At 45.8% G+C, this 131288-nt stretch overlaps 35 non-coding genes across 35 annotated transcripts; all 35 read left to right on the plus strand.

Annotated features, from left to right (window-relative positions):
• Nucleotides 1–1119: 1119 nt before the first annotated feature.
• On the plus strand, nt 1120–1192 carry trnaa-agc (transfer RNA alanine (anticodon AGC)). The gene has a single exon. It is a non-coding gene; the product is annotated as a tRNA-Ala (tRNA).
• A 2686-nt stretch (nt 1193–3878) lies between these two features.
• trnaa-agc (transfer RNA alanine (anticodon AGC)) lies at nt 3879–3951 on the plus strand. Its single transcript has one exon. It is a non-coding gene; the product is annotated as a tRNA-Ala (tRNA).
• A 2686-nt stretch (nt 3952–6637) lies between these two features.
• Nucleotides 6638–6710, plus strand: trnaa-agc (transfer RNA alanine (anticodon AGC)). Its single transcript has one exon. It is a non-coding gene; the product is annotated as a tRNA-Ala (tRNA).
• Nucleotides 6711–9396: 2686 nt separating this feature from the next.
• trnaa-agc (transfer RNA alanine (anticodon AGC)) lies at nt 9397–9469 on the plus strand. Its single transcript has one exon. It is a non-coding gene; the product is annotated as a tRNA-Ala (tRNA).
• Nucleotides 9470–12155: 2686 nt separating this feature from the next.
• On the plus strand, nt 12156–12228 carry trnaa-agc (transfer RNA alanine (anticodon AGC)). The gene has a single exon. It is a non-coding gene; the product is annotated as a tRNA-Ala (tRNA).
• Nucleotides 12229–14914: 2686 nt separating this feature from the next.
• Nucleotides 14915–14987, plus strand: trnaa-agc (transfer RNA alanine (anticodon AGC)). Its single transcript has one exon. It is a non-coding gene; the product is annotated as a tRNA-Ala (tRNA).
• A 2686-nt stretch (nt 14988–17673) lies between these two features.
• On the plus strand, nt 17674–17746 carry trnaa-agc (transfer RNA alanine (anticodon AGC)). Its single transcript has one exon. It is a non-coding gene; the product is annotated as a tRNA-Ala (tRNA).
• A 2686-nt stretch (nt 17747–20432) lies between these two features.
• On the plus strand, nt 20433–20505 carry trnaa-agc (transfer RNA alanine (anticodon AGC)). Its single transcript has one exon. It is a non-coding gene; the product is annotated as a tRNA-Ala (tRNA).
• Nucleotides 20506–23191: 2686 nt separating this feature from the next.
• trnaa-agc (transfer RNA alanine (anticodon AGC)) lies at nt 23192–23264 on the plus strand. The gene has a single exon. It is a non-coding gene; the product is annotated as a tRNA-Ala (tRNA).
• A 2686-nt stretch (nt 23265–25950) lies between these two features.
• Nucleotides 25951–26023, plus strand: trnaa-agc (transfer RNA alanine (anticodon AGC)). Its single transcript has one exon. It is a non-coding gene; the product is annotated as a tRNA-Ala (tRNA).
• A 2686-nt stretch (nt 26024–28709) lies between these two features.
• On the plus strand, nt 28710–28782 carry trnaa-agc (transfer RNA alanine (anticodon AGC)). The gene has a single exon. It is a non-coding gene; the product is annotated as a tRNA-Ala (tRNA).
• Nucleotides 28783–31468: 2686 nt separating this feature from the next.
• trnaa-agc (transfer RNA alanine (anticodon AGC)) lies at nt 31469–31541 on the plus strand. The gene has a single exon. It is a non-coding gene; the product is annotated as a tRNA-Ala (tRNA).
• Nucleotides 31542–34227: 2686 nt separating this feature from the next.
• Nucleotides 34228–34300, plus strand: trnaa-agc (transfer RNA alanine (anticodon AGC)). Its single transcript has one exon. It is a non-coding gene; the product is annotated as a tRNA-Ala (tRNA).
• Nucleotides 34301–36976: 2676 nt separating this feature from the next.
• On the plus strand, nt 36977–37049 carry trnaa-agc (transfer RNA alanine (anticodon AGC)). Its single transcript has one exon. It is a non-coding gene; the product is annotated as a tRNA-Ala (tRNA).
• A 2676-nt stretch (nt 37050–39725) lies between these two features.
• trnaa-agc (transfer RNA alanine (anticodon AGC)) lies at nt 39726–39798 on the plus strand. The gene has a single exon. It is a non-coding gene; the product is annotated as a tRNA-Ala (tRNA).
• A 2685-nt stretch (nt 39799–42483) lies between these two features.
• Nucleotides 42484–42556, plus strand: trnaa-agc (transfer RNA alanine (anticodon AGC)). The gene has a single exon. It is a non-coding gene; the product is annotated as a tRNA-Ala (tRNA).
• A 5445-nt stretch (nt 42557–48001) lies between these two features.
• Nucleotides 48002–48074, plus strand: trnav-aac (transfer RNA valine (anticodon AAC)). Its single transcript has one exon. It is a non-coding gene; the product is annotated as a tRNA-Val (tRNA).
• Nucleotides 48075–50760: 2686 nt separating this feature from the next.
• trnav-aac (transfer RNA valine (anticodon AAC)) lies at nt 50761–50833 on the plus strand. The gene has a single exon. It is a non-coding gene; the product is annotated as a tRNA-Val (tRNA).
• Nucleotides 50834–56278: 5445 nt separating this feature from the next.
• On the plus strand, nt 56279–56351 carry trnav-aac (transfer RNA valine (anticodon AAC)). Its single transcript has one exon. It is a non-coding gene; the product is annotated as a tRNA-Val (tRNA).
• Nucleotides 56352–59037: 2686 nt separating this feature from the next.
• trnav-aac (transfer RNA valine (anticodon AAC)) lies at nt 59038–59110 on the plus strand. Its single transcript has one exon. It is a non-coding gene; the product is annotated as a tRNA-Val (tRNA).
• Nucleotides 59111–61796: 2686 nt separating this feature from the next.
• Nucleotides 61797–61869, plus strand: trnav-aac (transfer RNA valine (anticodon AAC)). Its single transcript has one exon. It is a non-coding gene; the product is annotated as a tRNA-Val (tRNA).
• A 2686-nt stretch (nt 61870–64555) lies between these two features.
• On the plus strand, nt 64556–64628 carry trnav-aac (transfer RNA valine (anticodon AAC)). Its single transcript has one exon. It is a non-coding gene; the product is annotated as a tRNA-Val (tRNA).
• Nucleotides 64629–67314: 2686 nt separating this feature from the next.
• trnav-aac (transfer RNA valine (anticodon AAC)) lies at nt 67315–67387 on the plus strand. Its single transcript has one exon. It is a non-coding gene; the product is annotated as a tRNA-Val (tRNA).
• Nucleotides 67388–72832: 5445 nt separating this feature from the next.
• trnav-aac (transfer RNA valine (anticodon AAC)) lies at nt 72833–72905 on the plus strand. Its single transcript has one exon. It is a non-coding gene; the product is annotated as a tRNA-Val (tRNA).
• Nucleotides 72906–78350: 5445 nt separating this feature from the next.
• trnav-aac (transfer RNA valine (anticodon AAC)) lies at nt 78351–78423 on the plus strand. Its single transcript has one exon. It is a non-coding gene; the product is annotated as a tRNA-Val (tRNA).
• A 2686-nt stretch (nt 78424–81109) lies between these two features.
• On the plus strand, nt 81110–81182 carry trnav-aac (transfer RNA valine (anticodon AAC)). The gene has a single exon. It is a non-coding gene; the product is annotated as a tRNA-Val (tRNA).
• Nucleotides 81183–86627: 5445 nt separating this feature from the next.
• trnav-aac (transfer RNA valine (anticodon AAC)) lies at nt 86628–86700 on the plus strand. The gene has a single exon. It is a non-coding gene; the product is annotated as a tRNA-Val (tRNA).
• A 5445-nt stretch (nt 86701–92145) lies between these two features.
• trnav-aac (transfer RNA valine (anticodon AAC)) lies at nt 92146–92218 on the plus strand. The gene has a single exon. It is a non-coding gene; the product is annotated as a tRNA-Val (tRNA).
• Nucleotides 92219–100421: 8203 nt separating this feature from the next.
• Nucleotides 100422–100494, plus strand: trnav-aac (transfer RNA valine (anticodon AAC)). Its single transcript has one exon. It is a non-coding gene; the product is annotated as a tRNA-Val (tRNA).
• An 8202-nt stretch (nt 100495–108696) lies between these two features.
• trnav-aac (transfer RNA valine (anticodon AAC)) lies at nt 108697–108769 on the plus strand. Its single transcript has one exon. It is a non-coding gene; the product is annotated as a tRNA-Val (tRNA).
• A 2686-nt stretch (nt 108770–111455) lies between these two features.
• On the plus strand, nt 111456–111528 carry trnav-aac (transfer RNA valine (anticodon AAC)). The gene has a single exon. It is a non-coding gene; the product is annotated as a tRNA-Val (tRNA).
• Nucleotides 111529–114215: 2687 nt separating this feature from the next.
• trnav-aac (transfer RNA valine (anticodon AAC)) lies at nt 114216–114288 on the plus strand. Its single transcript has one exon. It is a non-coding gene; the product is annotated as a tRNA-Val (tRNA).
• Nucleotides 114289–122479: 8191 nt separating this feature from the next.
• On the plus strand, nt 122480–122552 carry trnav-aac (transfer RNA valine (anticodon AAC)). The gene has a single exon. It is a non-coding gene; the product is annotated as a tRNA-Val (tRNA).
• Nucleotides 122553–127997: 5445 nt separating this feature from the next.
• trnav-aac (transfer RNA valine (anticodon AAC)) lies at nt 127998–128070 on the plus strand. The gene has a single exon. It is a non-coding gene; the product is annotated as a tRNA-Val (tRNA).
• Nucleotides 128071–130756: 2686 nt separating this feature from the next.
• On the plus strand, nt 130757–130829 carry trnav-aac (transfer RNA valine (anticodon AAC)). Its single transcript has one exon. It is a non-coding gene; the product is annotated as a tRNA-Val (tRNA).
• Nucleotides 130830–131288: the final 459 nt, after the last annotated feature.

Raw genomic sequence — 131288 nt, forward strand, 5'->3', positions numbered from 1 at the left:
TTGGTTTTCTGTCCAATGGGAAAATCGTTCCAATGAATTTCGGTGTCATATGTTATTGAATTTCTCCCATTTCCTTCATTTCCGTCCTGGAGTCATCAGAAGGAAAAGGTAATCTAATCGAGACTGTGAATGGTGAAATTCACTTTTTATGGCCCGTTCTTATGATGTTCTTTCTATCTCTCTTTTCAGCATTGTCTGGAAAGTGGTGGTGCACTAACGCTGCAGTATGTTTGAAAGAGTAGTTTGGAATTGCCCTGTTTTTAGTTGTGAGATTACTTTATGACTCATGCCCTCGGACTGTGACACATTTACCATTCATGCGTCTCTCTGTCTGAAAATGCATTCGGCATGCCAGTTTTGTTTGTGTTCCGTGAAAAATGCTTTCTGTTTTGCGATTCGCTCAGCACATTACGAGTTAACAGGGTTTCTGAGGTAACTTCGAGCAGCAAAACTCCTCAATTGAGGTCTGGGAAAATTTCACGGAGTATGGTCAGTCGGGGCAAAATTAAGGAAGTTGTTCGTATCTGCAGTGTTTCACAATACTACCTTTCCCGTGAGCAGTCGAACAGACTAAACGATTGTGCCACAGACTGCGATGGAAAACTCAGCTAAAAAGTAATCCTTTACAGCCAGTGTTAGCAACAAGACGTTATGGGGGTACACGGCGTGGAAACAGATATTTAGGTGTATCTCATCCATGCTCACCACATAACCAAAATTAAACAAGTCCCGTTCCCCAGCATTTGGCCCCAATCCCTCTAAACCCATCCTGTCCAGAAACTCATCCGATTACCTTTGCAATTTTCTGAGTGTAATAGCCTTCTCCACTTCCTCTGGGAGCTCATTCCATACACGCACAACCTTCTGTGTGGGAAATGTGCCTCAGGTCGTTTGTCAATTTCAGCCCACTCACCTTAAACCTATGCTCTCGAGTTTTCAACTCACCCCAATTTGGGTAAAACACAGAAATACTCAGTTTACAACCCTTCCATAAGATCGTATCGCAGCCGTTCCGCTGCAGGGAAAGTCGTCCCAGCTTATTCCACCTCGCCCTACGGTCCAAACATTGACGAAATCATTGTCTATATATTGTCATCAATCTCACGGCGGCCGCGGCTGGTTTCTGTAGTGTAGTGGTCATCACGTTCGCCTAGCACGCGAAAGGTCCCTAGTTCGAAACTGGGCAGAAACTGCTTTGTTCGTCAACTGCAGCCTTTTACATGGACAAGAACGGAGCTTTCTTGCTTGCTTTCCCATCTGCAAACCTGCCTTCGAATTTGCTTGAAAGAATCTGCTCTCGTAGTGAAATGTTAGGCAACTCCATTTAATTACTGTGTAAAGCATTATAAAGTTTTTCTCCAACCTGGTTCTGATGCATATGCCATTCTGTTTGAGAGTGTCCTTGCCGCGTTCTGATCCTTCCACGAAAAGCAGTACCGCATTTGCATTCCTTGCGCAGGCGGCCCGGTTCAAAGGCAGGGAAGAAGCTGCTGCGCTGGTGTCACAGCGCACCACGGATTCCTGAACTTGTCTGTCTGTCAAATGTACCCCAAAGTCGTCTCTGAAAGGCCTCATTTGGAAGCTGTCTGTCGTTATTCAACGCGCGAGAGTTGGTACCAGATTCCTGAATCATATTTTGGGGCAGTTCGCACGTTAGTGGCTCATTCAATCAGCAACAGCAATGAAATAATTTACACTCTCAGAGGAACCTTTGAACTTGTGCTTTCATAGCGCCGCTAATATTAAGGTGCGCCCCGAGATCTAAGCCATGTTGGAACTGAAACGGAGGAATCGACAGAGAGGCTACAGAATGACATCGCATCCATTTGGTTTTCTTTAAATCACTGACGAGCAGGAAAATGTAAAAGGGGAGAGCGAGTGGGGAAGTGAGGCGGTTGCAGCTCTGGTAAAAGTCCTTCTTTGTGATTCACTCCGCAAACAGAGACTTGAAGGTGACTCAGAGGCGTGTGAGCTCTTCACATCGAGATCAAAAAGCACTCAAGGGCAGTTAGCACCTCTTCCGGAGTGGGGGTGGGGTGAGGTAATTACCTTTTGACTTCTGTTACTATGTTAAGAAACTGCCTTTTCGATTGACTTGAACAGAAACTGCATTTCCAATAAGCACCATGGAAGTTAGCAAAATTTATTGAATCGCTTCTCGTCGATTCCCGCACAGGTTTCCGACTCAGTTGGTATCCACGTGGCTCATGTCCAGGAGTGAACATCTCTGCAGCAAATTACACGGTTAAAGTAAAAGGCACGGAAAGTGGCATCTCGAACCGGCCCCGAGGTCAGAGCATGCTCACAATGTGATCTGTCGTTCTCGGATTGTAATGCGACCTCCGGTTTTAGGGTGGAGAACATTCTTTGGGACCCTTCTTCTGCAAAACAGACACAGTGACTGAATAAATGATGCACGGTTTGATGTGGAACACGGCCTGCTCAGCTTTGTGCATTTTCCCTGTAGTCAGGTGTGTTTCGTGTTCCGTGTAAACGTGAAAGTCGTCCTGTTTCGAGCAATGTGTGAAATCATTTAGCAAAGCAAGAATCGAAATTGTAGTAACGTCTAGCAGCTCATGGTTATTTGACCGAAGTGTCCAAGTGTCTCTGCTGTCATGATCGCGTTCGCCTCCCGCGCGGAAAATCGCAAACAGCTCTGCTGTTCCAAAGCGATTTGTGCTTTTACTGGAACCGAATGGAGACTATTATTTCATCGCTGTTGTGAAACAAAGTCCTGCGGTGACTCGACTCGTCGTTATTTGGTTTTCTGTCCAATGGGAAAATCGTTCCAATGAATTTCGGTGTCATATGTTATTGAATTTCTCCCATTTCCTTCATTTCCGTCCTGGAGTCATCAGAAGGAAAAGGTAATCTAATCGAGACTGTGAATGGTGAAATTCACTTTTTATGGCCCGTTCTTATGATGTTCTTTCTATCTCTCTTTTCAGCATTGTCTGGAAAGTGGTGGTGCACTAACGCTGCAGTATGTTTGAAAGAGTAGTTTGGAATTGCCCTGTTTTTAGTTGTGAGATTACTTTATGACTCATGCCCTCGGACTGTGACACATTTACCATTCATGCATCTCTCTGTCTGAAAATGCATTCGGCATGCCAGTTTTGTTTGTGTTCCGTGAAAAATGCTTTCTGTTTTGCGATTCGCTCAGCACATTACGAGTTAACAGGGTTTCTGAGGTAACTTCGAGCAGCAAAACTCCTCAATTGAGGTCTTGGAAAATTTCACGGAGTATGGTCAGTCGGGGCAAAATTAAGGAAGTTGTTCGTATCTGCAGTGTTTCACAATACTACCTTTCCCGTGAGCAGTCGAACAGACTAAACGATTGTGCCACAGACTGCGATGGAAAACTCCGCTAAAAAGTAATCCTTTAAAGCCAGTGTTAGCAACAAGACGTTATGGGGGTACACGGCGTGGAAACAGATATTTAGGTGTATCTCATCCATGCTCACCACATAACCAAAATTAAACAAGTCCCGTTCCCCAGCATTTGGCCCCAATCCCTCTAAACCCATCCTGTCCAGAAACTCATCCGATTACCTTTGCAATTTTCTGAGTGTAATAGCCTTCTCCACTTCCTCTGGGAGCTCATTCCATACACGCACAACCTTCTGTGTGGGAAATGTGCCTCAGGTCGTTTGTCAATTTCAGCCCACTCACCTTAAACCTATGCTCTCGAGTTTTCAACTCACCCCAATTTGGGTAAAACACAGAAATACTCAGTTTACAACCCTTCCATAAGATCATATCGCAGCCGTTTCGCTGCAGGGAAAGTCGTCCCAGCTTATTCCACCTCGCCCTTCGGTCCAAACATTGACGAAATCATTGTCTATATATTGTCATCAATCTCACGGCGGCCGCGGCTGGTTTCTGTAGTGTAGTGGTCATCACGTTCACCTAGCACGCGAAAGGTCCCTAGTTCGAAACTGGGCAGAAACTGCTTTGTTCGTCAACTGCAGCCTTTTACATGGACAAGAACGGAGCTTTCTTGCTTGCTTTCCCATCTGCAAACCTGCCTTCGAATTTGCTTGAAAGAATCTGCTCTCGTAGTGAAATGTTAGGCAACTCCATTTAATTACTGTGTAAAGCATTATAAAGTTTTTCTCCAACCTGGTTCTGATGCATATGCCATTCTGTTTGAGAGTGTCCTTGCCGCGTTCTGATCCTTACACGAAAAGCAGTACCGCATTTGCATTCCTTGCGCAGGCGGCCCGGTTCAAAGGCAGGGAAGAAGCTGCTGCGCTGGTGTCACAGCGCACCACGGATTCCTGAACTTGTCTGTCTGTCAAATGTACCCCAAAGTCGTCTCTGAAAGGCCTCATTTGGAAGCTGTCTGTCGTTATTCAACGCGCGAGAGTTGGTACCAGATTCCTGAATCATATTTTGGGGCAGTTCGCACGTTAGTGGCTCATTCAATCAGCAACAGCAATGAAATAATTTACACTCTCAGAGGAACCTTTGAACTTGTGCTTTCATAGCGCCGCTAATATTAAGGTGCGCCCCGAGATCTAAGCCATGTTGGAACTGAAACGGAGGAATCGACAGAGAGGCTACAGAATGACATCGCATCCATTTGGTTTTCTTTAAATCACTGACGAGCAGGAAAATGTAAAAGGGGAGAGCGAGTGGGGAAGTGAGGCGGTTGCAGCTCTGGTAAAAGTCCTTCTTTGTGATTCACTCCGCAAACAGAGACTTGAAGGTGACTCAGAGGCGTGTGAGCTCTTCACATCGAGATCAAAAAGCACTCAAGGGCAGTTAGCACCTCTTCCGGAGTGGGGGTGGGGTGAGGTAATTACCTTTTGACTTCTGTTACTATGTTCAGAAACTGCCTTTTCGATTGACTTGAACAGAAACTGCATTTCCAATAAGCACCATGGAAGTTAGCAAAATTTATTGAATCGCTTCTCGTCGATTCCCGCACAGGTTTCCGACTCAGTTGGTATCCACGTGGCTCATGTCCAGGAGTGAACATCTCTGCAGCAAATTACACGGTTAAAGTAAAAGGCACGGAAAGTGGCATCAGGAACCGGCCCCGAGGTCAGAGCATGCTCACAATGTGATCTGTCGTTCTCGGATTGTAATGCGACCTCCGGTTTTAGGGTGGAGAACATTCTTTGGGACCCTTCTTCTGCAAAACAGACACAGTGACTGAATAAATGATGCACGGTTTGATGTGGAACACGGCCTGCTCAGCTTTGTGCATTTTCCCTGTAGTCAGGTGTGTTTCGTGTTCCGTGTAAACGTGAAAGTCGTCCTGTTTCGAGCAATGTGTGAAATCATTTAGCAAAGCAAGAATCGAAATTGTAGTAATGTCTAGCAGCTCATGGTTATTTGACCGAAGTGTCCAAGTGTCTCTGCTGTCATGATCGCGTTCGCCTCCCGCGCGGAAAATCGCAAACAGCTCTGCTGTTCCAAAGCGATTTGTGCTTTTACTGGAACCGAATGGAGACTATTATTTCATCGCTGTTGTGAAACAAAGTCCTGCGGTGACTCGACTCGTCGTTATTTGGTTTTCTGTCCAATGGGAAAATCGTTCCAATGAATTTCGGTGTCATATGTTATTGAATTTCTCCCATTTCCTTCATTTCCGTCCTGGAGTCATCAGAAGGAAAAGGTAATCTAATCGAGACTGTGAATGGTGAAATTCACTTTTTATGGCCCGTTCTTATGATGTTCTTTCTATCTCTCTTTTCAGCATTGTCTGGAAAGTGGTGGTGCACTAACGCTGCAGTATGTTTGAAAGAGTAGTTTGGAATTGCCCTGTTTTTAGTTGTGAGATTACTTTATGACTCATGCCCTCGGACTGTGACACATTTACCATTCATGCGTCTCTCTGTCTGAAAATGCATTCGGCATGCCAGTTTTGTTTGTGTTCCGTGAAAAATGCTTTCTGTTTTGCGATTCGCTCAGCACATTACGAGTTAACAGGGTTTCTGAGGTAACTTCGAGCAGCAAAACTCCTCAATTGAGGTCTGGGAAAATTTCACGGAGTATGGTCAGTCGGGGCAAAATTAAGGAAGTTGTTCGTATCTGCAGTGTTTCACAATACTACCTTTCCCGTGAGCAGTCGAACAGACTAAACGATTGTGCCACAGACTGCGATGGAAAACTCAGCTAAAAAGTAATCCTTTACAGCCAGTGTTAGCAACAAGACGTTATGGGGGTACACGGCGTGGAAACAGATATTTAGGTGTATCTCATCCATGCTCACCACATAACCAAAATTAAACAAGTCCCGTTCCCCAGCATTTGGCCCCAATCCCTCTAAACCCATCCTGTCCAGAAACTCATCCGATTACCTTTGCAATTTTCTGAGTGTAATAGCCTTCTCCACTTCCTCTGGGAGCTCATTCCATACACGCACAACCTTCTGTGTGGGAAATGTGCCTCAGGTCGTTTGTCAATTTCAGCCCACTCACCTTAAACCTATGCTCTCGAGTTTTCAACTCACCCCAATTTGGGTAAAACACAGAAATACTCAGTTTACAACCCTTCCATAAGATCGTATCGCAGCCGTTCCGCTGCAGGGAAAGTCGTCCCAGCTTATTCCACCTCGCCCTACGGTCCAAACATTGACGAAATCATTGTCTATATATTGTCATCAATCTCACGGCGGCCGCGGCTGGTTTCTGTAGTGTAGTGGTCATCACGTTCGCCTAGCACGCGAAAGGTCCCTAGTTCGAAACTGGGCAGAAACTGCTTTGTTCGTCAACTGCAGCCTTTTACATGGACAAGAACGGAGCTTTCTTGCTTGCTTTCCCATCTGCAAACCTGCCTTCGAATTTGCTTGAAAGAATCTGCTCTCGTAGTGAAATGTTAGGCAACTCCATTTAATTACTGTGTAAAGCATTATAAAGTTTTTCTCCAACCTGGTTCTGATGCATATGCCATTCTGTTTGAGAGTGTCCTTGCCGCGTTCTGATCCTTCCACGAAAAGCAGTACCGCATTTGCATTCCTTGCGCAGGCGGCCCGGTTCAAAGGCAGGGAAGAAGCTGCTGCGCTGGTGTCACAGCGCACCACGGATTCCTGAACTTGTCTGTCTGTCAAATGTACCCCAAAGTCGTCTCTGAAAGGCCTCATTTGGAAGCTGTCTGTCGTTATTCAACGCGCGAGAGTTGGTACCAGATTCCTGAATCATATTTTGGGGCAGTTCGCACGTTAGTGGCTCATTCAATCAGCAACAGCAATGAAATAATTTACACTCTCAGAGGAACCTTTGAACTTGTGCTTTCATAGCGCCGCTAATATTAAGGTGCGCCCCGAGATCTAAGCCATGTTGGAACTGAAACGGAGGAATCGACAGAGAGGCTACAGAATGACATCGCATCCATTTGGTTTTCTTTAAATCACTGACGAGCAGGAAAATGTAAAAGGGGAGAGCGAGTGGGGAAGTGAGGCGGTTGCAGCTCTGGTAAAAGTCCTTCTTTGTGATTCACTCCGCAAACAGAGACTTGAAGGTGACTCAGAGGCGTGTGAGCTCTTCACATCGAGATCAAAAAGCACTCAAGGGCAGTTAGCACCTCTTCCGGAGTGGGGGTGGGGTGAGGTAATTACCTTTTGACTTCTGTTACTATGTTAAGAAACTGCCTTTTCGATTGACTTGAACAGAAACTGCATTTCCAATAAGCACCATGGAAGTTAGCAAAATTTATTGAATCGCTTCTCGTCGATTCCCGCACAGGTTTCCGACTCAGTTGGTATCCACGTGGCTCATGTCCAGGAGTGAACATCTCTGCAGCAAATTACACGGTTAAAGTAAAAGGCACGGAAAGTGGCATCTCGAACCGGCCCCGAGGTCAGAGCATGCTCACAATGTGATCTGTCGTTCTCGGATTGTAATGCGACCTCCGGTTTTAGGGTGGAGAACATTCTTTGGGACCCTTCTTCTGCAAAACAGACACAGTGACTGAATAAATGATGCACGGTTTGATGTGGAACACGGCCTGCTCAGCTTTGTGCATTTTCCCTGTAGTCAGGTGTGTTTCGTGTTCCGTGTAAACGTGAAAGTCGTCCTGTTTCGAGCAATGTGTGAAATCATTTAGCAAAGCAAGAATCGAAATTGTAGTAACGTCTAGCAGCTCATGGTTATTTGACCGAAGTGTCCAAGTGTCTCTGCTGTCATGATCGCGTTCGCCTCCCGCGCGGAAAATCGCAAACAGCTCTGCTGTTCCAAAGCGATTTGTGCTTTTACTGGAACCGAATGGAGACTATTATTTCATCGCTGTTGTGAAACAAAGTCCTGCGGTGACTCGACTCGTCGTTATTTGGTTTTCTGTCCAATGGGAAAATCGTTCCAATGAATTTCGGTGTCATATGTTATTGAATTTCTCCCATTTCCTTCATTTCCGTCCTGGAGTCATCAGAAGGAAAAGGTAATCTAATCGAGACTGTGAATGGTGAAATTCACTTTTTATGGCCCGTTCTTATGATGTTCTTTCTATCTCTCTTTTCAGCATTGTCTGGAAAGTGGTGGTGCACTAACGCTGCAGTATGTTTGAAAGAGTAGTTTGGAATTGCCCTGTTTTTAGTTGTGAGATTACTTTATGACTCATGCCCTCGGACTGTGACACATTTACCATTCATGCATCTCTCTGTCTGAAAATGCATTCGGCATGCCAGTTTTGTTTGTGTTCCGTGAAAAATGCTTTCTGTTTTGCGATTCGCTCAGCACATTACGAGTTAACAGGGTTTCTGAGGTAACTTCGAGCAGCAAAACTCCTCAATTGAGGTCTTGGAAAATTTCACGGAGTATGGTCAGTCGGGGCAAAATTAAGGAAGTTGTTCGTATCTGCAGTGTTTCACAATACTACCTTTCCCGTGAGCAGTCGAACAGACTAAACGATTGTGCCACAGACTGCGATGGAAAACTCCGCTAAAAAGTAATCCTTTAAAGCCAGTGTTAGCAACAAGACGTTATGGGGGTACACGGCGTGGAAACAGATATTTAGGTGTATCTCATCCATGCTCACCACATAACCAAAATTAAACAAGTCCCGTTCCCCAGCATTTGGCCCCAATCCCTCTAAACCCATCCTGTCCAGAAACTCATCCGATTACCTTTGCAATTTTCTGAGTGTAATAGCCTTCTCCACTTCCTCTGGGAGCTCATTCCATACACGCACAACCTTCTGTGTGGGAAATGTGCCTCAGGTCGTTTGTCAATTTCAGCCCACTCACCTTAAACCTATGCTCTCGAGTTTTCAACTCACCCCAATTTGGGTAAAACACAGAAATACTCAGTTTACAACCCTTCCATAAGATCATATCGCAGCCGTTTCGCTGCAGGGAAAGTCGTCCCAGCTTATTCCACCTCGCCCTTCGGTCCAAACATTGACGAAATCATTGTCTATATATTGTCATCAATCTCACGGCGGCCGCGGCTGGTTTCTGTAGTGTAGTGGTCATCACGTTCACCTAGCACGCGAAAGGTCCCTAGTTCGAAACTGGGCAGAAACTGCTTTGTTCGTCAACTGCAGCCTTTTACATGGACAAGAACGGAGCTTTCTTGCTTGCTTTCCCATCTGCAAACCTGCCTTCGAATTTGCTTGAAAGAATCTGCTCTCGTAGTGAAATGTTAGGCAACTCCATTTAATTACTGTGTTAAGCATTATAAAGTTTTTCTCCAACCTGGTTCTGATGCATATGCCATTCTGTTTGAGAGTGTCCTTGCCGCGTTCTGATCCTTCCACGAAAAGCAGTACCGCATTTGCATTCCTTGCGCAGGCGGCCCGGTTCAAAGGCAGGGAAGAAGCTGCTGCGCTGGTGTCACAGCGCACCACGGATTCCTGAACTTGTCTGTCTGTCAAATGTACCCCAAAGTCGTCTCTGAAAGGCCTCATTTGGAAGCTGTCTGTCGTTATTCAACGCGCGAGAGTTGGTACCAGATTCCTGAATCATATTTTGGGGCAGTTCGCACGTTAGTGGCTCATTCAATCAGCAACAGCAATGAAATAATTTACACTCTCAGAGGAACCTTTGAACTTGTGCTTTCATAGCGCCGCTAATATTAAGGTGCGCCCCGAGATCTAAGCCATGTTGGAACTGAAACGGAGGAATCGACAGAGAGGCTACAGAATGACATCGCATCCATTTGGTTTTCTTTAAATCACTGACGAGCAGGAAAATGTAAAAGGGGAGAGCGAGTGGGGAAGTGAGGCGGTTGCAGCTCTGGTAAAAGTCCTTCTTTGTGATTCACTCCGCAAACAGAGACTTGAAGGTGACTCAGAGGCGTGTGAGCTCTTCACATCGAGATCAAAAAGCACTCAAGGGCAGTTAGCACCTCTTCCGGAGTGGGGGTGGGGTGAGGTAATTACCTTTTGACTTCTGTTACTATGTTCAGAAACTGCCTTTTCGATTGACTGGAACAGAAACTGCATTTCCAATAAGCACCATGGAAGTTAGCAAAATTTATTGAATCGCTTCTCGTCGATTCCCGCACAGGTTTCCGACTCAGTTGGTATCCACGTGGCTCATGTCCAGGAGTGAACATCTCTGCAGCAAATTACACGGTTAAAGTAAAAGGCACGGAAAGTGGCATCAGGAACCGGCCCCGAGGTCAGAGCATGCTCACAATGTGATCTGTCGTTCTCGGATTGTAATGCGACCTCCGGTTTTAGGGTGGAGAACATTCTTTGGGACCCTTCTTCTGCAAAACAGACACAGTGACTGAATAAATGATGCACGGTTTGATGTGGAACACGGCCTGCTCAGCTTTGTGCATTTTCCCTGTAGTCAGGTGTGTTTCGTGTTCCGTGTAAACGTGAAAGTCGTCCTGTTTCGAGCAATGTGTGAAATCATTTAGCAAAGCAAGAATCGAAATTGTAGTAATGTCTAGCAGCTCATGGTTATTTGACCGAAGTGTCCAAGTGTCTCTGCTGTCATGATCGCGTTCGCCTCCCGCGCGGAAAATCGCAAACAGCTCTGCTGTTCCAAAGCGATTTGTGCTTTTACTGGAACCGAATGGAGACTATTATTTCATCGCTGTTGTGAAACAAAGTCCTGCGGTGACTCGACTCGTCGTTATTTGGTTTTCTGTCCAATGGGAAAATCGTTCCAATGAATTTCGGTGTCATATGTTATTGAATTTCTCCCATTTCCTTCATTTCCGTCCTGGAGTCATCAGAAGGAAAAGGTAATCTAATCGAGACTGTGAATGGTGAAATTCACTTTTTATGGCCCGTTCTTATGATGTTCTTTCTATCTCTCTTTTCAGCATTGTCTGGAAAGTGGTGGTGCACTAACGCTGCAGTATGTTTGAAAGAGTAGTTTGGAATTGCCCTGTTTTTAGTTGTGAGATTACTTTATGACTCATGCCCTCGGACTGTGACACATTTACCATTCATGCGTCTCTCTGTCTGAAAATGCATTCGGCATGCCAGTTTTGTTTGTGTTCCGTGAAAAATGCTTTCTGTTTTGCGATTCGCTCAGCACATTACGAGTTAACAGGGTTTCTGAGGTAACTTCGAGCAGCAAAACTCCTCAATTGAGGTCTGGGAAAATTTCACGGAGTATGGTCAGTCGGGGCAAAATTAAGGAAGTTGTTCGTATCTGCAGTGTTTCACAATACTACCTTTCCCGTGAGCAGTCGAACAGACTAAACGATTGTGCCACAGACTGCGATGGAAAACTCAGCTAAAAAGTAATCCTTTACAGCCAGTGTTAGCAACAAGACGTTATGGGGGTACACGGCGTGGAAACAGATATTTAGGTGTATCTCATCCATGCTCACCACATAACCAAAATTAAACAAGTCCCGTTCCCCAGCATTTGGCCCCAATCCCTCTAAACCCATCCTGTCCAGAAACTCATCCGATTACCTTTGCAATTTTCTGAGTGTAATAGCCTTCTCCACTTCCTCTGGGAGCTCATTCCATACACGCACAACCTTCTGTGTGGGAAATGTGCCTCAGGTCGTTTGTCAATTTCAGCCCACTCACCTTAAACCTATGCTCTCGAGTTTTCAACTCACCCCAATTTGGGTAAAACACAGAAATACTCAGTTTACAACCCTTCCATAAGATCGTATCGCAGCCGTTCCGCTGCAGGGAAAGTCGTCCCAGCTTATTCCACCTCGCCCTACGGTCCAAACATTGACGAAATCATTGTCTATATATTGTCATCAATCTCACGGCGGCCGCGGCTGGTTTCTGTAGTGTAGTGGTCATCACGTTCGCCTAGCACGCGAAAGGTCCCTAGTTCGAAACTGGGCAGAAACTGCTTTGTTCGTCAACTGCAGCCTTTTACATGGACAAGAACGGAGCTTTCTTGCTTGCTTTCCCATCTGCAAACCTGCCTTCGAATTTGCTTGAAAGAATCTGCTCTCGTAGTGAAATGTAAGGCAACTCCATTTAATTACTGTGTAAAGCATTATAAAGTTTTTCTCCAACCTGGTTCTGATGCATATGCCATTCTGTTTGAGAGTGTCCTTGCCGCGTTCTGATCCTTCCACGAAAAGCAGTACCGCATTTGCATTCCTTGCGCAGGCGGCCCGGTTCAAAGGCAGGGAAGAAGCTGCTGCGCTGGTGTCACAGCGCACCACGGATTCCTGAACTTGTCTGTCTGTCAAATGTACCCCAAAGTCGTCTCTGAAAGGCCTCATTTGGAAGCTGTCTGTCGTTATTCAACGCGCGAGAGTTGGTACCAGATTCCTGAATCATATTTTGGGGCAGTTCGCACGTTAGTGGCTCATTCAATCAGCAACAGCAATGAAATAATTTACACTCTCAGAGGAACCTTTGAACTTGTGCTTTCATAGCGCCGCTAATATTAAGGTGCGCCCCGAGATCTAAGCCATGTTGGAACTGAAACGGAGGAATCGACAGAGAGGCTACAGAATGACATCGCATCCATTTGGTTTTCTTTAAATCACTGACGAGCAGGAAAATGTAAAAGGGGAGAGCGAGTGGGGAAGTGAGGCGGTTGCAGCTCTGGTAAAAGTCCTTCTTTGTGATTCACTCCGCAAACAGAGACTTGAAGGTGACTCAGAGGCGTGTGAGCTCTTCACATCGAGATCAAAAAGCACTCAAGGGCAGTAAGCACCTCTTCCGGAGTGGGGGTGGGGTGAGGTAATTACCTTTTGACTTCTGTTACCATGTTAAGAAACTGCCTTTTCGATTGACTTGAACAGAAACTGCATTTCCAATAAGCACCATGGAAGTTAGCAAAATTTATTGAATCGCTTCTCGTCGATTCCCGCACAGGTTTCCGACTCAGTTGGTATCCACGTGGCTCATGTCCAGGAGTGAACATCTCTGCAGCAAATTGCACGGTTAAAGTAAAAGGCACGGAAAGTGGCATCTCGAACCGGCCCCGAGGTCAGAGCATGCTCACAATGTGATCTGTCGTTCTCGGATTGTAATGCGACCTCCGGTTTTAGGGTGGAGAACATTCTTTGGGACCCTTCTTCTGCAAAACAGACACAGTGACTGAATAAATGCTGCACGGTTTGATGTGGAACACGGCCTGCTCAGCTTTGTGCATTTTCCCTGTAGTCAGGTGTGTTTCGTGTTCCGTGTAAACGTGAAAGTCGTCCTGTTTCGAGCAATGTGTGAAATCATTTAGCAAAGCAAGAATCGAAATTGTAGTAACGTCTAGCAGCTCATGGTTATTTGACCGAAGTGTCCAAGTGTCTCTGCTGTCATGATCGCGTTCGCCTCCCGCGCGGAAAATCGCAAACAGCTCTGCTGTTCCAAAGCGATTTGTGCTTTTACTGGAACCGAATGGAGACTATTATTTCATCGCCGTTGTGAAACAAAGTCCTGCGGTGACTCGACTCGTCGTTATTTGGTTTTCTGTCCAATGGGAAAATCGTTCCAATGAATTTCGGTGTCATATGTTATTGAATTTCTCCCATTTCCTTCATTTCCGTCCTGGAGACATCAGAAGGAAAAGGTAATCTAATCGAGACTGTGAATGGTGAAATTCACTTTTTATGGCCCGTTCTTATGATGTTCTTTCTATCTCTCTTTTCAGCATTGTCTGGAAAGTGGTGGTGCACTAACGCTGCAGTATGTTTGAAAGAGCAGTTTGGAATTGCCCTGTTGTTAGTTGTGAGATTACTTTATGACTCATGCCCTCGGACTGTGACACATTTAGCATTCATGCATCTCTCTGTCTGAAAATGCATTCGGCATGCCAGTTTTGTTTGTGTTCCGTGAAAAATGCTTTCTGTTTTGCGATTCGCTCAGCACATTACGAGTTAACAGGGTTTCTGAGGTAACTTCGAGCAGCAAAACTCCTCAATTGAGGTCTGGGAAAATTTCACGGAGTATGGTCAGTCGGGGCAAAATTAAGGAAGTTGTTCGTATCTGCAGTGTTTCACAATACTACCTTTCCCGTGAGCAGTCGAACAGACTAAACGATTGTGCCACAGACTGCGATGGAAAACTCCGCTAAAAAGTAATCCTTTAAAACCAGTGTTAGCAACAAGACGTTATGGGGGTACACGGCGTGGAAACAGATATTTAGGTGTATCTCATCCATGCTCACCACATAACCAAAATTAAACAAGTCCCGTTCCCCAGCATTTGGCCCCAATCCCTCTAAACCCATCCTGTCCAGAAACTCATCCGATTACCTTTGCAATTTTCTGAGTGTAATAGCCTTCTCCACTTCCTCTGGGAGCTCATTCCATACACGCACAACCTTCTGTGTGGGAAATGTGCCTCAGGTCGTTTGTCAATTTCAGCCCACTCACCTTAAACCTATGCTCTCGAGTTTTCAACTCACCCCAATTTGGGTAAAACACAGAAATACTCAGTTTACAACCCTTCCATAAGATCATATCGCAGCCGTTTCGCTGCAGGGAAAGTCGTCCCAGCTTATTCCACCTCGCCCTTCGGTCCAAACATTGACGAAATCATTGTCTATATATTGTCATCAATCTCACGGCGGCCGCGGCTGGTTTCTGTAGTGTAGTGGTCATCACGTTCACCTAGCACGCGAAAGGTCCCTAGTTCGAAACTGGGCAGAAACTGCTTTGTTCGTCAACTGCAGCCTTTTACATGGACAAGAACGGAGCTTTCTTGCTTGCTTTCCCATCTGCAAACCTGCCTTCGAATTTGCTTGAAAGAATCTGCTCTCGTAGTGAAATGTTAGGCAACTCCATTTAATTACTGTGTAAAGCATTATAAAGTTTTTCTCCAACCTGGTTCTGATGCATATGCCATTCTGTTTGAGAGTGTCCTTGCCGCGTTCTGATCCTTCCACGAAAAGCAGTACCGCATTTGCATTCCTTGCGCAGGCGGCCCGGTTCAAAGGCAGGGAAGAAGCTGCTGCGCTGGTGTCACAGCGCACCACGGATTCCTGAACTTGTCTGTCTGTCAAATGTACCCCAAAGTCGTCTCTGAAAGGCCTCATTTGGAAGCTGTCTGTCGTTATTCAACGCGCGAGAGTTGGTACCAGATTCCTGAATCATATTTTGGGGCAGTTCGCACGTTAGTGGCTCATTCAATCAGCAACAGCAATGAAATAATTTACACTCTCAGAGGAACCTTTGAACTTGTGCTTTCATAGCGCCGCTAATATTAAGGTGCGCCCCGAGATCTAAGCCATGTTGGAACTGAAACGGAGGAATCGACAGAGAGGCTACAGAATGACATCGCATCCATTTGGTTTTCTTTAAATCACTGACGAGCAGGAAAATGTAAAAGGGGAGAGCGAGTGGGGAAGTGAGGCGGTTGCAGCTCTGGTAAAAGTCCTTCTTTGTGATTCACTCCGCAAACAGAGACTTGAAGGTGACTCAGAGGCGTGTGAGCTCTTCACATCGAGATCAAAAAGCACTCAAGGGCAGTTAGCACCTCTTCCGGAGTGGGGGTGGGGTGAGGTAATTACCTTTTGACTTCTGTTACTATGTTAAGAAACTGCCTTTTCGATTGACTTGAACAGAAACTGCATTTCCAATAAGCACCATGGAAGTTAGCAAAATTTATTGAATCGCTTCTCGTCGATTCCCGCACAGGTTTCCGACTCAGTTGGTATCCACGTGGCTCATGTCCAGGAGTGAACATCTCTGCAGCAAATTACACGGTTAAAGTAAAAGGCACGGAAAGTGGCATCTCGAACCGGCCCCGAGGTCAGAGCATGCTCACAATGTGATCTGTCGTTCTCGGATTGTAATGCGACCTCCGGTTTTAGGGTGGAGAACATTCTTTGGGACCCTTCTTCTGCAAAACAGACACAGTGACTGAATAAATGATGCACGGTTTGATGTGGAACACGGCCTGCTCAGCTTTGTGCATTTTCCCTGTAGTCAGGTGTGTTTCGTGTTCCGTGTAAACGTGAAAGTCGTCCTGTTTCGAGCAATGTGTGAAATCATTTAGCAAAGCAAGAATCGAAATTGTAGTAATGTCTAGCAGCTCATGGTTATTTGACCGAAGTGTCCAAGTGTCTCTGCTGTCATGATCGCGTTCGCCTCCCGCGCGGAAAATCGCAAACAGCTCTGCTGTTCCAAAGCGATTTGTGCTTTTACTGGAACCGAATGGAGACTATTATTTCATCGCTGTTGTGAAACAAAGTCCTGCGGTGACTCGACTCGTCGTTATTTGGTTTTCTGTCCAATGGGAAAATCGTTCCAATGAATTTCGGTGTCATATGTTATTGAATTTCTCCCATTTCCTTCATTTCCGTCCTGGAGTCATCAGAAGGAAAAGGTAATCTAATCGAGACTGTGAATGGTGAAATTCACTTTTTATGGCCCGTTCTTATGATGTTCTTTCTATCTCTCTTTTCAGCATTGTCTGGAAAGTGGTGGTGCACTAACGCTGCAGTATGTTTGAAAGAGTAGTTTGGAATTGCCCTGTTTTTAGTTGTGAGATTACTTTATGACTCATGCCCTCGGACTGTGACACATTTACCATTCATGCGTCTCTCTGTCTGAAAATGCATTCGGCATGCCAGTTTTGTTTGTGTTCCGTGAAAAATGCTTTCTGTTTTGCGATTCGCTCAGCACATTACGAGTTAACAGGGTTTCTGAGGTAACTTCGAGCAGCAAAACTCCTCAATTGAGGTCTGGGAAAATTTCACGGAGTATGGTCAGTCGGGGCAAAATTAAGGAAGTTGTTCGTATCTGCAGTGTTTCACAATACTACCTTTCCCGTGAGCAGTCGAACAGACTAAACGATTGTGCCACAGACTGCGATGGAAAACTCAGCTAAAAAGTAATCCTTTACAGCCAGTGTTAGCAACAAGACGTTATGGGGGTACACGGCGTGGAAACAGATATTTAGGTGTATCTCATCCATGCTCACCACATAACCAAAATTAAACAAGTCCCGTTCCCCAGCATTTGGCCCCAATCCCTCTAAACCCATCCTGTCCAGAAACTCATCCGATTACCTTTGCAATTTTCTGAGTGTAATAGCCTTCTCCACTTCCTCTGGGAGCTCATTCCATACACGCACAACCTTCTGTGTGGGAAATGTGCCTCAGGTCGTTTGTCAATTTCAGCCCACTCACCTTAAACCTATGCTCTCGAGTTTTCAACTCACCCCAATTTGGGTAAAACACAGAAATACTCAGTTTACAACCCTTCCATAAGATCGTATCGCAGCCGTTCCGCTGCAGGGAAAGTCGTCCCAGCTTATTCCACCTCGCCCTACGGTCCAAACATTGACGAAATCATTGTCTATATATTGTCATCAATCTCACGGCGGCCGCGGCTGGTTTCTGTAGTGTAGTGGTCATCACGTTCGCCTAGCACGCGAAAGGTCCCTAGTTCGAAACTGGGCAGAAACTGCTTTGTTCGTCAACTGCAGCCTTTTACATGGACAAGAACGGAGCTTTCTTGCTTGCTTTCCCATCTGCAAACCTGCCTTCGAATTTGCTTGAAAGAATCTGCTCTCGTCGTGAAATGTAAGGCAACTCCATTTAATTACTGTGTAAAGCATTATAAAGTTTTTCTCCAACCTGGTTCTGATGCATATGCCATTCTGTTTGAGAGTGTCCTTGCCGCGTTCTGATCCTTCCACGAAAAGCAGTACCGCATTTGCATTCCTTGCGCAGGCGGCCCGGTTCAAAGGCAGGGAAGAAGCTGCTGCGCTGGTGTCACAGCGCACCACGGATTCCTGAACTTGTCTGTCTGTCAAATGTACCCCAAAGTCGTCTCTGAAAGGCCTCATTTGGAAGCTGTCTGTCGTTATTCAACGCGCGAGAGTTGGTACCAGATTCCTGAATCATATTTTGGGGCAGTTCGCACGTTAGTGGCTCATTCAATCAGCAACAGCAATGAAATAATTTACACTCTCAGAGGAACCTTTGAACTTGTGCTTTCATAGCGCCGCTAATATTAAGGTGCGCCCCGAGATCTAAGCCATGTTGGAACTGAAACGGAGGAATCGACAGAGAGGCTACAGAATGACATCGCATCCATTTGGTTTTCTTTAAATCACTGACGAGCAGGAAAATGTAAAAGGGGAGAGCGAGTGGGGAAGTGAGGCGGTTGCAGCTCTGGTAAAAGTCCTTCTTTGTGATTCACTCCGCAAACAGAGACTTGAAGGTGACTCAGAGGCGTGTGAGCTCTTCACATCGAGATCAAAAAGCACTCAAGGGCAGTTAGCACCTCTTCCGGAGTGGGGGTGGGGTGAGGTAATTACCTTTTGACTTCTGTTACTATGTTCAGAAACTGCCTTTTCGATTGACTTGAACAGAAACTGCATTTCCAATAAGCACCATGGAAGTTAGCAAAATTTATTGAATCGCTTCTCGTCGATTCCCGCACAGGTTTCCGACTCAGTTGGTATCCACGTGGCTCATGTCCAGGAGTGAACATCTCTGCAGCAAATTGCACGGTTAAAGTAAAAGGCACGGAAAGTGGCATCTCGAACCGGCCCCGAGGTCAGAGCATGCTCACAATGTGATCTGTCGTTCTCGGATTGTAATGCGACCTCCGGTTTTAGGGTGGAGAACATTCTTTGGGACCCTTCTTCTGCAAAACAGACACAGTGACTGAATAAATGCTGCACGGTTTGATGTGGAACACGGCCTGCTCAGCTTTGTGCATTTTCCCTGTAGTCAGGTGTGTTTCGTGTTCCGTGTAAACGTGAAAGTCGTCCTGTTTCGAGCAATGTGTGAAATCATTTAGCAAAGCAAGAATCGAAATTGTAGTAATGTCTAGCAGCTCATGGTTATTTGACCGAAGTGTCCAAGTGTCTCTGCTGTCATGATCGCGTTCGCCTCCCGCGCGGAAAATCGCAAACAGCTCTGCTGTTCCAAAGCGATTTGTGCTTTTACTGGAACCGAATGGAGACTATTATTTCATCGCTGTTGTGAAACAAAGTCCTGCGGTGACTCGACTCGTCGTTATTTGGTTTTCTGTCCAATGGGAAAATCGTTCCAATGAATTTCGGTGTCATATGTTATTGAATTTCTCCCATTTCCTTCATTTCCGTCCTGGAGTCATCAGAAGGAAAAGGTAATCTAATCGAGACTGTGAATGGTGAAATTCACTTTTTATGGCCCGTTCTTATGATGTTCTTTCTATCTCTCTTTTCAGCATTGTCTGGAAAGTGGTGGTGCACTAACGCTGCAGTATGTTTGAAAGAGTAGTTTGGAATTGCCCTGTTTTTAGTTGTGAGATTACTTTATGACTCATGCCCTCGGACTGTGACACATTTAGCATTCATGCATCTCTCTGTCTGAAAATGCATTCGGCATGCCAGTTTTGTTTGTGTTCCGTGAAAAATGCTTTCTGTTTTGCGATTCGCTCAGCACATTACGAGTTAACAGGGTTTCTGAGGTAACTTCGAGCAGCAAAACTCCTCAATTGAGGTCTGGGAAAATTTCACGGAGTATGGTCAGTCGGGGCAAAATTAAGGAAGTTGTTCGTATCTGCAGTGTTTCACAATACTACCTTTCCCGTGAGCAGTCGAACAGACTAAACGATTGTGCCACAGACTGCGATGGAAAACTCCGCTAAAAAGTAATCCTTTAAAGCCGGTGTTAGCAACACGACGTTATGGGGGTACACGGCGTGGAAACAGATATTTAGGTGTATCTCATCCATGCTCACCACATAACCAAAATTAAACAAGTCCCGTTCCCCAGCATTTGGCCCCAATCCCTCTAAACCCATCCTGTCCAGAAACTCATCCGATTACCTTTGCAATTTTCTGAGTGTAATAGCCTTCTCCACTTCCTCTGGGAGCTCATTCCATACACGCACAACCTTCTGTGTGGGAAATGTGCCTCAGGTCGTTTGTCAATTTCAGCCCACTCACCTTAAACCTATGCTCTCGAGTTTTCAACTCACCCCAATTTGGGTAAAACACAGAAATACTCAGTTTACAACCCTTCCATAAGATCATATCGCAGCCGTTTCGCTGCAGGGAAAGTCGTCCCAGCTTATTCCACCTCGCCCTCCGGTCCAAACATTGACGAAATCATTGTCTATATATTGTCATCAATCTCACGGCGGCCGCGGCTGGTTTCTGTAGTGTAGTGGTCATCACGTTCGCCTAGCACGCGAAAGGTCCCTAGTTCGAAACTGGGCAGAAACTGCTTTGTTCGTCAACTGCAGCCTTTTACATGGACAAGAACGGAGCTTTCTTGCTTGCTTTCCCATCTGCAAACCTGCCTTCGAATTTGCTTGAAAGAATCTGCTCTCGTAGTGAAATGTAAGGCAACTCCATTTAATTACTGTGTAAAGCATTATAAAGTTTTTCTCCAACCTGGTTCTGATGCATATGCCATTCTGTTTGAGAGTGTCCTTGCCGCGTTCTGATCCTTCCACGAAAAGCAGTACCGCATTTGCATTCCTTGCGCAGGCGGCCCGGTTCAAAGGCAGGGAAGAAGCTGCTGCGCTGGTGTCACAGCGCACCACGGATTCCTGAACTTGTCTGTCTGTCAAATGTACCCCAAAGTCGTCTCTGAAAGGCCTCATTTGGAAGCTGTCTGTCGTTATTCAACGCGCGAGAGTTGGTACCAGATTCCTGAATCATATTTTGGGGCAGTTCGCACGTTAGTGGCTCATTCAATCAGCAACAGCAATGAAATAATTTACACTCTCAGAGGAACCTTTGAACTTGTGCTTTCATAGCGCCGCTAATATTAAGGTGCGCCCCGAGATCTAAGCCATGTTGGAACTGAAACGGAGGAATCGACAGAGAGGCTACAGAATGACATCGCATCCATTTGGTTTTCTTTAAATCACTGACGAGCAGGAAAATGTAAAAGGGGAGAGCGAGTGGGGAAGTGAGGCGGTTGCAGCTCTGGTATAAGTCCTTCTTTGTGATTCACTCCGCAAACAGAGACTTGAAGGTGACTCAGAGGCGTGTGAGCTCTTCACATCGAGATCAAAAAGCACTCAAGGGCAGTTAGCACCTCTTCCGGAGTGGGGGTGGGGTGAGGTAATTACCTTTTGACTTCTGTTACTATGTTCAGAAACTGCCTTTTCGATTGACTTGAACAGAAACTGCATTTCCAATAAGCACCATGGAAGTTAGCAAAATTTATTGAATCGCTTCTCGTCGATTCCCGCACAGGTTTCCGACTCAGTTGGTATCCACGTGGCTCATGTCCAGGAGTGAACATCTCTGCAGCAAATTGCACGGTTAAAGTAAAAGGCACGGAAAGTGGCATCTCGAACCGGCCCCGAGGTCAGAGCATGCTCACAATGTGATCTGTCGTTCTCGGATTGTAATGCGACCTCCGGTTTTAGGGTGGAGAACATTCTTTGGGACCCTTCTTCTGCAAAACAGACACAGTGACTGAATAAATGCTGCACGGTTTGATGTGGAACACGGCCTGCTCAGCTTTGTGCATTTTCCCTGTAGTCAGGTGTGTTTCGTGTTCCGTGTAAACGTGAAAGTCGTCCTGTTTCGAGCAATGTGTGAAATCATTTAGCAAAGCAAGAATCGAAATTGTAGTAATGTCTAGCAGCTCATGGTTATTTGACCGAAGTGTCCAAGTGTCTCTGCTGTCATGATCGCGTTCGCCTCCCGCGCGGAAAATCGCAAACAGCTCTGCTGTTCCAAAGCGATTTGTGCTTTTACTGGAACCGAATGGAGACTATTATTTCATCGCTGTTGTGAAACAAAGTCCTGCGGTGACTCGACTCGTCGTTATTTGGTTTTCTGTCCAATGGGAAAATCGTTCCAATGAATTTCGGTGTCATATGTTATTGAATTTCTCCCATTTCCTTCATTTCCGTCCTGGAGTCATCAGAAGGAAAAGGTAATCTAATCGAGACTGTGAATGGTGAAATTCACTTTTTATGGCCCGTTCTTATGATGTTCTTTCTATCTCTCTTTTCAGCATTGTCTGGAAAGTGGTGGTGCACTAACGCTGCAGTATGTTTGAAAGAGTAGTTTGGAATTGCCCTGTTTTTAGTTGTGAGATTACTTTATGACTCATGCCCTCGGACTGTGACACATTTAGCATTCATGCATCTCTCTGTCTGAAAATGCATTCGGCATGCCAGTTTTGTTTGTGTTCCGTGAAAAATGCTTTCTGTTTTGCGATTCGCTCAGCACATTACGAGTTAACAGGGTTTCTGAGGTAACTTCGAGCAGCAAAACTCCTCAATTGAGGTCTGGGAAAATTTCACGGAGTATGGTCAGTCGGGGCAAAATTAAGGAAGTTGTTCGTATCTGCAGTGTTTCACAATACTACCTTTCCCGTGAGCAGTCGAACAGACTAAACGATTGTGCCACAGACTGCGATGGAAAACTCAGCTAAAAAGTAATCCTTTACAGCCAGTGTTAGCAACAAGACGTTATGGGGGTACACGGCGTGGAAACAGATATTTAGGTGTATCTCATCCATGCTCACCACATAACCAAAATTAAACAAGTCCCGTTCCCCAGCATTTGGCCCCAATCCCTCTAAACCCATCCTGTCCAGAAACTCATCCGATTACCTTTGCAATTTTCTGAGTGTAATAGCCTTCTCCACTTCCTCTGGGAGCTCATTCCATACACGCACAACCTTCTGTGTGGGAAATGTGCCTCAGGTCGTTTGTCAATTTCAGCCCACTCACCTTAAACCTATGCTCTCGAGTTTTCAACTCACCCCAATTTGGGTAAAACACAGAAATACTCAGTTTACAACCCTTCCATAAGATCGTATCGCAGCCGTTCCGCTGCAGGGAAAGTCGTCCCAGCTTATTCCACCTCGCCCTACGGTCCAAACATTGACGAAATCATTGTCTATATATTGTCATCAATCTCACGGCGGCCGCGGCTGGTTTCTGTAGTGTAGTGGTCATCACGTTCGCCTAGCACGCGAAAGGTCCCTAGTTCGAAACTGGGCAGAAACTGCTTTGTTCGTCAACTGCAGCCTTTTACATGGACAAGAACGGAGCTTTCTTGCTTGCTTTCCCATCTGCAAACCTGCCTTCGAATTTGCTTGAAAGAATCTGCTCTCGTAGTGAAATGTAAGGCAACTCCATTTAATTACTGTGTAAAGCATTATAAAGTTTTTCTCCAACCTGGTTCTGATGCATATGCCATTCTGTTTGAGAGTGTCCTTGCCGCGTTCTGATCCTTCCACGAAAAGCAGTACCGCATTTGCATTCCTTGCGCAGGCGGCCCGGTTCAAAGGCAGGGAAGAAGCTGCTGCGCTGGTGTCACAGCGCACCACGGATTCCTGAACTTGTCTGTCTGTCAAATGTACCCCAAAGTCGTCTCTGAAAGGCCTCATTTGGAAGCTGTCTTTCGTTATTCAACGCGCGAGAGTTGGTACCAGATTCCTGAATCATATTTTGGGGCAGTTCGCACGTTAGTGGCTCATTCAATCAGCAACAGCAATGAAATAATTTACACTCTCAGAGGAACCTTTGAACTTGTGCTTTCATAGCGCCGCTAATATTAAGGTGCGCCCCGAGATCTAAGCCATGTTGGAACTGAAACGGAGGAATCGACAGAGAGGCTACAGAATGACATCGCATCCATTTGGTTTTCTTTAAATCACTGACGAGCAGGAAAATGTAAAAGGGGAGAGCGAGTGGGGAAGTGAGGCGGTTGCAGCTCTGGTAAAAGTCCTTCTTTGTGATTCACTCCGCAAACAGAGACTTGAAGGTGACTCAGAGGCGTGTGAGCTCTTCACATCGAGATCAAAAAGCACTCAAGGGCAGTTAGCACCTCTTCCGGAGTGGGGGTGGGGTGAGGTAATTACCTTTTGACTTCTGTTACTATGTTCAGAAACTGCCTTTTCGATTGACTTGAACAGAAACTGCATTTCCAATAAGCACCATGGAAGTTAGCAAAATTTATTGAATCGCTTCTCGTCGATTCCCGCACAGGTTTCCGACTCAGTTGGTATCCACGTGGCTCATGTCCAGGAGTGAACATCTCTGCAGCAAATTGCACGGTTAAAGTAAAAGGCACGGAAAGTGGCATCTCGAACCGGCCCCGAGGTCAGAGCATGCTCACAATGTGATCTGTCGTTCTCGGATTGTAATGCGACCTCCGGTTTTAGGGTGGAGAACATTCTTTGGGACCCTTCTTCTGCAAAACAGACACAGTGACTGAATAAATGCTGCACGGTTTGATGTGGAACACGGCCTGCTCAGCTTTGTGCATTTTCCCTGTAGTCAGGTGTGTTTCGTGTTCCGTGTAAACGTGAAAGTCGTCCTGTTTCGAGCAATGTGTGAAATCATTTAGCAAAGCAAGAATCGAAATTGTAGTAATGTCTAGCAGCTCATGGTTATTTGACCGAAGTGTCCAAGTGTCTCTGCTGTCATGATCGCGTTCGCCTCCCGCGCGGAAAATCGCAAACAGCTCTGCTGTTCCAAAGCGATTTGTGCTTTTACTGGAACCGAATGGAGACTATTATTTCATCGCTGTTGTGAAACAAAGTCCTGCGGTGACTCGACTCGTCGTTATTTGGTTTTCTGTCCAATGGGAAAATCGTTCCAATGAATTTCGGTGTCATATGTTATTGAATTTCTCCCATTTCCTTCATTTCCGTCCTGGAGTCATCAGAAGGAAAAGGTAATCTAATCGAGACTGTGAATGGTGAAATTCACTTTTTATGGCCCGTTCTTATGATGTTCTTTCTATCTCTCTTTTCAGCATTGTCTGGAAAGTGGTGGTGCACTAACGCTGCAGTATGTTTGAAAGAGTAGTTTGGAATTGCCCTGTTTTTAGTTGTGAGATTACTTTATGACTCATGCCCTCGGACTGTGACACATTTAGCATTCATGCATCTCTCTGTCTGAAAATGCATTCGGCATGCCAGTTTTGTTTGTGTTCCGTGAAAAATGCTTTCTGTTTTGCGATTCGCTCAGCACATTACGAGTTAACAGGGTTTCTGAGGTAACTTCGAGCAGCAAAACTCCTCAATTGAGGTCTGGGAAAATTTCACGGAGTATGGTCAGTCGGGGCAAAATTAAGGAAGTTGTTCGTATCTGCAGTGTTTCACAATACTACGTTTCCCGTGAGCAGTCGAACAGACTAAACGATTGTTCCACAGACTGCGATGGAAAACTCAGCTAAAAAGTAATCCTTTACAGCCAGTGTTAGCAACAAGACGTTATGGGGGTACACGGCGTGGAAACAGATATTTAGGTGTATCTCATCCATGCTCACCACATAACCAAAATTAAACAAGTCCCGTTCCCCAGCATTTGGCCCCAATCCCTCTAAACCCATCCTGTCCAGAAACTCATCCGATTACCTTTGCAATTTTCTGAGTGTAATAGCCTTCTCCACTTCCTCTGGGAGCTCATTCCATACACGCACAACCTTCTGTGTGGGAAATGTGCCTCAGGTCGTTTGTCAATTTCAGCCCACTCACCTTAAACCTATGCTCTCGAGTTTTCAACTCACCCCAATTTGGGTAAAACACAGAAATACTCAGTTTACAACCCTTCCATAAGATCGTATCGCAGCCGTTCCGCTGCAGGGAAAGTCGTCCCAGCTTATTCCACCTCGCCCTCCGGTCCAAACATTGACGAAATCATTGTCTATATATTGTCATCAATCTCACGGCGGCCGCGGCTGGTTTCTGTAATGTAGTGGTCATCACGTTCGCCTAGCACGCGAAAGGTCCCTAGTTCGAAACTGGGCAGAAACTGCTTTGTTCGTCAACTGCAGCCTTTTACATGGACAAGAACGGAGCTTTCTTGCTTGCTTTCCCATCTGCAAACCTGCCTTCGAATTTGCTTGAAAGAATCTGCTCTCGTAGTGAAATGTAAGGCAACTCCATTTAATTACTGTGTAAAGCATTATAAAGTTTTTCTCCAACCTGGTTCTGATGCATATGCCATTCTGTTTGAGAGTGTCCTTGCCGCGTTCTGATCCTTCCACGAAAAGCAGTACCGCATTTGCATTCCTTGCGCAGGCGGCCCGGTTCAAAGGCAGGGAAGAAGCTGCTGCGCTGGTGTCACAGCGCACCACGGATTCCTGAACTTGTCTGTCTGTCAAATGTACCCCAAAGTCGTCTCTGAAAGGCCTCATTTGGAAGCTGTCTGTCGTTATTCAACGCGCGAGAGTTGGTACCAGATTCCTGAATCATATTTTGGGGCAGTTCGCACGTTAGTGGCTCATTCAATCAGCAACAGCAATGAAATAATTTACACTCTCAGAGGAACCTTTGAACTTGTGCTTTCATAGCGCCGCTAATATTAAGGTGCGCCCCGAGATCTAAGCCATGTTGGAACTGAAACGGAGGAATCGACAGAGAGGCTACAGAATGACATCGCATCCATTTGGTTTTCTTTAAATCACTGACGAGCAGGAAAATGTAAAAGGGGAGAGCGAGTGGGGAAGTGAGGCGGTTGCAGCTCTGGTAAAAGTCCTTCTTTGTGATTCACTCCGCAAACAGAGACTTGAAGGTGACTCAGAGGCGTGTGAGCTCTTCACATCGAGATCAAAAAGCACTCAAGGGCAGTTAGCACCTCTTCCGGAGTGGGGGTGGGGTGAGGTAATTACCTTTTGACTTCTGTTACTATGTTCAGAAACTGCCTTTTCGATTGACTTGAACAGAAACTGCATTTCCAATAAGCACCATGGAAGTTAGCAAAATTTATTGAATCGCTTCTCGTCGATTCCCGCACAGGTTTCCGACTCAGTTGGTATCCACGTGGCTCATGTCCAGGAGTGAACATCTCTGCAGCAAATTGCACGGTTAAAGTAAAAGGCACGGAAAGTGGCATCTCGAACCGGCCCCGAGGTCAGAGCATGCTCACAATGTGATCTGTCGTTCTCGGATTGTAATGCGACCTCCGGTTTTAGGGTGGAGAACATTCTTTGGGACCCTTCTTCTGCAAAACAAACACAGTCTCTGAATAAATGCTGCACGGTTTGATGTGGAACACGGCCTGCTCAGCTTTGTGCATTTTCCCTGTAGTCAGGTGTGTTTCGTGTTCCGTGTAAACGTGAAAGTCGTCCTGTTTCGAGCAATGTGTGAAATCATTTAGCAAAGCAAGAATCGAAATTGTAGTAATGTCTAGCAGCTCATGGTTATTTGACCGAAGTGTCCAAGTGTCTCTGCTGTCATGATCGCGTTCGCCTCCCGCGCGGAAAATCGCAAACAGCTCTGCTGTTCCAAAGCGATTTGTGCTTTTACTGGAACCGAATGGAGACTATTATTTCATCGCCGTTGTGAAACAAAGTCCTGCGGTGACTCGACTCGTCGTTATTTGGTTTTCTGTCCAATGGGAAAATCGTTCCAATGAATTTCGGTGTCATATGTTATTGAATTTCTCCCATTTCCTTCATTTCCGTCCTGGAGTCATCAGAAGGAAAAGGTAATCTAATCGAGACTGTGAATGGTGAAATTCACTTTTTATGGCCCGTTCTTATGATGTTCTTTCTATCTCTCTTTTCAGCATTGTCTGGAAAGTGGTGGTGCACTAACGCTGCAGTATGTTTGAAAGAGTAGTTTGGAATTGCCCTGTTTTTAGTTGTGAGATTACTTTATGACTCATGCCCTCGGACTGCGACACATTTAGCATTCATGCATCTCTCTGTCTGAAAATGCATTCGGCATGCCAGTTTTGTTTGTGTTCCGTGAAAAATGCTTTCTGTTTTGCGATTCGCTCAGCACATTACGAGTTAACAGGGTTTCTGAGGTAACTTCGAGCAGCAAAACTCCTCAATTGAGGTCTGGGAAAATTTCACGGAGTATGGTCAGTCGGGGCAAAATTAAGGAAGTTGTTCGTATCTGCAGTGTTTCACAATACTACCTTTCCCGTGAGCAGTCGAACAGACTAAACGATTGTGCCACAGACTGCGATGGAAAACTCAGCTAAAAAGTAATCCTTTACAGCCAGTGTTAGCAACAAGACGTTATGGGGGTACACGGCGTGGAAACAGATATTTAGGTGTATCTCATCCATGCTCACCACATAACCAAAATTAAACAAGTCCCGTTCCCCAGCATTTGGCCCCAATCCCTCTAAACCCATCCTGTCCAGAAACTCATCCGATTACCTTTGCAATTTTCTGAGTGTAATAGCCTTCTCCACTTCCTCTGGGAGCTCATTCCATACACGCACAACCTTCTGTGTGGGAAATGTGCCTCAGGTCGTTTGTCAATTTCAGCCCACTCACCTTAAACCTATGCTCTCGAGTTTTCAACTCACCCCAATTTGGGTAAAACACAGAAATACTCAGTTTACAACCCTTCCATAAGATCGTATCGCAGCCGTTCCGCTGCAGGGAAAGTCGTCCCAGCTTATTCCACCTCGCCCTACGGTCCAAACATTGACGAAATCATTGTCTATATATTGTCATCAATCTCACGGCGGCCGCGGCTGGTTTCTGTAGTGTAGTGGTCATCACGTTCGCCTAGCACGCGAAAGGTCCCTATTTCGAAACTGGCCAGAAACTGCTTTGTTCGTCAACTGCAGCCTTTTACATGGACAAGAACGGAGCTTTCTTGCTTGCTTTCCCATCTGCAAACCTGCCTTCGAATTTGCTTGAAAGAATCTGCTCTCGTAGTGAAATGTAAGGCAACTCCATTTAATTACTGTGTAAAGCATTATAAAGTTTTTCTCCAACCTGGTTCTGATGCATATGCCATTCTGTTTGAGAGTGTCCTTGCCGCGTTCTGATCCTTCCACGAAAAGCAGTACCGCATTTGCATTCCTTGCGCAGGCGGCCCGGTTCAAAGGCAGGGAAGAAGCTGCTGCGCTGGTGTCACAGCGCACCACGGAATCCTGAACTTGTCTGTCTGTCAAATGTACCCCAAAGTCGTCTCTGAAAGGCCTCATTTGGAAGCTGTCTGTCGTTATTCAACGCGCGAGAGTTGGTACCAGATTCCTGAATCATATTTTGGGGCAGTTCGCACGTTAGTGGCTCATTCAATCAGCAACAGCAATGAAATAATTTACACTCTCAGAGGAACCTTTGAACTTGTGCTTTCATAGCGCCGCTAATATTAAGGTGCGCCCCGAGATCTAAGCCATGTTGGAACTGAAACGGAGGAATCGACAGAGAGGCTACAGAATGACATCGCATCCATTTGGTTTTCTTTAAATCACTGACGAGCAGGAAAATGTAAAAGGGGAGAGCGAGTGGGGAAGTGAGGCGGTTGCAGCTCTGGTAAAAGTCCTTCTTTGTGATTCACTCCGCAAACAGAGACTTGAAGGTGACTCAGAGGCGTGTGAGCTCTTCACATCGAGATCAAAAAGCACTCAAGGGCAGTAAGCACCTCTTCCGGAGTGGGGGTGGGGTGAGGTAATTACCTTTTGACTTCTGTTACCATGTTCAGAAACTGCCTTTTCGATTGACTTGAACAGAAACTGCATTTCCAATAAGCACCATGGAAGTTAGCAAAATTTATTGAATCGCTTCTCGTCGATTCCCGCACAGGTTTCCGACTCAGTTGGTATCCACGTGGCTCATGTCCAGGAGTGAACATCTCTGCAGCAAATTGCACGGTTAAAGTAAAAGGCACAGAAAGTGGCATCTCGAACCGGCCCCGAGGTCAGAGCATGCTCACAATGTGATGTGTCGTTCTCGGATTGTAATGCGACCTCCGGTTTTAGGGTGGAGAACATTCTTTGGGACCCTTCTTCTGCAAAACAGACACAGTGACTGAATAAATGCTGCACGGTTTGATGTGGAACACGGCCTGCTCAGCTTTGTGCATTTTCCCTGTAGTCAGGTGTGTTTCGTGTTCCGTGTAAACGTGAAAGTCGTCCTGTTTCGAGCAATGTGTGAAATCATTTAGCAAAGCAAGAATCGAAATTGTAGTAATGTCTAGCAGCTCATGGTTATTTGACTGAAGTGTCCAAGTGTCTCTGCTGTCATGATCGCGTTCGCCTCCCGCGCGGAAAATCGCAAACAGCTCTGCTGTTCCAAAGCGATTTGTGCTTTTACTGGAACCGAATGGAGACTATTATTTCATCGCCGTTGTGAAACAAAGTCCTGCGGTGACTCGACTCGTCGTTATTTGGTTTTCTGTCCAATGGGAAAATCGTTCCAATGAATTTCGGTGTCATATGTTATTGAATTTCTCCCATTTCCTTCATTTCCGTCCTGGAGACATCAGAAGGAAAAAGGAATCTAATCGAGACTGTGAATTGTGAAATTCACTTTTTATGGCCCGTTCTTATGATGTTCTTTCTATCTCTCTTTTCAGCATTGTCTGGAAAGTGGTGGTGCACTAACGCTGCAGTATGTTTGAAAGAGCAGTTTGGAATTGCCCTGTTGTTAGTTGTGAGATTACTTTATGACTCATGCCCTCGGACTGTGACACATTTAGCATTCATGCATCTCTCTGTCTGAAAATGCATTCGGCATGCCAGTTTTGTTTGTGTTCCGTGAAAAATGCTTTCTGTTTTGCGATTCGCTCAGCACATTACGAGTTAACAGGGTTTCTGAGGTAACTTCGAGCAGCAAAACTCCTCAATTGAGGTCTTGGAAAATTTCACGGAGTATGGTCAGTCGGGGCAAAATTAAGGAAGTTGTTCGTATCTGCAGTGTTTCACAATACTACCTTTCCCGTGAGCAGTCGAACAGACTAAACGATTGTGCCACAGACTGCGATGGAAAACTCCGCTAAAAAGTAATCCTTTAAAGCCAGTGTTAGCAACAAGACGTTATGGGGGTACACGGCGTGGAAACAGATATTTAGGTGTATCTCATCCATGCTCACCACATAACCAAAATTAAACAAGTCCCGTTCCCCAGCATTTGGCCCCAATCCCTCTAAACCCATCCTGTCCAGAAACTCATCCGATTACCTTTGCAATTTTCTGAGTGTAATAGCCTTCTCCACTTCCTCTGGGAGCTCATTCCATACACGCACAACCTTCTGTGTGGGAAATGTGCCTCAGGTCGTTTGTCAATTTCAGCCCACTCACCTTAAACCTATGCTCTCGAGTTTTCAACTCACCCCAATTTGGGTAAAACACAGAAATACTCAGTTTACAACCCTTCCATAAGATCATATCGCAGCCGTTTCGCTGCAGGGAAAGTCGTCCCAGCTTATTCCACCTCGCCCTCCGGTCCAAACATTGACGAAATCATTGTCTATATATTGTCATCAATTTCACGGCGACCGCGGCTGGTTTCTGTAGTGTAGTGGTCATCACGTTCACCTAGCACGCGAAAGGTCCCTAGTTCGAAACTGGGCAGAAACTGCTTTGTTCGTCAACTGCAGCCTTTTACATGGACAAGAACGGAGCTTTCTTGCTTGCTTTCCCATCTGCAAACCTGCCTTCGAATTTGCTTGAAAGAATCTGCTCTCGTAGTAAAATGTAAGGCAACTCCATTTAATTACTGTGTAAAGCATTATAAAGTTTTTCTCCAACCTGGTTCTGATGCATATGCCATTCTGTTTGAGAGTGTCCTTGCCGCGTTCTGATCCTTCCACGAAAAGCAGTACCGCATTTGCATTCCTTGCGCAGGCGGCCCGGTTCAAAGGCAGGGAAGAAGCTGCTGCGCTGGTGTCACAGCGCACCACGGATTCCTGAACTTGTCTGTCTGTCAAATGTACCCCAAAGTCGTCTCTGAAAGGCCTCATTTGGAAGCTGTCTGTCGTTATTCAACGCGCGAGAGTTGGTACCAGATTCCTGAATCATATTTTGGGGCAGTTCGCACGTTAGTGGCTCATTCAATCAGCAACAGCAATGAAATAATTTACACTCTCAGAGGAACCTTTGAACTTGTGCTTTCATAGCGCCGCTAATATTAAGGTGCGCCCCGAGATCTAAGCCATGTTGGAACTGAAACGGAGGAATCGACAGAGAGGCTACAGAATGACATCGCATCCATTTGGTTTTCTTTAAATCACTGACGAGCAGGAAAATGTAAAAGGGGAGAGCGAGTGGGGAAGTGAGGCGGTTGCAGCTCTGGTAAAAGTCCTTCTTTGTGATTCACTCCGCAAACAGAGACTTGAAGGTGACTCAGAGGCGTGTGAGCTCTTCACATCGAGATCAAAAAGCACTCAAGGGCAGTTAGCACCTCTTCCGGAGTGGGGGTGGGGTGAGGTAATTACCTTTTGACTTCTGTTACTATGTTCAGAAACTGCCTTTTCGATTGACTTGAACAGAAACTGCATTTCCAAGAAGCACCATGGAAGTTAGCAAAATTTATTGAATCGCTTCTCGTCGATTCCCGCACAGGTTTCCGACTCAGTTGGTATCCACGTGGCTCATGTCCAGGAGTGAACATCTCTGCAGCAAATTGCACGGTTAAAGTAAAAGGCACGGAAAGTGGCATCTCGAACCGGCCCCGAGGTCAGAGCATGCTCACAATGTGATCTGTCGTTCTCGGATTGTAATGCGACCTCCGGTTTTAGGGTGGAGAACATTCTTTGGGACCCTTCTTCTGCAAAACAGACACAGTGACTGAATAAATGCTGCACGGTTTGATGTGGAACACGGCCTGCTCAGCTTTGTGCATTTTCCCTGTAGTCAGGTGTGTTTCGTGTTCCGTGTAAACGTGAAAGTCGTCCTGTTTCGAGCAATGTGTGAAATCATTTAGCAAAGCAAGAATCGAAATTGTAGTAATGTCTAGCAGCTCATGGTTATTTGACCGAAGTGTCCAAGTGTCTCTGCTGTCATGATCGCGTTCGCCTCCCGCGCGGAAAATCGCAAACAGCTCTGCTGTTCCAAAGCGATTTGTGCTTTTACTGGAACCGAATGGAGACTATTATTTCATCGCCGTTGTGAAACAAAGTCCTGCGGTGACTCGACTCGTCGTTATTTGGTTTTCTGTCCAATGGGAAAATCGTTCCAATGAATTTCGGTGTCATATGTTATTGAATTTCTCCCATTTCCTTCATTTCCGTCCTGGAGTCATCAGAAGGAAAAGGTAATCTAATCGAGACTGTGAATGGTGAAATTCACTTTTTATGGCCCGTTCTTATGATGTTCTTTCTATCTCTCTTTTCAGCATTGTCTGGAAAGTGGTGGTGCACTAACGCTGCAGTATGTTTGAAAGAGTAGTTTGGAATTGCCCTGTTTTTAGTTGTGAGATTACTTTATGACTCATGCCCTCGGACTGTGACACATTTAGCATTCATGCATCTCTCTGTCTGAAAATGCATTCGGCATGCCAGTTTTGTTTGTGTTCCGTGAAAAATGCTTTCTGTTTTGCGCTTCGCTCAGCACATTACGAGTTAACAGGGTTTCTGAGGTAACTTCGAGCAGCAAAACTCCTCAATTGAGGTCTGGGAAAATTTCACGGAGTATGGTCAGTCGGGGCAAAATTAAGGAAGTTGTTCGTATCTGCAGTGTTTCACAATACTACCTTTCCCGTGAGCAGTCGAACAGACTAAACGATTGTGCCACAGACTGCGATGGAAAACTCCGCTAAAAAGTAATCCTTTACAGCCAGTGTTAGCAACAAGACGTTATGGGGGTACACGGCGTGGAAACAGATATTTAGGTGTATCTCATCCATGCTCACCACATAACCAAAATTAAACAAGTCCCGTTCCCCAGCATTTGGCCCCAATCCCTCTAAACCCATCCTGTCCAGAAACTCATCCGATTACCTTTGCAATTTTCTGAGTGTAATAGCCTTCTCCACTTCCTCTGGGAGCTCATTCCATACACGCACAACCTTCTGTGTGGGAAATGTGCCTCAGGTCGTTTGTCAATTTCAGCCCACTCACCTTAAACCTATGCTCTCGAGTTTTCAACTCACCCCAATTTGGGTAAAACACAGAAATACTCAGTTTACAACCCTTCCATAAGATCGTATCGCAGCCGTTCCGCTGCAGGGAAAGTCGTCCCAGCTTATTCCACCTCGCCCTACGGTCCAAACATTGACGAAATCATTGTCTATATATTGTCATCAATCTCACGGCGGCCGCGGCTGGTTTCTGTAGTGTAGTGGTCATCACGTTCGCCTAGCACGCGAAAGGTCCCTAGTTCGAAACTGGGCAGAAACTGCTTTGTTCGTCAACTGCAGCCTTTTACATGGACAAGAACGGAGCTTTCTTGCTTGCTTTCCCATCTGCAAACCTGCCTTCGAATTTGCTTGAAAGAATCTGCTCTCGTAGTGAAATGTAAGGCAACTCCATTTAATTACTGTGTAAAGCATTATAAAGTTTTTCTCCAACCTGGTTCTGATGCATATGCCATTCTGTTTGAGAGTGTCCTTGCCGCGTTCTGATCCTTCCACGAAAAGCAGTACCGCATTTGCATTCCTTGCGCAGGCGGCCCGGTTCAAAGGCAGGGAAGAAGCTGCTGCGCTGGTGTCACAGCGCACCACGGATTCCTGAACTTGTCTGTCTGTCAAATGTACCCCAAAGTCGTCTCTGTCTGGAAGCTGTCTGTCGTTATTCAACGCGCGAGAGTTGGTACCAGATTCCTGAATCATATTTTGGGGCAGTTCGCACGTTAGTGGCTCATTCAATCAGCAACAGCAATGAAATAATTTACACTCTCAGAGGAACCTTTGAACTTGTGCTTTCATAGCGCCGCTAATATTAAGGTGCGCCCCGAGATCTAAGCCATGTTGGAACTGAAACGGAGGAATCGACAGAGAGGCTACAGAATGACATCGCATCCATTTGGTTTTCTTTAAATCACTGACGAGCAGGAAAATGTAAAAGGGGAGAGCGAGTGGGGAAGTGAGGCGGTTGCAGCTCTGGTAAAAGTCCTTCTTTGTGATTCACTCCGCAAACAGAGACTTGAAGGTGACTCAGAGGCGTGTGAGCTCTTCACATCGAGATCAAAAAGCACTCAAGGGCAGTTAGCACCTCTTCCGGAGTGGGGGTGGGGTGAGGTAATTACCTTTTGACTTCTGTTACTATGTTCAGAAACTGCCTTTTCGATTGACTTGAACAGAAACTGCATTTCCAAGAAGCACCATGGAAGTTAGCAAAATTTATTGAATCGCTTCTCGTCGATTCCCGCACAGGTTTCCGACTCAGTTGGTATCCACGTGGCTCATGTCCAGGAGTGAACATCTCTGCAGCAAATTGCACGGTTAAAGTAAAAGGCACGGAAAGTGGCATCTCGAACCGGCCCCGAGGTCAGAGCATGCTCACAATGTGATCTGTCGTTCTCGGATTGTAATGCGACCTCCGGTTTTAGGGTGGAGAACATTCTTTGGGACCCTTCTTCTGCAAAACAGACACAGTGACTGAATAAATGCTGCACGGTTTGATGTGGAACACGGCCTGCTCAGCTTTGTGCATTTTCCCTGTAGTCAGGTGTGTTTCGTGTTCCGTGTAAACGTGAAAGTCGTCCTGTTTCGAGCAATGTGTGAAATCATTTAGCAAAGCAAGAATCGAAATTGTAGTAATGTCTAGCAGCTCATGGTTATTTGACCGAAGTGTCCAAGTGTCTCTGCTGTCATGATCGCGTTCGCCTCCCGCGCGGAAAATCGCAAACAGCTCTGCTGTTCCAAAGCGATTTGTGCTTTTACTGGAACCGAATGGAGACTATTATTTCATCGCCGTTGTGAAACAAAGTCCTGCGGTGACTCGACTCGTCGTTATTTGGTTTTCTGTCCAATGGGAAAATCGTTCCAATGAATTTCGGTGTCATATGTTATTGAATTTCTCCCATTTCCTTCATTTCCGTCCTGGAGTCATCAGAAGGAAAAGGTAATCTAATCGAGACTGTGAATGGTGAAATTCACTTTTTATGGCCCGTTCTTATGATGTTCTTTCTATCTCTCTTTTCAGCATTGTCTGGAAAGTGGTGGTGCACTAACGCTGCAGTATGTTTGAAAGAGTAGTTTGGAATTGCCCTGTTTTTAGTTGTGAGATTACTTTATGACTCATGCCCTCGGACTGTGACACATTTAGCATTCATGCATCTCTCTGTCTGAAAATGCATTCGGCATGCCAGTTTTGTTTGTGTTCCGTGAAAAATGCTTTCTGTTTTGCGATTCGCTCAGCACATTACGAGTTAACAGGGTTTCTGAGGTAACTTCGAGCAGCAAAACTCCTCAATTGAGGTCTGGGAAAATTTCACGGAGTATGGTCAGTCGGGGCAAAATTAAGGAAGTTGTTCGTATCTGCAGTGTTTCACAATACTACCTTTCCCGTGAGCAGTCGAACAGACTAAACGATTGTGCCACAGACTGCGATGGAAAACTCCGCTAAAAAGTAATCCTTTACAGCCAGTGTTAGCAACAAGACGTTATGGGGGTACACGGCGTGGAAACAGATATTTAGGTGTATCTCATCCATGCTCACCACATAACCAAAATTAAACAAGTCCCGTTCCCCAGCATTTGGCCCCAATCCCTCTAAACCCATCCTGTCCAGAAACTCATCCGATTACCTTTGCAATTTTCTGAGTGTAATAGCCTTCTCCACTTCCTCTGGGAGCTCATTCCATACACGCACAACCTTCTGTGTGGGAAATGTGCCTCAGGTCGTTTGTCAATTTCAGCCCACTCACCTTAAACCTATGCTCTCGAGTTTTCAACTCACCCCAATTTGGGTAAAACACAGAAATACTCAGTTTACAACCCTTCCATAAGATCGTATCGCAGCCGTTCCGCTGCAGGGAAAGTCGTCCCAGCTTATTCCACCTCGCCCTACGGTCCAAACATTGACGAAATCATTGTCTATATATTGTCATCAATCTCACGGCGGCCGCGGCTGGTTTCTGTAGTGTAGTGGTCATCACGTTCGCCTAGCACGCGAAAGGTCCCTAGTTCGAAACTGGGCAGAAACTGCTTTGTTCGTCAACTGCAGCCTTTTACATGGACAAGAACGGAGCTTTCTTGCTTGCTTTCCCATCTGCAAACCTGCCTTCGAATTTGCTTGAAAGAATCTGCTCTCGTAGTGAAATGTAAGGCAACTCCATTTAATTACTGTGTAAAGCATTATAAAGTTTTTCTCCAACCTGGTTCTGATGCATATGCCATTCTGTTTGAGAGTGTCCTTGCCGCGTTCTGATCCTTCCACGAAAAGCAGTACCGCATTTGCATTCCTTGCGCAGGCGGCCCGGTTCAAAGGCAGGGAAGAAGCTGCTGCGCTGGTGTCACAGCGCACCACGGATTCCTGAACTTGTCTGTCTGTCAAATGTACCCCAAAGTCGTCTCTGTCTGGAAGCTGTCTGTCGTTATTCAACGCGCGAGAGTTGGTACCAGATTCCTGAATCATATTTTGGGGCAGTTCGCACGTTAGTGGCTCATTCAATCAGCAACAGCAATGAAATAATTTACACTCTCAGAGGAACCTTTGAACTTGTGCTTTCATAGCGCCGCTAATATTAAGGTGCGCCCCGAGATCTAAGCCATGTTGGAACTGAAACGGAGGAATCGACAGAGAGGCTACAGAATGACATCGCATCCATTTGGTTTTCTTTAAATCACTGACGAGCAGGAAAATGTAAAAGGGGAGAGCGAGTGGGGAAGTGAGGCGGTTGCAGCTCTGGTAAAAGTCCTTCTTTGTGATTCACTCCGCAAACAGAGACTTGAAGGTGACTCAGAGGCGTGTGAGCTCTTCACATCGAGATCAAAAAGCACTCAAGGGCAGTAAGCACCTCTTCCGGAGTGGGGGTGGGGTGAGGTAATTACCTTTTGACTTCTGTTACCATGTTCAGAAACTGCCTTTTCGATTGACTTGAACAGAAACTGCATTTCCAATAAGCACCATGGAAGTTAGCAAAATTTATTGAATCGCTTCTCGTCGATTCCCGCACAGGTTTCCGACTCAGTTGGTATCCACGTGGCTCATGTCCAGGAGTGAACATCTCTGCAGCAAATTGCACGGTTAAAGTAAAAGGCACGGAAAGTGGCATCTCGAACCGGCCCCGAGGTCAGAGCATGCTCACAATGTGATCTGTCGTTCTCGGATTGTAATGCGACCTCCGGTTTTAGGGTGGAGAACATTCTTTGGGACCCTTCTTCTGCAAAACAGACACAGTGACTGAATAAATGCTGCACGGTTTGATGTGGAACACGGCCTGCTCAGCATTGTGCATTTTCCCTGTAGTCAGGTGTGTTTCGTGTTCCGTGTAAACGTGAAAGTCGTCCTGTTTCGAGCAATGTGTGAAATCATTTAGCAAAGCAAGAATCGAAATTGTAGTAACGTCTAGCAGCTCATGGTTATTTGACCGAAGTGTCCAAGTGTCTCTGCTGTCATGATCGCGTTCGCCTCCCGCGCGGAAAATCGCAAACAGCTCTGCTGTTCCAAAGCGATTTGTGCTTTTACTGGAACCGAATGGAGACTATTATTTCATCGCCGTTGTGAAACAAAGTCCTGCGGTGACTCGACTCGTCGTTATTTGGTTTTCTGTCCAATGGGAAAATCGTTCCAATGAATTTTGGTGTCATATGTTATTGAATTTCTCCCATTTCCTTCATTTCCGTCCTGGAGACATCAGAAGGAAAAGGTAATCTAATCGAGACTGTGAATGGTGAAATTCACTTTTTATGGCCCGTTCTTATGATGTTCTTTCTATCTCTCTTTTCAGCATTGTCTGGAAAGTGGTGGTGCACTAACGCTGCAGTATGTTTGAAAGAGCAGTTTGGAATTGCCCTGTTGTTAGTTGTGAGATTACTTTATGACTCATGCCCTCGGACTGTGACACATTTAGCATTCATGCATCTCTCTGTCTGAAAATGCATTCGGCATGCCAGTTTTGTTTGTGTTCCGTGAAAAATGCTTTCTGTTTTGCGATTCGCTCAGCACATTACGAGTTAACAGGGTTTCTGAGGTAACTTCGAGCAGCAAAACTCCTCAATTGAGGTCTTGGAAAATTTCACGGAGTATGGTCAGTCGGGGCAAAATTAAGGAAGTTGTTCGTATCTGCAGTGTTTCACAATACTACCTTTCCCGTGAGCAGTCGAACAGACTAAACGATTGTGCCACAGACTGCGATGGAAAACTCCGCTAAAAAGTAATCCTTTAAAGCCAGTGTTAGCAACAAGACGTTATGGGGGTACACGGCGTGGAAACAGATATTTAGGTGTATCTCATCCATGCTCACCACATAACCAAAATTAAACAAGTCCCGTTCCCCAGCATTTGGCCCCAATCCCTCTAAACCCATCCTGTCCAGAAACTCATCCGATTACCTTTGCAATTTTCTGAGTGTAATAGCCTTCTCCACTTCCTCTGGGAGCTCATTCCATACACGCACAACCTTCTGTGTGGGAAATGTGCCTCAGGTCGTTTGTCAATTTCAGCCCACTCACCTTAAACCTATGCTCTCGAGTTTTCAACTCACCCCAATTTGGGTAAAACACAGAAATACTCAGTTTACAACCCTTCCATAAGATCATATCGCAGCCGTTTCGCTGCAGGGAAAGTCGTCCCAGCTTATTCCACCTCGCCCTTCGGTCCAAACATTGACGAAATCATTGTCTATATATTGTCATCAATTTCACGGCGGCCGCGGCTGGTTTCTGTAGTGTAGTGGTCATCACGTTCACCTAGCACGCGAAAGGTCCCTAGTTCGAAACTGGGCAGAAACTGCTTTGTTCGTCAACTGCAGCCTTTTACATGGACAAGAACGGAGCTTTCTTGCTTGCTTTCCCATCTGCAAACCTGCCTTCGAATTTGCTTGAAAGAATCTGCTCTCGTAGTGAAATGTTAGGCAACTCCATTTAATTACTGTGTAAAGCATTATAAAGTTTTTCTCCAACCTGGTTCTGATGCATATGCCATTCTGTTTGAGAGTGTCCTTGCCGCGTTCTGATCCTTCCACGAAAAGCAGTACCGCATTTGCATTCCTTGCGCAGGCGGCCCGGTTCAAAGGCAGGGAAGAAGCTGCTGCGCTGGTGTCACAGCGCACCACGGATTCCTGAACTTGTCTGTCTGTCAAATGTACCCCAAAGTCGTCTCTGAAAGGCCTCATTTGGAAGCTGTCTGTCGTTATTCAACGCGCGAGAGTTGGTACCAGATTCCTGAATCATATTTTGGGGCAGTTCGCACGTTAGTGGCTCATTCAATCAGCAACAGCAATGAAATAATTTACACTCTCAGAGGAACCTTTGAACTTGTGCTTTCATAGCGCCGCTAATATTAAGGTGCGCCCCGAGATCTAAGCCATGTTGGAACTGAAACGGAGGAATCGACAGAGAGGCTACAGAATGACATCGCATCCATTTGGTTTTCTTTAAATCACTGACGAGCAGGAAAATGTAAAAGGGGAGAGCGAGTGGGGAAGTGAGGCGGTTGCAGCTCTGGTAAAAGTCCTTCTTTGTGATTCACTCCGCAAACAGAGACTTGAAGGTGACTCAGAGGCGTGTGAGCTCTTCACATCGAGATCAAAAAGCACTCAAGGGCAGTTAGCACCTCTTCCGGAGTGGGGGTGGGGTGAGGTAATTACCTTTTGACTTCTGTTACTATGTTCAGAAACTGCCTTTTCGATTGACTTGAACAGAAACTGCATTTCCAATAAGCACCATGGAAGTTAGCAAAATTTATTGAATCGCTTCTCGTCGATTCCCGCACAGGTTTCCGACTCAGTTGGTATCCACGTGGCTCATGTCCAGGAGTGAACATCTCTGCAGCAAATTACACGGTTAAAGTAAAAGGCACGGAAAGTGGCATCTCGAACCGGCCCCGAGGTCAGAGCATGCTCACAATGTGATCTGTCGTTCTCGGATTGTAATGCGACCTCCGGTTTTAGGGTGGAGAACATTCTTTGGGACCCTTCTTCTGCAAAACAGACACAGTGACTGAATAAATGATGCACGGTTTGATGTGGAACACGGCCTGCTCAGCTTTGTGCATTTTCCCTGTAGTCAGGTGTGTTTCGTGTTCCGTGTAAACGTGAAAGTCGTCCTGTTTCGAGCAATGTGTGAAATCATTTACAAAGCAAGAATCGAAATTGTAGTAATGTCTAGCAGCTCATGGTTATTTGACCGAAGTGTCCAAGTGTCTCTGCTGTCATGATCGCGTTCGCCTCCCGCGCGGAAAATCGCAAACAGCTCTGCTGTTCCAAAGCGATTTGTGCTTTTACTGGAACCGAATGGAGACTATTATTTCATCGCCGTTGTGAAACAAAGTCCTGCGGTGACTCGACTCGTCGTTATTTGGTTTTCTGTCCAATGGGAAAATCGTTCCAATGAATTTCGGTGTCATATGTTATTGAATTTCTCCCATTTCCTTCATTTCCGTCCTGGAGACATCAGAAGGAAAAGGTAATCTAATCGAGACTGTGAATGGTGAAATTCACTTTTTATGGCCCGTTCTTATGATGTTCTTTCTATCTCTCTTTTCAGCATTGTCTGGAAAGTGGTGGTGCACTAACGCTGCAGTATGTTTGAAAGAGCAGTTTGGAATTGCCCTGTTGTTAGTTGTGAGATTACTTTATGACTCATGCCCTCGGACTGTGACACATTTAGCATTCATGCATCTCTCTGTCTGAAAATGCATTCGGCATGCCAGTTTTGTTTGTGTTCCGTGAAAAATGCTTTCTGTTTTGCGATTCGCTCAGCACATTACGAGTTAACAGGGTTTCTGAGGTAACTTCGAGCAGCAAAACTCCTCAATTGAGGTCTTGGAAAATTTCACGGAGTATGGTCAGTCGGGGCAAAATTAAGGAAGTTGTTCGTATCTGCAGTGTTTCACAATACTACCTTTCCCGTGAGCAGTCGAACAGACTAAACGATTGTGCCACAGACTGCGATGGAAAACTCCGCTAAAAAGTAATCCTTTAAAACCAGTGTTAGCAACAAGACGTTATGGGGGTACACGGCGTGGAAACAGATATTTAGGTGTATCTCATCCATGCTCACCACATAACCAAAATTAAACAAGTCCCGTTCCCCAGCATTTGGCCCCAATCCCTCTAAACCCATCCTGTCCAGAAACTCATCCGATTACCTTTGCAATTTTCTGAGTGTAATAGCCTTCTCCACTTCCTCTGGGAGCTCATTCCATACACGCACAACCTTCTGTGTGGGAAATGTGCCTCAGGTCGTTTGTCAATTTCAGCCCACTCACCTTAAACCTATGCTCTCGAGTTTTCAACTCACCCCAATTTGGGTAAAACACAGAAATACTCAGTTTACAACCCTTCCATAAGATCATATCGCAGCCGTTTCGCTGCAGGGAAAGTCGTCCCAGCTTATTCCACCTCGCCCTTCGGTCCAAACATTGACGAAATCATTGTCTATATATTGTCATCAATTTCACGGCGGCCGCGGCTGGTTTCTGTAGTGTAGTGGTCATCACGTTCACCTAGCACGCGAAAGGTCCCTAGTTCGAAACTGGGCAGAAACTGCTTTGTTCGTCAACTGCAGCCTTTTACATGGACAAGAACGGAGCTTTCTTGCTTGCTTTCCCATCTGCAAACCTGCCTTCGAATTTGCTTGAAAGAATCTGCTCTCGTAGTGAAATGTTAGGCAACTCCATTTAATTACTGTGTAAAGCATTATAAAGTTTTTCTCCAACCTGGTTCTGATGCATATGCCATTCTGTTTGAGAGTGTCCTTGCCGCGTTCTGATCCTTCCACGAAAAGCAGTAACGCATTTGCATTCCTTGCGCAGGCGGCCCGGTTCAAAGGCAGGGAAGAAGCTGCTGCGCTGGTGTCACAGCGCACCACGGATTCCTGAACTTGTCTGTCTGTCAAATGTACCCCAAAGTCGTCTCTGAAAGGCCTCATTTGGAAGCTGTCTGTCGTTATTCAACGCGCGAGAGTTGGTACCAGATTCCTGAATCATATTTTGGGGCAGTTCGCACGTTAGTGGCTCATTCAATCAGCAACAGCAATGAAATAATTTACACTCTCAGAGGAACCTTTGAACTTGTGCTTTCATAGCGCCGCTAATATTAAGGTGCGCCCCGAGATCTAAGCCATGTTGGAACTGAAACGGAGGAATCGACAGAGAGGCTACAGAATGACATCGCATCCATTTGGTTTTCTTTAAATCACTGACGAGCAGGAAAATGTAAAAGGGGAGAGCGAGTGGGGAAGTGAGGCGGTTGCAGCTCTGGTAAATGTCCTTCTTTGTGATTCACTCCGCAAACAGAGACTTGAAGGTGACTCAGAGGCGTGTGAGCTCTTCACATCGAGATCAAAAAGCACTCAAGGGCAGTTAGCACCTCTTCCGGAGTGGGGGTGGGGTGAGGTAATTACCTTTTGACTTCTGTTACTATGTTCAGAAACTGCCTTTTCGATTGACTTGAACAGAAACTGCATTTCCAATAAGCACCATGGAAGTTAGCAAAATTTATTGAATCGCTTCTCGTCGATTCCCGCACAGGTTTCCGACTCAGTTGGTATCCACGTGGCTCATGTCCAGGAGTGAACATCTCTGCAGCAAATTACACGGTTAAAGTAAAAGGCACGGAAAGTGGCATCTCGAACCGGCCCCGAGGTCAGAGCATGCTCACAATGTGATCTGTCGTTCTCGGATTGTAATGCGACCTCCGGTTTTAGGGTGGAGAACATTCTTTGGGACCCTTCTTCTGCAAAACAGACACAGTGACTGAATAAATGATGCACGGTTTGATGTGGAACACGGCCTGCTCAGCTTTGTGCATTTTCCCTGTAGTCAGGTGTGTTTCGTGTTCCGTGTAAACGTGAAAGTCGTCCTGTTTCGAGCAATGTGTGAAATCATTTAGCAAAGCAAGAATCGAAATTGTAGTAATGTCTAGCAGCTCATGGTTATTTGACCGAAGTGTCCAAGTGTCTCTGCTGTCATGATCGCGTTCGCCTCCCGCGCGGAAAATCGCAAACAGCTCTGCTGTTCCAAAGCAATTTGTGCTTTTACTGGAACCGAATGGAGACTATTATTTCATCGCTGTTGTGAAACAAAGTCCTGCGGTGACTCGACTCGTCGTTATTTGGTTTTCTGTCCAATGGGAAAATCGTTCCAATGAATTTCGGTGTCATATGTTATTGAATTTCTCCCATTTCCTTCATTTCCGTCCTGGAGTCATCAGAAGGAAAAGGTAATCTAATCGAGACTGTGAATGGTGAAATTCACTTTTTATGGCCCGTTCTTATGATGTTCTTTCTATCTCTCTTTTCAGCATTGTCTGGAAAGTGGTGGTGCACTAACGCTGCAGTATGTTTGAAAGAGTAGTTTGGAATTGCCCTGTTTTTAGTTGTGAGATTACTTTATGACTCATGCCCTCGGACTGTGACACATTTAGCATTCATGCATCTCTCTGTCTGAAAATGCATTCGGCATGCCAGTTTTGTTTGTGTTCCGTGAAAAATGCTTTCTGTTTTGCGATTCGCTCAGCACATTACGAGTTAACAGGGTTTCTGAGGTAACTTCGAGCAGCAAAACTCCTCAATTGAGGTCTGGGAAAATTTCACGGAGTATGGTCAGTCGGGGCAAAATTAAGGAAGTTGTTCGTATCTGCAGTGTTTCACAATACTACCTTTCCCGTGAGCAGTCGAACAGACTAAACGATTGTGCCACAGACTGCGATGGAAAACTCAGCTAAAAAGTAATCCTTTACAGCCAGTGTTAGCAACAAGACGTTATGGGGGTACACGGCGTGGAAACAGATATTTAGGTGTATCTCATCCATGCTCACCACATAACCAAAATTAAACAAGTCCCGTTCCCCAGCATTTGGCCCCAATCCCTCTAAACCCATCCTGTCCAGAAACTCATCCGATTACCTTTGCAATTTTCTGAGTGTAATAGCCTTCTCCACTTCCTCTGGGAGCTCATTCCATACACGCACAACCTTCTGTGTGGGAAATGTGCCTCAGGTCGTTTGTCAATTTCAGCCCACTCACCTTAAACCTATGCTCTCGAGTTTTCAACTCACCCCAATTTGGGTAAAACACAGAAATACTCAGTTTACAACCCTTCCATAAGATCGTATCGCAGCCGTTCCGCTGCAGGGAAAGTCGTCCCAGGTTATTCCACCTCGCCCTTCGGTCCAAACATTGACGAAATCATTGTCTATATATTGTCATCAATCTCACAGCAGCCGCGGCTGGTTTCTGTAGTATAGTGGTCATCACGTTCGCATAACACGCGAAAGGTCCCTAGTTCGAAACTGGGCAGAAACTGCTTTGTTCGTCAACTGCAGCCTTTTACATGGACAAGAACGGAGCTTTCTTGCTTGCTTTCCCATCTGCAAACCTGCCTTCGAATTTGCTTGAAAGAATCTGCTCTCGTCGTGAAATGTAAGGCAACTCCATTTAATTACTGTGTAAAGCATTATAAAGTTTTTCTCCAACCTGGTTCTGATGCATATGCCATTCTGTTTGAGAGTGTCCTTGCCGCGTTCTGATCCTTCCACGAAAAGCAGTACCGCATTTGCATTCCTTGCGCAGGCGGCCCGGTTCAAAGGCAGGGAAGAAGCTGCTGCGCTGGTGTCACAGCGCACCACGGATTCCTGAACTTGTCTGTCTGTCAAATGTACCCCAAAGTCGTCTCTGAAAGGCCTCATTTGGAAGCTGTCTGTCGTTATTCAACGCGCGAGAGTTGGTACCAGATTCCTGAATCATATTTTGGGGCAGTTCGCACGTTAGTGGCTCATTCAATCAGCAACAGCAATGAAATAATTTACACTCTCAGAGGAACCTTTGAACTTGTGCTTTCATAGCGCCGCTAATATTAAGGTGCGCCCCGAGATCTAAGCCATGTTGGAACTGAAACGGAGGAATCGACAGAGAGGCTACAGAATGACATCGCATCCATTTGGTTTTCTTTAAATCACTGACGAGCAGGAAAATGTAAAAGGGGAGAGCGAGTGGGGAAGTGAGGCGGTTGCAGCTCTGGTAAAAGTCCTTCTTTGTGATTCACTCCGCAAACAGAGACTTGAAGGTGACTCAGAGGCGTGTGAGCTCTTCACATCGAGATCAAAAAGCACTCAAGGGCAGTTAGCCCCTCTTCCGGAGTGGGGGTGGGGTGAGGTAATTACCTTTTGACTTCTGTTACTATGTTCAGAAACTGCCTTTTCGATTGACTTGAACAGAAACTGCATTTCCAATAAGCACCATGGAAGTTAGCAAAATTTATTGAATCGCTTCTCGTCGATTCCCGCACAGGTTTCCGACTCAGTTGGTATCCACGTGGCTCATGTCCAGGAGTGAGCATCTCTGCAGCAAATTGCACTTTTAAAGTAAAAGGCACGGAGAATGGCATCTCGAACCGGCCCCGAGGTCAGAGCATGCTCACAATGTGATCTGTCGTTCTCGGATTGTAATGCGACCTCCGGTTTTAGGGTGGAGAACATTCTTTGGGACCCTTCTTCTGCAAAACAGACACAGTGACTGAATAAATGATGCACGGTTTGATGTGGAACACGGCCTGCTCAGCTTTGTGCATTTTCCCTGTAGTCAGGTGTGTTTCGTGTTCCGTGTAAACGTGAAAGTCGTCCTGTTTCGAGCAATGTGTGAAATCATTTAGCAAAGCAAGAATCGAAATTGTAGTAATGTCTAGCAGCTCATGGTTATTTGACCGAAGTGTCCAAGTGTCTCTGCTGTCATGATCGCGTTCGCCTCCCGCGCGGAAAATCGCAAACAGCTCTGCTGTTCCAAAGCGATTTGTGCTTTTACTGGAACCGAATGGAGACTATTATTTCATCGCTGTTGTGAAACAAAGTCCTGCGGTGACTCGACTCGTCGTTATTTGGTTTTCTGTCCAATGGGAAAATCGTTCCAATGAATTTCGGTGTCATATGTTATTGAATTTCTCCCATTTCCTTCATTTCCGTCCTGGAGTCATCAGAAGGAAAAGGTAATCTAATCGAGACTGTGAATGGTGAAATTCACTTTTTATGGCCCGTTCTTATGATGTTCTTTCTATCTCTCTTTTCAGCATTGTCTGGAAAGTGGTGGTGCACTAACGCTGCAGTATGTTTGAAAGAGTAGTTTGGAATTGCCCTGTTTTTAGTTGTGAGATTACTTTATGACTCATGCCCTCGGACTGTGACACATTTAGCATTCATGCATCTCTCTGTCTGAAAATGCATTCGGCATGCCAGTTTTGTTTGTGTTCCGTGAAAAATGCTTTCTGTTTTGCGATTCGCTCAGCACATTACGAGTTAACAGGGTTTCTGAGGTAACTTCGAGCAGCAAAACTCCTCAATTGAGGTCTGGGAAAATTTCACGGAGTATGGTCAGTCGGGGCAAAATTAAGGAAGTTGTTCGTATCTGCAGTGTTTCACAATACTACCTTTCCCGTGAGCAGTCGAACAGACTAAACGATTGTGCCACAGACTGCGATGGAAAACTCCGCTAAAAAGTAATCCTTTACAGCCAGTGTTAGCAACAAGACGTTATGGGGGTACACGGCGTGGAAACAGATATTTAGGTGTATCTCATCCATGCTCACCACATAACCAAAATTAAACAAGTCCCGTTCCCCAGCATTTGGCCCCAATCCCTCTAAACCCATCCTGTCCAGAAACTCATCCGATTACCTTTGCAATTTTCTGAGTGTAATAGCCTTCTCCACTTCCTCTGGGAGCTCATTCCATACACGCACAACCTTCTGTGTGGGAAATGTGCCTCAGGTCGTTTGTCAATTTCAGCCCACTCACCTTAAACCTATGCTCTCGAGTTTTCAACTCACCCCAATTTGGGTAAAACACAGAAATACTCAGTTTACAACCCTTCCATAAGATCGTATCGCAGCCGTTACGCTGCAGGGAAAGTCGTCCCAGCTTATTCCACCTCGCCCTCCGGTCCATACATTGACGAAATCATTGTCTATATATTGTCATCAATTTCACGGCGACCGCGGCTGGTTTCTGTAGTGTAGTGGTCATCACGTTCGCCTAACACGCGAAAGGTCCCTAGTTCGAAACTGGGCAGAAACTGCTTTGTTCGTCAACTGCAGCCTTTTACATGGACAAGAACGGAGCTTTCTTGCTTGCTTTCCCATCTGCAAACCTGCCTTCGAATTTGCTTGAAAGAATCTGCTCTCGTAGTGAAATGTAAGGCAACTCCATTTAATTACTGTGTAAAGCATTATAAAGTTTTTCTCCAACCTGGTTCTGATGCATATGCCATTCTGTTTGAGAGTGTCCTTGCCGCGTTCTGATCCTTCCACGAAAAGCAGTACCGCATTTGCATTCCTTGCGCAGGCGGCCCGGTTCAAAGGCAGGGAAGAAGCTGCTGCGCTGGTGTCACAGCGCACCACGGATTCCTGAACTTGTCTGTCTGTCAAATGTACCCCAAAGTCGTCTCTGAAAGGCCTCATTTGGAAGCTGTCTGTCGTTATTCAACGCGCGAGAGTTGGTACCAGATTCCTGAATCATATTTTGGGGCAGTTCGCACGTTAGTGGCTCATTCAATCAGCAACAGCAATGAAATAATTTACACTCTCAGAGGAACCTTTGAACTTGTGCTTTCATAGCGCCGCTAATATTAAGGTGCGCCCCGAGATCTAAGCCATGTTGGAACTGAAACGGAGGAATCGACAGAGAGGCTACAGAATGACATCGCATCCATTTGGTTTTCTTTAAATCACTGACGAGCAGGAAAATGTAAAAGGGGAGAGCGAGTGGGGAAGTGAGGCGGTTGCAGCTCTGGTAAAAGTCCTTCTTTGTGATTCACTCCGCAAACAGAGACTTGAAGGTGACTCAGAGGCGTGTGAGCTCTTCACATCGAGATCAAAAAGCACTCAAGGGCAGTTAGCACCTCTTCCGGAGTGGGGGTGGGGTGAGGTAATTACCTTTTGACTTCTGTTACGATGTTCAGAAACTGCCTTTTCGATTGACTTGAACAGAAACTGCATTTCCAATAAGCACCATGGAAGTTAGCAAAATTTATTGAATCGCTTCTCGTCGATTCCCGCACAGGTTTCCGACTCAGTTGGTATCCACGTGGCTCATGTCCAGGAGTGAACATCTCTGCAGCAAATTGCACGGTTAAAGTAAAAGGCACGGAAAGTGGCATCTCGAACCGGCCCCGAGGTCAGAGCATGCTCACAATGTGATCTGTCGTTCTCGGATTGTAATGCGACCTCCGGTTTTAGGGTGGAGAACATTCTTTGGGACCCTTCTTCTGCAAAACAGACACAGTGACTGAATAAATGCTGCACGGTTTGATGTGGAACACGGCCTGCTCAGCTTTGTGCATTTTCCCTGTAGTCAGGTGTGTTTCGTGTTCCGTGTAAACGTGAAAGTCGTCCTGTTTCGAGCAATGTGTGAAATCATTTAGCAAAGCAAGAATCGAAATTGTAGTAATGTCTAGCAGCTCATGGTTATTTGACCGAAGTGTCCAAGTGTCTCTGCTGTCATGATCGCGTTCGCCTCCCGCGCGGAAAATCGCAAACAGCTCTGCTGTTCCAAAGCGTTTTGTGCTTTTACTGGAAACGAATGGAGACTATTATTTCATCGCCGTTGTGAAACAAAGTCCTGCGGTGACTCGACTCGTCGTTATTTGGTTTTCTGTCCAATGGGAAAATCGTTCCAATGAATTTCGGTGTCATATGTTATTGAATTTCTCCCATTTCCTTCATTTCCGTCCTGGAGACATCAGAAGGAAAAGGTAATCTAATCGAGACTGTGAATGGTGAAATTCACTTCTTATGGCCCGTTCTTATGATGTTCTTTCTATCTCTCTTTTCAGCATTGTCTGGAAAGTGGTGGTGCACTAACGCTGCAGTATGCTTGAAAGAGCAGTTTGGAATTGCCCTGTTGTTAGTTGTGAGATTACTTTATGACTCATGCCCTCGGACTGTGACACATTTAGCATTCATGCATCTCTCTGTATGAAAATGCATTCGGCATGCCAGTTTTGTTTGTGTTCCGTGAAAAATGCTTTCTGTTTTGCGATTCGCTCAGCACATTACGAGTTAACAGGGTTTCTGAGGTAACTTCGAGCAGCAAAACTCCACAATTGAGGTCTTGGAAAATTTCACGGAGTATGGTCAGTCGGGGCAAAATTAAGGAAGTTGTTCGTATCTGCAGTGTTTCACAATACTACCTTTCCCGTGAGCAGTCGAACAGACTAAACGATTGTGCCACAGACTGCGATGGAAAACTCCGCTAAAAAGTAATCCTTTAAAGCCGGTGTTCGCAACACGACGTTATGGGGGTACACGGCGTGGAAACAGATATTTAGGTGTATCTCATCCATGCTCACCACATAACCAAAATTAAACAAGTCCCGTTCCCCAGCATTTGGCCCCAATCCCTCTAAACCCATCCTGTCCAGAAACTCATCCGATTACCTTTGCAATTTTCTGAGTGTAATAGCCTTCTCCACTTCCTCTGGGAGCTCATTCCATGCACGCACAACCTTCTGTGTGGGAAATGTGCCTCAGGTCGTTTGTCAATTTCAGCCCACTCACCTTAAACCTATGCTCTCGAGTTTTCAACTCACCCCAATTTGGGTAAAACACAGAAATACTCAGTTTACAACCCTTCCATAAGATCATATCGCAGCCGTTACGCTGCAGGGAAAGTCGTCCCAGCTTATTCCACCTCGCCCTCCGGTCCATACATTGACGAAATCATTGTCTATATATTGTCATAAATTTCTCGGCGACCGCGGCTGGTTTCTGTAGTGTAGTGGTCATCACGTTCGCCTAACACGCGAAAGGTCCCTAGTTCGAAACTGGGCAGAAACTGCTTTGTTCGTCAACTGCAGCCTTTTACATGGACAAGAACGGAGCTTTCTTGCTTGCTTTCCCATCTGCAAACCTGCCTTCGAATTTGCTTGAAAGAATCTGCTCTCGTAGTGAAATGTAAGGCAACTCCATTTAATTACTGTGTAAAGCATTATAAAGTTTTTCTGCAACCTGGTTCTGATGCATATGCCATTCTGTTTGAGAGTGTCCTTGCCGCGTTCTGATCCTTCCACGAAAAGCAGTACCGCATTTGCATTCCTTGCGCAGGCGGCCCGGTTCAAAGGCAGGGAAGAAGCTGCTGCGCTGGTGTCACAGCGCACCACGGATTCCTGAACTTGTCTGTCTGTCAAATGTACCCCAAAGTCGTCTCTGAAAGGCCTCATTTGGAAGCTGTCTGTCGTTATTCAACGCGCGAGAGTTGGTACCAGATTCCTGAATCATATTTTGGGGCAGTTCGCACGTTAGTGGCTCATTCAATCAGCAACAGCAATGAAATAATTTACACTCTCAGAGGAACCTTTGAACTTGTGCTTTCATAGCGCCGCTAATATTAAGGTGCGCCCCGAGATCTAAGCCATGTTGGAACTGAAACGGAGGAATCGACAGAGAGGCTACAGAATGACATCGCATCCATTTGGTTTTCTTTAAATCACTGACGAGCAGGAAAATGTAAAAGGGGAGAGCGAGTGGGGAAGTGAGGCGGTTGCAGCTCTGGTAAAAGTCCTTCTTTGTGATTCACTCCGCAAACAGAGACTTGAAGGTGACTCAGAGGCGTGTGAGCTCTTCACATCGAGATCAAAAAGCACTCAAGGGCAGTTAGCACCTCTTCCGGAGTGGGGGTGGGGTGAGGTAATTACCTTTTGACTTCTGTTACTATGTTCAGAAACTGCCTTTTCGATTGACTTGAACAGAAACTGCATTTCCAATAAGCACCATGGAAGTTAGCAAAATTTATTGAATCGCTTCTCGTCGATTCCCGCACAGGTTTCCGACTCAGTTGGTATCCACGTGGCTCATGTCCAGGAGTGAACATCTCTGCAGCAATTTACACGGTTAAAGTAAAAGGCACGGAAAGTGGCATCTCGAACCGGCCCCGAGGTCAGAGCATGCTCACAATGTGATCTGTCGTTCTCGGATTGTAATGCGACCTCCGGTTTTAGGGTGGAGAACATTCTTTGGGACCCTTCTTCTGCAAAACAGACACAGTGACTGAATAAATGATGCACGGTTTGATGTGGAACACGGCCTGCTCAGCTTTGTGCATTTTCCCTGTAGTCAGGTGTGTTTCGTGTTCCGTGTAAACGTGAAAGTCGTCCTGTTTCGAGCAATGTGTGAAATCATTTAGCAAAGCAAGAATCGAAATTGTAGTAATGTCTAGCAGCTCATGGTTATTTGACCGAAGTGTCCAAGTGTCTCTGCTGTCATGATCGCGTTCGCCTCCCGCGCGGAAAATCGCAAACAGCTCTGCTGTTCCAAAGCGATTTGTGCTTTTACTGGAACCGAATGGAGACTATTATTTCATCGCTGTTGTGAAACAAAGTCCTGCGGTGACTCGACTCGTCGTTATTTGGTTTTCTGTCCAATGGGAAAATCGTTCCAATGAATTTCGGTGTCATATGTTATTGAATTTCTCCCATTTCCTTCATTTCCGTCCTGGAGTCATCAGAAGGAAAAGGTAATCTAATCGAGACTGTGAATGGTGAAATTCACTTTTTATGGCCCGTTCTTATGATGTTCTTTCTATCTCTCTTTTCAGCATTGTCTGGAAAGTGGTGGTGCACTAACGCTGCAGTATGTTTGAAAGAGTAGTTTGGAATTGCCCTGTTTTTAGTTGTGAGATTACTTTATGACTCATGCCCTCGGACTGTGACACATTTAGCATTCATGCATCTCTCTGTCTGAAAATGCATTCGGCATGCCAGTTTTGTTTGTGTTCCGTGAAAAATGCTTTCTGTTTTGCGATTCGCTCAGCACATTACGAGTTAACAGGGTTTCTGAGGTAACTTCGAGCAGCAAAACTCCTCAATTGAGGTCTGGGAAAATTTCACGGAGTATGGTCAGTCGGGGCAAAATTAAGGAAGTTGTTCGTATCTGCAGTGTTTCACAATACTACCTTTCCCGTGAGCAGTCGAACAGACTAAACGATTGTGCCACAGACTGCGATGGAAAACTCAGCTAAAAAGTAATCCTTTACAGCCAGTGTTAGCAACAAGACGTTATGGGGGTACACGGCGTGGAAACAGATATTTAGGTGTATCTCATCCATGCTCACCACATAACCAAAATTAAACAAGTCCCGTTCCCCAGCATTTGGCCCCAATCCCTCTAAACCCATCCTGTCCAGAAACTCATCCGATTACCTTTGCAATTTTCTGAGTGTAATAGCCTTCTCCACTTCCTCTGGGAGCTCATTCCATACACGCACAACCTTCTGTGTGGGAAATGTGCCTCAGGTCGTTTGTCAATTTCAGCCCACTCACCTTAAACCTATGCTCTCGAGTTTTCAACTCACCCCAATTTGGGTAAAACACAGAAATACTCAGTTTACAACCCTTCCATAAGATCGTATCGCAGCCGTTCCGCTGCAGGGAAAGTCGTCCCAGGTTATTCCACCTCGCCCTTCGGTCCAAACATTGACGAAATCATTGTCTATATATTGTCATCAATCTCACAGCAGCCGCGGCTGGTTTCTGTAGTATAGTGGTCATCACGTTCGCATAACACGCGAAAGGTCCCTAGTTCGAAACTGGGCAGAAACTGCTTTGTTCGTCAACTGCAGCCTTTTACATGGACAAGAACGGAGCTTTCTTGCTTGCTTTCCCATCTGCAAACCTGCCTTCGAATTTGCTTGAAAGAATCTGCTCTCGTCGTGAAATGTAAGGCAACTCCATTTAATTACTGTGTAAAGCATTATAAAGTTTTTCTCCAACCTGGTTCTGATGCATATGCCATTCTGTTTGAGAGTGTCCTTGCCGCGTTCTGATCCTTCCACGAAAAGCAGTACCGCATTTGCATTCCTTGCGCAGGCGGCCCGGTTCAAAGGCAGGGAAGAAGCTGCTGCGCTGGTGTCACAGCGCACCACGGATTCCTGAACTTGTCTGTCTGTCAAATGTACCCCAAAGTCGTCTCTGAAAGGCCTCATTTGGAAGCTGTCTGTCGTTATTCAACGCGCGAGAGTTGGTACCAGATTCCTGAATCATATTTTGGGGCAGTTCGCACGTTAGTGGCTCATTCAATCAGCAACAGCAATGAAATAATTTACACTCTCAGAGGAACCTTTGAACTTGTGCTTTCATAGCGCCGCTAATATTAAGGTGCGCCCCGAGATCTAAGCCATGTTGGAACTGAAACGGAGGAATCGACAGAGAGGCTACAGAATGACATCGCATCCATTTGGTTTTCTTTAAATCACTGACGAGCAGGAAAATGTAAAAGGGGAGAGCGAGTGGGGAAGTGAGGCGGTTGCAGCTCTGGTAAAAGTCCTTCTTTGTGATTCACTCCGCAAACAGAGACTTGAAGGTGACTCAGAGGCGTGTGAGCTCTTCACATCGAGATCAAAAAGCACTCAAGGGCAGTTAGCACCTCTTCCGGAGTGGGGGTGGGGTGAGGTAATTACCTTTTGACTTCTGTTACTATGTTCAGAAACTGCCTTTTCGATTGACTTGAACAGAAACTGCATTTCCAATAAGCACCATGGAAGTTAGCAAAATTTATTGAATCGCTTCTCGTCGATTCCCGCACAGGTTTCCGACTCAGTTGGTATCCACGTGGCTCATGTCCAGGAGTGAGCATCTCTGCAGCAAATTGCACTTTTAAAGTAAAAGGCACGGAAAGTGGCATCTCGATCCGGCCCCGAGGTCAGAGCATGCTCACAATGTGATCTGTCGTTCTCGGATTGTAATGCGACCTCCGGTTTTAGGGTGGAGAACATTCTTTGGGACCCTTCTTCTGCAAAACAGACACAGTGACTGAATAAATGATGCACGGTTTGATGTGGAACACGGCCTGCTCAGCTTTGTGCATTTTCCCTGTAGTCAGGTGTGTTTCGTGTTCCGTGTAAACGTGAAAGTCGTCCTGTTTCGAGCAATGTGTGAAATCATTTAGCAAAGCAAGAATCGAAATTGTAGTAATGTCTAGCAGCTCATGGTTATTTGACCGAAGTGTCCAAGTGTCTCTGCTGTCATGATCGCGTTCGCCTCCCGCGCGGAAAATCGCAAACAGCTCTGCTGTTCCAAAGCGATTTGTGCTTTTACTGGAACCGAATGGAGACTATTATTTCATCGCTGTTGTGAAACAAAGTCCTGCGGTGACTCGACTCGTCGTTATTTGGTTTTCTGTCCAATGGGAAAATCGTTCCAATGAATTTCGGTGTCATATGTTATTGAATTTCTCCCATTTCCTTCATTTCCGTCCTGGAGTCATCAGAAGGAAAAGGTAATCTAATCGAGACTGTGAATGGTGAAATTCACTTTTTATGGCCCGTTCTTATGATGTTCTTTCTATCTCTCTTTTCAGCATTGTCTGGAAAGTGGTGGTGCACTAACGCTGCAGTATGTTTGAAAGAGTAGTTTGGAATTGCCCTGTTTTTAGTTGTGAGATTACTTTATGACTCATGCCCTCGGACTGTGACACATTTAGCATTCATGCATCTCTCTGTCTGAAAATGCATTCGGCATGCCAGTTTTGTTTGTGTTCCGTGAAAAATGCTTTCTGTTTTGCGATTCGCTCAGCACATTACGAGTTAACAGGGTTTCTGAGGTAACTTCGAGCAGCAAAACTCCTCAATTGAGGTCTGGGAAAATTTCACGGAGTATGGTCAGTCGGGGCAAAATTAAGGAAGTTGTTCGTATCTGCAGTGTTTCACAATACTACCTTTCCCGTGAGCAGTCGAACAGACTAAACGATTGTGCCACAGACTGCGATGGAAAACTCCGCTAAAAAGTAATCCTTTACAGCCAGTGTTAGCAACAAGACGTTATGGGGGTACACGGCGTGGAAACAGATATTTAGGTGTATCTCATCCATGCTCACCACATAACCAAAATTAAACAAGTCCCGTTCCCCAGCATTTGGCCCCAATCCCTCTAAACCCATCCTGTCCAGAAACTCATCCGATTACCTTTGCAATTTTCTGAGTGTAATAGCCTTCTCCACTTCCTCTGGGAGCTCATTCCATACACGCACAACCTTCTGTGTGGGAAATGTGCCTCAGGTCGTTTGTCAATTTCAGCCCACTCACCTTAAACCTATGCTCTCGAGTTTTCAACTCACCCCAATTTGGGTAAAACACAGAAATACTCAGTTTACAACCCTTCCATAAGATCGTATCGCAGCCGTTACGCTGCAGGGAAAGTCGTCCCAGCTTATTCCACCTCGCCCTCCGGTCCATACATTGACGAAATCATTGTCTATATATTGTCATCAATTTCACGGCGACCGCGGCTGGTTTCTGTAGTGTAGTGGTCATCACGTTCGCCTAACACGCGAAAGGTCCCTAGTTCGAAACTGGGCAGAAACTGCTTTGTTCGTCAACTGCAGCCTTTTACATGGACAAGAACGGAGCTTTCTTGCTTGCTTTCCCATCTGCAAACCTGCCTTCGAATTTGCTTGAAAGAATCTGCTCTCGTAGTGAAATGTAAGGCAACTCCATTTAATTACTGTGTAAAGCATTATAAAGTTTTTCTCCAACCTGGTTCTGATGCATATGCCATTCTGTTTGAGAGTGTCCTTGCCGCGTTCTGATCCTTCCACGAAAAGCAGTACCGCATTTGCATTCCTTGCGCAGGCGGCCCGGTTCAAAGGCAGGGAAGAAGCTGCTGCGCTGGTGTCACAGCGCACCACGGATTCCTGAACTTGTCTGTCTGTCAAATGTACCCCAAAGTCGTCTCTGAAAGGCCTCATTTGGAAGCTGTCTGTCGTTATTCAACGCGCGAGAGTTGGTACCAGATTCCTGAATCATATTTTGGGGCAGTTCGCACGTTAGTGGCTCATTCAATCAGCAACAGCAATGAAATAATTTACACTCTCAGAGGAACCTTTGAACTTGTGCTTTCATAGCGCCGCTAATATTAAGGTGCGCCCCGAGATCTAAGCCATGTTGGAACTGAAACGGAGGAATCGACAGAGAGGCTACAGAATGACATCGCATCCATTTGGTTTTCTTTAAATCACTGACGAGCAGGAAAATGTAAAAGGGGAGAGCGAGTGGGGAAGTGAGGCGGTTGCAGCTCTGGTAAAAGTCCTTCTTTGTGATTCACTCCGCAAACAGAGACTTGAAGGTGACTCAGAGGCGTGTGAGCTCTTCACATCGAGATCAAAAAGCACTCAAGGGCAGTTAGCACCTCTTCCGGAGTGGGGGTGGGGTGAGGTAATTACCTTTTGACTTCTGTTACGATGTTCAGAAACTGCCTTTTCGATTGACTTGAACAGAAACTGCATTTCCAATAAGCACCATGGAAGTTAGCAAAATTTATTGAATCGCTTCTCGTCGATTCCCGCACAGGTTTCCGACTCAGTTGGTATCCACGTGGCTCATGTCCAGGAGTGAACATCTCTGCAGCAAATTGCACGGTTAAAGTAAAAGGCACGGAAAGTGGCATCTCGAACCGGCCCCGAGGTCAGAGCATGCTCACAATGTGATCTGTCGTTCTCGGATTGTAATGCGACCTCCGGTTTTAGGGTGGAGAACATTCTTTGGGACCCTTCTTCTGCAAAACAGACACAGTGACTGAATAAATGCTGCACGGTTTGATGTGGAACACGGCCTGCTCAGCTTTGTGCATTTTCCCTGTAGTCAGGTGTGTTTCGTGTTCCGTGTAAACGTGAAAGTCGTCCTGTTTCGAGCAATGTGTGAAATCATTTAGCAAAGCAAGAATCGAAATTGTAGTAATGTCTAGCAGCTCATGGTTATTTGACCGAAGTGTCCAAGTGTCTCTGCTGTCATGATCGCGTTCGCCTCCCGCGCGGAAAATCGCAAACAGCTCTGCTGTTCCAAAGCGATTTGTGCTTTTACTGGAAACGAATGGAGACTATTATTTCATCGCCGTTGTGAAACAAAGTCCTGCGGTGACTCGACTCGTCGTTATTTGGTTTTCTGTCCAATGGGAAAATCGTTCCAATGAATTTCGGTGTCATATGTTATTGAATTTCTCCCATTTCCTTCATTTCCGTCCTGGAGACATCAGAAGGAAAAGGTAATCTAATCGAGACTGTGAATGGTGAAATTCACTTCTTATGGCCCGTTCTTATGATGTTCTTTCTATCTCTCTTTTCAGCATTGTCTGGAAAGTGGTGGTGCACTAACGCTGCAGTATGTTTGAAAGAGCAGTTTGGAATTGCCCTGTTGTTAGTTGTGAGATTACTTTATGACTCATGCCCTCGGACTGTGACACATTTAGCATTCATGCATCTCTCTGTATGAAAATGCATTCGGCATGCCAGTTTTGTTTGTGTTCCGTGAAAAATGCTTTCTGTTTTGCGATTCGCTCAGCACATTACGAGTTAACAGGGTTTCTGAGGTAACTTCGAGCAGCAAAACTCCACAATTGAGGTCTTGGAAAATTTCACGGAGTATGGTCAGTCGGGGCAAAATTAAGGAAGTTGTTCGTATCTGCAGTGTTTCACAATACTACCTTTCCCGTGAGCAGTCGAACAGACTAAACGATTGTGCCACAGACTGCGATGGAAAACTCCGCTAAAAAGTAATCCTTTAAAGCCGGTGTTCGCAACACGACGTTATGGGGGTACACGGCGTGGAAACAGATATTTAGGTGTATCTCATCCATGCTCACCACATAACCAAAATTAAACAAGTCCCGTTCCCCAGCATTTGGCCCCAATCCCTCTAAACCCATCCTGTCCAGAAACTCATCCGATTACCTTTGCAATTTTCTGAGTGTAATAGCCTTCTCCACTTCCTCTGGGAGCTCATTCCATGCACGCACAACCTTCTGTGTGGGAAATGTGCCTCAGGTCGTTTGTCAATTTCAGCCCACTCACCTTAAACCTATGCTCTCGAGTTTTCAACTCACCCCAATTTGGGTAAAACACAGAAATACTCAGTTTACAACCCTTCCATAAGATCATATCGCAGCCGTTACGCTGCAGGGAAAGTCGTCCCAGCTTATTCCACCTCGCCCTCCGGTCCATACATTGACGAAATCATTGTCTATATATTGTCATAAATTTCACGGCGACCGCGGCTGGTTTCTGTAGTGTAGTGGTCATCACGTTCGCCTAACACGCGAAAGGTCCCTAGTTCGAAACTGGGCAGAAACTGCTTTGTTCGTCAACTGCAGCCTTTTACATGGACAAGAACGGAGCTTTCTTGCTTGCTTTCCCATCTGCAAACCTGCCTTCGAATTTGCTTGAAAGAATCTGCTCTCGTAGTGAAATGTAAGGCAACTCCATTTAATTACTGTGTAAAGCATTATAAAGTTTTTCTGCAACCTGGTTCTGATGCATATGCCATTCTGTTTGAGAGTGTCCTTGCCGCGTTCTGATCCTTCCACGAAAAGCAGTACCGCATTTGCATTCCTTGCGCAGGCGGCCCGGTTCAAAGGCAGGGAAGAAGCTGCTGCGCTGGTGTCACAGCGCACCACGGATTCCTGAACTTGTCTGTCTGTCAAATGTACCCCAAAGTCGTCTCTGAAAGGCCTCATTTGGAAGCTGTCTGTCGTTATTCAACGCGCGAGAGTTGGTACCAGATTCCTGAATCATATTTTGGGGCAGTTCGCACGTTAGTGGCTCATTCAATCAGCAACAGCAATGAAATAATTTACACTCTCAGAGGAACCTTTGAACTTGTGCTTTCATAGCGCCGCTAATATTAAGGTGCGCCCCGAGATCTAAGCCATGTTGGAACTGAAACGGAGGAATCGACAGAGAGGCTACAGAATGACATCGCATCCATTTGGTTTTCTTTAAATCACTGACGAGCAGGAAAATGTAAAAGGGGAGAGCGAGTGGGGAAGTGAGGCGGTTGCAGCTCTGGTAAAAGTCCTTCTTTGTGATTCACTCCGCAAACAGAGACTTGAAGGTGACTCAGAGGCGTGTGAGCTCTTCACATCGAGATCAAAAAGCACTCAAGGGCAGTTAGCACCTCTTCCGGAGTGGGGGTGGGGTGAGGTAATTACCTTTTGACTTCTGTTACTATGTTCAGAAACTGCCTTTTCGATTGACTTGAACAGAAACTGCATTTCCAATAAGCACCATGGAAGTTAGCAAAATTTATTGAATCGCTTCTCGTCGATTCCCGCACAGGTTTCCGACTCAGTTGGTATCCACGTGGCTCATGTCCAGGAGTGAACATCTCTGCAGCAAATTGCACGGTTAAAGTAAAAGGCACGGAAAGTGGCATCTCGAACCGGCCCCGAGGTCAGAGCATGCTCACAATGTGATCTGTCGTTCTCGGATTGTAATGCGACCTCCGGTTTTAGGGTGGAGAACATTCTTTGGGACCCTTCTTCTGCAAAACAGACACAGTGACTGAATAAATGATGCACGGTTTGATGTGGAACACGGCCTGCTCAGCTTTGTGCATTTTCCCTGTAGTCAGGTGTGTTTCGTGTTCCGTGTAAACGTGAAAGTCGTCCTGTTTCGAGCAATGTGTGAAATCATTTAGCAAAGCAAGAATCGAAATTGTAGTAATGTCTAGCAGCTCATGGTTATTTGACCGAAGTGTCCAAGTGTCTCTGCTGTCATGATCGCGTTCGCCTCCCGCGCGGAAAATCGCAAACAGCTCTGCTGTTCCAAAGCGATTTGTGCTTTTACTGGAACCGAATGGAGACTATTATTTCATCGCTGTTGTGAAACAAAGTCCTGCGGTGACTCGACTCGTCGTTATTTGGTTTTCTGTCCAATGGGAAAATCGTTCCAATGAATTTCGGTGTCATATGTTATTGAATTTCTCCCATTTCCTTCATTTCCGTCCTGGAGTCATCAGAAGGAAAAGGTAATCTAATCGAGACTGTGAATGGTGAAATTCACTTTTTATGGCCCGTTCTTATGATGTTCTTTCTATCTCTCTTTTCAGCATTGTCTGGAAAGTGGTGGTGCACTAACGCTGCAGTATGTTTGAAAGAGTAGTTTGGAATTGCCCTGTTTTTAGTTGTGAGATTACTTTATGACTCATGCCCTCGGACTGTGACACATTTAGCATTCATGCATCTCTCTGTCTGAAAATGCATTCGGCATGCCAGTTTTGTTTGTGTTCCGTGAAAAATGCTTTCTGTTTTGCGATTCGCTCAGCACATTACGAGTTAACAGGGTTTCTGAGGTAACTTCGAGCAGCAAAACTCCTCAATTGAGGTCTTGGAAAATTTCACGGAGTATGGTCAGTCGGGGCAAAATTAAGGAAGTTGTTCGTATCTGCAGTGTTTCACAATACTACCTTTCCCGTGAGCAGTCGAACAGACTAAACGATTGTGCCACAGACTGCGATGGAAAACTCCGCTAAAAAGTAATCCTTTACAGCCAGTGTTAGCAACAAGACGTTATGGGGGTACACGGCGTGGAAACAGATATTTAGGTGTATCTCATCCATGCTCACCACATAACCAAAATTAAACAAGTCCCGTTCCCCAGCATTTGGCCCCAATCCCTCTAAACCCATCCTGTCCAGAAACTCATCCGATTACCTTTGCAATTTTCTGAGTGTAATAGCCTTCTCCACTTCCTCTGGGAGCTCATTCCATACACGCACAACCTTCTGTGTGGGAAATGTGCCTCAGGTCGTTTGTCAATTTCAGCCCACTCACCTTAAACCTATGCTCTCGAGTTTTCAACTCACCCCAATTTGGGTAAAACACAGAAATACTCAGTTTACAACCCTTCCATAAGATCGTATCGCAGCCGTTACGCTGCAGGGAAAGTCGTCCCAGCTTATTCCACCTCGCCCTCCGGTCCATACATTGACGAAATCATTGTCTATATATTGTCATCAATTTCACGGCGACCGCGGCTGGTTTCTGTAGTGTAGTGGTCATCACGTTCGCCTAACACGCGAAAGGTCCCTAGTTCGAAACTGGGCAGAAACTGCTTTGTTCGTCAACTGCAGCCTTTTACATGGACAAGAACGGAGCTTTCTTGCTTGCTTTCCCATCTGCAAACCTGCCTTCGAATTTGCTTGAAAGAATCTGCTCTCGTAGTGAAATGTAAGGCAACTCCATTTAATTACTGTGTAAAGCATTATAAAGTTTTTCTCCAACCTGGTTCTGATGCATATGCCATTCTGTTTGAGAGTGTCCTTGCCGCGTTCTGATCCTTCCACGAAAAGCAGTACCGCATTTGCATTCCTTGCGCAGGCGGCCCGGTTCAAAGGCAGGGAAGAAGCTGCTGCGCTGGTGTCACAGCGCACCACGGATTCCTGAACTTGTCTGTCTGTCAAATGTACCCCAAAGTCGTCTCTGAAAGGCCTCATTTGGAAGCTGTCTGTCGTTATTCAACGCGCGAGAGTTGGTACCAGATTCCTGAATCATATTTTGGGGCAGTTCGCACGTTAGTGGCTCATTCAATCAGCAACAGCAATGAAATAATTTACACTCTCAGAGGAACCTTTGAACTTGTGCTTTCATAGCGCCGCTAATATTAAGGTGCGCCCCGAGATCTAAGCCATGTTGGAACTGAAACGGAGGAATCGACAGAGAGGCTACAGAATGACATCGCATCCATTTGGTTTTCTTTAAATCACTGACGAGCAGGAAAATGTAAAAGGGGAGAGCGAGTGGGGAAGTGAGGCGGTTGCAGCTCTGGTAAAAGTCCTTCTTTGTGATTCACTCCGCAAACAGAGACTTGAAGGTGACTCAGAGGCGTGTGAGCTCTTCACATCGAGATCAAAAAGCACTCAAGGGCAGTTAGCACCTCTTCCGGAGTGGGGGTGGGGTGAGGTAATTACCTTTTGACTTCTGTTACGATGTTCAGAAACTGCCTTTTCGATTGACTTGAACAGAAACTGCATTTCCAATAAGCACCATGGAAGTTAGCAAAATTTATTGAATCGCTTCTCGTCGATTCCCGCACAGGTTTCCGACTCAGTTGGTATCCACGTGGCTCATGTCCAGGAGTGAACATCTCTGCAGCAAATTGCACGGTTAAAGTAAAAGGCACGGAAAGTGGCATCTCGAACCGGCCCCGAGGTCAGAGCATGCTCACAATGTGATCTGTCGTTCTCGGATTGTAATGCGACCTCCGGTTTTAGGGTGGAGAACATTCTTTGGGACCCTTCTTCTGCAAAACAGACACAGTGACTGAATAAATGCTGCACGGTTTGATGTGGAACACGGCCTGCTCAGCTTTGTGCATTTTCCCTGTAGTCAGGTGTGTTTCGTGTTCCGTGTAAACGTGAAAGTCGTCCTGTTTCGAGCAATGTGTGAAATCATTTAGCAAAGCAAGAATCGAAATTGTAGTAATGTCTAGCAGCTCATGGTTATTTGACCGAAGTGTCCAAGTGTCTCTGCTGTCATGATCGCGTTCGCCTCCCGCGCGGAAAATCGCAAACAGCTCTGCTGTTCCAAAGCGATTTGTGCTTTTACTGGAAACGAATGGAGACTATTATTTCATCGCCGTTGTGAAACAAAGTCCTGCGGTGACTCGACTCGTCGTTATTTGGTTTTCTGTCCAATGGGAAAATCGTTCCAATGAATTTCGGTGTCATATGTTATTGAATTTCTCCCATTTCCTTCATTTCCGTCCTGGAGACATCAGAAGGAAAAGGTAATCTAATCGAGACTGTGAATGGTGAAATTCACTTCTTATGGCCCGTTCTTATGATGTTCTTTCTATCTCTCTTTTCAGCATTGTCTGGAAAGTGGTGGTGCACTAACGCTGCAGTATGTTTGAAAGAGCAGTTTGGAATTGCCCTGTTGTTAGTTGTGAGATTACTTTATGACTCATGCCCTCGGACTGTGACACATTTAGCATTCATGCATCTCTCTGTCTGAAAATGCATTCGGCATGCCAGTTTTGTTTGTGTTCCGTGAAAAATGCTTTCTGTTTTGCGATTCGCTCAGCACATTACGAGTTAACAGGGTTTCTGAGGTAACTTCGAGCAGCAAAACTCCACAATTGAGGTCTTGGAAAATTTCACGGAGTATGGTCAGTCGGGGCAAAATTAAGGAAGTTGTTCGTATCTGCAGTGTTTCACAATACTACCTTTCCCGTGAGCAGTCGAACAGACTAAACGATTGTGCCACAGACTGCGATGGAAAACTCCGCTAAAAAGTAATCCTTTAAAGCCGGTGTTCGCAACACGACGTTATGGGGGTACACGGCGTGGAAACAGATATTTAGGTGTATCTCATCCATGCTCACCACATAACCAAAATTAAACAAGTCCCGTTCCCCAGCATTTGGCCCCAATCCCTCTAAACCCATCCTGTCCAGAAACTCATCCGATTACCTTTGCAATTTTCTGAGTGTAATAGCCTTCTCCACTTCCTCTGGGAGCTCATTCCATGCACGCACAACCTTCTGTGTGGGAAATGTGCCTCAGGTCGTTTGTCAATTTCAGCCCACTCACCTTAAACCTATGCTCTCGAGTTTTCAACTCACCCCAATTTGGGTAAAACACAGAAATACTCAGTTTACAACCCTTCCATAAGATCATATCGCAGCCGTTACGCTGCAGGGAAAGTCGTCCCAGCTTATTCCACCTCGCCCTCCGGTCCATACATTGACGAAATCATTGTCTATATATTGTCATAAATTTCACGGCGACCGCGGCTGGTTTCTGTAGTGTAGTGGTCATCACGTTCGCCTAACACGCGAAAGGTCCCTAGTTCGAAACTGGGCAGAAACTGCTTTGTTCGTCAACTGCAGCCTTTTACATGGACAAGAACGGAGCTTTCTTGCTTGCTTTCCCATCTGCAAACCTGCCTTCGAATTTGCTTGAAAGAATCTGCTCTCGTAGTGAAATGTAAGGCAACTCCATTTAATTACTGTGTAAAGCATTATAAAGTTTTTCTGCAACCTGGTTCTGATGCATATGCCATTCTGTTTGAGAGTGTCCTTGCCGCGTTCTGATCCTTCCACGAAAAGCAGTACCGCATTTGCATTCCTTGCGCAGGCGGCCCGGTTCAAAGGCAGGGAAGAAGCTGCTGCGCTGGTGTCACAGCGCACCACGGATTCCTGAACTTGTCTGTCTGTCAAATGTACCCCAAAGTCGTCTCTGAAAGGCCTCATTTGGAAGCTGTCTGTCGTTATTCAACGCGCGAGAGTTGGTACCAGATTCCTGAATCATATTTTGGGGCAGTTCGCACGTTAGTGGCTCATTCAATCAGCAACAGCAATGAAATAATTTACACTCTCAGAGGAACCTTTGAACTTGTGCTTTCATAGCGCCGCTAATATTAAGGTGCGCCCCGAGATCTAAGCCATGTTGGAACTGAAACGGAGGAATCGACAGAGAGGCTACAGAATGACATCGCATCCATTTGGTTTTCTTTAAATCACTGACGAGCAGGAAAATGTAAAAGGGGAGAGCGAGTGGGGAAGTGAGGCGGTTGCAGCTCTGGTAAAAGTCCTTCTTTGTGATTCACTCCGCAAACAGAGACTTGAAGGTGACTCAGAGGCGTGTGAGCTCTTCACATCGAGATCAAAAAGCACTCAAGGGCAGTTAGCACCTCTTCCGGAGTGGGGGTGGGGTGAGGTAATTACCTTTTGACTTCTGTTACTATGTTCAGAAACTGCCTTTTCGATTGACTTGAACAGAAACTGCATTTCCAATAAGCACCATGGAAGTTAGCAAAATTTATTGAATCGCTTCTCGTCGATTCCCGCACAGGTTTCCGACTCAGTTGGTATCCACGTGGCTCATGTCCAGGAGTGAACATCTCTGCAGCAAATTGCACGGTTAAAGTAAAAGGCACGGAAAGTGGCATCTCGAACCGGCCCCGAGGTCAGAGCATGCTCACAATGTGATCTGTCGTTCTCGGATTGTAATGCGACCTCCGGTTTTAGGGTGGAGAACATTCTTTGGGACCCTTCTTCTGCAAAACAGACACAGTGACTGAATAAATGCTGCACGGTTTGATGTGGAACACGGCCTGCTCAGCTTTGTGCATTTTCCCTGTAGTCAGGTGTGTTTCGTGTTCCGTGTAAACGTGAAAGTCGTCCTGTTTCGAGCAATGTGTGAAATCATTTAGCAAAGCAAGAATCGAAATTGTAGTAATGTCTAGCAGCTCATGGTTATTTGACCGAAGTGTCCAAGTGTCTCTGCTGTCATGATCGCGTTCGCCTCCCGCGCGGAAAATCGCAAACAGCTCTGCTGTTCCAAAGCGATTTGTGCTTTTACTGGAACCGAATGGAGACTATTATTTCATCGCTGTTGTGAAACAAAGTCCTGCGGTGACTCGACTCGTCGTTATTTGGTTTTCTGTCCAATGGGAAAATCGTTCCAATGAATTTCGGTGTCATATGTTATTGAATTTCTCCCATTTCCTTCATTTCCGTCCTGGAGTCATCAGAAGGAAAAGGTAATCTAATCGAGACTGTGAATGGTGAAATTCACTTTTTATGGCCCGTTCTTATGATGTTCTTTCTATCTCTCTTTTCAGCATTGTCTGGAAAGTGGTGGTGCACTAACGCTGCAGTATGTTTGAAAGAGTAGTTTGGAATTGCCCTGTTTTTAGTTGTGAGATTACTTGATGACTCATGCCCTCGGACTGTGACACATTTAGCATTCATGCATCTCTCTGTATGAAAATGCATTCGGCATGCCAGTTTTGTTTGTGTTCCGTGAAAAATGCTTTCTGTTTTGCGATTCGCTCAGCACATTACGAGTTAACAGGGTTTCTGAGGTAACTTCGAGCAGCAAAACTCCTCAATTGAGGTCTGGGAAAATTTCACGGAGTATGGTCAGTCGGGGCAAAATTAAGGAAGTTGTTCGTATCTGCAGTGTTTCACAATACTACCTTTCCCGTGAGCAGTCGAACAGACTAAACGATTGTGCCACAGACTGCGATGGAAAACTCCGCTAAAAAGTAATCCTTTACAGCCAGTGTTAGCAACAAGACGTTATGGGGGTACACGGCGTGGAAACAGATATTTAGGTGTATCTCATCCATGCTCACCACATAACCAAAATTAAACAAGTCCCGTTCCCCAGCATTTGGCCCCAATCCCTCTAAACCCATCCTGTCCAGAAACTCATCCGATTACCTTTGCAATTTTCTGAGTGTAATAGCCTTCTCCACTTCCTCTGGGAGCTCATTCCATACACGCACAACCTTCTGTGTGGGAAATGTGCCTCAGGTCGTTTGTCAATTTCAGCCCACTCACCTTAAACCTATGCTCTCGAGTTTTCAACTCACCCCAATTTGGGTAAAACACAGAAATACTCAGTTTGCAACCCTTCCATAAGATCGTATCGCAGCCGTTCCGCTGCAGGGAAAGTCGTCCCAGCTTATTCCACCTCGCCCTTCGGTCCAAACATTGACGAAATCATTGTCTATATATTGTCATCAATCTCACGGCGGCCGCGGCTGGTTTCTGTAGTGTAGTGGTCATCACGTTCGCCTAACACGCGAAAGGTCCCTAGTTCGAAACTGGGCAGAAACTGCTTTGTTCGTCAACTGCAGCCTTTTACATGGACAAGAACGGAGCTTTCTTGCTTGCTTTCCCATCTGCAAACCTGCCTTCGAATTTGCTTGAAAGAATCTGCTCTCGTAGTGAAATGTAAGGCAACTCCATTTAATTACTGTGTAAAGCATTATAAAGTTTTTCTCCAACCTGGTTCTGATGCATATGCCATTCTGTTTGAGAGTGTCCTTGCCGCGTTCTGATCCTTCCACGAAAAGCAGTACCGCATTTGCATTCCTTGCGCAGGCGGCCCGGTTCAAAGGCAGGGAAGAAGCTGCTGCGCTGGTGTCACAGCGCACCACGGATTCCTGAACTTGTCTGTCTGTCAAATGTACCCCAAAGTCGTCTCTGAAAGGCCTCATTTGGAAGCTGTCTGTCGTTATTCAACGCGCGAGAGTTGGTACCAGATTCCTGAATCATATTTTGGGGCAGTTCGCACGTTAGTGGCTCATTCAATCAGCAACAGCAATGAAATAATTTACACTCTCAGAGGAACCTTTGAACTTGTGCTTTCATAGCGCCGCTAATATTAAGGTGCGCCCCGAGATCTAAGCCATGTTGGAACTGAAACGGAGGAATCGACAGAGAGGCTACAGAATGACATCGCATCCATTTGGTTTTCTTTAAATCACTGACGAGCAGGAAAATGTAAAAGGGGAGAGCGAGTGGGGAAGTGAGGCGGTTGCAGCTCTGGTAAAAGTCCTTCTTTGTGATTCACTCCGCAAACAGAGACTTGAAGGTGACTCAGAGGCGTGTGAGCTCTTCACATCGAGATCAAAAAGCACTCAAGGGCAGTTAGCACCTCTTCCGGAGTGGGGGTGGGGTGAGGTAATTACCTTTTGACTTCTGTTACTATGTTCAGAAACTGCCTTTTCGATTGACTTGAACAGAAACTGCATTTCCAATAAGCACCATGGAAGTTAGCAAAATTTATTGAATCGCTTCTCGTCGATTCCCGCACAGGTTTCCGACTCAGTTGGTATCCACGTGGCTCATGTCCAGGAGTGAACATCTCTGCAGCAAATTGCACGGTTAAAGTAAAAGGCACGGAAAGTGGCATCTCGAACCGGCCCCGAGGTCAGAGCATGCTCACAATGTGATCTGTCGTTCTCGGATTGTAATGCGACCTCCGGTTTTAGGGTGGAGAACATTCTTTGGGACCCTTCTTCTGCAAAACAGACACAGTGACTGAATAAATGCTGCACGGTTTGATGTGGAACACGGCCTGCTCAGCTTTGTGCATTTTCCCTGTAGTCAGGTGTGTTTCGTGTTCCGTGTAAACGTGAAAGTCGTCCTGTTTCGAGCAATGTGTGAAATCATTTAGCAAAGCAAGAATCGAAATTGTAGTAATGTCTAGCAGCTCATGGTTATTTGACCGAAGTGTCCAAGTGTCTCTGCTGTCATGATCGCGTTCGCCTCCCGCGCGGAAAATCGCAAACAGCTCTGCTGTTCCAAAGCGATTTGTGCTTTTACTGGAACCGAATGGAGACTATTATTTCATCGCCGTTGTGAAACAAAGTCCTGCGGTGACTCGACTCGTCGTTATTTGGTTTTCTGTCCAATGGGAAAATCGTTCCAATGAATTTCGGTGTCATATGTTATTGAATTTCTCCCATTTCCTTCATTTCCGTCCTGGAGACATCAGAAGGAAAAGGTAATCTAATCGAGACTGTGAATGGTGAAATTCACTTTTTATGGCCCGTTCTTATGATGTTCTTTCTATCTCTCTTTTCAGCATTGTCTGGAAAGTGGTGGTGCACTAACGCTGCAGTATGTTTGAAAGAGCAGTTTGGAATTGCCCTGTTGTTAGTTGTGAGATTACTTTATGACTCATGCCCTCGGACTGTGACACATTTAGCATTCATGCATCTCTCTGTATGAAAATGCATTCGGCATGCCAGTTTTGTTTGTGTTCCGTGAAAAATGCTTTCTGTTTTGCGATTCGCTCAGCACATTACGAGTTAACAGGGTTTCTGAGGTAACTTCGAGCAGCAAAACTCCTCAATTGAGGTCTTGGAAAATTTCACGGAGTATGGTCAGTCGGGGCAAAATTAAGGAAGTTGTTCGTATCTGCAGTGTTTCACAATACTACCTTTCCCGTGAGCAGTCGAACAGACTAAACGATTGTGCCACAGACTGCGATGGAAAACTCCGCTAAAAAGTAATCCTTTAAAGCCGGTGTTAGCAACACGACGTTATGGGGGTTCACGGCGTGGAAACAGATATTTAGGTGTATCTCATCCATGCTCACCACATAACCAAAATTAAACAAGTCCCGTTCCCCAGCATTTGGCCCCAATCCCTCTAAACCCATCCTGTCCAGAAACTCATCCGATTACCTTTGCAATTTTCTGAGTGTAATAGCCTTCTCCACTTCCTCTGGGAGCTCATTCCATACACGCACAACCTTCTGTGTGGGAAATGTGCCTCAGGTCGTTTGTCAATTTCAGCCCACTCACCTTAAACCTATGCTCTCGAGTTTTCAACTCACCCCAATTTGGGTAAAACACAGAAATACTCAGTTTACAACCCTTCCATAAGATCGTATCGCAGCCGTTCCGCTGCAGGGAAAGTCGTCCCAGGTTATTCCACCTCGCCCTTCGGTCCAAACATTGACGAAATCATTGTCTATATATTGTCATCAATCTCACAGCAGCCGCGGCTGGTTTCTGTAGTATAGTGGTCATCACGTTCGCATAACACGCGAAAGGTCCCTAGTTCGAAACTGGGCAGAAACTGCTTTGTTCGTCAACTGCAGCCTTTTACATGGACAAGAACGGAGCTTTCTTGCTTGCTTTCCCATCTGCAAACCTGCCTTCGAATTTGCTTGAAAGAATCTGCTCTCGTCGTGAAATGTAAGGCAACTCCATTTAATTACTGTGTAAAGCATTATAAAGTTTTTCTCCAACCTGGTTCTGATGCATATGCCATTCTGTTTGAGAGTGTCCTTGCCGCGTTCTGATCCTTCCACGAAAAGCAGTACCGCATTTGCATTCCTTGCGCAGGCGGCCCGGTTCAAAGGCAGGGAAGAAGCTGCTGCGCTGGTGTCACAGCGCACCACGGATTCCTGAACTTGTCTGTCTGTCAAATGTACCCCAAAGTCGTCTCTGAAAGGCCTCATTTGGAAGCTGTCTGTCGTTATTCAACGCGCGAGAGTTGGTACCAGATTCCTGAATCATATTTTGGGGCAGTTCGCACGTTAGTGGCTCATTCAATCAGCAACAGCAATGAAATAATTTACACTCTCAGAGGAACCTTTGAACTTGTGCTTTCATAGCGCCGCTAATATTAAGGTGCGCCCCGAGATCTAAGCCATGTTGGAACTGAAACGGAGGAATCGACAGAGAGGCTACAGAATGACATCGCATCCATTTGGTTTTCTTTAAATCACTGACGAGCAGGAAAATGTAAAAGGGGAGAGCGAGTGGGGAAGTGAGGCGGTTGCAGCTCTGGTAAAAGTCCTTCTTTGTGATTCACTCCGCAAACAGAGACTTGAAGGTGACTCAGAGGCGTGTGAGCTCTTCACATCGAGATCAAAAAGCACTCAAGGGCAGTTAGCACCTCTTCCGGAGTGGGGGTGGGGTGAGGTAATTACCTTTTGACTTCTGTTACTATGTTCAGAAACTGCCTTTTCGATTGACTTGAACAGAAACTGCATTTCCAATAAGCACCATGGAAGTTAGCAAAATTTATTGAATCGCTTCTCGTCGATTCCCGCACAGGTTTCCGACTCAGTTGGTATCCACGTGGCTCATGTCCAGGAGTGAGCATCTCTGCAGCAAATTGCACTTTTAAAGTAAAAGGCACGGAAAGTGGCATCTCGAACCGGCCCCGAGGTCAGAGCATGCTCACAATGTGATCTGTCGTTCTCGGATTGTAATGCGACCTCCGGTTTTAGGGTGGAGAACATTCTTTGGGACCCTTCTTCTGCAAAACAGACACAGTGACTGAATAAATGATGCACGGTTTGATGTGGAACACGGCCTGCTCAGCTTTGTGCATTTTCCCTGTAGTCAGGTGTGTTTCGTGTTCCGTGTAAACGTGAAAGTCGTCCTGTTTCGAGCAATGTGTGAAATCATTTAGCAAAGCAAGAATCGAAATTGTAGTAATGTCTAGCAGCTCATGGTTATTTGACCGAAGTGTCCAAGTGTCTCTGCTGTCATGATCGCGTTCGCCTCCCGCGCGGAAAATCGCAAACAGCTCTGCTGTTCCAAAGCGATTTGTGCTTTTACTGGAACCGAATGGAGACTATTATTTCATCGCTGTTGTGAAACAAAGTCCTGCGGTGACTCGACTCGTCGTTATTTGGTTTTCTGTCCAATGGGAAAATCGTTCCAATGAATTTCGGTGTCATATGTTATTGAATTTCTCCCATTTCCTTCATTTCCGTCCTGGAGTCATCAGAAGGAAAAGGTAATCTAATCGAGACTGTGAATGGTGAAATTCACTTTTTATGGCCCGTTCTTATGATGTTCTTTCTATCTCTCTTTTCAGCATTGTCTGGAAAGTGGTGGTGCACTAACGCTGCAGTATGTTTGAAAGAGTAGTTTGGAATTGCCCTGTTTTTAGTTGTGAGATTACTTGATGACTCATGCCCTCGGACTGTGACACATTTAGCATTCATGCATCTCTCTGTCTGAAAATGCATTCGGCATGCCAGTTTTGTTTGTGTTCCGTGAAAAATGCTTTCTGTTTTGCGATTCGCTCAGCACATTACGAGTTAACAGGGTTTCTGAGGTAACTTCGAGCAGCAAAACTCCTCAATTGAGGTCTGGGAAAATTTCACGGAGTATGGTCAGTCGGGGCTAAATTAAGGAAGTTGTTCGTATCTGCAGTGTTTCACAATACTACCTTTCCCGTGAGCAGTCGAACAGACTAAACGATTGTGCCACAGACTGCGATGGAAAACTCCGCTAAAAAGTAATCCTTTACAGCCAGTGTTAGCAACAAGACGTTATGGGGGTACACGGCGTGGAAACAGATATTTAGGTGTATCTCATCCATGCTCACCACATAACCAAAATTAAACAAGTCCCGTTCCCCAGCATTTGGCCCCAATCCCTCTAAACCCATCCTGTCCAGAAACTCATCCGATTACCTTTGCAATTTTCTGAGTGTAATAGCCTTCTCCACTTCCTCTGGGAGCTCATTCCATACACGCACAACCTTCTGTGTGGGAAATGTGCCTCAGGTCGTTTGTCAATTTCAGCCCACTCACCTTAAACCTATGCTCTCGAGTTTTCAACTCACCCCAATTTGGGTAAAACACAGAAATACTCAGTTTACAACCCTTCCATAAGATCGTATCGCAGCCGTTACGCTGCAGGGAAAGTCGTCCCAGCTTATTCCACCTCGCCCTCCGGTCCATACATTGACGAAATCATTGTCTATATATTGTCATCAATTTCACGGCGACCGCGGCTGGTTTCTGTAGTGTAGTGGTCATCACGTTCGCCTAACACGCGAAAGGTCCCTAGTTCGAAACTGGGCAGAAACTGCTTTGTTCGTCAACTGCAGCCTTTTACATGGACAAGAACGGAGCTTTCTTGCTTGCTTTCCCATCTGCAAACCTGCCTTCGAATTTGCTTGAAAGAATCTGCTCTCGTAGTGAAATGTAAGGCAACTCCATTTAATTACTGTGTAAAGCATTATAAAGTTTTTCTCCAACCTGGTTCTGATGCATATGCCATTCTGTTTGAGAGTGTCCTTGCCGCGTTCTGATCCTTCCACGAAAAGCAGTACCGCATTTGCATTCCTTGCGCAGGCGGCCCGGTTCAAAGGCAGGGAAGAAGCTGCTGCGCTGGTGTCACAGCGCACCACGGATTCCTGAACTTGTCTGTCTGTCAAATGTACCCCAAAGTCGTCTCTGAAAGGCCTCATTTGGAAGCTGTCTGTCGTTATTCAACGCGCGAGAGTTGGTACCAGATTCCTGAATCATATTTTGGGGCAGTTCGCACGTTAGTGGCTCATTCAATCAGCAACAGCAATGAAATAATTTACACTCTCAGAGGAACCTTTGAACTTGTGCTTTCATAGCGCCGCTAATATTAAGGTGCGCCCCGAGATCTAAGCCATGTTGGAACTGAAACGGAGGAATCGACAGAGAGGCTACAGAATGACATCGCATCCATTTGGTTTTCTTTAAATCACTGACGAGCAGGAAAATGTAAAAGGGGAGAGCGAGTGGGGAAGTGAGGCGGTTGCAGCTCTGGTAAAAGTCCTTCTTTGTGATTCACTCCGCAAACAGAGACTTGAAGGTGACTCAGAGGCGTGTGAGCTCTTCACATCGAGATCAAAAAGCACTCAAGGGCAGTTAGCACCTCTTCCGGAGTGGGGGTGGGGTGAGGTAATTACCTTTTGACTTCTGTTACGATGTTCAGAAACTGCCTTTTCGATTGACTTGAACAGAAACTGCATTTCCAATAAGCACCATGGAAGTTAGCAAAATTTATTGAATCGCTTCTCGTCGATTCCCGCACAGGTTTCCGACTCAGTTGGTATCCACGTGGCTCATGTCCAGGAGTGAACATCTCTGCAGCAAATTGCACGGTTAAAGTAAAAGGCACGGAAAGTGGCATCTCGAACCGGCCCCGAGGTCAGAGCATGCTCACAATGTGATCTGTCGTTCTCGGATTGTAATGCGACCTCCGGTTTTAGGGTGGAGAACATTCTTTGGGACCCTTCTTCTGCAAAACAGACACAGTGACTGAATAAATGCTGCACGGTTTGATGTGGAACACGGCCTGCTCAGCTTTGTGCATTTTCCCTGTAGTCAGGTGTGTTTCGTGTTCCGTGTAAACGTGAAAGTCGTCCTGTTTCGAGCAATGTGTGAAATCATTTAGCAAAGCAAGAATCGAAATTGTAGTAATGTCTAGCAGCTCATGGTTATTTGACCGAAGTGTCCAAGTGTCTCTGCTGTCATGATCGCGTTCGCCTCCCGCGCGGAAAATCGCAAACAACTCTGCTGTTCCAAAGCGATTTGTGCTTTTACTGGAAACGAATGGAGACTATTATTTCATCGCCGTTGTGAAACAAAGTCCTGCGGTGACTCGACTCGTCGTTATTTGGTTTTCTGTCCAATGGGAAAATCGTTCCAATGAATTTCGGTGTCATATGTTATTGAATTTCTCCCATTTCCTTCATTTCCGTCCTGGAGACATCAGAAGGAAAAGGTAATCTAATCGAGACTGTGAATGGTGAAATTCACTTCTTATGGCCCGTTCTTATGATGTTCTTTCTATCTCTCTTTTCAGCATTGTCTGGAAAGTGGTGGTGCACTAACGCTGCAGTATGTTTGAAAGAGCAGTTTGGAATTGCCCTGTTGTTAGTTGTGAGATTACTTTATGACTCATGCCCTCGGACTGTGACACATTTAGCATTCATGCATCTCTCTGTATGAAAATGCATTCGGCATGCCAGTTTTGTTTGTGTTCCGTGAAAAATGCTTTCTGTTTTGCGATTCGCTCAGCACATTACGAGTTAACAGGGTTTCTGAGGTAACTTCGAGCAGCAAAACTCCACAATTGAGGTCTTGGAAAATTTCACGGAGTATGGTCAGTCGGGGCAAAATTAAGGAAGTTGTTCGTATCTGCAGTGTTTCACAATACTACCTTTCCCGTGAGCAGTCGAACAGACTAAACGATTGTGCCACAGACTGCGATGGAAAACTCCGCTAAAAAGTAATCCTTTAAAGCCGGTGTTCGCAACACGACGTTATGGGGGTACACGGCGTGGAAACAGATATTTAGGTGTATCTCATCCATGCTCACCACATAACCAAAATTAAACAAGTCCCGTTCCCCAGCATTTGGCCCCAATCCCTCTAAACCCATCCTGTCCAGAAACTCATCCGATTACCTTTGCAATTTTCTGAGTGTAATAGCCTTCTCCACTTCCTCTGGGAGCTCATTCCATACACGCACAACCTTCTGTGTGGGAAATGTGCCTCAGGTCGTTTGTCAATTTCAGCCCACTCACCTTAAACCTATGCTCTCGAGTTTTCAACTCACCCCAATTTGGGTAAAACACAGAAATACTCAGTTTACAACCCTTCCATAAGATCATATCGCAGCCGTTACGCTGCAGGGAAAGTCGTCCCAGCTTATTCCACCTCGCCCTCCGGTCCATACATTGACGAAATCATTGTCTATATATTGTCATAAATTTCACGGCGACCGCGGCTGGTTTCTGTAGTGTTGTGGTCATCACGTTCGCCTAACACGCGAAAGGTCCCTAGTTCGAAACTGGGCAGAAACTGCTTTGTTCGTCAACTGCAGCCTTTTACATGGACAAGAACGGAGCTTTCTTGCTTGCTTTCCCATCTGCAAACCTGCCTTCGAATTTGCTTGAAAGAATCTGCTCTCGTAGTGAAATGTAAGGCAACTCCATTTAATTACTGTGTAAAGCATTATAAAGTTTTTCTGCAACCTGGTTCTGATGCATATGCCATTCTGTTTGAGAGTGTCCTTGCCGCGTTCTGATCCTTCCACGAAAAGCAGTACCGCATTTGCATTCCTTGCGCAGGCGGCCCGGTTCAAAGGCAGGGAAGAAGCTGCTGCGCTGGTGTCACAGCGCACCACGGATTCCTGAACTTGTCTGTCTGTCAAATGTACCCCAAAGTCGTCTCTGAAAGGCCTCATTTGGAAGCTGTCTGTCGTTATTCAACGCGCGAGAGTTGGTACCAGATTCCTGAATCATATTTTGGGGCAGTTCGCACGTTAGTGGCTCATTCAATCAGCAACAGCAATGAAATAATTTACACTCTCAGAGGAACCTTTGAACTTGTGCTTTCATAGCGCCGCTAATATTAAGGTGCGCCCCGAGATCTAAGCCATGTTGGAACTGAAACGGAGGAATCGACAGAGAGGCTACAGAATGACATCGCATCCATTTGGTTTTCTTTAAATCACTGACGAGCAGGAAAATGTAAAAGGGGAGAGCGAGTGGGGAAGTGAGGCGGTTGCAGCTCTGGTAAAAGTCCTTCTTTGTGATTCACTCCGCAAACAGAGACTTGAAGGTGACTCAGAGGCGTGTGAGCTCTTCACATCGAGATCAAAAAGCACTCAAGGGCAGTTAGCACCTCTTCCGGAGTGGGGGTGGGGTGAGGTAATTACCTTTTGACTTCTGTTACTATGTTCAGAAACTGCCTTTTCGATTGACTTGAACAGAAACTGCATTTCCAATAAGCACCATGGAAGTTAGCAAAATTTATTGAATCGCTTCTCGTCGATTCCCGCACAGGTTTCCGACTCAGTTGGTATCCACGTGGCTCATGTCCAGGAGTGAACATCTCTGCAGCAAATTGCACGGTTAAAGTAAAAGGCACGGAAAGTGGCATCTCGAACCGGCCCCGAGGTCAGAGCATGCTCACAATGTGATCTGTCGTTCTCGGATTGTAATGCGACCTCCGGTTTTAGGGTGGAGAACATTCTTTGGGACCCTTCTTCTGCAAAACAGACACAGTGACTGAATAAATGCTGCACGGTTTGATGTGGAACACGGCCTGCTCAGCTTTGTGCATTTTCCCTGTAGTCAGGTGTGTTTCGTGTTCCGTGTAAACGTGAAAGTCGTCCTGTTTCGAGCAATGTGTGAAATCATTTAGCAAAGCAAGAATCGAAATTGTAGTAATGTCTAGCAGCTCATGGTTATTTGACCGAAGTGTCCAAGTGTCTCTGCTGTCATGATCGCGTTCGCCTCCCGCGCGGAAAATCGCAAACAGCTCTGCTGTTCCAAAGCGATTTGTGCTTTTACTGGAACCGAATGGAGACTATTATTTCATCGCTGTTGTGAAACAAAGTCCTGCGGTGACTCGACTCGTCGTTATTTGGTTTTCTGTCCAATGGGAAAATCGTTCCAATGAATTTCGGTGTCATATGTTATTGAATTTCTCCCATTTCCTTCATTTCCGTCCTGGAGTCATCAGAAGGAAAAGGTAATCTAATCGAGACTGTGAATGGTGAAATTCACTTTTTATGGCCCGTTCTTATGATGTTCTTTCTATCTCTCTTTTCAGCATTGTCTGGAAAGTGGTGGTGCACTAACGCTGCAGTATGTTTGAAAGAGTAGTTTGGAATTGCCCTGTTTTTAGTTGTGAGATTACTTGATGACTCATGCCCTCGGACTGTGACACATTTAGCATTCATGCATCTCTCTGTCTGAAAATGCATTCGGCATGCCAGTTTTGTTTGTGTTCCGTGAAAAATGCTTTCTGTTTTGCGATTCGCTCAGCACATTACGAGTTAACAGGGTTTCTGAGGTAACTTCGAGCAGCAAAACTCCTCAATTGAGGTCTGGGAAAATTTCACGGAGTATGGTCAGTCGGGGCTAAATTAAGGAAGTTGTTCGTATCTGCAGTGTTTCACAATACTACCTTTCCCGTGAGCAGTCGAACAGACTAAACGATTGTGCCACAGACTGCGATGGAAAACTCCGCTAAAAAGTAATCCTTTACAGCCAGTGTTAGCAACAAGACGTTATGGGGGTACACGGCGTGGAAACAGATATTTAGGTGTATCTCATCCATGCTCACCACATAACCAAAATTAAACAAGTCCCGTTCCCCAGCATTTGGCCCCAATCCCTCTAAACCCATCCTGTCCAGAAACTCATCCGATTACCTTTGCAATTTTCTGAGTGTAATAGCCTTCTCCACTTCCTCTGGGAGCTCATTCCATACACGCACAACCTTCTGTGTGGGAAATGTGCCTCAGGTCGTTTGTCAATTTCAGCCCACTCACCTTAAACCTATGCTCTCGAGTTTTCAACTCACCCCAATTTGGGTAAAACACAGAAATACTCAGTTTGCAACCCTTCCATAAGATCGTATCGCAGCCGTTCCGCTGCAGGGAAAGTCGTCCCAGCTTATTCCACCTCGCCCTTCGGTCCAAACATTGACGAAATCATTGTCTATATATTGTCATCAATCTCACGGCGGCCGCGGCTGGTTTCTGTAGTGTAGTGGTCATCACGTTCGCCTAACACGCGAAAGGTCCCTAGTTCGAAACTGGGCAGAAACTGCTTTGTTCGTCAACTGCAGCCTTTTACATGGACAAGAACGGAGCTTTCTTGCTTGCTTTCCCATCTGCAAACCTGCCTTCGAATTTGCTTGAAAGAATCTGCTCTCGTAGTGAAATGTAAGGCAACTCCATTTAATTACTGTGTAAAGCATTATAAAGTTTTTCTCCAACCTGGTTCTGATGCATATGCCATTCTGTTTGAGAGTGTCCTTGCCGCGTTCTGATCCTTCCACGAAAAGCAGTACCGCATTTGCATTCCTTGCGCAGGCGGCCCGGTTCAAAGGCAGGGAAGAAGCTGCTGCGCTGGTGTCACAGCGCACCACGGATTCCTGAACTTGTCTGTCTGTCAAATGTACCCCAAAGTCGTCTCTGAAAGGCCTCATTTGGAAGCTGTCTGTCGTTATTCAACGCGCGAGAGTTGGTACCAGATTCCTGAATCATATTTTGGGGCAGTTCGCACGTTAGTGGCTCATTCAATCAGCAACAGCAATGAAATAATTTACACTCTCAGAGGAACCTTTGAACTTGTGCTTTCATAGCGCCGCTAATATTAAGGTGCGCCCCGAGATCTAAGCCATGTTGGAACTGAAACGGAGGAATCGACAGAGAGGCTACAGAATGACATCGCATCCATTTGGTTTTCTTTAAATCACTGACGAGCAGGAAAATGTAAAAGGGGAGAGCGAGTGGGGAAGTGAGGCGGTTGCAGCTCTGGTAAAAGTCCTTCTTTGTGATTCACTCCGCAAACAGAGACTTGAAGGTGACTCAGAGGCGTGTGAGCTCTTCACATCGAGATCAAAAAGCACTCAAGGGCAGTTAGCACCTCTTCCGGAGTGGGGGTGGGGTGAGGTAATTACCTTTTGACTTCTGTTACTATGTTCAGAAACTGCCTTTTCGATTGACTTGAACAGAAACTGCATTTCCAATAAGCACCATGGAAGTTAGCAAAATTTATTGAATCGCTTCTCGTCGATTCCCGCACAGGTTTCCGACTCAGTTGGTATCCACGTGGCTCATGTCCAGGAGTGAACATCTCTGCAGCAAATTGCACGGTTAAAGTAAAAGGCACGGAAAGTGGCATCTCGAACCGGCCCCGAGGTCAGAGCATGCTCACAATGTGATCTGTCGTTCTCGGATTGTAATGCGACCTCCGGTTTTAGGGTGGAGAACATTCTTTGGGACCCTTCTTCTGCAAAACAGACACAGTGACTGAATAAATGCTGCACGGTTTGATGTGGAACACGGCCTGCTCAGCTTTGTGCATTTTCCCTGTAGTCAGGTGTGTTTCGTGTTCCGTGTAAACGTGAAAGTCGTCCTGTTTCGAGCAATGTGTGAAATCATTTAGCAAAGCAAGAATCGAAATTGTAGTAATGTCTAGCAGCTCATGGTTATTTGACCGAAGTGTCCAAGTGTCTCTGCTGTCATGATCGCGTTCGCCTCCCGCGCGGAAAATCGCAAACAGCTCTGCTGTTCCAAAGCGATTTGTGCTTTTACTGGAACCGAATGGAGACTATTATTTCATCGCCGTTGTGAAACAAAGTCCTGCGGTGACTCGACTCGTCGTTATTTGGTTTTCTGTCCAATGGGAAAATCGTTCCAATGAATTTCGGTGTCATATGTTATTGAATTTCTCCCATTTCCTTCATTTCCGTCCTGGAGACATCAGAAGGAAAAGGTAATCTAATCGAGACTGTGAATGGTGAAATTCACTTTTTATGGCCCGTTCTTATGATGTTCTTTCTATCTCTCTTTTCAGCATTGTCTGGAAAGTGGTGGTGCACTAACGCTGCAGTATGTTTGAAAGAGTAGTTTGGAATTGCCCTGTTTTTAGTTGTGAGATTACTTGATGACTCATGCCCTCGGACTGTGACACATTTAGCATTCATGCATCTCTCTGTCTGAAAATGCATTCGGCATGCCAGTTTTGTTTGTGTTCCGTGAAAAATGCTTTCTGTTTTGCGATTCGCTCAGCACATTACGAGTTAACAGGGTTTCTGAGGTAACTTCGAGCAGCAAAACTCCTCAATTGAGGTCTGGGAAAATTTCACGGAGTATGGTCAGTCGGGGCTAAATTAAGGAAGTTGTTCGTATCTGCAGTGTTTCACAATACTACCTTTCCCGTGAGCAGTCGAACAGACTAAACGATTGTGCCACAGACTGCGATGGAAAACTCCGCTAAAAAGTAATCCTTTACAGCCAGTGTTAGCAACAAGACGTTATGGGGGTACACGGCGTGGAAACAGATATTTAGGTGTATCTCATCCATGCTCACCACATAACCAAAATTAAACAAGTCCCGTTCCCCAGCATTTGGCCCCAATCCCTCTAAACCCATCCTGTCCAGAAACTCATCCGATTACCTTTGCAATTTTCTGAGTGTAATAGCCTTCTCCACTTCCTCTGGGAGCTCATTCCATACACGCACAACCTTCTGTGTGGGAAATGTGCCTCAGGTCGTTTGTCAATTTCAGCCCACTCACCTTAAACCTATGCTCTCGAGTTTTCAACTCACCCCAATTTGGGTAAAACACAGAAATACTCAGTTTGCAACCCTTCCATAAGATCGTATCGCAGCCGTTCCGCTGCAGGGAAAGTCGTCCCAGCTTATTCCACCTCGCCCTTCGGTCCAAACATTGACGAAATCATTGTCTATATATTGTCATCAATCTCACGGCGGCCGCGGCTGGTTTCTGTAGTGTAGTGGTCATCACGTTCGCCTAACACGCGAAAGGTCCCTAGTTCGAAACTGGGCAGAAACTGCTTTGTTCGTCAACTGCAGCCTTTTACATGGACAAGAACGGAGCTTTCTTGCTTGCTTTCCCATCTGCAAACCTGCCTTCGAATTTGCTTGAAAGAATCTGCTCTCGTAGTGAAATGTAAGGCAACTCCATTTAATTACTGTGTAAAGCATTATAAAGTTTTTCTCCAACCTGGTTCTGATGCATATGCCATTCTGTTTGAGAGTGTCCTTGCCGCGTTCTGATCCTTCCACGAAAAGCAGTACCGCATTTGCATTCCTTGCGCAGGCGGCCCGGTTCAAAGGCAGGGAAGAAGCTGCTGCGCTGGTGTCACAGCGCACCACGGATTCCTGAACTTGTCTGTCTGTCAAATGTACCCCAAAGTCGTCTCTGAAAGGCCTCATTTGGAAGCTGTCTGTCGTTATTCAACGCGCGAGAGTTGGTACCAGATTCCTGAATCATATTTTGGGGCAGTTCGCACGTTAGTGGCTCATTCAATCAGCAACAGCAATGAAATAATTTACACTCTCAGAGGAACCTTTGAACTTGTGCTTTCATAGCGCCGCTAATATTAAGGTGCGCCCCGAGATCTAAGCCATGTTGGAACTGAAACGGAGGAATCGACAGAGAGGCTACAGAATGACATCGCATCCATTTGGTTTTCTTTAAATCACTGACGAGCAGGAAAATGTAAAAGGGGAGAGCGAGTGGGGAAGTGAGGCGGTTGCAGCTCTGGTAAAAGTCCTTCTTTGTGATTCACTCCGCAAACAGAGACTTGAAGGTGACTCAGAGGCGTGTGAGCTCTTCACATCGAGATCAAAAAGCACTCAAGGGCAGTTAGCACCTCTTCCGGAGTGGGGGTGGGGTGAGGTAATTACCTTTTGACTTCTGTTACTATGTTCAGAAACTGCCTTTTCGATTGACTTGAACAGAAACTGCATTTCCAATAAGCACCATGGAAGTTAGCAAAATTTATTGAATCGCTTCTCGTCGATTCCCGCACAGGTTTCCGACTCAGTTGGTATCCACGTGGCTCATGTCCAGGAGTGAACATCTCTGCAGCAAATTGCACGGTTAAAGTAAAAGGCACGGAAAGTGGCATCTCGAACCGGCCCCGAGGTCAGAGCATGCTCACAATGTGATCTGTCGTTCTCGGATTGTAATGCGACCTCCGGTTTTAGGGTGGAGAACATTCTTTGGGACCCTTCTTCTGCAAAACAGACACAGTGACTGAATAAATGCTGCACGGTTTGATGTGGAACACGGCCTGCTCAGCTTTGTGCATTTTCCCTGTAGTCAGGTGTGTTTCGTGTTCCGTGTAAACGTGAAAGTCGTCCTGTTTCGAGCAATGTGTGAAATCATTTAGCAAAGCAAGAATCGAAATTGTAGTAATGTCTAGCAGCTCATGGTTATTTGACCGAAGTGTCCAAGTGTCTCTGCTGTCATGATCGCGTTCGCCTCCCGCGCGGAAAATCGCAAACAGCTCTGCTGTTCCAAAGCGATTTGTGCTTTTACTGGAACCGAATGGAGACTATTATTTCATCGCCGTTGTGAAACAAAGTCCTGCGGTGACTCGACTCGTCGTTATTTGGTTTTCTGTCCAATGGGAAAATCGTTCCAATGAATTTCGGTGTCATATGTTATTGAATTTCTCCCATTTCCTTCATTTCCGTCCTGGAGACATCAGAAGGAAAAGGTAATCTAATCGAGACTGTGAATGGTGAAATTCACTTTTTATGGCCCGTTCTTATGATGTTCTTTCTATCTCTCTTTTCAGCATTGTCTGGAAAGTGGTGGTGCACTAACGCTGCAGTATGTTTGAAAGAGCAGTTTGGAATTGCCCTGTTGTTAGTTGTGAGATTACTTTATGACTCATGCCCTCGGACTGTGACACATTTAGCATTCATGCATCTCTCTGTATGAAAATGCATTCGGCATGCCAGTTTTGTTTGTGTTCCGTGAAAAATGCTTTCTGTTTTGCGATTCGCTCAGCACATTACGAGTTAACAGGGTTTCTGAGGTAACTTCGAGCAGCAAAACTCCTCAATTGAGGTCTTGGAAAATTTCACGGAGTATGGTCAGTCGGGGCAAAATTAAGGAAGTTGTTCGTATCTGCAGTGTTTCACAATACTACCTTTCCCGTGAGCAGTCGAACAGACTAAACGATTGTGCCACAGACTGCGATGGAAAACTCCGCTAAAAAGTAATCCTTTAAAGCCGGTGTTAGCAACACGACGTTATGGGGGTACACGGCGTGGAAACAGATATTTAGGTGTATCTCATCCATGCTCACCACATAACCAAAATTAAACAAGTCCCGTTCCCCAGCATTTGGCCCCAATCCCTCTAAACCCATCCTGTCCAGAAACTCATCCGATTACCTTTGCAATTTTCTGAGTGTAATAGCCTTCTCCACTTCCTCTGGGAGCTCATTCCATACACGCACAACCTTCTGTGTGGGAAATGTGCCTCAGGTCGTTTGTCAATTTCAGCCCACTCACCTTAAACCTATGCTCTCGAGTTTTCAACTCACCCCAATTTGGGTAAAACACAGAAATACTCAGTTTACAACCCTTCCATAAGATCATATCGCAGCCGTTACGCTGCAGGGAAAGTCGTCCCAGCTTATTCCACCTCGCCCTCCGGTCCATACATTGACGAAATCATTGTCTATATATTGTCATAAATTTCACGGCGACCGCGGCTGGTTTCTGTAGTGTTGTGGTCATCACGTTCGCCTAACACGCGAAAGGTCCCTAGTTCGAAACTGGGCAGAAACTGCTTTGTTCGTCAACTGCAGCCTTTTACATGGACAAGAACGGAGCTTTCTTGCTTGCTTTCCCATCTGCAAACCTGCCTTCGAATTTGCTTGAAAGAATCTGCTCTCGTAGTGAAATGTAAGGCAACTCCATTTAATTACTGTGTAAAGCATTATAAAGTTTTTCTGCAACCTGGTTCTGATGCATATGCCATTCTGTTTGAGAGTGTCCTTGCCGCGTTCTGATCCTTCCACGAAAAGCAGTACCGCATTTGCATTCCTTGCGCAGGCGGCCCGGTTCAAAGGCAGGGAAGAAGCTGCTGCGCTGGTGTCACAGCGCACCACGGATTCCTGAACTTGTCTGTCTGTCAAATGTACCCCAAAGTCGTCTCTGAAAGGCCTCATTTGGAAGCTGTCTGTCGTTATTCAACGCGCGAGAGTTGGTACCAGATTCCTGAATCATATTTTGGGGCAGTTCGCACGTTAGTGGCTCATTCAATCAGCAACAGCAATGAAATAATTTACACTCTCAGAGGAACCTTTGAACTTGTGCTTTCATAGCGCCGCTAATATTAAGGTGCGCCCCGAGATCTAAGCCATGTTGGAACTGAAACGGAGGAATCGACAGAGAGGCTACAGAATGACATCGCATCCATTTGGTTTTCTTTAAATCACTGACGAGCAGGAAAATGTAAAAGGGGAGAGCGAGTGGGGAAGTGAGGCGGTTGCAGCTCTGGTAAAAGTCCTTCTTTGTGATTCACTCCGCAAACAGAGACTTGAAGGTGACTCAGAGGCGTGTGAGCTCTTCACATCGAGATCAAAAAGCACTCAAGGGCAGTTAGCACCTCTTCCGGAGTGGGGGTGGGGTGAGGTAATTACCTTTTGACTTCTGTTACTATGTTCAGAAACTGCCTTTTCGATTGACTTGAACAGAAACTGCATTTCCAATAAGCACCATGGAAGTTAGCAAAATTTATTGAATCGCTTCTCGTCGATTCCCGCACAGGTTTCCGACTCAGTTGGTATCCACGTGGCTCATGTCCAGGAGTGAACATCTCTGCAGCAAATTGCACGGTTAAAGTAAAAGGCACGGAAAGTGGCATCTCGAACCGGCCCCGAGGTCAGAGCATGCTCACAATGTGATCTGTCGTTCTCGGATTGTAATGCGACCTCCGGTTTTAGGGTGGAGAACATTCTTTGGGACCCTTCTTCTGCAAAACAGACACAGTGACTGAATAAATGCTGCACGGTTTGATGTGGAACACGGCCTGCTCAGCTTTGTGCATTTTCCCTGTAGTCAGGTGTGTTTCGTGTTCCGTGTAAACGTGAAAGTCGTCCTGTTTCGAGCAATGTGTGAAATCATTTAGCAAAGCAAGAATCGAAATTGTAGTAATGTCTAGCAGCTCATGGTTATTTGACCGAAGTGTCCAAGTGTCTCTGCTGTCATGATCGCGTTCGCCTCCCGCGCGGAAAATCGCAAACAGCTCTGCTGTTCCAAAGCGATTTGTGCTTTTACTGGAACCGAATGGAGACTATTATTTCATCGCTGTTGTGAAACAAAGTCCTGCGGTGACTCGACTCGTCGTTATTTGGTTTTCTGTCCAATGGGAAAATCGTTCCAATGAATTTCGGTGTCATATGTTATTGAATTTCTCCCATTTCCTTCATTTCCGTCCTGGAGTCATCAGAAGGAAAAGGTAATCTAATCGAGACTGTGAATGGTGAAATTCACTTTTTATGGCCCGTTCTTATGATGTTCTTTCTATCTCTCTTTTCAGCATTGTCTGGAAAGTGGTGGTGCACTAACGCTGCAGTATGTTTGAAAGAGTAGTTTGGAATTGCCCTGTTTTTAGTTGTGAGATTACTTGATGACTCATGCCCTCGGACTGTGACACATTTAGCATTCATGCATCTCTCTGTCTGAAAATGCATTCGGCATGCCAGTTTTGTTTGTGTTCCGTGAAAAATGCTTTCTGTTTTGCGATTCGCTCAGCACATTACGAGTTAACAGGGTTTCTGAGGTAACTTCGAGCAGCAAAACTCCTCAATTGAGGTCTGGGAAAATTTCACGGAGTATGGTCAGTCGGGGCTAAATTAAGGAAGTTGTTCGTATCTGCAGTGTTTCACAATACTACCTTTCCCGTGAGCAGTCGAACAGACTAAACGATTGTGCCACAGACTGCGATGGAAAACTCCGCTAAAAAGTAATCCTTTACAGCCAGTGTTAGCAACAAGACGTTATGGGGGTACACGGCGTGGAAACAGATATTTAGGTGTATCTCATCCATGCTCACCACATAACCAAAATTAAACAAGTCCCGTTCCCCAGCATTTGGCCCCAATCCCTCTAAACCCATCCTGTCCAGAAACTCATCCGATTACCTTTGCAATTTTCTGAGTGTAATAGCCTTCTCCACTTCCTCTGGGAGCTCATTCCATACACGCACAACCTTCTGTGTGGGAAATGTGCCTCAGGTCGTTTGTCAATTTCAGCCCACTCACCTTAAACCTATGCTCTCGAGTTTTCAACTCACCCCAATTTGGGTAAAACACAGAAATACTCAGTTTGCAACCCTTCCATAAGATCGTATCGCAGCCGTTCCGCTGCAGGGAAAGTCGTCCCAGCTTATTCCACCTCGCCCTTCGGTCCAAACATTGACGAAATCATTGTCTATATATTGTCATCAATCTCACGGCGGCCGCGGCTGGTTTCTGTAGTGTAGTGGTCATCACGTTCGCCTAACACGCGAAAGGTCCCTAGTTCGAAACTGGGCAGAAACTGCTTTGTTCGTCAACTGCAGCCTTTTACATGGACAAGAACGGAGCTTTCTTGCTTGCTTTCCCATCTGCAAACCTGCCTTCGAATTTGCTTGAAAGAATCTGCTCTCGTAGTGAAATGTAAGGCAACTCCATTTAATTACTGTGTAAAGCATTATAAAGTTTTTCTCCAACCTGGTTCTGATGCATATGCCATTCTGTTTGAGAGTGTCCTTGCCGCGTTCTGATCCTTCCACGAAAAGCAGTACCGCATTTGCATTCCTTGCGCAGGCGGCCCGGTTCAAAGGCAGGGAAGAAGCTGCTGCGCTGGTGTCACAGCGCACCACGGATTCCTGAACTTGTCTGTCTGTCAAATGTACCCCAAAGTCGTCTCTGAAAGGCCTCATTTGGAAGCTGTCTGTCGTTATTCAACGCGCGAGAGTTGGTACCAGATTCCTGAATCATATTTTGGGGCAGTTCGCACGTTAGTGGCTCATTCAATCAGCAACAGCAATGAAATAATTTACACTCTCAGAGGAACCTTTGAACTTGTGCTTTCATAGCGCCGCTAATATTAAGGTGCGCCCCGAGATCTAAGCCATGTTGGAACTGAAACGGAGGAATCGACAGAGAGGCTACAGAATGACATCGCATCCATTTGGTTTTCTTTAAATCACTGACGAGCAGGAAAATGTAAAAGGGGAGAGCGAGTGGGGAAGTGAGGCGGTTGCAGCTCTGGTAAAAGTCCTTCTTTGTGATTCACTCCGCAAACAGAGACTTGAAGGTGACTCAGAGGCGTGTGAGCTCTTCACATCGAGATCAAAAAGCACTCAAGGGCAGTTAGCACCTCTTCCGGAGTGGGGGTGGGGTGAGGTAATTACCTTTTGACTTCTGTTACTATGTTCAGAAACTGCCTTTTCGATTGACTTGAACAGAAACTGCATTTCCAATAAGCACCATGGAAGTTAGCAAAATTTATTGAATCGCTTCTCGTCGATTCCCGCACAGGTTTCCGACTCAGTTGGTATCCACGTGGCTCATGTCCAGGAGTGAACATCTCTGCAGCAAATTGCACGGTTAAAGTAAAAGGCACGGAAAGTGGCATCTCGAACCGGCCCCGAGGTCAGAGCATGCTCACAATGTGATCTGTCGTTCTCGGATTGTAATGCGACCTCCGGTTTTAGGGTGGAGAACATTCTTTGGGACCCTTCTTCTGCAAAACAGACACAGTGACTGAATAAATGCTGCACGGTTTGATGTGGAACACGGCCTGCTCAGCTTTGTGCATTTTCCCTGTAGTCAGGTGTGTTTCGTGTTCCGTGTAAACGTGAAAGTCGTCCTGTTTCGAGCAATGTGTGAAATCATTTAGCAAAGCAAGAATCGAAATTGTAGTAATGTCTAGCAGCTCATGGTTATTTGACCGAAGTGTCCAAGTGTCTCTGCTGTCATGATCGCGTTCGCCTCCCGCGCGGAAAATCGCAAACAGCTCTGCTGTTCCAAAGCGATTTGTGCTTTTACTGGAACCGAATGGAGACTATTATTTCATCGCCGTTGTGAAACAAAGTCCTGCGGTGACTCGACTCGTCGTTATTTGGTTTTCTGTCCAATGGGAAAATCGTTCCAATGAATTTCGGTGTCATATGTTATTGAATTTCTCCCATTTCCTTCATTTCCGTCCTGGAGACATCAGAAGGAAAAGGTAATCTAATCGAGACTGTGAATGGTGAAATTCACTTTTTATGGCCCGTTCTTATGATGTTCTTTCTATCTCTCTTTTCAGCATTGTCTGGAAAGTGGTGGTGCACTAACGCTGCAGTATGTTTGAAAGAGCAGTTTGGAATTGCCCTGTTGTTAGTTGTGAGATTACTTTATGACTCATGCCCTCGGACTGTGACACATTTAGCATTCATGCATCTCTCTGTATGAAAATGCATTCGGCATGCCAGTTTTGTTTGTGTTCCGTGAAAAATGCTTTCTGTTTTGCGATTCGCTCAGCACATTACGAGTTAACAGGGTTTCTGAGGTAACTTCGAGCAGCAAAACTCCTCAATTGAGGTCTTGGAAAATTTCACGGAGTATGGTCAGTCGGGGCAAAATTAAGGAAGTTGTTCGTATCTGCAGTGTTTCACAATACTACCTTTCCCGTGAGCAGTCGAACAGACTAAACGATTGTGCCACAGACTGCGATGGAAAACTCCGCTAAAAAGTAATCCTTTAAAGCCGGTGTTAGCAACACGACGTTATGGGGGTACACGGCGTGGAAACAGATATTTAGGTGTATCTCATCCATGCTCACCACATAACCAAAATTAAACAAGTCCCGTTCCCCAGCATTTGGCCCCAATCCCTCTAAACCCATCCTGTCCAGAAACTCATCCGATTACCTTTGCAATTTTCTGAGTGTAATAGCCTTCTCCACTTCCTCTGGGAGCTCATTCCATACACGCACAACCTTCTGTGTGGGAAATGTGCCTCAGGTCGTTTGTCAATTTCAGCCCACTCACCTTAAACCTATGCTCTCGAGTTTTCAACTCACCCCAATTTGGGTAAAACACAGAAATACTCAGTTTACAACCCTTCCATAAGATCATATCGCAGCCGTTACGCTGCAGGGAAAGTCGTCCCAGCTTATTCCACCTCGCCCTCCGGTCCATACATTGACGAAATCATTGTCTATATATTGTCATAAATTTCACGGCGACCGCGGCTGGTTTCTGTAGTGTAGTGGTCATCACGTTCGCCTAACGCGCGAAAGGTCCCTAGTTCGAAACTGGGCAGAAACTGCTTTGTTCGTCAACTGCAGCCTTTTACATGGACAAGAACGGAGCTTTCTTGCTTGCTTTCCCATCTGCAAACCTGCCTTCGAATTTGCTTGAAAGAATCTGCTCTCGTAGTGAAATGTAAGGCAACTCCATTTAATTACTGTGTAAAGCATTATAAAGTTTTTCTGCAACCTGGTTCTGATGCATATGCCATTCTGTTTGAGAGTGTCCTTGCCGCGTTCTGATCCTTCCACGAAAAGCAGTACCGCATTTGCATTCCTTGCGCAGGCGGCCCGGTTCAAAGGCAGGGAAGAAGCTGCTGCGCTGGTGTCACAGCGCACCACGGATTCCTGAACTTGTCTGTCTGTCAAATGTACCCCAAAGTCGTCTCTGAAAGGCCTCATTTGGAAGCTGTCTGTCGTTATTCAACGCGCGAGAGTTGGTACCAGATTCCTGAATCATATTTTGGGGCAGTTCGCACGTTAGTGGCTCATTCAATCAGCAACAGCAATGAAATAATTTACACTCTCAGAGGAACCTTTGAACTTGTGCTTTCATAGCGCCGCTAATATTAAGGTGCGCCCCGAGATCTAAGCCATGTTGGAACTGAAACGGAGGAATCGACAGAGAGGCTACAGAATGACATCGCATCCATTTGGTTTTCTTTAAATCACTGACGAGCAGGAAAATGTAAAAGGGGAGAGCGAGTGGGGAAGTGAGGCGGTTGCAGCTCTGGTAAAAGTCCTTCTTTGTGATTCACTCCGCAAACAGAGACTTGAAGGTGACTCAGAGGCGTGTGAGCTCTTCACATCGAGATCAAAAAGCACTCAAGGGCAGTTAGCACCTCTTCCGGAGTGGGGGTGGGGTGAGGTAATTACCTTTTGACTTCTGTTACTATGTTCAGAAACTGCCTTTTCGATTGACTTGAACAGAAACTGCATTTCCAATAAGCACCATGGAAGTTAGCAAAATTTATTGAATCGCTTCTCGTCGATTCCCGCACAGGTTTCCGACTCAGTTGGTATCCACGTGGCTCATGTCCAGGAGTGAACATCTCTGCAGCAAATTGCACGGTTAAAGTAAAAGGCACGGAAAGTGGCATCTCGAACCGGCCCCGAGGTCAGAGCATGCTCACAATGTGATCTGTCGTTCTCGGATTGTAATGCGACCTCCGGTTTTAGGGTGGAGAACATTCTTTGGGACCCTTCTTCTGCAAAACAGACACAGTGACTGAATAAATGCTGCACGGTTTGATGTGGAACACGGCCTGCTCAGCTTTGTGCATTTTCCCTGTAGTCAGGTGTGTTTCGTGTTCCGTGTAAACGTGAAAGTCGTCCTGTTTCGAGCAATGTGTGAAATCATTTAGCAAAGCAAGAATCGAAATTGTAGTAATGTCTAGCAGCTCATGGTTATTTGACCGAAGTGTCCAAGTGTCTCTGCTGTCATGATCGCGTTCGCCTCCCGCGCGGAAAATCGCAAACAGCTCTGCTGTTCCAAAGCGATTTGTGCTTTTACTGGAACCGAATGGAGACTATTATTTCATCGCTGTTGTGAAACAAAGTCCTGCGGTGACTCGACTCGTCGTTATTTGGTTTTCTGTCCAATGGGAAAATCGTTCCAATGAATTTCGGTGTCATATGTTATTGAATTTCTCCCATTTCCTTCATTTCCGTCCTGGAGTCATCAGAAGGAAAAGGTAATCTAATCGAGACTGTGAATGGTGAAATTCACTTTTTATGGCCCGTTCTTATGATGTTCTTTCTATCTCTCTTTTCAGCATTGTCTGGAAAGTGGTGGTGCACTAACGCTGCAGTATGTTTGAAAGAGTAGTTTGGAATTGCCCTGTTTTTAGTTGTGAGATTACTTGATGACTCATGCCCTCGGACTGTGACACATTTAGCATTCATGCATCTCTCTGTCTGAAAATGCATTCGGCATGCCAGTTTTGTTTGTGTTCCGTGAAAAATGCTTTCTGTTTTGCGCTTCGCTCAGCACATTACGAGTTAACAGGGTTTCTGAGGTAACTTCGAGCAGCAAAACTCCTCAATTGAGGTCTGGGAAAATTTCACGGAGTATGGTCAGTCGGGGCTAAATTAAGGAAGTTGTTCGTATCTGCAGTGTTTCACAATACTACCTTTCCCGTGAGCAGTCGAACAGACTAAACGATTGTGCCACAGACTGCGATGGAAAACTCCGCTAAAAAGTAATCCTTTACAGCCAGTGATAGCAACAAGACGTTATGGGGGTACACGGCGTGGAAACAGATATTTAGGTGTATCTCATCCATGCTCACCACATAACCAAAATTAAACAAGTCCCGTTCCCCAGCATTTGGCCCCAATCCCTCTAAACCCATCCTGTCCAGAAACTCATCCGATTACCTTTGCAATTTTCTGAGTGTAATAGCCTTCTCCACTTCCTCTGGGAGCTCATTCCATACACGCACATCCTTCTGTGTGGGAAATGTGCCTCAGGTCGTTTGTCAATTTCAGCCCACTCACCTTAAACCTATGCTCTCGAGTTTTCAACTCACCCCAATTTGGGTAAAACACAGAAATACTCAGTTTACAACCCTTCCATAAGATCGTATCGCAGCCGTTCCGCTGCAGGGAAAATCGTCCCAGCTTATTCCACCTCGCCCTCCGGTCCAAACATTGACGAAATCATTGTCTATATATTGTCATCAATCTCACGGCCGCCGCGGCTGGTTTCTGTAGTGTAGTGGTCATCACGTTCGCCTAACACGCGAAAGGTCCCTAGTTCGAAACTGGGCAGAAACTGCTTTGTTCGTCAACTGCAGCCTTTTACATGGACAAGAACGGAGCTTTCTTGCTTGCTTTCCCATCTGCAAACCTGCCTTCGAATTTGCTTGAAAGAATCTGCTCTCGTAGTGAAATGTAAGGCAACTCCATTTAATTACTGTGTAAAGCATTATAAAGTTTTTCTCCAACCTGGTTCTGATGCATATGCCATTCTGTTTGAGAGTGTCCTTGCCGCGTTCTGATCCTTCCACGAAAAGCAGTACCGCATTTGCATTCCTTGCGCAGGCGGCCCGGTTCAAAAGCAGGGAAGAAGCTGCTGCGCTGGTGTCACAGCGCACCACGGATTCCTGAACTTGTCTGTCTGTCAAATGTACCCCAAAGTCGTCTCTGAAAGGCCTCATTTGGAAGCTGTCTGTCGTTATTCAACGCGCGAGAGTTGGTACCAGATTCCTGAATCATATTTTGGGGCAGTTCGCACGTTAGTGGCTCATTCAATCAGCAACAGCAATGAAATAATTTACACTCTCAGAGGAACCTTTGAACTTGTGCTTTCATAGCGCCGCTAATATTAAGGTGCGCCCCGAGATCTAAGCCATGTTGGAACTGAAACGGAGGAATCGACAGAGAGGCTACAGAATGACATCGCATCCATTTGGTTTTCTTTAAATCACTGACGAGCAGGAAAATGTAAAAGGGGAGAGCGAGTGGGGAAGTGAGGCGGTTGCAGCTCTGGTAAAAGTCCTTCTTTGTGATTCACTCCGCAAACAGAGACTTGAAGGTGACTCAGAGGCGTGTGAGCTCTTCACATCGAGATCAAAAAGCACTCAAGGGCAGTTAGCACCTCTTCCGGAGTGGGGGTGGGGTGAGGTAATTACCTTTTGACTTCTGTTACTATGTTCAGAAACTGCCTTTTCGATTGACTTGAACAGAAACTGCATTTCCAATAAGCACCATGGAAGTTAGCAAAATTTATTGAATCGCTTCTCGTCGATTCCCGCACAGGTTTCCGACTCAGTTGGTATCCACGTGGCTCATGTCCAGGAGTGAACATCTCTGCAGCAAATTGCACGGTTAAAGTAAAAGGCACGGAAAGTGGCATCTCGAACCGGCCCCGAGGTCAGAGCATGCTCACAATGTGATCTGTCGTTCTCGGATTGTAATGCGACCTCCGGTTTTAGGGTGGAGAACATTCTTTGGGACCCTTCTTCTGCAAAACAGACACAGTGACTGAATAAATGCTGCACGGTTTGATGTGGAACACGGCCTGCTCAGCTTTGTGCATTTTCCCTGTAGTCAGGTGTGTTTCGTGTTCCGTGTAAACGTGAAAGTCGTCCTGTTTCGAGCAATGTGTGAAATCATTTACAAAGCAAGAATCGAAATTGTAGTAATGTCTAGCAGCTCATGGTTATTTGACCGAAGTGTCCAAGTGTCTCTGCTGTCATGATCGCGTTCGCCTCCCGCGCGGAAAATCGCAAACAGCTCTGCTGTTCCAAAGCGATTTGTGCTTTTACTGGAACCGAATGGAGACTATTATTTCATCGCTGTTGTGAAACAAAGTCCTGCGGTGACTCGACTCGTCGTTATTTGGTTTTCTGTCCAATGGGAAAATCGTTCCAATGAATTTCGGTGTCATATGTTATTGAATTTCTCCCATTTCCTTCATTTCCGTCCTGGAGTCATCAGAAGGAAAAGGTAATCTAATCGAGACTGTGAATGGTGAAATTCACTTTTTATGGCCCGTTCTTATGATGTTCTTTCTATCTCTCTTTTCAGCATTGTCTGGAAAGTGGTGGTGCACTAACGCTGCAGTATGTTTGAAAGAGTAGTTTGGAATTGCCCTGTTTTTAGTTGTGAGATTACTTTATGACTCATGCCCTCGGACTGTGACACATTTAGCATTCATGCATCTCTCTGTCTGAAAATGCATTCGGCATGCCAGTTTTGTTTGTGTTCCGTGAAAAATGCTTTCTGTTTTGCGCTTCGCTCAGCACATTACGAGTTAACAGGGTTTCTGAGGTAACTTCGAGCAGCAAAATTCCTCAATTGAGGTCTGGGAAAATTTCACGGAGTATGGTCAGTCGGGGCAAAATTAAGGAAGTTGTTCGTATCTGCAGTGTTTCACAATACTACCTTTCCCGTGAGCAGTCGAACAGACTAAACGATTGTGCCACAGACTGCGATGGAAAACTCCGCTAAAAAGTAATCCTTTACAGCCAGTGTTAGCAACAAGACGTTATGGGGGTACACGGCGTGGAAACAGATATTTAGGTGTATCTCATCCATGCTCACCACATAACCAAAATTAAACAAGTCCCGTTCCCCAGCATTTGGCCCCAATCCCTCTAAACCCATCCTGTCCAGAAACTCATCCGATTACCTTTGCAATTTTCTGAGTGTAATAGCCTTCTCCACTTCCTCTGGGAGCTCATTCCATACACGCACATCCTTCTGTGTGGGAAATGTGCCTCAGGTCGTTTGTCAATTTCAGCCCACTCACCTTAAACCTATGCTCTCGAGTTTTCAACTCACCCCAATTTGGGTAAAACACAGAAATACTCAGTTTACAACCCTTCCATAAGATCATATCGCAGCCGTTACGCTGCAGGGAAAGTCGTCCCAGCTTATTCCACCTCGCCCTCCGGTCCATACATTGACGAAATCATTGTCTATATATTGTCATAAATTTCACGGCGACCGCGGCTGGTTTCTGTAGTGTTGTGGTCATCACGTTCGCCTAACACGCGAAAGGTCCCTAGTTCGAAACTGGGCAGAAACTGCTTTGTTCGTCAACTGCAGCCTTTTACATGGACAAGAACGGAGCTTTCTTGCTTGCTTTCCCATCTGCAAACCTGCCTTCGAATTTGCTTGAAAGAATCTGCTCTCGTAGTGAAATGTAAGGCAACTCCATTTAATTACTGTGTAAAGCATTATAAAGTTTTTCTGCAACCTGGTTCTGATGCATATGCCATTCTGTTTGAGAGTGTCCTTGCCGCGTTCTGATCCTTCCACGAAAAGCAGTACCGCATTTGCATTCCTTGCGCAGGCGGCCCGGTTCAAAGGCAGGGAAGAAGCTGCTGCGCTGGTGTCACAGCGCACCACGGATTCCTGAACTTGTCTGTCTGTCAAATGTACCCCAAAGTCGTCTCTGAAAGGCCTCATTTGGAAGCTGTCTGTCGTTATTCAACGCGCGAGAGTTGGTACCAGATTCCTGAATCATATTTTGGGGCAGTTCGCACGTTAGTGGCTCATTCAATCAGCAACAGCAATGAAATAATTTACACTCTCAGAGGAACCTTTGAACTTGTGCTTTCATAGCGCCGCTAATATTAAGGTGCGCCCCGAGATCTAAGCCATGTTGGAACTGAAACGGAGGAATCGACAGAGAGGCTACAGAATGACATCGCATCCATTTGGTTTTCTTTAAATCACTGACGAGCAGGAAAATGTAAAAGGGGAGAGCGAGTGGGGAAGTGAGGCGGTTGCAGCTCTGGTAAAAGTCCTTCTTTGTGATTCACTCCGCAAACAGAGACTTGAAGGTGACTCAGAGGCGTGTGAGCTCTTCACATCGAGATCAAAAAGCACTCAAGGGCAGTTAGCACCTCTTCCGGAGTGGGGGTGGGGTGAGGTAATTACCTTTTGACTTCTGTTACTATGTTCAGAAACTGCCTTTTCGATTGACTTGAACAGAAACTGCATTTCCAATAAGCACCATGGAAGTTAGCAAAATTTATTGAATCGCTTCTCGTCGATTCCCGCACAGGTTTCCGACTCAGTTGGTATCCACGTGGCTCATGTCCAGGAGTGAACATCTCTGCAGCAAATTGCACGGTTAAAGTAAAAGGCACGGAAAGTGGCATCTCGAACCGGCCCCGAGGTCAGAGCATGCTCACAATGTGATCTGTCGTTCTCGGATTGTAATGCGACCTCCGGTTTTAGGGTGGAGAACATTCTTTGGGACCCTTCTTCTGCAAAACAGACACAGTGACTGAATAAATGCTGCACGGTTTGATGTGGAACACGGCCTGCTCAGCTTTGTGCATTTTCCCTGTAGTCAGGTGTGTTTCGTGTTCCGTGTAAACGTGAAAGTCGTCCTGTTTCGAGCAATGTGTGAAATCATTTAGCAAAGCAAGAATCGAAATTGTAGTAATGTCTAGCAGCTCATGGTTATTTGACCGAAGTGTCCAAGTGTCTCTGCTGTCATGATCGCGTTCGCCTCCCGCGCGGAAAATCGCAAACAGCTCTGCTGTTCCAAAGCGATTTGTGCTTTTACTGGAACCGAATGGAGACTATTATTTCATCGCTGTTGTGAAACAAAGTCCTGCGGTGACTCGACTCGTCGTTATTTGGTTTTCTGTCCAATGGGAAAATCGTTCCAATGAATTTCGGTGTCATATGTTATTGAATTTCTCCCATTTCCTTCATTTCCGTCCTGGAGTCATCAGAAGGAAAAGGTAATCTAATCGAGACTGTGAATGGTGAAATTCACTTTTTATGGCCCGTTCTTATGATGTTCTTTCTATCTCTCTTTTCAGCATTGTCTGGAAAGTGGTGGTGCACTAACGCTGCAGTATGTTTGAAAGAGTAGTTTGGAATTGCCCTGTTTTTAGTTGTGAGATTACTTTATGACTCATGCCCTCGGACTGTGACACATTTAGCATTCATGCATCTCTCTGTCTGAAAATGCATTCGGCATGCCAGTTTTGTTTGTGTTCCGTGAAAAATGCTTTCTGTTTTGCGCTTCGCTCAGCACATTACGAGTTAACAGGGTTTCTGAGGTAACTTCGAGCAGCAAAATTCCTCAATTGAGGTCTGGGAAAATTTCACGGAGTATGGTCAGTCGGGGCAAAATTAAGGAAGTTGTTCGTATCTGCAGTGTTTCACAATACTACCTTTCCCGTGAGCAGTCGAACAGACTAAACGATTGTGCCACAGACTGCGATGGAAAACTCCGCTAAAAAGTAATCCTTTACAGCCAGTGTTAGCAACAAGACGTTATGGGGGTACACGGCGTGGAAACAGATATTTAGGTGTATCTCATCCATGCTCACCACATAACCAAAATTAAACAAGTCCCGTTCCCCAGCATTTGGCCCCAATCCCTCTAAACCCATCCTGTCCAGAAACTCATCCGATTACCTTTGCAATTTTCTGAGTGTAATAGCCTTCTCCACTTCCTCTGGGAGCTCATTCCATACACGCACATCCTTCTGTGTGGGAAATGTGCCTCAGGTCGTTTGTCAATTTCAGCCCACTCACCTTAAACCTATGCTCTCGAGTTTTCAACTCACCCCAATTTGGGTAAAACACAGAAATACTCAGTTTACAACCCTTCCATAAGATCGTATCGCAGCCGTTACGCTGCAGGGAAAGTCGTCCCAGCTTATTCCACCTCGCCCTCCGGTCCATACATTGACGAAATCATTGTCTATATATTGTCATAAATTTCACGGCGACCGCGGCTGGTTTCTGTAGTGTTGTGGTCATCACGTTCGCATAACACGCGAAAGGTCCCTAGTTCGAAACTGGGCAGAAACTGCTTTGTTCGTCAACTGCAGCCTTTTACATGGACAAGAACGGAGCTTTCTTGCTTGCTTTCCCATCTGCAAACCTGCCTTCGAATTTGCTTGAAAGAATCTGCTCTCGTAGTGAAATGTAAGGCAACTCCATTTAATTACTGTGTAAAGCATTATAAAGTTTTTCTGCAACCTGGTTCTGATGCATATGCCATTCTGTTTGAGAGTGTCCTTGCCGCGTTCTGATCCTTCCACGAAAAGCAGTACCGCATTTGCATTCCTTGCGCAGGCGGCCCGGTTCAAAGGCAGGGAAGAAGCTGCTGCGCTGGTGTCACAGCGCACCACGGATTCCTGAACTTGTCTGTCTGTCAAATGTACCCCAAAGTCGTCTCTGAAAGGCCTCATTTGGAAGCTGTCTGTCGTTATTCAACGCGCGAGAGTTGGTACCAGATTCCTGAATCATATTTTGGGGCAGTTCGCACGTTAGTGGCTCATTCAATCAGCAACAGCAATGAAATAATTTACACTCTCAGAGGAACCTTTGAACTTGTGCTTTCATAGCGCCGCTAATATTAAGGTGCGCCCCGAGATCTAAGCCATGTTGGAACTGAAACGGAGGAATCGACAGAGAGGCTACAGAATGACATCGCATCCATTTGGTTTTCTTTAAATCACTGACGAGCAGGAAAATGTAAAAGGGGAGAGCGAGTGGGGAAGTGAGGCGGTTGCAGCTCTGGTAAAAGTCCTTCTTTGTGATTCACTCCGCAAACAGAGACTTGAAGGTGACTCAGAGGCGTGTGAGCTCTTCACATCGAGATCAAAAAGCACTCAAGGGCAGTTAGCACCTCTTCCGGAGTGGGGGTGGGGTGAGGTAATTACCTTTTGACTTCTGTTACTATGTTCAGAAACTGCCTTTTCGATTGACTTGAACAGAAACTGCATTTCCAATAAGCACCATGGAAGTTAGCAAAATTTATTGAATCGCTTCTCGTCGATTCCCGCACAGGTTTCCGACTCAGTTGGTATCCACGTGGCTCATGTCCAGGAGTGAACATCTCTGCAGCAAATTGCACGGTTAAAGTAAAAGGCACGGAAAGTGGCATCTCGAACCGGCCCCGAGGTCAGAGCATGCTCACAATGTGATCTGTCGTTCTCGGATTGTAATGCGACCTCCGGTTTTAGGGTGGAGAACATTCTTTGGGACCCTTCTTCTGCAAAACAGACACAGTGACTGAATAAATGCTGCACGGTTTGATGTGGAACACGGCCTGCTCAGCTTTGTGCATTTTCCCTGTAGTCAGGTGTGTTTCGTGTTCCGTGTAAACGTGAAAGTCGTCCTGTTTCGAGCAATGTGTGAAATCATTTAGCAAAGCAAGAATCGAAATTGTAGTAATGTCTAGCAGCTCATGGTTATTTGACCGAAGTGTCCAAGTGTCTCTGCTGTCATGATCGCGTTCGCCTCCCGCGCGGAAAATCGCAAACAGCTCTGCTGTTCCAAAGCGATTTGTGCTTTTACTGGAACCGAATGGAGACTATTATTTCATCGCTGTTGTGAAACAAAGTCCTGCGGTGACTCGACTCGTCGTTATTTGGTTTTCTGTCCAATGGGAAAATCGTTCCAATGAATTTCGGTGTCATATGTTATTGAATTTCTCCCATTTCCTTCATTTCCGTCCTGGAGTCATCAGAAGGAAAAGGTAATCTAATCGAGACTGTGAATGGTGAAATTCACTTTTTATGGCCCGTTCTTATGATGTTCTTTCTATCTCTCTTTTCAGCATTGTCTGGAAAGTGGTGGTGCACTAACGCTGCAGTATGTTTGAAAGAGTAGTTTGGAATTGCCCTGTTTTTAGTTGTGAGATTACTTGATGACTCATGCCCTCGGACTGTGACACATTTAGCATTCATGCATCTCTCTGTCTGAAAATGCATTCGGCATGCCAGTTTTGTTTGTGTTCCGTGAAAAATGCTTTCTGTTTTGCGATTCGCTCAGCACATTACGAGTTAACAGGGTTTCTGAGGTAACTTCGAGCAGCAAAACTCCTCAATTGAGGTCTGGGAAAATTTCACGGAGTATGGTCAGTCGGGGCTAAATTAAGGAAGTTGTTCGTATCTGCAGTGTTTCACAATACTACCTTTCCCGTGAGCAGTCGAACAGACTAAACGATTGTGCCACAGACTGCGATGGAAAACTCCGCTAAAAAGTAATCCTTTACAGCCAGTGTTAGCAACAAGACGTTATGGGGGTACACGGCGTGGAAACAGATATTTAGGTGTATCTCATCCATGCTCACCACATAACCAAAATTAAACAAGTCCCGTTCCCCAGCATTTGGCCCCAATCCCTCTAAACCCATCCTGTCCAGAAACTCATCCGATTACCTTTGCAATTTTCTGAGTGTAATAGCCTTCTCCACTTCCTCTGGGAGCTCATTCCATACACGCACAACCTTCTGTGTGGGAAATGTGCCTCAGGTCGTTTGTCAATTTCAGCCCACTCACCTTAAACCTATGCTCTCGAGTTTTCAACTCACCCCAATTTGGGTAAAACACAGAAATACTCAGTTTGCAACCCTTCCATAAGATCGTATCGCAGCCGTTCCGCTGCAGGGAAAGTCGTCCCAGCTTATTCCACCTCGCCCTTCGGTCCAAACATTGACGAAATCATTGTCTATATATTGTCATCAATCTCACGGCGGCCGCGGCTGGTTTCTGTAGTGTAGTGGTCATCACGTTCGCCTAACACGCGAAAGGTCCCTAGTTCGAAACTGGGCAGAAACTGCTTTGTTCGTCAACTGCAGCCTTTTACATGGACAAGAACGGAGCTTTCTTGCTTGCTTTCCCATCTGCAAACCTGCCTTCGAATTTGCTTGAAAGAATCTGCTCTCGTAGTGAAATGTAAGGCAACTCCATTTAATTACTGTGTAAAGCATTATAAAGTTTTTCTCCAACCTGGTTCTGATGCATATGCCATTCTGTTTGAGAGTGTCCTTGCCGCGTTCTGATCCTTCCACGAAAAGCAGTACCGCATTTGCATTCCTTGCGCAGGCGGCCCGGTTCAAAGGCAGGGAAGAAGCTGCTGCGCTGGTGTCACAGCGCACCACGGATTCCTGAACTTGTCTGTCTGTCAAATGTACCCCAAAGTCGTCTCTGAAAGGCCTCATTTGGAAGCTGTCTGTCGTTATTCAACGCGCGAGAGTTGGTACCAGATTCCTGAATCATATTTTGGGGCAGTTCGCACGTTAGTGGCTCATTCAATCAGCAACAGCAATGAAATAATTTACACTCTCAGAGGAACCTTTGAACTTGTGCTTTCATAGCGCCGCTAATATTAAGGTGCGCCCCGAGATCTAAGCCATGTTGGAACTGAAACGGAGGAATCGACAGAGAGGCTACAGAATGACATCGCATCCATTTGGTTTTCTTTAAATCACTGACGAGCAGGAAAATGTAAAAGGGGAGAGCGAGTGGGGAAGTGAGGCGGTTGCAGCTCTGGTAAAAGTCCTTCTTTGTGATTCACTCCGCAAACAGAGACTTGAAGGTGACTCAGAGGCGTGTGAGCTCTTCACATCGAGATCAAAAAGCACTCAAGGGCAGTTAGCACCTCTTCCGGAGTGGGGGTGGGGTGAGGTAATTACCTTTTGACTTCTGTTACTATGTTCAGAAACTGCCTTTTCGATTGACTTGAACAGAAACTGCATTTCCAATAAGCACCATGGAAGTTAGCAAAATTTATTGAATCGCTTCTCGTCGATTCCCGCACAGGTTTCCGACTCAGTTGGTATCCACGTGGCTCATGTCCAGGAGTGAACATCTCTGCAGCAAATTGCACGGTTAAAGTAAAAGGCACGGAAAGTGGCATCTCGAACCGGCCCCGAGGTCAGAGCATGCTCACAATGTGATCTGTCGTTCTCGGATTGTAATGCGACCTCCGGTTTTAGGGTGGAGAACATTCTTTGGGACCCTTCTTCTGCAAAACAGACACAGTGACTGAATAAATGCTGCACGGTTTGATGTGGAACACGGCCTGCTCAGCTTTGTGCATTTTCCCTGTAGTCAGGTGTGTTTCGTGTTCCGTGTAAACGTGAAAGTCGTCCTGTTTCGAGCAATGTGTGAAATCATTTAGCAAAGCAAGAATCGAAATTGTAGTAATGTCTAGCAGCTCATGGTTATTTGACCGAAGTGTCCAAGTGTCTCTGCTGTCATGATCGCGTTCGCCTCCCGCGCGGAAAATCGCAAACAGCTCTGCTGTTCCAAAGCGATTTGTGCTTTTACTGGAACCGAATGGAGACTATTATTTCATCGCCGTTGTGAAACAAAGTCCTGCGGTGACTCGACTCGTCGTTATTTGGTTTTCTGTCCAATGGGAAAATCGTTCCAATGAATTTCGGTGTCATATGTTATTGAATTTCTCCCATTTCCTTCATTTCCGTCCTGGAGACATCAGAAGGAAAAGGTAATCTAATCGAGACTGTGAATGGTGAAATTCACTTTTTATGGCCCGTTCTTATGATGTTCTTTCTATCTCTCTTTTCAGCATTGTCTGGAAAGTGGTGGTGCACTAACGCTGCAGTATGTTTGAAAGAGCAGTTTGGAATTGCCCTGTTGTTAGTTGTGAGATTACTTTATGACTCATGCCCTCGGACTGTGACACATTTAGCATTCATGCATCTCTCTGTATGAAAATGCATTCGGCATGCCAGTTTTGTTTGTGTTCCGTGAAAAATGCTTTCTGTTTTGCGATTCGCTCAGCACATTACGAGTTAACAGGGTTTCTGAGGTAACTTCGAGCAGCAAAACTCCTCAATTGAGGTCTTGGAAAATTTCACGGAGTATGGTCAGTCGGGGCAAAATTAAGGAAGTTGTTCGTATCTGCAGTGTTTCACAATACTACCTTTCCCGTGAGCAGTCGAACAGACTAAACGATTGTGCCACAGACTGCGATGGAAAACTCCGCTAAAAAGTAATCCTTTAAAGCCGGTGTTAGCAACACGACGTTATGGGGGTACACGGCGTGGAAACAGATATTTAGGTGTATCTCATCCATGCTCACCACATAACCAAAATTAAACAAGTCCCGTTCCCCAGCATTTGGCCCCAATCCCTCTAAACCCATCCTGTCCAGAAACTCATCCGATTACCTTTGCAATTTTCTGAGTGTAATAGCCTTCTCCACTTCCTCTGGGAGCTCATTCCATACACGCACAACCTTCTGTGTGGGAAATGTGCCTCAGGTCGTTTGTCAATTTCAGCCCACTCACCTTAAACCTATGCTCTCGAGTTTTCAACTCACCCCAATTTGGGTAAAACACAGAAATACTCAGTTTACAACCCTTCCATAAGATCATATCGCAGCCGTTACGCTGCAGGGAAAGTCGTCCCAGCTTATTCCACCTCGCCCTCCGGTCCATACATTGACGAAATCATTGTCTATATATTGTCATAAATTTCACGGCGGCCGCGGCTGGTTTCTGTAGTGTAGTGGTCATCACGTTCGCCTAACGCGCGAAAGGTCCCTAGTTCGAAACTGGGCAGAAACTGCTTTGTTCGTCAACTGCAGCCTTTTACATGGACAAGAACGGAGCTTTCTTGCTTGCTTTCCCATCTGCAAACCTGCCTTCGAATTTGCTTGAAAGAATCTGCTCTCGTAGTGAAATGTAAGGCAACTCCATTTAATTACTGTGTAAAGCATTATAAAGTTTTTCTGCAACCTGGTTCTGATGCATATGCCATTCTGTTTGAGAGTGTCCTTGCCGCGTTCTGATCCTTCCACGAAAAGCAGTACCGCATTTGCATTCCTTGCGCAGGCGGCCCGGTTCAAAGGCAGGGAAGAAGCTGCTGCGCTGGTGTCACAGCGCACCACGGATTCCTGAACTTGTCTGTCTGTCAAATGTACCCCAAAGTCGTCTCTGAAAGGCCTCATTTGGAAGCTGTCTGTCGTTATTCAACGCGCGAGAGTTGGTACCAGATTCCTGAATCATATTTTGGGGCAGTTCGCACGTTAGTGGCTCATTCAATCAGCAACAGCAATGAAATAATTTACACTCTCAGAGGAACCTTTGAACTTGTGCTTTCATAGCGCCGCTAATATTAAGGTGCGCCCCGAGATCTAAGCCATGTTGGAACTGAAACGGAGGAATCGACAGAGAGGCTACAGAATGACATCGCATCCATTTGGTTTTCTTTAAATCACTGACGAGCAGGAAAATGTAAAAGGGGAGAGCGAGTGGGGAAGTGAGGCGGTTGCAGCTCTGGTAAAAGTCCTTCTTTGTGATTCACTCCGCAAACAGAGACTTGAAGGTGACTCAGAGGCGTGTGAGCTCTTCACATCGAGATCAAAAAGCACTCAAGGGCAGTTAGCACCTCTTCCGGAGTGGGGGTGGGGTGAGGTAATTACCTTTTGACTTCTGTTACTATGTTCAGAAACTGCCTTTTCGATTGACTTGAACAGAAACTGAATTTCCAATAAGCACCATGGAAGTTAGCAAAATTTATTGAATCGCTTCTCGTCGATTCCCGCACAGGTTTCCGACTCAGTTGGTATCCACGTGGCTCATGTCCAGGAGTGAACATCTCTGCAGCAAATTGCACGGTTAAAGTAAAAGGCACGGAAAGTGGCATCTCGAACCGGCCCCGAGGTCAGAGCATGCTCACAATGTGATCTGTCGTTCTCGGATTGTAATGCGACCTCCGGTTTTAGGGTGGAGAACATTCTTTGGGACCCTTCTTCTGCAAAACAGACACAGTGACTGAATAAATGCTGCACGGTTTGATGTGGAACACGGCCTGCTCAGCTTTGTGCATTTTCCCTGTAGTCAGGTGTGTTTCGTGTTCCGTGTAAACGTGAAAGTCGTCCTGTTTCGAGCAATGTGTGAAATCATTTACAAAGCAAGAATCGAAATTGTAGTAATGTCTAGCAGCTCATGGTTATTTGACCGAAGTGTCCAAGTGTCTCTGCTGTCATGATCGCGTTCGCCTCCCGCGCGGAAAATCGCAAACAGCTCTGCTGTTCCAAAGCGATTTGTGCTTTTACTGGAACCGAATGGAGACTATTATTTCATCGCTGTTGTGAAACAAAGTCCTGCGGTGACTCGACTCGTCGTTATTTGGTTTTCTGTCCAATGGGAAAATCGTTCCAATGAATTTCGGTGTCATATGTTATTGAATTTCTCCCATTTCCTTCATTTCCGTCCTGGAGTCATCAGAAGGAAAAGGTAATCTAATCGAGACTGTGAATGGTGAAATTCACTTTTTATGGCCCGTTCTTATGATGTTCTTTCTATCTCTCTTTTCAGCATTGTCTGGAAAGTGGTGGTGCACTAACGCTGCAGTATGTTTGAAAGAGTAGTTTGGAATTGCCCTGTTTTTAGTTGTGAGATTACTTTATGACTCATGCCCTCGGACTGTGACACATTTAGCATTCATGCATCTCTCTGTCTGAAAATGCATTCGGCATGCCAGTTTTGTTTGTGTTCCGTGAAAAATGCTTTCTGTTTTGCGCTTCGCTCAGCACATTACGAGTTAACAGGGTTTCTGAGGTAACTTCGAGCAGCAAAATTCCTCAATTGAGGTCTGGGAAAATTTCACGGAGTATGGTCAGTCGGGGCAAAATTAAGGAAGTTGTTCGTATCTGCAGTGTTTCACAATACTACCTTTCCCGTGAGCAGTCGAACAGACTAAACGATTGTGCCACAGACTGCGATGGAAAACTCCGCTAAAAAGTAATCCTTTACAGCCAGTGTTAGCAACAAGACGTTATGGGGGTACACGGCGTGGAAACAGATATTTAGGTGTATCTCATCCATGCTCACCACATAACCAAAATTAAACAAGTCCCGTTCCCCAGCATTTGGCCCCAATCCCTCTAAACCCATCCTGTCCAGAAACTCATCCGATTACCTTTGCAATTTTCTGAGTGTAATAGCCTTCTCCACTTCCTCTGGGAGCTCATTCCATACACGCACATCCTTCTGTGTGGGAAATGTGCCTCAGGTCGTTTGTCAATTTCAGCCCACTCACCTTAAACCTATGCTCTCGAGTTTTCAACTCACCCCAATTTGGGTAAAACACAGAAATACTCAGTTTACAACCCTTCCATAAGATCATATCGCAGCCGTTCCGCTGCAGGGAAAATCGTCCCAGCTTATTCCACCTCGCCCTCCGGTCCAAACATTGACGAAATCATTGTCTATATAGTGTCATCAATCTCACGGCCGCCGCGGCTGATTTCTGTAGTGTAGTGGTCATCACGTTCCCCTAACACGCGAAAGGTCCCTAGTTCGAAACTGGGCAGAAACTGCTTTGTTCGTCAACTGCAGCCTTTTACATGGACAAGAACGGAGCTTTCTTGCTTGCTTTCCCATCTGCAAACCTGCCTTCGAATTTGCTTGAAAGAATCTGCTCTCGTAGTGAAATGTTAGGCAACTCCATTTAATTACTGTGTAAAGCATTATAAAGTTTTTCTGCAACCTGGTTCTGATGCATATGCCATTCTGTTTGAGAGTGTCCTTGCCGCGTTCTGATCCTTCCACGAAAAGCAGTACCGCATTTGCATTCCTTGCGCAGGCGGCCCGGTTCAAAGGCAGGGAAGAAGCTGCTGCGCTGGTGTCACAGCGCACCACGGATTCCTGAACTTGTCTGTCTGTCAAATGTACCCCAAAGTCGTCTCTGAAAGGCCTCATTTGGAAGCTGTCTGTCGTTATTCAACGCGCGAGAGTTGGTACCAGATTCCTGAATCATATTTTGGGGCAGTTCGCACGTTAGTGGCTCATTCAATCAGCAACAGCAATGAAATAATTTACACTCTCAGAGGAACCTTTGAACTTGTGCTTTCATAGCGCCGCTAATATTAAGGTGCGCCCCGAGATCTAAGCCATGTTGGAACTGAAACGGAGGAATCGACAGAGAGGCTACAGAATGACATCGCATCCATTTGGTTTTCTTTAAATCACTGACGAGCAGGAAAATGTAAAAGGGGAGAGCGAGTGGGGAAGTGAGGCGGTTGCAGCTCTGGTAAAAGTCCTTCTTTGTGATTCACTCCGCAAACAGAGACTTGAAGGTGACTCAGAGGCGTGTGAGCTCTTCACATCGAGATCAAAAAGCACTCAAGGGCAGTTAGCACCTCTTCCGGAGTGGGGGTGGGGTGAGGTAATTACCTTTTGACTTCTGTTACTATGTTCAGAAACTGCCTTTTCGATTGACTTGAACAGAAACTGCATTTCCAATAAGCACCATGGAAGTTAGCAAAATTTATTGAATCGCTTCTCGTCGATTCCCGCACAGGTTTCCGACTCAGTTGGTATCCACGTGGCTCATGTCCAGGAGTGAACATCTCTGCAGCAAATTGCACGGTTAAAGTAAAAGGCACGGAAAGTGGCATCTCGAACCGGCCCCGAGGTCAGAGCATGCTCACAATGTGATCTGTCGTTCTCGGATTGTAATGCGACCTCCGGTTTTAGGGTGGAGAACATTCTTTGGGACCCTTCTTCTGCAAAACAGACACAGTGACTGAATAAATGATGCACGGTTTGATGTGGAACACGGCCTGCTCAGCTTTGTGCATTTTCCCTGTAGTCAGGTGTGTTTCGTGTTCCGTGTAAACGTGAAAGTCGTCCTGTTTCGAGCAATGTGTGAAATCATTTAGCAAAGCAAGAATCGAAATTGTAGTAATGTCTAGCAGCTCATGGTTATTTGACCGAAGTGTCCAAGTGTCTCTGCTGTCATGATCGCGTTCGCCTCCCGCGCGCAAAATCGCAAACAGCTCTGCTGTTCCAAAGCGATTTGTGCTTTTACTGGAACCGAATGGAGACTATTATTTCATCGCTGTTGTGAAACAAAGTCCTGCGGTGACTCGACTCGTCGTTATTTGGTTTTCTGTCCAATGGGAAAATCGTTCCAATGAATTTCGGTGTCATATGTTATTGAATTTCTCCCATTTCCTTCATTTCCGTCCTGGAGTCATCAGAAGGAAAAGGTAATCTAATCGAGACTGTGAATGGTGAAATTCACTTTTTATGGCCCGTTCTTATGATGTTCTTTCTATCTCTCTTTTCAGCATTGTCTGGAAAGTGGTGGTGCACTAACGCTGCAGTATGTTTGAAAGAGTAGTTTGGAATTGCCCTGTTGTTAGTTGTGAGATTACTTTATGACTCATGCCCTCGGACTGTGACACATTTAGCATTCATGCATCTCTCTGTCTGAAAATGCATTCGGCATGCCAGTTTTGTTTGTGTTCCGTGAAAAATGCTTTCTGTTTTGCGATTCGCTCAGTACATTACGAGTTAACGGGGTTTCTGAGGTAACTTCGAGCAGCAAAACTCCTCAATTGAGGTCTGGGAAAATTTCACGGAGTATGGTCAGTCGGGGCAAAATTAAGGAAGTTGTTCGTATCTGCAGTGTTTCACAATACTACCTTTCCCGTGAGCAGTCGAACAGACTAAACGATTGTGCCACAGACTGCGATGGAAAACTCCGCTAAAAAGTAATCCTTTACAGCCAGTGTTAGCAACAAGACGTTATGGGGGTACACGGCGTGGAAACAGATATTTAGGTGTATCTCATCCATGCTCACCACATAACCAAAATTAAACAAGTCCCGTTCCCCAGCATTTGGCCCCAATCCCTCTAAACCCATCCTGTCCAGAAACTCATCCGATTACCTTTGCAATTTTCTGAGTGTAATAGCCTTCTCCACTTCCTCTGGGAGCTCATTCCATACACGCACAACCTTCTGTGTGGGAAATGTGCCTCAGGTCGTTTGTCAATTTCAGCCCACTCACCTTAAACCTATGCTCTCGAGTTTTCAACTCACCCCAATTTGGGTAAAACACAGAAATACTCAGTTTACAACCCTTCCATAAGATCATATCGCAGCCGTTACGCTGCAGGGAAAGTCGTCCCAGCTTATTCCACCTCGCCCTACGGTCCAAACATTGACGAAATCATTGTCTATTATTGTCATCAATCTCACGGCGGCCGCGGCTGGTTTCTGTAGTGTAGTGGTCATCACGTTCGCCTAACACGCGAAAGGTCCCTAGTTCGATACTGGGCAGAAACTGCTTTGCTCGTCAACTGCAGCCTTTTACATGGACAAGAACGGAGCTTTCTTGCTTGCTTTCCCATCTGCAAACCTGCCTTCGAATTTGCTTGAAAGAATCTGCTCTCGTAGTGAAATGTAAGGCAACTCCATTTAATTACTGTGTAAAGCATTATAAAGTTTTTCTGCAACCTGGTTCTGATGCATATGCCATTCTGTTTGAGAGTGTCCTTGCCGCGTTCTAATCCTTCCACGAAAAGCAGTACCGCATTTGCATTCCTTGCGCAGGCGGCCCGGTTCAAAGGCAGGGAAGAAGCTGCTGCGCTGGTGTCACAGCGCACCACGGATTCCTGAACTTGTCTGTCTGTCAAATGTACCCCAAAGTCGTCTCTGAAAGGCCTCATTTGGAAGCTGTCTGTCGTTATTCAACGTGCGAGAGTTGGTACCAGATTCCTGAATCATATTTTGGGGCAGTTCGCACGTTAGTGGCTCATTCAATCAGCAACAGCAATGAAATAATTTACACTCTCAGAGGAACCTTTGAACTTGTGCTTTCATAGCGCCGCTAATATTAAGGTGCGCCCCGAGATCTAAGCCATGTTGGAACTGAAACGGAGGAATCGACAGAGAGGCTACAGAATGACATCGCATCCATTTGGTTTTCTTTAAATCACTGACGAGCAGGAAAATGTAAAAGGGGAGAGCGAGTGGGGAAGTGAGGCGGTTGCAGCTCTGGTAAAAGTCCTTCTTTGTGATTCACTCCGCAAACAGAGACTTGAAGGTGACTCAGAGGCGTGTGAGCTCTTCACATCGAGATCAAAAAGCACTCAAGGGCAGTTAGCACCTCTTCCGGAGTGGGGGTGGGGTGAGGTAATTACCTTTTGACTTCTGTTACTATGTTCAGAAACTGCCTTTTCGATTGACTTGAACAGAAACTGCATTTCCAATAAGCACCATGGAAGTTAGCAAAATTTATTGAATCGCTTCTCGTCGATTCCCGCACAGGTTTCCGACTCAGTTGGTATCCACGTGGCTCATGTCCAGGAGTGAACATCTCTGCAGCAAATTGCACGGTTAAAGTAAAAGGCACGGAAAGTGGCATCTCGAACCGGCCCCGAGGTCAGAGCATGCTCACAATGTGATCTGTCGTTCTCGGATTGTAATGCGACCTCCGGTTTTAGGGTGGAGAACATTCTTTGGGACCCTTCTTCTGCAAAACAGACACAGTGACTGAATAAATGCTGCACGGTTTGATGTGGAACACGGCCTGCTCAGCTTTGTGCTTTTTCCCTGTAGTCAGGTGTGTTTCGTGTTCCGTGTAAACGTGAAAGTCGTCCTGTTTCGAGCAATGTGTGAAATCATTTAGCAAAGCAAGAATCGAAATTGTAGTAATGTCTAGCAGCTCATGGTTATTTGACCGAAGTGTCCAAGTGTCTCTGCTGTCATGATCGCGTTCGCCTCCCGCGCGGAAAATCGCAAACAGCTCTGCTGTTCCAAAGCGATTTGTGCTTTTACTGGAACCGAATGGAGACTATTATTTCATCGCTGTTGTGAAACAAAGTCCTGCGGTGACTCGACTCGTCGTTATTTGGTTTTCTGTCCAATGGGAAAATCGTTCCAATGAATTTCGGTGTCATATGTTATTGAATTTCTCCCATTTCCTTCATTTCCGTCCTGGAGACATCAGAAGGAAAAGGTAATCTAATCGAGACTGTGATTGGTGAAATTCACTTTTTATGGCCCGTTCTTATGATGTTCTTTCTATCTCTCTTTTCAGCATTGTCTGGAAAGTGGTGGTGCACTAACGCTGCAGTATGTTTGAAAGAGTAGTTTGGAATTGCCCTGTTGTTAGTTGTGAGATTACTTTATGACTCATGCCCTCGGACTGTGACACATTTAGCATTCATGCATCTCTCTGTCTGAAAATGCATTCGGCATGCCAGTTTTGTTTGTGTTCCGTGAAAAATGCTTTCTGTTTTGCGATTCGCTCAGCACATTACGAGTTAACGGGGTTTCTGAGGTAACTTCGAGCAGCAAAACTCCTCAATTGAGGTCTTGGAAAATTTCACGGAGTATGGTCAGTCGGGGCAAAATTAAGGAAGTTGTTCGTATCTGCAGTGTTTCACAATACTACCTTTCCCGTGAGCAGTCGAACAGACTAAACGATTGTGCCACAGACTGCGATGGAAAACTCCGCTAAAAAGTAATCCTTTACAGCCAGTGTTAGCAACACGACGTTATGGGGGTACACGGCGTGGAAACAGATATTTAGGTGTATCTCATCCATGCTCACCACATAACCAAAATTAAACAAGTCCCGTTCCCCAGCATTTGGCCCCAATCCCTCTAAACCCATCCTGTCCAGAAACTCATCCGATTACCTTTGCAATTTTCTGAGTGTAATAGCCTTCTCCACTTCCTCTGGGAGCTCATTCCATACACGCACAACCTTCTGTGTGGGAAATGTGCCTCAGGTCGTTTGTCAATTTCAGCCCACTCACCTTAAACCTATGCTCTCGAGTTTTCAACTCACCCCAATTTGGGTAAAACACAGAAATACTCAGTTTACAACCCTTCCATAAGATCGTATCGCAGCCGTTCCGCTGCAGGGAAAGTCGTCCCAGCTTATTCCACCTCGCCCTCCGTTCCAAACATTGACGAAATCATTGTCTATATATTGTCATCAATCTCACGGCCGCCGCGGCTGGTTTCTGTAGTGTAGTGGTCATCACGTTCGCCTAACACGCGAAAGGTCCCTAGTTCGAAACTGGGCAGAAACTGCTTTGCTCGTCAACTGCAGCCTTTTTACATGGACAAGAACGGAGCTTTCTTGCTTGCTTTCCCATCTGCAAACCTGCCTTCGAATTTGCTTGAAAGAATCTGCTCTCGTAGTGAAATGTAAGGCAACTCCATTTAATTACTGTGTAAAGCATTATAAAGTTTTTCTCCAACCTGGTTCTGATGCATATGCCATTCTGTTTGAGAGTGTCCTTGCCGCGTTCTGATCCTTCCACGAAAAGCAGTACCGCATTTGCATTCCTTGCGCAGGCGGCCCGGTTCAAAGGCAGGGAAGAAGCTGCTGCGCTGGTGTCACAGCGCACCACGGATTCCTGAACTTGTCTGTCTGTCAAATGTACCCCAAAGTCGTCTCTGAAAGGCCTCATTTGGAAGCTGTCTGTCGTTATTCAACGCGCGAGAGTTGGTACCAGATTCCTGAATCATATTTTGGGGCAGTTCGCACGTTAGTGGCTCATTCAATCAGCAACAGCAATGAAATAATTTACACTCTCAGAGGAACCTTTGAACTTGTGCTTTCATAGCGCCGCTAATATTAAGGTGCGCCCCGAGATCTAAGCCATGTTGGAACTGAAACGGAGGAATCGACAGAGAGGCTACAGAATGACATCGCATCCATTTGGTTTTCTTTAAATCACTGACGAGCAGGAAAATGTAAAAGGGGAGAGCGAGTGGGGAAGTGAGGCGGTTGCAGCTCTGGTAAAAGTCCTTCTTTGTGATTCACTCCGCAAACAGAGACTTGAAGGTGACTCAGAGGCGTGTGAGCTCTTCACATCGAGATCAAAAAGCACTCAAGGGCAGTTAGCACCTCTTCCGGAGTGGGGGTGGGGTGAGGTAATTACCTTTTGACTTCTGTTACTATGTTCAGAAACTGCCTTTTCGATTGACTTGAACAGAAACTGCATTTCCAATAAGCACCATGGAAGTTAGCAAAATTTATTGAATCGCTTCTCGTCGATTCCCGCACAGGTTTCCGACTCAGTTGGTATCCACGTGGCTCATGTCCAGGAGTGAACATCTCTGCAGCAAATTGCACGGTTAAAGTAAAAGGCACGGAAAGTGGCATCTCGAACCGGCCCCGAGGTCAGAGCATGCTCACAATGTGATCTGTCGTTCTCGGATTGTAATGCGACCTCCGGTTTTAGGGTGGAGAACATTCTTTGGGACCCTTCTTCTGCAAAACAGACACAGTGACTGAATAAATGCTGCACGGTTTGATGTGGAACACGGCCTGCTCAGCTTTGTGCATTTTCCCTGTAGTCAGGTGTGTTTCGTGTTCCGTGTAAACGTGAAAGTCGTCCTGTTTCGAGCAATGTGTGAAATCATTTAGCAAAGCAAGAATCGAAATTGTAGTAATGTCTAGCAGCTCATGGTTATTTGACCGAAGTGTCCAAGTGTCTCTGCTGTCATGATCGCGTTCGCCTCCCGCGCGGAAAATCGCAAACAGCTCTGCTGTTCCAAAGCGATTTGTGCTTTTACTGGAACCGAATGGAGACTATTATTTCATCGCTGTTGTGAAACAAAGTCCTGCGGTGACTCGACTCGTCGTTATTTGGTTTTCTGTCCAATGGGAAAATCGTTCCAATGAATTTCGGTGTCATATGTTATTGAATTTCTCCCATTTCCTTCATTTCCGTCCTGGAGACATCAGAAGGAAAAGGTAATCTAATCGAGACTGTGATTGGTGAAATTCACTTTTTATGGCCCGTTCTTATGATGTTCTTTCTATCTCTCTTTTCAGCATTGTCTGGAAAGTGGTGGTGCACTAACGCTGCAGTATGTTTGAAAGAGTAGTTTGGAATTGCCCTGTTGTTAGTTGTGAGATTACTTTATGACTCATGCCCTCGGACTGTGACACATTTAGCATTCATGCATCTCTCTGTCTGAAAATGCATTCGGCATGCCAGTTTTGTTTGTGTTCCGTGAAAAATGCTTTCTGTTTTGCGATTCGCTCAGCACATTACGAGTTAACGGGGTTTCTGAGGTAACTTCGAGCAGCAAAACTCCTCAATTGAGGTCTGGGAAAATTTCACGGAGTATGGTCAGTCGGGGCAAAATTAAGGAAGTTGTTCGTATCTGCAGTGTTTCACAATACTACCTTTCCCGTGAGCAGTCGAACAGACTAAACGATTGTGCCACAGACTGCGATGGAAAACTCCTCTAAAAAGTAATCCTTTACAGCCAGTGTTAGCAACACGACGTTATGGGGGTACACGGCGTGGAAACAGATATTTAGGTGTATCTCATCCATGCTCACCACATAACCAAAATTAAACAAGTCCCGTTCCCCAGCATTTGGCCCCAATCCCTCTAAACCCATCCTGTCCAGAAACTCATCCGATTACCTTTGCAATTTTCTGAGTGTAATAGCCTTCTCCACTTCCTCTGGGAGCTCATTCCATACACGCACAACCTTCTGTGTGGGAAATGTGCCTCAGGTCGTTTGTCAATTTCAGCCCACTCACCTTAAACCAATGCTCTCGAGTTTTCAACTCACCCCAATTTGGGTAAAACACAGAAATACTCAGTTTACAACCCTTCCATAAGATCGTATCGCAGCCGTTCCGCTGCAGGGAAAGTCGTCCCAGCTTATTCCACCTCGCCCTCCGTTCCAAACATTGACGAAATCATTGTCTATATATTGTCATCAATTTCACGGCGACCGCGGCTGGTTTCTGTAGTGTAGTGGTCATCACGTTCGCCTAACACGCGAAAGGTCCCTAGTTCGAAACTGGGCAGAAACTGCTTTGTTCGTCAACTGCAGCCTTTTACATGGACAAGAACGGAGCTTTCTTGCTTGCTTTCCCATCTGCAAACCTGCCTTCGAATTTGCTTGAAAGAATCTGCTCTCGTAGTGAAATGTAAGGCAACTCCATTTAATTACTGTGTAAAGCATTATAAAGTTTTTCTCCAACCTGGTTCTGATGCATATGCCATTCTGTTTGAGAGTGTCCTTGCCGCGTTCTGATCCTTCCACGAAAAGCAGTACCGCATTTGCATTCCTTGCGCAGGCGGCCCGGTTCAAAGGCAGGGAAGAAGCTGCTGCGCTGGTGTCACAGCGCACCACGGATTCCTGAACTTGTCTGTCTGTCAAATGTACCCCAAAGTCGTCTCTGAAAGGCCTCATTTGGAAGCTGTCTGTCGTTATTCAACGCGCGAGAGTTGGTACCAGATTCCTGAATCATATTTTGGGGCAGTTCGCACGTTAGTGGCTCATTCAATCAGCAACAGCAATGAAATAATTTACACTCTCAGAGGAACCTTTGAACTTGTGCTTTCATAGCGCCGCTAATATTAAGGTGCGCCCCGAGATCTAAGCCATGTTGGAACTGAAACGGAGGAATCGACAGAGAGGCTACAGAATGACATCGCATCCATTTGGTTTTCTTTAAATCACTGACGAGCAGGAAAATGTAAAAGGGGAGAGCGAGTGGGGAAGTGAGGCGGTTGCAGCTCTGGTAAAAGTCCTTCTTTGTGATTCACTCCGCAAACAGAGACTTGAAGGTGACTCAGAGGCGTGTGAGCTCTTCACATCGAGATCAAAAAGCACTCAAGGGCCGTTAGGACCTCTTCCGGAGTGGGGGTGGGGTGAGGTAATTACCTTTTGACTTCTGTTACTATGTTCAGAAACTGCCTTTTCGATTGACTTGAACAGAAACTGCATTTCCAATAAGCACCATGGAAGTTAGCAAAATTTATTGAATCGCTTCTCGTCGATTCCCGCACAGGTTTCCGACTCAGTTGGTATCCACGTGGCTCATGTCCAGGAGTGAACATCTCTGCAGCAAATTGCACGGTTAAAGTAAAAGGCACGGAAAGTGGCATCTCGAACCGGCCCCGAGGTCAGAGTGATCTGTCGTTCTCGGATTGTAATGCGACCTCCGGTTTTAGGGTGGAGAACATTCTTTGGGACCCTTCTTCTGCAAAACAGACACAGTGACTGAATAAATGCTGCACGGTTTGATGTGGAACACGGCCTGCTCAGCTTTGTGCATTTTCCCTGTAGTCAGGTGTGTTTCGTGTTCCGTGTAAACGTGAAAGTCGTCCTGTTTCGAGCAATGTGTGAAATCATTTAGCAAAGCAAGAATCGAAATTGTAGTAATGTCTAGCAGCTCATGGTTATTTGACCGAAGTGTCCAAGTGTCTCTGCTGTCATGATCGCGTTCGCCTCCCGCGCGGAAAATCGCAAACAGCTCTGCTGTTCCAAAGCGATTTGTGCTTTTACTGGAACCGAATGGAGACTATTATTTCATCGCTGTTGTGAAACAAAGTCCTGCGGTGACTCGACTCGTCGTTATTTGGTTTTCTGTCCAATGGGAAAATCGTTCCAATGAATTTCGGTGTCATATGTTATTGAATTTCTCCCATTTCCTTCATTTCCGTCCTGGAGTCATCAGAAGGAAAAGGTAATCTAATCGAGACTGTGAATGGTGAAATTCACTTTTTATGGCCCGTTCTTATGATGTTCTTTCTATCTCTCTTTTCAGCATTGTCTGGAAAGTGGTGGTGCACTAACGCTGCAGTATGTTTGAAAGAGTAGTTTGGAATTGCCCTGTTGTTAGTTGTGAGATTACTTTATGACTCATGCCCTCGGACTGTGACACATTTAGCATTCATGCATCTCTCTGTCTGAAAATGCATTCGGCATGCCAGTTTTGTTTGTGTTCCGTGAAAAATGCTTTCTGTTTTGCGATTCGCTCAGCACATTACGAGTTAACGGGGTTTCTGAGGTAACTTCGAGCAGCAAAACTCCTCAATTGAGGTCTGGGAAAATTTCACGGAGTATGGTCAGTCGGGGCAAAATTAAGGAAGTTGTTCGTATCTGCAGTGTTTCACAATACTACCTTTCCCGTGAGCAGTCGAACAGACTAAACGATTGTGCCACAGACTGCGATGGAAAACTCCGCTAAAAAGTAATCCTTTACAGCCAGTGTTAGCAACAAGACGTTATGGGGGTACACGGCGTGGAAACAGATATTTAGGTGTATCTCATCCATGCTCACCACATAACCAAAATTAAACAAGTCCCGTTCCCCAGCATTTGGCCCCAATCCCTCTAAACCCATCCTGTCCAGAAACTCATCCGATTACCTTTGCAATTTTCTGAGTGTAATAGCCTTCTCCACTTCCTCTGGGAGCTCTTTCCATACACGCACAACCTTCTGTGTGGGAAATGTGCCTCAGGTCGTTTGTCAATTTCAGCCCACTCACCTTAAACCTATGCTCTCGAGTTTTCAACTCACCCCAATTTGGGTAAAACACAGAAATACTCTGTTTACAACCCTTCCATAAGATCATATCACAGCCGTTACGCTGCAGGGAAAGTCGTCCCAGCTTATTCCACCTCGCCCTCCGGTCCAAACATTGACGAAATCATTGTCTATATATTGTCATCAATCTCACGGCGGCCGCGGCTGGTTTCTGTAGTGTAGTGGTCATCGCGTTCGCCTAACACGCGAAAGGTCCCTAGTTCGATACTGTGCAGAAACTGCTTTGCTCGTCAACTGCAGCCTTTTACATGGACAAGAACGGAGCTTTCTTGCTTGCTTTCCCATCTGCAAACCTGCCTTCGAATTTGCTTGAAAGAATCTGCTCTCGTAGTGAAATGTAAGGCAACTCCATTTAATTACTGTGTAAAGCATTATAAAGTTTTTCTGCAACCTGGTTCTGATGCATATGCCATTCTGTTTGAGAGTGTCCTTGCCGCGTTCTAATCCTTCCACGAAAAGCAGTACCGCATTTGCATTCCTTGCGCAGGCGGCCCGTTTCAAAGGCAGGGAAGAAGCTGCTGCGCTGGTGTCACAGCGCACCACGGATTCCTGAACTTGTCTGTCTGTCAAATGTACCCCAAAGTCGTCTCTGAAAGGCCTCATTTGGAAGCTGTCTGTCGTTATTCAACGCGCGAGAGTTGGTACCAGATTCCTGAATCATATTTTGGGGCAGTTCGCACGTTAGTGGCTCATTCAATCAGCAACAGCAATGAAATAATTTACACTCTCAGAGGAACCTTTGAACTTGTGCTTTCATAGCGCCGCTAATATTAAGGTGCGCCCCGAGATCTAAGCCATGTTGGAACTGAAACGGAGGAATCGACAGAGAGGCTACAGAATGACATCGCATCCATTTGGTTTTCTTTAAATCACTGACGAGCAGGAAAATGTAAAAGGGGAGAGCGAGTGGGGAAGTGAGGCGGTTGCAGCTCTGGTAAAAGTCCTTCTTTGTGATTCACTCCGCAAACAGAGACTTGAAGGTGACTCAGAGGCGTGTGAGCTCTTCACATCGAGATCAAAAAGCACTCAAGGGCAGTTAGCACCTCTTCCGGAGTGGGGGTGGGGTGAGGTAATTACCTTTTGACTTCTGTTACTATGTTCAGAAACTGCCTTTTCGATTGACTTGAACAGAAACTGCATTTCCAATAAGCACCATGGAAGTTAGCAAAATTTATTGAATCGCTTCTCGTCGATTCCCGCACAGGTTTCCGACTCAGTTGGTATCCACGTGGCTCATGTCCAGGAGTGAACATCTCTGCAGCAAATTGCACGGTTAAAGTAAAAGGCACGGAAAGTGGCATCTCGAACCGGCCCCGAGGTCAGAGCATGCTCACAATGTGATCTGTCGTTCTCGGATTGTAATGCGACCTCCGGTTTTAGGGTGGAGAACATTCTTTGGGACCCTTCTTCTGCAAAACAGACACAGTGACTGAATAAATGATGCACGGTTTGATGTGGAACACGGCCTGCTCAGCTTTGTGCATTTTCCCTGTAGTCAGGTGTGTTTCGTGTTCCGTGTAAACGTGAAAGTCGTCCTGTTTCGAGCAATGTGTGAAATCATTTAGCAAAGCAAGAATCGAAATTGTAGTAATGTCTAGCAGCTCATGGTTATTTGACCGAAGTGTCCAAGTGTCTCTGCTGTCATGATCGCGTTCGCCTCCCGCGCGGAAAATCGCAAACAGCTCTGCTGTTCCAAAGCGATTTGTGCTTTTACTGGAACCGAATGGAGACTATTATTTCATCGCTGTTGTGAAACAAAGTCCTGCGGTGACTCGACTCGTCGTTATTTGGTTTTCTGTCCAATGGGAAAATCGTTCCAATGAATTTCGGTGTCATATGTTATTGAATTTCTCCCATTTCCTTCATTTCCGTCCTGGAGTCATCAGAAGGAAAAGGTAATCTAATCGAGACTGTGAATGGTGAAATTCACTTTTTATGGCCCGTTCTTATGATGTTCTTTCTATCTCTCTTTTCAGCATTGTCTGGAAAGTGGTGGTGCACTAACGCTGCAGTATGTTTGAAAGAGTAGTTTGGAATTGCCCTGTTTTTAGTTGTGAGATTACTTTATGACTCATGCCCTCGGACTGTGACACATTTAGCATTCATGCATCTCTCTGTCTGAAAATGCATTCGGCATGCCAGTTTTGTTTGTGTTCCGTGAAAAATGCTTTCTGTTTTGCGCTTCGCTCAGCACATTACGAGTTAACAGGGTTTCTGAGGTAACTTCGAGCAGCAAAACTCCTCAATTGAGGTCTGGGAAAATTTCACGGAGTATGGTCAGTCGGGGCAAAATTAAGGAAGTTGTTCGTATCTGCAGTGTTTCACAATACTACCTTTCCCGTGAGCAGTCGAACAGACTAAACGATTGTGCCACAGACTGCGATGGAAAACTCCGCTAAAAAGTAATCCTTTACAGCCAGTGTTAGCAACAAGACGTTATGGGGGTACACGGCGTGGAAACAGATATTTAGGTGTATCTCATCCATGCTCACCACATAACCAAAATTAAACAAGTCCCGTTCCCCAGCATTTGGCCCCAATCCCTCTAAACCCATCCTGTCCAGAAACTCATCCGATTACCTTTGCAATTTTCTGAGTGTAATAGCCTTCTCCACTTCCTCTGGGAGCTCATTCCATACACGCACAACCTTCTGTGTGGGAAATGTGCCTCAGGTCGTTTGTCAATTTCAGCCCACTCACCTTAAACCTATGCTCTCGAGTTTTCAACTCACCCCAATTTGGGTAAAACACAGAAATACTCAGTTTACAACCCTTCCATAAGATCGTATCGCAGCCGTTCCGCTGCAGGGAAAGTCGTCCCAGGTTATTCCACCTCGCCCTTCGGTCCAAACATTGACGAAATCATTGTCTATATAGTGTCATCAATCTCACAGCAGCCGCGGCTGGTTTCTGTAGTATAGTGGTCATCACGTTCGCATAACACGCGAAAGGTCCCTAGTTCGAAACTGGGCAGAAACTGCTTTGTTCGTCAACTGCAGCCTTTTACATGGACAAGAACGGAGCTTTCTTGCTTGCTTTCCCATCTGCAAACCTGCCTTCGAATTTGCTTGAAAGAATCTGCTCTCGTCGTGAAATGTAAGGCAACTCCATTTAATTACTGTGTAAAGCATTATAAAGTTTTTCTCCAACCTGGTTCTGATGCATATGCCATTCTGTTTGAGAGTGTCCTTGCCGCGTTCTGATCCTTCCACGAAAAGCAGTACCGCATTTGCATTCCTTGCGCAGGCGGCCCGGTTCAAAGGCAGGGAAGAAGCTGCTGCGCTGGTGTCACAGCGCACCACGGATTCCTGAACTTGTCTGTCTGTCAAATGTACCCCAAAGTCGTCTCTGAAAGGCCTCATTTGGAAGCTGTCTGTCGTTATTCAACGCGCGAGAGTTGGTACCAGATTCCTGAATCATATTTTGGGGCAGTTCGCACGTTAGTGGCTCATTCAATCAGCAACAGCAATGAAATAATTTACACTCTCAGAGGAACCTTTGAACTTGTGCTTTCATAGCGCCGCTAATATTAAGGTGCGCCCCGAGATCTAAGCCATGTTGGAACTGAAACGGAGGAATCGACAGAGAGGCTACAGAATGACATCGCATCCATTTGGTTTTCTTTAAATCACTGACGAGCAGGAAAATGTAAAAGGGGAGAGCGAGTGGGGAAGTGAGGCGGTTGCAGCTCTGGTAAAAGTCCTTCTTTGTGATTCACTCCGCAAACAGAGACTTGAAGGTGACTCAGAGGCGTGTGAGCTCTTCACATCGAGATCAAAAAGCACTCAAGGGCAGTTAGCACCTCTTCCGGAGTGGGGGTGGGGTGAGGTAATTACCTTTTGACTTCTGTTACTATGTTCAGAAACTGCCTTTTCGATTGACTTGAACAGAAACTGCATTTCCAATAAGCACCATGGAAGTTAGCAAAATTTATTGAATCGCTTCTCGTCGATTCCCGCACAGGTTTCCGACTCAGTTGGTATCCACGTGGCTCCTGTCCAGGAGTGAACATCTCTGCAGCAAATTGCACGGTTAAAGTAAAAGGCACGGAAAGTGGCATCTCGAACCGGCCCCGAGGTCAGAGCATGCTCACAATGTGATCTGTCGTTCTCGGATTGTAATGCGACCTCCGGTTTTAGGGTGGAGAACATTCTTTGGGACCCTTCTTCTGCAAAACAGACACAGTGACTGAATAAATGCTGCACGGTTTGATGTGGAACACGGCCTGCTCAGCTTTGTGCATTTTCCCTGTAGTCAGGTGTGTTTCGTGTTCCGTGTAAACGTGAAAGTCGACCTGTTTCGAGCAATGTGTGAAATCATTTAGCAAAGCAAGAATCGAAATTGTAGTAATGTCTAGCAGCTCATGGTTATTTGACCGAAGTGTCCAAGTGTCTCTGCTGTCATGATCGCGTTCGCCTCCCGCGCGGAAAATCGCAAACAGCTCTGCTGTTCCAAAGCGATTTGTGCTTTTACTGGAACCGAATGGAGACTATTATTTCATCGCTGTTGTGAAACAAAGTCCTGCGGTGACTCGACTCGTCGTTATTTGGTTTTCTGTCCAATGGGAAAATCGTTCCAATGAATTTCGGTGTCATATGTTATTGAATTTCTCCCATTTCCTTCATTTCCGTCCTGGAGTCATCAGAAGGAAAAGGTAATCTAATCGAGACTGTGAAAGGTGAAATTCACTTTTTATGGCCCGTTCTTATGATGTTCTTTCTATCTCTCTTTTCAGCATTGTCTGGAAAGTGGTGGTGCACTAACGCTGCAGTATGTTTGAAAGAGCAGTTTGGAATTGCCCTGTTTTTAGTTGTGAGATTACTTTATGACTCATGCCCTCGGACTGTGACACATTTAGCATTCATGCATCTCTCTGTCTGAAAATGCATTCGGCATGCCAGTTTTGTTTGTGTTCCGTGAAAAATGCTTTCTGTTTTGCGATTCGCTCAGCACATTACGAGTTAACAGGGTTTCTGAGGTAAGTTCGAGCAGCAAAACTCCTCAATTGAGGTCTGGGAAAATTTCACGGAGTATGGTCAGTCGGGGCAAAATTAAGGAAGTTGTTCGTATCTGCAGTGTTTCACAATACTACCTTTCCCGTGAGCAGTCGAACAGACTAAACGATTGTGCCACAGACTGCGATGGAAAACTCCGCTAAAAAGTAATCCTTTACAGCCAGTGTTAGCAACAAGACGTTATGGGGGTACACGGCGTGGAAACAGATATTTAGGTGTATCTCATCCATGCTCACCACATAACCAAAATTAAACAAGTCCCGTTCCCCAGCATTTGGCCCCAATCCCTCTAAACCCATCCTGTCCAGAAACTCATCCGATTACCTTTGCAATTTTCTGAGTGTAATAGCCTTCTCCACTTCCTCTGGGAGCTCATTCCATACACGCACATCCTTCTGTGTGGGAAATGTGCCTCAGGTCGTTTGTCAATTTCAGCCCACTCACCTTAAACCTATGCTCTCGAGTTTTCAACTCACCCCAATTTGGGTAAAACACAGAAATACTCAGTTTACAACCCTTCCATAAGATCGTATCGCAGCCGTTCCGCTGCAGGGAAAGTCGTCCCAGCTTATTCCACCTCGCCCTCCGGTCCAAACATTGACGAAATCATTGTCTATATATTGTCATCAATCTCACGGCAGCCGCGGCTGGTTTCTGTAGTGTAGTGGTCATCACGTTCGCCTAACACGCGAAAGGTCCCTAGTTCGAAACTGGGCAGAAACTGCTTTGTTCGTCAACTGCAGCCTTTTACATGGACAAGAACGGAGCTTTCTTGCTTGCTTTCCCATCTGCAAACCTGCCTTCGAATTTGCTTGAAAGAATCTGCTCTCGTAGTGAAATGTAAGGCAACTCCATTTAATTACTGTGTAAAGCATTATAAAGTTTTTCTCCAACCTGGTTCTGATGCATATGCCATTCTGTTTGAGAGTGTCCTTGCCGCGTTCTGATCCTTCCACGAAAAGCAGTACCGCATTTGCATTCCTTGCGCAGGCGGCCCGGTTCAAAGGCAGGGAAGAAGCTGCTGCGCTGGTGTCACAGCGCACCACGGATTCCTGAACTTGTCTGTCTGTCAAATGTACCCCAAAGTCGTCTCTGAAAGGCCTCATTTGGAAGCTGTCTGTCGTTATTCAACGCGCGAGAGTTGGTACCAGATTCCTGAATCATATTTTGGGGCAGTTCGCACGTTAGTGGCTCATTCAATCAGCAACAGCAATGAAATAATTTACACTCTCAGAGGAACCTTTGAACTTGTGCTTTCATAGCGCCGCTAATATTAAGGTGCGCCCCGAGATCTAAGCCATGTTGGAACTGAAACGGAGGAATCGACAGAGAGGCTACAGAATGACATCGCATCCATTTGGTTTTCTTTAAATCACTGACGAGCAGGAAAATGTAAAAGGGGAGAGCGAGTGGGGAAGTGAGGCGGTTGCAGCTCTGGTAAAAGTCCTTCTTTGTGATTCACTCCGCAAACAGAGACTTGAAGGTGACTCAGAGGCGTGTGAGCTCTTCACATCGAGATCAAAAAGCACTCAAGGGCAGTTAGCACCTCTTCCGGAGTGGGGGTGGGGTGAGGTAATTACCTTTTGACTTCTGTTACTATGTTCAGAAACTGCCTTTTCGATTGACTTGAACAGAAACTGCATTTCCAATAAGCACCATGGAAGTTAGCAAAATTTATTGAATCGCTTCTCGTCGATTCCCGCACAGGTTTCCGACTCAGTTGGTATCCACGTGGCTCATGTCCAGGAGTGAACATCTCTGCAGCAAATTGCACGGTTAAAGTAAAAGGCACGGAAAGTGGCATCTCGAACCGGCCCCGAGGTCAGAGCATGCTCACAATGTGATGTGTCGTTCTCGGATTGTAATGCGACCTCCGGTTTTAGGGTGGAGAACATTCTTTGGGACCCTTCTTCTGCAAAACAGACACAGTGACTGAATAAATGCTGCACGGTTTGATGTGGAACACGGCCTGCTCAGCTTTGTGCATTTTCCCTGTAGTCAGGTGTGTTTCGTGTTCCGTGTAAACGTGAAAGTCGACCTGTTTCGAGCAATGTGTGAAATCATTTAGCAAAGCAAGAATCGAAATTGTAGTAATGTCTAGCAGCTCATGGTTATTTGACCGAAGTGTCCAAGTGTCTCTGCTGTCATGATCGCGTTCGCCTCCCGCGCGGAAAATCGCAAACAGCTCTGCTGTTCCAAAGCGATTTGTGCTTTTACTGGAACCGAATGGAGACTATTATTTCATCGCTGTTGTGAAACAAAGTCCTGCGGTGACTCGACTCGTCGTTATTTGGTTTTCTGTCCAATGGGAAAATCGTTCCAATGAATTTCGGTGTCATATGTTATTGAATTTCTCCCATTTCCTTCATTTCCGTCCTGGAGTCATCAGAAGGAAAAGGTAATCTAATCGAGACTGTGAAAGGTGAAATTCACTTTTTATGGCCCGTTCTTATGATGTTCTTTCTATCTCTCTTTTCAGCATTGTCTGGAAAGTGGTGGTGCACTAACGCTGCAGTATGTTTGAAAGAGTAGTTTGGAATTGCCCTGTTTTTAGTTGTGAGATTACTTTATGACTCATGCCCTCGGACTGTGACACATTTAGCATTCATGCATCTCTCTGTCTGAAAATGCATTCGGCATGCCAGTTTTGTTTGTGTTCCGTGAAAAATGCTTTCTGTTTTGCGATTCGCTCAGCACATTACGAGTTAACAGGGTTTCTGAGGTAAGTTCGAGCAGCAAAACTCCTCAATTGAGGTCTGGGAAAATTTCACGGAGTATGGTCAGTCGGGGCAAAATTAAGGAAGTTGTTCGTATCTGCAGTGTTTCACAATACTACCTTTCCCGTGAGCAGTCGAACAGACTAAACGATTGTGCCACAGACTGCGATGGAAAACTCCGCTAAAAAGTAATCCTTTACAGCCAGTGTTAGCAACAAGACGTTATGGGGGTACACGGCGTGGAAACAGATATTTAGGTGTATCTCATCCATGCTCACCACATAACCAAAATTAAACAAGTCCCGTTCCCCAGCATTTGGCCCCAATCCCTCTAAACCCATCCTGTCCAGAAACTCATCCGATTACCTTTGCAATTTTCTGAGTGTAATAGCCTTCTCCACTTCCTCTGGGAGCTCATTCCATACACGCACAACCTTCTGTGTGGGAAATGTGCCTCAGGTCGTTTGTCAATTTCAGCCCACTCACCTTAAACCTATGCTCTCGAGTTTTCAACTCACCCCAATTTGGGTAAAACACAGAAATACTCAGTTTACAACCCTTCCATAAGATCATATCGCAGCCGTTTCGCTGCAGGTAAAGTCGTCCCAGCTTATTCCACCTCGCCCTACGGTCCAAACATTGACGAAATCATTGTCTATATATTGTCATCAATCTCACGGCGGCCGCGGCTGGTTTCTGTAGCGTAGTGGTCATCACGTTCGCCTAACACGCGAAAGGTCCCTAGTTCGAAACTGGGCAGAAACTGCTTTGTTCGTCAACTGCAGCCTTTTACATGGACAAGAACGGAGCTTTCTTGCTTGCTTTCCCATCTGCAAACCTGCCTTCGAATTTGCTTGAAAGAATCTGCTCTCGTAGTGAAATGTAAGGCAACTCCATTTAATTACTGTGTAAAGCATTATAAAGTTTTTCTCCAACCTGGTTCTGATGCATATGCCATTCTGTTTGAGAGTGTCCTTGCCGCGTTCTGATCCTTCCACGAAAAGCAGTACCGCATTTGCATTCCTTGCGCAGGCGGCCCGGTTCAAAGGCAGGGAAGAAGCTGCTGCGCTGGTGTCACAGCGCACCACGGATTCCTGAACTTGTCTGTCTGTCAAATGTACCCCAAAGTCGTCTCTGAAAGGCCTCATTTGGAAGCTGTCTGTCGTTATTCAACGCGCGAGAGTTGGTACCAGATTCCTGAATCATATTTTGGGGCAGTTCGCACGTTAGTGGCTCATTCAATCAGCAACAGCAATGAAATAATTTACACTCTCAGAGGAACCTTTGAACTTGTGCTTTCATAGCGCCGCTAATATTAAGGTGCGCCCCGAGATCTAAGCCATGTTGGAACTGAAACGGAGGAATCGACAGAGAGGCTACAGAATGACATCGCATCCATTTGGTTTTCTTTAAATCACTGACGAGCAGGAAAATGTAAAAGGGGAGAGCGAGTGGGGAAGTGAGGCGGTTGCAGCTCTGGTAAAAGTCCTTCTTTGTGATTCACTCCGCAAACAGAGACTTGAAGGTGACTCAGAGGCGTGTGAGCTCTTCACATCGAGATCAAAAAGCACTCAAGGGCAGTTAGCACCTCTTCCGGAGTGGGGGTGGGGTGAGGTAATTACCTTTTGACTTCTGTTACTATGTTCAGAAACTGCCTTTTCGATTGACTTGAACAGAAACTGCATTTCCAATAAGCACCATGGAAGTTAGCAAAATTTATTGAATCGCTTCTCGTCGATTCCCGCACAGGTTTCCGACTCAGTTGGTATCCACGTGGCTCATGTCCAGGAGTGAACATCTCTGCAGCAAATTGCACGGTTAAAGTAAAAGGCACGGAAAGTGGCATCTCGAACCGGCCCCGAGGTCAGAGCATGCTCACAATGTGATCTGTCGTTCTCGGATTGTAATGCGACCTCCGGTTTTAGGGTGGAGAACATTCTTTGGGACCCTTCTTCTGCAAAACAGACACAGTGACTGAATAAATGATGCACGGTTTGATGTGGAACACGGCCTGCTCAGCTTTGTGCATTTTCCCTGTAGTCAGGTGTGTTTCGTGTTCCGTGTAAACGTGAAAGTCGTCCTGTTTCGAGCAATGTGTGAAATCATTTAGCAAAGCAAGAATCGAAATTGTAGTAATGTCTAGCAGCTCATGGTTATTTGACCGAAGTGTCCAAGTGTCTCTGCTGTCATGATCGCGTTCGCCTCCCGCGCGGAAAATCGCAAACAGCTCTGCTGTTCCAAAGCGATTTGTGCTTTTACTGGAACCGAATGGAGACTATTATTTCATCGCTGTTGTGAAACAAAGTCCTGCGGTGACTCGACTCGTCGTTATTTGGTTTTCTGTCCAATGGGAAAATCGTTCCAATGAATTTCGGTGTCATATGTTATTGAATTTCTCCCATTTCCTTCATTTCCGTCCTGGAGTCATCAGAAGGAAAAGGTAATCTAATCGAGACTGTGAATGGTGAAATTCACTTTTTATGGCCCGTTCTTATGATGTTCTTTCTATCTCTCTTTTCAGCATTGTCTGGAAAGTGGTGGTGCACTAACGCTGCAGTATGTTTGAAAGAGTAGTTTGGAATTGCCCTGTTTTTAGTTGTGAGATTACTTTATGACTCATGCCCTCGGACTGTGACACATTTAGCATTCATGCATCTCTCTGTCTGAAAATGCATTCGGCATGCCAGTTTTGTTTGTGTTCCGTGAAAAATGCTTTCTGTTTTGCGCTTCGCTCAGCACATTACGAGTTAACAGGGTTTCTGAGGTAACTTCGAGCAGCAAAACTCCTCAATTGAGGTCTGGGAAAATTTCACGGAGTATGGTCAGTCGGGGCAAAATTAAGGAAGTTGTTCGTATCTGCAGTGTTTCACAATACTACCTTTCCCGTGAGCAGTCGAACAGACTAAACGATTGTGCCACAGACTGCGATGGAAAACTCCGCTAAAAAGTAATCCTTTACAGCCAGTGTTAGCAACAAGACGTTATGGGTGTACACGGCGTGGAAACAGATATTTAGGTGTATCTCATCCATGCTCACCACATAACCAAAATTAAACAAGTCCCGTTCCCCAGCATTTGGCCCCAATCCCTCTAAACCCATCCTGTCCAGAAACTCATCCGATTACCTTTGCAATTTTCTGAGTGTAATAGCCTTCTCCACTTCCTCTGGGAGCTCATTCCATACACGCACATCCTTCTGTGTGGGAAATGTGCCTCAGGTCGTTTGTCAATTTCAGCCCACTCACCTTAAACCTATGCTCTCGAGTTTTCAACTCACCCCAATTTGGGTAAAACACAGAAATACTCAGTTTACAACCCTTCCATAAGATCGTATCGCAGCCGTTCCGCTGCAGGGAAAGTCGTCCCAGCTTATTACACCTCGCCCTCCGGTCCAAACATTGACGAAATCATTGTCTATATATTGTCATCAATCTCACGGCAGCCGCGGCTGGTTTCTGTAGTGTAGTGGTCATCACGTTCGCCTAACACGCGAAAGGTCCCTAGTTCGAAACTGGGCAGAAACTGCTTTGTTCGTCAACTGCAGCCTTTTACATGGACAAGAACGGAGCTTTCTTGCTTGCTTTCCCATCTGCAAACCTGCCTTCGAATTTGCTTGAAAGAATCTGCTCTCGTAGTGAAATGTAAGGCAACTCCATTTAATTACTGTGTAAAGCATTATAAAGTTTTTCTCCAACCTGGTTCTGATGCATATGCCATTCTGTTTGAGAGTGTCCTTGCCGCGTTCTGATCCTTCCACGAAAAGCAGTACCGCATTTGCATTCCTTGCGCAGGCGGCCCGGTTCAAAGGCAGGGAAGAAGCTGCTGCGCTGGTGTCACAGCGCACCACGGATTCCTGAACTTGTCTGTCTGTCAAATGTACCCCAAAGTCGTCTCTGAAAGGCCTCATTTGGAAGCTGTCTGTCGTTATTCAACGCGCGAGAGTTGGTACCAGATTCCTGAATCATATTTTGGGGCAGTTCGCACGTTAGTGGCTCATTCAATCAGCAACAGCAATGAAATAATTTACACTCTCAGAGGAACCTTTGAACTTGTGCTTTCATAGCGCCGCTAATATTAAGGTGCGCCCCGAGATCTAAGCCATGTTGGAACTGAAACGGAGGAATCGACAGAGAGGCTACAGAATGACATCGCATCCATTTGGTTTTCTTTAAATCACTGACGAGCAGGAAAATGTAAAAGGGGAGAGCGAGTGGGGAAGTGAGGCGGTTGCAGCTCTGGTAAAAGTCCTTCTTTGTGATTCACTCCGCAAACAGAGACTTGAAGGTGACTCAGAGGCGTGTGAGCTCTTCACATCGAGATCAAAAAGCACTCAAGGGCAGTTAGCACCTCTTCCGGAGTGGGGGTGGGGTGAGGTAATTACCTTTTGACTTCTGTTACTATGTTCAGAAACTGCCTTTTCGATTGACTTGAACAGAAACTGCATTTCCAATAAGCACCATGGAAGTTAGCAAAATTTATTGAATCGCTTCTCGTCGATTCCCGCACAGGTTTCCGACTCAGTTGGTATCCACGTGGCTCATGTCCAGGAGTGAACATCTCTGCAGCAAATTGCACGGTTAAAGTAAAAGGCACGGAAAGTGGCATCTCGAACCGGCCCCGAGGTCAGAGCATGCTCACAATGTGATCTGTCGTTCTCGGATTGTAATGCGACCTCCGGTTTTAGGGTGGAGAACATTCTTTGGGACCCTTCTTCTGCAAAACAGACACAGTGACTGAATAAATGCTGCACGGTTTGATGTGGAACACGGCCTGCTCAGCTTTGTGCATTTTCCCTGTAGTTAGGTGTGTTTCGTGTTCCGTGTAAACGTGAAAGTCGTCCTGTTTCGAGCAATGTGTGAAATCATTTAGCAAAGCAAGAATCGAAATTGTAGTAATGTCTAGCAGCTCATGGTTATTTGACCGAAGTGTCCAAGTGTCTCTGCTGTCATGATCGCGTTCGCCTCCCGCGCGGAAAATCGCAAACAGCTCTGCTGTTCCAAAGCGATTTGTGCTTTTACTGGAACCGAATGGAGACTATTATTTCATCGCTGTTGTGAAACAAAGTCCTGCGGTGACTCGACTCGTCGTTATTTGGTTTTCTGTCCAATGGGAAAATCGTTCCAATGAATTTCGGTGTCATATGTTATTGAATTTCTCCCATTTCCTTCATTTCCGTCCTGGAGTCATCAGAAGGAAAAGGTAATCTAATCGAGACTGTGAATGGTGAAATTCACTTTTTATGGCCCGTTCTTATGATGTTCTTTCTATCTCTCTTTTCAGCATTGTCTGGAAAGTGGTGGTGCACTAACGCTGCAGTATGTTTGAAAGAGTAGTTTGGAATTGCCCTGTTTTTAGTTGTGAGATTACTTTATGACTCATGCCCTCGGACTGTGACACATTTAGCATTCATGCATCTCTCTGTCTGAAAATGCATTCGGCATGCCAGTTTTGTTTGTGTTCCGTGAAAAATGCTTTCTGTTTTGCGCTTCGCTCAGCACATTACGAGTTAACAGGGTTTCTGAGGTAACTTCGAGCAGCAAAACTCCTCAATTGAGGTCTGGGAAAATTTCACGGAGTATGGTCAGTCGGGGCAAAATTAAGGAAGTTGTTCGTATCTGCAGTGTTTCACAATACTACCTTTCCCGTGAGCAGTCGAACAGACTAAACGATTGTGCCACAGACTGCGATGGAAAACTCCGCTAAAAAGTAATCCTTTACAGCCAGTGTTAGCAACAAGACGTTATGGGGGTACACGGCGTGGAAACAGATATTTAGGTGTATCTCATCCATGCTCACCACATAACCAAAATTAAACAAGTCCCGTTCCCCAGCATTTGGCCCCAATCCCTCTAAACCCATCCTGTCCAGAAACTCATCCGATTACCTTTGCAATTTTCTGAGTGTAATAGCCTTCTCCACTTCCTCTGGGAGCTCATTCCATACACGCACAACCTTCTGTGTGGGAAATGTGCCTCAGGTCGTTTGTCAATTTCAGCCCACTCACCTTAAACCTATGCTCTCGAGTTTTCAACTCACCCCAATTTGGGTAAAACACAGAAATACTCAGTTTACAACCCTTCCATAAGATCGTATCGCAGCCGTTCCGCTGCAGGGAAAATCGTCCCAGCTTATTCCACCTCGCCCTCCGGTCCAAACATTGACGAAATCATTGTCTATATATTGTCATCAATTTCACGGCGACCGCGGCTGGTTTCTGTAGTGTAGTGGTCATCACGTTCGCCTAACACGCGAAAGGTCCCTAGTTCGAAACTGGGCAGAAACTGCTTTGTTCGTCAACTGCAGCCTTTTACATGGACAAGAACGGAGCTTTCTTGCTTGCTTTCCCATCTGCAAACCTGCCTTCGAATTTGCTTGAAAGAATCTGCTCTCGTAGTGAAATGTAAGGCAACTCCATTTAATTACTGTGTAAAGCATTATAAAGTTTTTCTGCAACCTGGTTCTGATGCATATGCCATTCTGTTTGAGAGTGTCCTTGCCGCGTTCTGATCCTTCCACGAAAAGCAGTACCGCATTTGCATTCCTTGCGCAGGCGGCCCGGTTCAAAGGCAGGGAAGAAGCTGCTGCGCTGGTGTCACAGCGCACCACGGATTCCTGAACTTGTCTGTCTGTCAAATGTACCCCAAAGTCGTCTCTGAAAGGCCTCATTTGGAAGCTGTCTGTCGTTATTCAACGCGCGAGAGTTGGTACCAGATTCCTGAATCATATTTTGGGGCAGTTCGCA

Source organism: Chiloscyllium punctatum, chromosome 50 (assembly GCF_047496795.1).
Source record: "Chiloscyllium punctatum isolate Juve2018m chromosome 50, sChiPun1.3, whole genome shotgun sequence".
Lineage (NCBI taxonomy): Eukaryota > Metazoa > Chordata > Chondrichthyes > Orectolobiformes > Hemiscylliidae > Chiloscyllium > Chiloscyllium punctatum.